This window comes from Aotus nancymaae, unplaced genomic scaffold (genome assembly GCF_030222135.1).
Source record: "Aotus nancymaae isolate 86718 unplaced genomic scaffold, 86718_ANA_hifiasm-v0.15.2.pri h1tg000010l, whole genome shotgun sequence".
Classification (NCBI taxonomy): Eukaryota; Metazoa; Chordata; class Mammalia; order Primates; family Aotidae; genus Aotus; species Aotus nancymaae.
The window spans coordinates 71,846,764-71,990,942 of NW_026988421.1; the positions used below are offsets into that span (position 1 = coordinate 71,846,764).

The 144,179-nt window shown below is 44.5% G+C and overlaps 1 protein-coding gene across 1 annotated transcript; it reads left to right on the forward strand.

Annotated features, from left to right (window-relative positions):
• The first annotated feature begins 4,587 nt into the window (after positions 1-4,587).
• On the forward strand, positions 4,588-106,316 carry LOC105708790 (SH2 domain-containing protein 4B). Its single transcript, XM_064373705.1, has 8 exons — positions 4,588-6,499; positions 38,531-38,693; positions 40,433-40,580; positions 55,452-55,599; positions 70,881-71,097; positions 76,552-76,679; positions 100,601-100,821; positions 104,676-106,316. The coding sequence occupies exons 1-8, from the start codon at positions 6,316-6,318 to the stop codon at positions 104,766-104,768; spliced, it is 1,302 nt and encodes a 433-aa protein (XP_064229775.1). The 5' UTR covers positions 4,588-6,315; the 3' UTR covers positions 104,769-106,316.
• Positions 106,317-144,179: the final 37,863 nt, after the last annotated feature.

Sequence of the window (144,179 nt, forward strand, 5' to 3'; positions counted from 1 at the left end):
GTCACAGACTGAGAGGAACCAGGGCTGTGGTGTCTGGAAGGAGGCTCACCACCACCAGCCTGCTTCCTCCCTGTCGACATCTCTGCTTCTCTCTGCATGCCGGAGGCTCTCAGACCTTTCCCCTGCAGGGAAACATGAGTGCCAGCAGCCCCGAGTTAACAACTATCATAGAAAATCAGTGTATTTCTCTCTTATATGTCATTCCTGAGACCTGAGTCACAGGCCTGTCCAGCACTCAAGACTTTTTCTTTTCTTTTATTTTATTTAGACAGATTCTCGCTCTGTCCCCCAGGCTGGAGTGCAGTGGCCCCATCTCGGCTCACTGCAACCTCCACCTCCGGGTTCAAGCCATTCTGCTGCCTCAGCCTCCCAAGTAGCTGAGACCACAGGTGCACGCCACCACATCCAGCAATTTTTTGTACTTTTAGTAAAGACAGAGTTTCACTATGTTGGCCAGGCTGTTCTTGAACCCCGACCTCCCACCTGCCTCAGCCTCCCAAAGTGCTGGGATTATAGGTGTGAGCCACCACACCTGGCCAAGATTTTTCTTTTAAACCTGGAGTATGGAGAAGCTCACTAGGCAGACAGAATCAGCCATCATAGCCCACTCCCCTCAGCCAGTATTACTTTGACTCACCAAGTTAGTGGGTCAGAACTTACACTGTCATCTGCTGTGCACCTGGCTGGCTCATGCATACCTTGTCTGTCTAATGTGGACAAAAGCCCTGTGGCGCACCCTGCTGGTTACCCCCAGTGGTTACCCTGGCACAGAGGAAGAAAGAGAGTCCTGGGAGGGAGAACTTCCCTGGGAGCTCTGGGCTGGCAAGTTGGGTGCAGTTGTGTGACACAGGTCCGGTTGGCTGCCAGCCTGGGCTCTGCTGTTGTAATCATAAAGTGTGTGTGTGTGTGTGTGTGTGTGTGTGTGTGTGTACAGTTGTTTACAATGTCAGCATGGGTGTCCTTGTTTGTTAGAGATACTTATATGCCACCAATCCCATGGTAAGGAAAATCTCAAGCCCTCCCCATAATTTCTGCCAGTTTCCAGGGACTCATGCTCCTGGCAGCCCATGTGTCCCCAACTCCTGTGTCCTTTAGGGACCTCTGTTGAGCCCTGCCTCTATTCTGGCAGAATTAGATACAATTCACATTAAGAAAAATATAAAAAAAACTCACAGCATGAGTTTTGATGAGATTTGGGGCCACAACGTTCGGTTGTATGGCACCTCCTCCTCTTCTTCCTCTGTTGTCTCTGCAGCCCAGAAACCCCAATTTCCTGGTCTATGTTATGTGGAGGAGCTCAGCTCAGCCCCCACAGCTTTATCTCCAAACCTAGCAAACTGCCCAGATCAGGGGCTCTTCCTTTTAATAGAACTTATTTGCTCTCCTTAGAAAGCAGTGGGAGTGAAATGATTCTTGTTCCTGATGCAGATTTGTAAAACCGGGACCATACAACACGTAATATTTTAAACCTGCCTTCCCCCTTACCATTGAACACATCATGAGCACCCTGTATGCCAATACACTGCTCACCATCAATTCTAGTGGCTGTATTACATTTTATCCTACGGATGTGCACTTGTTTACCATCTAAACCCCTTTTATTGAACACATCAGTTATTCTGAACTTTTCAGTGTGATGATGGATGTTGCAGTAATTATTCTAATATACGCACAGAACCTCCAGAGGACATGACTGCTGAAGGGTGTGCTGGTAGGATCACAGGTGAGGATCTAGCAGATTGTCCCTGCTTCATCGCCTGAGCTCTCATCCTGTTTGCACTACTTTGAACTGCCATTTTGATTGTATAATAATGATCTAGGAGAGCTTTTTTGGTTCAACCTACTTTTCTTGTATCAGAACTGAAATGTTTAATTTTATGAATTTGAATAGTGGCACAATACAGAATTCACCATTCCTTAATATTATCAAGGCTGTTTCTCATCTGTTCATTCTTTGGTTAACTTGGCAATCATTTTATCAAGTCTCTCTCTACTTCCCGATTTCCTTTCAGTTTTGGCTTGAAATGATATGCAATGTATACATTAACTTGAGTCACATCTTGCTGCCTACTACTTATCAAGTTACATTTTGAGTATTATGTATTACTCATAATACATATTGAGTTACATTTTGAGTATTATGTATTACTCATAATACATGTTGAGTTACATTTTGAGTATTATGTATTACTCATAATACATATTGAGTTACATTTTGCTGCATAATACATTACCCCAAAGTTTAACACCTCAAAGCAGCACATACATATCTCATACCCTTCTGATGGTCAGGAGTCTAGGAGCAGCTTAGCTGGGTGACTGTGGCTCCGAGTCTCTCACGAGGCTGCAGTGAAACTGCTGGCCAGGGCTGGAGGATCCCTTCCAGCCTCACTCCATGACTGTTCGTGGTGGGAGGCTTCAGTTCTCCACGTGGCTCTCTCAATGTAATTTCCCCCAGAGTGAGTTATCAGAGAGAATGTGCAACCAGTAATTATCTGTTAGCACATGTCATTTCTGGCATATTCAATTGGTCACTCAGACCAACTCTAATACATGCGAGAGTGACTATGCAACGGTGTGAGTTCCGGGAGGAGAGCATCATTGGAGCCATCTTGGAGACTGGCTAACGCACAGATGAATGGTACATTTTATAATATGGGGTCTTTCTGAGTGTCAGTGTGGTGTGTTCCTATATGAACTTAATTCTGTTAAACCTAATTAAATTCCAGGTATGCTCTCAGCAGAGATTTTTACTTTCTTCAATACAGGCCCCCCACACTGTTAAATTCATTCCAAGTGTTTCAAATGTCTTATTCTTATTATGAAAGGATTATTTTTTTCACATGGTATTTTCTAAGTAGTTGTTGCACTCATATAGGGGATGCTATTGATTTTGACACCCATGATTTTTCAGTGGAGACAAGGCTGAAACTACTCCAGACTCACCTGCTGTCACCGATCCTTACATGGTGGCCGTGCCAGGCTCAGCCACGCTGAGATGATGGGGCTGTCTGGCCATCACTGGTCATATGGACTTAAGCTTTGAAAGGATTTTATGTGGAAGCAGAGTGCCTGACAGGAGTCTCCGGGACCCCCATTTCTGCCCTCCTTGGCTCCCGCTGGCAAGACTGGCTCAGTCCCTATCACCTTCTCCTGGACTTCGGCCAGAGTCCACTGGCTGTTCCCCTTGCCTCCTGCTCTCCCAGTGCCCTCTCCACAGTAGTGCCAGAGCTGCTTCTAAGAGATCCCTCAAAGCCCTCCTCAGCTTAGGAACCCCAGGGGACATGGATGGTTTCTCCATTGCCACTTCCCAGTCTTTCTGGCATAGGGAGGCCTGGTTTGCCTGCAGTTCCCTCTCTGGGGTGAGTCCCTGCTCCATAGATGCTGAGCCCCCAGAAGTTCGTTCTTTTAGATCACATTTTAAAACTTTTAAAATGCATTATAGTTCAGTCATCTGAATTATTTAAGTATATCCTACTCATTGTGTAAAACAACAGAGTTGTCGAAAGTCTTATTTTCCCCCATTCCAAGAAGCTAAGAAGCAATGCTAAACAATTAGGTGTGTGATCTTCCGTATTTTTCCCTTTGTCTCCACAGAAGTAACTGAACATACAGAATTTTGAAAAATGGATTACCCTGTGCATAGTATTCCGCATGGTATCTTTTCATTTTATCAACGGTAGCCCCTACCCTCGCCAAAACAGTTGACCTCAGTGTGACAGAAGTAGAGCTCCACGCTGGGCAACCCAATCCCATGGAGGGACATTCAGGAGCTTTCCAGTCACTTGCACAACAGCGTTGCGTGCGTGTGCCTCCCGGGCCCGGAAGAAACTGCGTTAGCGTGCCGCATTAAACATGCCACATGGGCCGGTGAAAAATGAAAGCAAAATAAAAACCAGTTGAAAGGCGGCAGAAAACCTGTGTGAATACTCCGTGGCTCTCCCGCCTGGTTTCCAGCTGTGGACTCTGCTCTTCAGTGCGACACCTGCTCCTGGGGTCCACGCGGATCCCGCTCACCCAGGTTGCCAAGCCGAGTGCCTCCCCGTGCGGCCGCGAGGGGGCGCCCCAAGCGGGCTGAGCGCAGCCGCAGCCCAGGAGAATTGACTGGCGCGAGGGCGCCGAAGCGCGTCTTTCCAGAAACCGGACGCTGCTCGCTCCCGGGCTGCCATCCGCGGCTGGGTCACTCTCACGTCCCCGCGATTCGGTGTGTCTTGGCCTCCCGCCCCACTTACCTGGGAGTGCCAGGGCGCACCCCGCCCCCAGCGCGATCCCCTCGGTCGCACAAAGTGGGCGCTAGTGGGGGTGGTTCTGGTCCGGCCGCCTCCCACCCTCCCCAGGGTCCTCCAGGGTGGCGCCATCGCCATTCGCGCCCGCCTCCAGCCGGCCCATTCCTGCTGCTTTCTACAGCGTTGTCTCTGCCCCATGCCCTCTTGTGGTCGTAGGCATCCGGCTGCCCGGGAAAGACAGAAAGAAGCTGCCGCAGGAGAACCCCAGGGACCTTCCTCCCCTCATCTCCTCTCTGGATTCGGGGGTCCCCCACCAGCCACGGTGAAGGCGAGAAAGAGAATAGCTGAATGGAGACGGGAGGACCCCTGGTCTCAGAAAGTCAGGGGAGCCAGGACTCCGGCAGGGGAGTCGGTGCAAGGCCTGAGGTGGGAGAAGAGTGGCAGGCAGATGGGAGTCCGGGACCACATCTCTGCAGGGGACAGGCGAGTCCTGTGCAGGCTTCCAGGAAGGTGTGGGTCACACTGGGACCAGCCAGCTGGACCTGGGTGTGGCACCTGACTCATCTCCTGTGACCTGGACATTGCCCAGCTAAGCAGGAGCTTTGACCCTGTGGGCTTACAGCTCATCTGAACCTGCTTAGTCCATCTTCCTGTCGTGTTAACCTTGTGGAGGGGCAAAAGCCCGACTCTCCACCCCACTTCCATCACTCTTGGGTACCTGATCCACCTTCCACCCTCATGGGCAAGGAAGGAGACAGGAAGGTCATCAATCCAATGAAGCCACAGTGCCAAATCCTGTTGGTTCATTTGTTTTCCCCAGTCAGGTTATGTTTTCAAACCATGAATAGATTCTTAGTTGCTAGTGAATGTCAAATTTCAAAATGAGGGAGTCCTAATAGGGTGACTTGTCCATTAGGTAGCCATAGGCAAGCCATTTACTTTCTCTGAGCTTCAATATCCTTGTCCCAATAAAAGGCATCTGTGATTAGCTCTGAGCACATATTTAGGGTGAGCTTTTGCCCTAAATATGAGCAGATGGGTTTCCTCCTGGCAGAAGGCAACATCCTGCCCTTCCAGCGTGCTTCTGATCAGGGCGCAGAGCAGAGCCAGGTTCATCTTCTTTCTTTTTGGTCAACTCCAGACATCTGCTACAAACAACAAGATTAACAACAATCATTAAAGTTGGCCCCTGGAGGGTTTATCTGTCAGGACACGCATGGCTGTAGGATCTCATTATAGGCCAAATGGAAAGGATGTCTGCTTCCTTTCTGTCCTGAAATTCCACGATAAAATCCCTTCCAGTTGTCTCTACTGATTCCATTTTGTTTTCTTTCTTGGCTATAATACAGATAGGAGGAGAAATCTTTCTTCTCCCAAGGCAAAGTTTTAAACACATCACCTCAGAATGCCAAATGTTCTGGAAAAGAAGAAAGAAAAGAAGAAAATTGGCAACGAAGGAGCCGGCAGAGAGAGAGGGGCTGAGGGGGCTGAGGGGCTCAGCAGCTCCTGGCAGGCTCCTCTGGTCTCTGTTTTAAATTGGCTGAAAAGACATGGAATTTAGTAGGCAAAGCTGCCTCCTTCTCCTCCTTTTATCTGCAGAGGAGAGATCGGTTCCCAGCTGGCCAGGGCAGTGTCATCGATACAGCTGGTGTCATTGTTACCTTCCACTAACAGATCACTTGACACCTACTGGCCCAGACAGGGCTGGGACTGGGTATTGCCTGGCTGAGCTGGAGGCTTGGGCCCTCCTTATTGTCCCAGAACCCCAGCTAAGGCCAAGACATGAGCTCTGCTGGGATGCTGCGCTTAGTGACCTAGCAAAAGGACTAGATTGCTCCTGGTGGCTGTTCCACCTTGCAGAGTCCCAGCTGCCCCTTTGGTTCCTGTTGTCTGGCCTCTTTAGCTGTCCTGGGTAGAGGAGATGAGTCTGTCGATGGCTGTGAGCTGAGGCCAACTGACGATGCTGCATAGAGAAGGGGAACCGAGAGTGGTCCCGGATTGAGGAGTGGAGAGCCGCCCTTCAGTCGTTCTTCCTGGCCCTGCTTCTTCGGCCGGCTGCCCTTCCGGTGCGTGCATCCCAGGCGGTATCATGCTGCAGCAGATCCTGCACGACATGTACATCGACCCCGAGCTCCTCGCCGAGCTCGGCGATGTGCAGAAGCACATCCTCTTCTACAAGATGCGGGAGGAGCAGCTGAGGCGCTGGAAGGAGCGAGAGACTTGGGAGGCCCTGGCCCAGGACGAGGGTCTCAGGCCTCCAAAGACCAAGCGAGGTATGTGGCTGGGAGTCATGGAGGGGCAGCCCGCCAGTCCCCCAGGAGGTAGAAAAATCAGCAGGGCCAGGCTGTGCTCTTCTTCAAGATGGGCACTGGGGTGATGAGGGCTGGGGGCTTGAAACCCTTGTCCTGTGGGCATCAGGTCCCATGAGCCTGGCCTTTTGTCTTTTGACCAGGACTTTAGGGCTTCGAGGCTGCTGCAGAGGTGTCCAGGGGCCCTGTTGGGGTGGGGGAGTTGGGACTTGCTTTGTCTTGTTGTGGAAAGCCCGAGTTTTGGGAAGACACCATTGAGACTTCAGATTGTGCTCTGACGTGGGTGGCAATGGTAGGGTGAACAAGGGCATATGTGTGACCCTTGCCATTGGGTCTGGGCCAGGGTGTGGTATAGATATGCAGTTCCTCTCTCCCTGGCATGCGTGGCACAGCAGTTCTCGGCTAGGGCCCCTTCCTCTGGATTGTGCCTCTCCCTCCAGATCCTCTGGCGGAAGGATGCTGTGGGTTGTGCCTGGAGTTCCACTGGGCATCTGGAGAGAGGGCATCAGGAAATGTCCCATACAATGAATGACCAGCCCCAAGTGGTTGTAGCAACTGCAGATGAGAGCCTACATTTCAGGTGTTTGGTATGCAAAGTCATGTGCCAGTCAGTCCTGTGGACTGGTACACCTGTGGGTAAAGGAGGTCATTCTGGACCCCTGGGCCAGAAGCTGGCTGGCTGCTGAGGCTCGGACTGGCACAGGACTCAATCCTGCTGGGGATGGTAGTTTCTGTGGATGCCGCATGCACTTTACAGTTCGCAAGGCTTACGTGCCTTCGCCCTTTGAAGTTTTCAATCCAGCACAAAGTCCTGTTTCAGGGCTGTGCACACAGGCCCCTTGGTGATGTGGCCCTTCTCCATGCCAGGCTCACTGCTGGCCAGTCCCCACCAGGTGCCACAGGCCACATTCGCACCATCTGGACATGCTTGCTTCTGCCTCTGGTCTTCACATGAGTGGCTCTTGCTGTTGGAAATGTCCTTCTGCCTTCATCCACCTGACAGATTCCATCAGGACTGGCCCCCTGCCCTGGAATGTTCAGGGATGCCCTTGCATAGGGCAGTGCTTGCTCCTTTGTGGCTGCCTGGCATATAGGACCCACCCCTGCCCTGGCATTTGCCACCCTGTCATTGTCATTCCTCATCTGCTTTCCTGGCTCTCCGATGGACTCAAAGGCACATGAGGCCTTACTCCCCTGGGCCCAGCACAGCACTGGCACACAGTGTTAAATCCTTGTTTTGAACAAGACACAGCAGGACCCTGCTGGGGAGGTTGGGGCAGAGCTGTGACTTGGCTGTAGGTGGCTGGTGCCAAGGTTGGGGCCTTCTGGGCTGGGCTGCACTGGCAGCTGCATCACTAACTGGTGAAGTGACAAGCCACCTTGCCAGCCCCACCCAGCCTGAGCCCTGGGAACTTGCATTGCCTGCGTGGTAACTCTTCTGGGAGGGAGACAGATGCCTAAAAATTTAACTGGAAAAATATTTATACAGAGATTTGTCACACATTGACATCTACATTTTCATGTATAAATCATATATTAAACTCATTCGAGTTTCTGGTGCAGAAGACCCTTTCTCTAATAAGTAATTTTCTGATTTATAAAGAATGGAACAGCGGGGAAGCGCGCCGAGGAATGTGTGTATCCCAGGTCAGGATCTTGCTCGCATCTCGGCTCTTTGCTTCGGTCCTGGTTTTTGGAACTCTCTGGGCAGGCCACTGGGGAGCCTGGGGGCCAGCCCTGCCCAGGAGCCTGAAGAGCTTTCAGCTGGAGGGTCCAGGATGTACAGGATCTGCTTCATGTCCTGGGGTTGTGATAAAGGATGGCAACAGCCCACAAGCTTTATGTTGACTGGGTGCCTACCCAGCCCTTGCTGCTCCCATATCCCTGCAGGGTGGCAGGGCCACCTTCAGATAAGGAAGGTGAGGCTCAGAGAAGTGATACGCTACATCCAAGGTCACCCAGCTACTACATCTCATGACTTGGATCTGGGATCTGGTGACTGATTTTTTTTTTTCCATTCATTCACTTCCAAACTCGGGACTCCAATTAAACAAGTCATCTGTGCACACATTCATCTGTTCACTCATTCACTAATCCATTCACTTTCCAGCATTACTATGTGCCAGCTTTGGTGATTGGGACAGTGCTTGTCCTGGAGACAGTGGGTAGACGGATCATAGGGAGCACAGCCTACTTGAGTGCCAAGGGTGAGGCTTGGTGCAAAGCAGCCGTGCCATGTCCCAGGGTGGGGAGTGTGCAGGGACACACAGGGAGGGGAGTGTACAGGGATCCCCCCACGGAGGGATCTTCTTTTCCTTCCCTTGATGTTGCCAGAGGACTAGGGAGGTTCTCCAGATGCTGGTGAGACCCCAGCCCCAGCTGGTGTCCAGGCTCTTGACACTGTCTTGAAAAAGAACTCGGAAATGAGTCAGGATGATACAAAAGGCAAGAAACTGTTAGTGAGACGTGAAAGTACACACTTGAGAGAAAAGTGCGGGTGTGCTCATCAGAACGTGTCATTCCCCGCAGAGTCTGGGTTTCTAATTTTATGGGTGTTTCTTTAATTAGGGGATGGAATAATTATTAGGCATTCTGGAAGAAGAGGAGATTTCAGGGAGCCCCCTGGGTTACTGTCCCCTTTCTTCCTTCTTTGGGTTTGCCCAGAAGAGCCATGGACAAGTCGCCCTGAATGGGATTTCGGCTATTTTTGCCCTCTTCCTTTGGGTTTTCTGTTACGTTGTTGTTTCTTTGCCTTGTTCTTGTTTTAGCTGTTGTTTGGGGTTTTCTGTAGTCCCGTGACCACCCAGTGCTATTCCAGTCTCACTGACAGGCATCCTCTTTCCTGGTCCCCTCCCCACACATTTGTTCTGAAGGAAGCACCTGCTGTGCCTCTGCTGAACTGTGTGCTGGCCCCTTGGGATCCCTGAGCATGACTTGGCTCAGTCCTGGTCAGCCTAGAGTGACACTGGGTCTCCTCCAGGCCCTCGTCCACAGTCCTGCCTGTGCTCTAAAGCCTCCCCTCTCCCTTCTTTCCTGGGAACATTCCTTGCTCCTGGCAAGCCTGGCTTTGCCATCCCTTGGACTCAAGTTAAACTCTGTGGCCCTACAGACAGGCAGGCAGGACAGGGTGTGCCTGAGAACCTCACAGCCGTGGAGTTGTGCCTGGTGAGAGTGCAAGTAAACACTGGTGACGTGGATCGTTCTCATTTACAGAACCTCGGAGGTTTTCTTGATTCTGGGACCCACACTTGGAACCCACAGAAGTAAGCTGGGGTGAAAGCTTAGAGGTAGACTGTGAAAGGAGGAAGGAGAGGAGGTGGGGGCATGCTGGACACATCACTCCTCTGATCATGTGGCATTTCTTGTTTTTTTCTTCTTTTTTCTTTTCTTTTCTTTTTTTTTGAGACAGAGTCTTGCTCTGGCAGGCTGGAGTGCAGTGGCACCATCTTGGCTCACTGCAACCTCTGCCTCCCGGGTTCAAGTGATTCTCCTGCCTCAGCCTCTTGAGTAGCTGGGATTACAGGCGCGCACCACCACACCCAGCTAATTTTTGTATTTTTAGTAGAGATGGGGTTTCACCATGTTGGCTAGGATTGTCTCGATCTCCTGACCTCAGGTGATCCGCCCTCCTTGGCCTCCCAAAATGCTGGGATTACAGGTGTGAGCCAACGTGCCCAGCCCAGGGCATTTCTTTTTTGTTTTCACTTTATGCTTTGGCAAGAACCTTCTGATGTTCTGTGCTGTGGATGGTGTGGAGCCCTCTGCTTGGTAGTTTTCTCATCTAACAGCATGTTTACTGTTCTATCACCTTTCTGACAAAGTCTGTTGTCCAGTATATTGAGTATATGGAGACTCAGAGAAGGCGTGTTATCACATTATGTCCCAGCAAGACTTAAGTCAAACTCCTTAAGCATGGCCACGGCCTGTGCAATCTCATCCCCTCTTCATTCTCCTTGGCCACCACAGGAATGCACACCCTGTGTTAGGAATTACGAACTTCACAACCTTGTGGGCTCTTCTGTGCTTACTCAGTTATCCCAGGTTCTCAGGGCCAGAGCTGGGTGTGACCTAGGGACACAGGACTCCGGACACATGTCCACACTGCTGACCCAGGAAACTTCGCTGTTTGGACCTGTTAGTTCTTCAGTTCTATTTTTATTTTATTTTATTTGAGATGGAGTCTCACTCTATTGCCCAGATTGGAGTGCGGTGGTGTGATCTTGGCTCACTGCTACCACTGCCTCCTGGGTTCAAGCGATTCTCCTGTCTCAGCCTCCCAAGTAGCTGAGATTACAGACATCCACACCATGCCCAGCTAATTTTTGTATTTAATAGAGACATGGTTTCATCATGTTGGCCAGACTGGTTTTGAACTCTTGACCTCAGCTGATCTGTCCACCTCAGCCTCCCAAAGTGCTGGGATTACAGGCATGAGTCACTGTGCCTGACTCCGTCGGTTTTATCTTGATTGACAGTTTCTGCCACTGTTAAATTGGTTCCTCTGTGACCATCTCTTCATCTGTCTGGATGCTTTTGCCTGAGAGCCAGACGTCTTTGCCTCCCGCTATTCCCACTCTCCTGTTTGTGAATCCAGCCTGACCACTCAGGAAGCTGCTTCTTTCCTTTGGGTTTCCTACCAGGCAGCCAGCCCTCCTGTGCCTGCTCACTGGCCTGCCCTCATTCCAGCCAGTGGAGTGCTCTGAGCCTAGTGGGGGTCTAGTCTCCACTGCCTCCATTCTCCATAGCTGGGCTCAGGATGTGCTCCCAGATGCAGCCCTGACCTGGGGCCTGCGGGAGTCACCCTCTTTAGCACTCTATTTCTCAGCATCAAGTCACTTTTACTGCCTTCATGGAAGCTGTGTGACACCGTCCTTCTCACTAGGCATCTGGCTTTCCTGTTTCCTGGGGCCCATCCAGTAACCACAGCAACCTTGCCTGCTGGGTCTGGGCCCTCCTGACCTCAATGTGTCCTATTTCCAGGCATGGAAGTCCCGACCTTGCACGCCAGCCCTGCCTGGACCCCTGCACGGAGCCCTGCACCCACCTGCAGACATTCCCACGGTGGCCCTGATCTCAGTGCAGCCACTGCCCACCCTGCCTCAAGCTCATGCCTACAGTTTTTTCCCACAGGAGCCTCAGACTTTTGGACACATGAGTTAGCTCATGCATTCCCCTGCCTCAGTGGCTTTCATGGCACTCACAGGCCTTTGCTGGCACCTGCCCACCCCTTCAACCTAATTTTCACCATGTGCGTCCCTTTGCGTGGAATGCTCTTTCCCCAGATCCTCATGAGGTTCTTCCGTGTCATCATTCATCTCTCAGTTGAATGCTGAGTTCTTCACTGGCCACCCACTTGCAGTGAGCCCCATCCCAGTCTCTCTCTTTCAACACTTGCCTACTTTTCTTCCTAGCACTTACCATGTCTGCAAGTGTCTTTAAAAATGATGGTAAAATACACATAACATGAATTTACCATTTTAGCCATTTTAAAGTGTGTAATTCAGCGACATTTAGTACATTCAAAATGTTGTCCTACTATCACCACTGTCTAGTTCCAGAACATTTTTCTCACTTCAAAAACAAACCCGAAGCCATGAATGCTCACCCCCATCCCCTCCTCCGCTCAGACACTGGCAACCACAGACCTGCTTTCTGTCTCTGTGAATTTGCCTCTTCTTCCTCCTCCTTCTCTTTCTTCCTCTTATTCCTCTCCTTTTCCTCCTTCTCCTTCTTTTCCTTCTCCTCCTCCTCTCCTCTTTCTTCTTCTTCTCCTCCTATTTCTCCTCCCTCTCCTCTTCCCTTTCTTCCTCTTCCTCTCCTCTTACTCCACGTTATCTGTTTCCTTTTTATGGTCCATCTCCTTCATCAGCCTGAAAGTACCACTAGACCATGGATGTTGCTTGTATTGTTCAAGTTTCTATCCCAGCATCGAGAACAAGGCCTGGGGCAGAGTTGGGGTGTACATGGGTGAGTAGCGGCTAAGGTGCTTACATGCATGCTGTGACAGAGGGGTTTGACTGGGGAGACAGATGCTAAAGGGTTGCTTTTTTGAGTGAAAGGCTGTGTGCTGCACAATGTGACCCCGTTCACCCCACTACACATTGAAAATCCTCACTAAAAGTATAAAAATCAGAATATATGTGTGCTTTGGGATTTGTTGTAGAGGCTGATATATAATAATATATGTGTAACTAATGACACATCTGTCACCTTTTCACTTTTACTCATAACTCATTCCATTTTCTTTTCCTTTTTTCTCTCTTTCTTTTTCCTTTTCCTTCTTTCTTCTTCTTTTTTTATTTTTTTGAAATAAGATCTCGCTCTGTCTTCTAGGCTGGAGTGCAGTGGCACAATCTCAGCTCACTGCAACCTCCACCTCCCAGGTTCAAGTGATCCTCCCACCTCAGCCTCCCGAGTAGCTGGGACTACAGGCGTCTGCCACCATCCATGGCTAATTTTTGTGTTTTTTGTAGAGGTAGGGTCTCAGTATGTTGCTGAGGCTGCTCTCAAGCTTCTAGGCTCAAGCAATTCACCAGTCTCCTAAAGTGCTGGGATTATAGGTGTGAGATTCCACGCCTGGCCTCTCATTCAATTTCCATTTCTTGTTTTAGGATTCGAACTTGAGTTTTAGCCTGACCAATGCTGCTTTTTTTCTTTGCATTTACTTGGTGTATATTTGCCTGTATCTTCCCCTCCTCCCCCACCCCCAGCCTTTTGATGCCATTTTGTTTTAGGAGACTCTTTTGGAAAATGTATATTAACTATATACAGTATTTTAAAACTTACTTTTGTAAATATATTCTAGCAAATTCCTTTTATCAGGAATGAAACGTAATCTACTGGAGATGAGAAACATAAGGCCGTTTTTATATTCTTCCCCGTGATTTCGTTGGTGCGATCAAGGATGGTAACATCAGATTTCAGCTGATTTTGTTTACATTATGTATTTCATCTCTCACGATTTAGTTTTTTGCTTATGGTAGAGGTTTTATAATCAAATCACAATCCACTTTGTACTGGTTTCATTGCTCCCTTCATGTTTTCCCTCTGAGGGGCAGTGATAAATGCTTTATTTCCCTTTGCCCCACCGTACAAGTGATTTGTCCAGTCAAGCAGCACACCCTTCACTGTTGGGATTTTCAGCACATTCCACTGAAGTCACTAAGCACCAAGGGAAATTCTTGCTTAAAGCTGCCTTGCGCCCCATCCTTATACTTGCTGTCATAATATGTTCTCGGGACACTGTTGATTTTGGCATGCTGATTTTCCTCAACCTCCTTCAGGTTTTTTTGTTGTTGTTGTTGTTAGTACCAACAGCTTTTTGGTTGGATTATCTAGGGAGCAATGCTGCACAGGAACACTGGGAAGTTGAGGGAGCGGATGCCCTCGTTATCTGGACCGTAGCTCTTTGTAGCTGTTGTTCATGACCCCTTTCCTGGACACTGGGGATAGTGATTCTAGAACAGTGCTGGGAGGGGGAGGGAGGGGTTAGGGAGGTGACTGACAGAATCTCCTCCCTGGTATTTCTTAGTGATGTTTATTTACCATTAGTGCCCCATTTCTTTTGTTAAGAAAACGTTTCTTGTCACCATGCAAATATTCAAGGAACAATTCTCTGGAGGAAATACTTGATCATGTGTGTATACAGAGAGAAAATGAAGTGTCTAGGGGTGAGGGACAGTGTCCACAGCCCTGTGGAGGACACTAATTTTTCCAGGAAGACAAGAAATAAGAAGTCTCTTGTGCCATGAGAATTGGGAAGTTGGGGGTGAGTGTGGGTCTGAGGGACGAGTTAAGGCAGCAGGTGATGAAGGAGATATTGCAAGCTTCTAGAGGAGAGCCCCAAAATCAAGCAAGAAGAAATCATTAGAAGTGAATTTAGGGTGGTACAGAGCTGTCCACCTGACCCTAGAGAGATGCCCTATCACCTGCCACCTATAGGTAGGTAGCTCTCAGGAGTATTTGGAGGTCAAGCAGATCCTGCCACTCTTCCAGACTTCCCAGCCAAGGGACGCTCACTTAGCTCATTTTCTGAGGATTCTAAGGTGGGAAATAGTGTCCTACATTCTTTTCCATTTTTTTTAGACAGAATCTCACTCTGTCACCCAGGCTGGAATGCACTGGTGTGATCTCAGGTCACTGAAACCTCCGCCTCCTGAGTTCAAGTGATTCTCCTGCCTCAGCCTCCCGAGTAGCTGGGATTAAGGTGCATGCCACCACACCCGGTTAATTTTTGTATTTTTAATAGAGGCAGGGTTTCGCCATGTTGCCCAGGCTGGTCTCGAACTCCTGACCTCAGGTAATCCACCTGCCTCAGCCTCCCAAAGCACTGGGATTACAGGTGTGAGCCACCGTGCCTGGTCTCATTTTTCCACCCTTGGGCTGGCTCGATGCTTATTTTCAAAATGCCTATAGCATGCTGGATAGATCCAGGCCAACTCAATTTTCATCCTAATTCCACTGGGGTGGCCTTGGAAAGTCACTAGTGCAATGAGAATAACAACTCTTTCCCAACAGTTTTTTGGGACAATTCAAAATGCTTCTTCAACAAGAGGGACAGCTTCTGCTACCATGCAGCACTTAAGAGCCAGGTCATGCTTGTTTCCTTCCTTTCCTGGTTCTGCTGGCAGATCCCCTTGGAATTAGTCTGAGCCTCTTCCTGAGTGCTCCATCGCTAGCCCTGGTCTCTGGGACCAGCCACATCATTGCCTAGCCAACATCAGTTTTTCTGGAGTCTCAGCAATGGGGGTGACTTGGGGAGTGAGGGCTTTCCTGTGTGTCTTAGATAGATCATCAACTCTTGTGTAGTTTACAAATTTACTTTTTATGATATATTGGGGGAAATTCAGTTTTTCTAGTCAAGATTACTCTTGATTCTTGGGATGCTGATAAGCTTTTCAGATGGATGATGTAAAGATGAAGCATCATAGTGACTGTGGGAAGAGCCCATGGGCAATTGCTGTGATCTGCTGGTAACTCGTGGTCCAGCCTGTGGCCTGGGATTCCCTGGTTTTGATTGTGTGGCTGAGCGTAGGGCTCCCTCCTAAGCCAGGCAGTGAACAAAGGCTAGGGATCTCTGAGAGCTGTGAGTGGACTTGGTGTGTGTGTGTATGTTTGTGTGTGTGTGTGTTTGGCATGTGTTCTGCTGGCGTTTGGAGCATGGAGAGAGGAGCTGGGGGCCAGACCTTTCTGTTCCATCCGCCTGAGCTGTGAGACCCAGTATGGCCCTGCTGTGTAGTAGGTGCTTCACCCAGGTTTGTGACCTTGACATTGATGGGGCTTTCTGGCCCCTAGCCTCCTGTTCTACCTTCATATGTCAGCCAAAAAGGCGAGACAGCTGCACAGATGAGTGAGGTCCTCAGAAGTGTAGTCTCAGCATTCCCCCTGGAGCTCAGATCCTTCATCTGTAATGGGCATGGGCTTTACTGAAGCCACTTTCCTCCAGTGGCGGTTGTGGGGATTGAGTGAGCCACTGTGCAAAGTGCCTGAAGTCCACCTGGCATGCACAGCACCTGCCGAGGGCTTCTGGTTTCTTCGCAGCCTGCCACATTGCTCTTGCTTCCTTCTTGCCTTCCCCAGGCCTAGCCATGAGGTTCTTAGGCAGCTCCATCTGCAAAGGCCACCAGGGCTCACTGTTCCCCATCTTTAACACCAGTGCTTATTAGGTGGGCAGTGACAGGAGTCAGAGCAGAGGCTACCGTGAGCAGGTGGGGGGGTGGTCACCTATAGTCACCAGTGGCGATGGCACTTGGTACCTGGCAGGCATGGGCATCCCCAGGGCTGAGGGTGGTTTTTGTGGCTGTGGAGAAAGATTAATATATGGAACCCTTAACTGTCAGCTTTGAGTAATCTGTGTCCACATAAAAAGAACTTGCAGCCTTAGTCAGCTAAGGGCTTTTGGTGGGGAGGAGGGGTAAAGGGGTCCCTGGAAGCTAAGGAAGACAGGTCAGGTGGCAGAGCAAGACTTAAAGGCAGCTGCATTCTTTGATGTGAAGGAGAACTCCCCAAGATGGAGGGCCTATCAGGCCTGTGCTAGGCCCTTTATGGTCCTTCGCTTATCTGACCCCTTAGTGACGTGGAAGATGCACTCTTGTGCATTTCAGAAAATCTAAGCGTGCTCGATTGAAAGACGCACCATTATTTTATGTTCTGCTAAGAAAGCTGTAAATTAAACTATGATATACCAGTGGTTGTGAGATACATCCTGATTTCAGAAATGTTAAAATAGGTGTCTTTGTATCAATGAAATAAGGTATTATGTCCATTTTAGTTGAGCAAGTGCAATCTCAGGGAGGTTTAGCAACCTGCTCTAAAAAACAATTAGGAGTTGTAATTATAATCTGATCTCAGGCCTGTTCTTCCTGCCACTGTAGCAGGAGCTGCTGCTGGAAACAGATCTCTCGAACACCGAATGGAGAAGGAAGAAGTTTATTCAGCCTGGGAGCCTGAGGGATAATTGGTCCAAAGCTCAGCTCGTCTAACAAAGGAAGGTTCTGCCTTTATATAGGCTTATACTTTAGATATTACATGTGGAAGAATCTTGGGTTTACAGTCTTAGGACTCACATATGAAAGGGTTGCATTTTACAGTTTCAGGAATCACATATGAAAGGGATCCAGTTTACAGTTTTAGGACTCACATGTGAAAAGGTTTCGGGTTTGATCTTGTTTTAAGTAAAAACAGTGTCTTCTGGAGAGTTTCCCCAAGATCAAGCCTGTCACCTACAGGAAGGTGAAACAGGAGGCACCAGTTGGTCAGCCTTTTCTTCTATTGAAATGCAGTGTGATAGTCAAAGGGGAAGTTGATCTCAGCTGCCTGGGTCTCCTTCTTCACTGCCGCAAAATAGGGAAGCTTCCTCTGCACTGATTCTACCGTGATGAAAAAGATATATTGCAGGTGGTTAAAGATTGACACAAAAAAAGGAAAAACTTAAAATTATCAAAGTAATAAAAGAAAATATGTGAGTCTATTGGGGGAGAGTGAAGCCTTTCTTAGAATAAAACTCAACAAGGGAAAAAAAATGAAAAATAAAAAGAAACATGACTTGACTTTTTAAAATCTTAATAAAAGATGCCAAACTTAAAAAATGAATGAAGCTGGACATAAATAGGAGAAAAGTATTTGCAACATTTATAACAGGCAAAGGATTAGTATCTAGAAAACGTAAGTGCCCACAATCAATTAGCAAAAGACAACCAACCAATAGAAAATGGAGAAGAAAATGAACAAGCAATTCACAGGAGAGAAATTCAAATCACAATGAAGATGCAAAAAGGCATTCAACTTCACTGATAAACCACCTCCACGCAAATTAAAGCAATCAGATTAGCAAGAGTTAGAAGAGTCTAAGAGTAGCCATGTTAATGAGGACCCAGGCAAGGAGATTCTCTCTCACACTGCGAGGGGTGAGACACACAGAGAGACCGAGTGCCTGTCCCTTTCCAGTGTTTCTGCAGGTTCCCGAAGAGCTTGGGCACATGGACGTGGGGCAGTGGTGTCTTAGTCCAGGCTGCTATAAGAAGTTATCACACACTGAATAGTTTAAACAACAAACATTTCTCATAGCCCTGACTCTGGATGTCTGAGCTCAGGGACCCAGCAGGATCGGGGGTCTGATGAGACCCCTCTTCCTGGATGCTGATGGCTGAATTCTCCTGTATCCTTACATGGTGGAAAGAAAGAGTAAGGGATGGCCTCTTCTTATAAAGGCATTATTCCCATTTATGAAGGTTCCATTCTGTTGACCTAATTACCTCTTGCCCTAATTACCTCCCAAAGGCCATACCTCCTAATACCATTACACTGGGACTAGGGTTTCCACATATGAATTGCAGGGGGTACACAAACATTCAGATTTTCAGACCATTGTTAGAGAACAAAGGCTCATGCCCAGGGTCACACAGCTGGTCAGTGTTCAGTGGACCAGCGGGGAGCCTGAGTTTCAGTGCAGTTTCCCTTTCCTTCCCTTCTCCTGGCTGCTGCCAAAAGCCCAGGGACTGCTGGAATAGGACTGACTTTTGCCCGACTCTGCATGGAGGGAGATGCCTCTCCTGGGCTGTTGCAAGGCTCCAGCTGGGGGATGCTGACCTGAGCTGCCCTGCTTCCTTTCTCTCCCATGGAATTCTTTTCTCTCCCCTCATTTTAGGATGCTAATGCTGGCCCCTCCCTGCTTCCCCATCTCTGTACTTCCCTGCTTCCACCTCCAGCCTGGAGGACAGCAGGGGAAGCTCCAGAGAAAGGCCACCAGCTGCTTATCTCGGCACTCCCTGTAACTCGATCCCAGCTCTCACTGCAGCTCAGAGGAGGTGGGTGGAAGTAGCAGGTTGTAGACGTCTACCTGTCCCTCTGCTATCTCTCAGAGTGGCTAGCATTACTGCTTTCCAGGGTTTTCTCACCTAAGAATCAGCAAAGCTTCCTACGGTTTTCCCATTTGGAAACAGATTTTGCCTTAGATGTTGAGGTCTAAATTCTTTGGGTTCACTTTCATGCGTGTTTATCCCGTGTCCTGTTAGAATTACATAATCCTAGGCTTGCTTGCTTTCCTTCCCTCCCCTCCCCTCTGTTCCCTTCCCTTCCTTTCCTTTCCCTTTTATTTTTTTTTTTGATATGGAGTTTCACTCTTGTTGCTGGAGTGCAATGGCACAAACTTGGCTCACTGCAACCTCCATCTCCTGGATTCAAGCAATTCTCCTGCTTCAGCCTCCTGAGTAGCTGAGCTTACAGGTGCCCACTACCATGCCCGGCTAATTTTTTGTATTTTTAATAGGACGGGGTTTCACCATCCTATTAAAAATACAAAAAATTAGCCGGGCATGGTAGTGGGCACCTGTAAGCTCAGCACTTTGGGAGGCCGAGGCAGGTGGATCACCTGAGGTGGAGTTCAAGACCAGTTGGCCAGGCTGGTCTTGAACTCCTGACCTCAGGTGATCCACCTGCCTCGGCCTCCCAAAGTGCTGGGATTACAGGTGTGAGCCACCATGCCCAGCCGGCATCATTTATTTCTATCCTATTATTTCGATGGTGTGCTTTTTTTTCTGGGCACCATGGTGGGGTTCTCACCCTAAAACTGTAAGATGCTAAAGATTTAGAATGTCCTGTCCCTGTCCCCAGGACATGTGCAGCTCCCTCATTTTACAGATTAAGTGATTTGGATCCCAGAGCTTTTAAGGAACAGGACTGAGAGCAGGGTCTGCTTCCTCACTGGTGCATTGATTCTGCTGTGTCTCTATATTGAAGGAATTGCAGACAGGGAGTAGGGGTTGGAGGTGGGGCGTTGTGGATTTCCCAGTGATAGTTACACCAAGTCCTACTAGATTTGGGGCATCATGGCCCTCGTGGGAGCTCTCCTTGGGTTTGTCTTTGTTTTAGCAAGAGAGGATCCAGGCTTCATAGAAAGTGTGGCCTTGAGCTGGGATGGGGGTGCACCATTTCACAGTTACAAGGTTGGAAGGAGTGATGGTGGTGGCTTAGTGTGACCAGCCCCGTGTCTGTGGTGCTCATACACACCAAGGACAGTGCTGAATACAACGTCAACCAGCCTGGCACTATTGGCAGCAGCCCCTGTGCCCACACAGTGCTAGGCCTTTGCCTTCTCTATGCCAGAGGCATGTATGATGGTAAGAGTGTCTGGGTTCAAATTTTTGCTGCCCACTTTCTAACTGTGGCTGTTTCTCACTTATTAATTTGACTTTGGTAAGATACTCATGACTCCCTGAGTCTCAGTTTCCTCTTGCATAAATTGGAGATGATAATAAATTCGGCATTCCAGATTTGTGAGGAAGACGAAATGATGGTCCCAGTGAAGCTGGGTATGTTGTCAGTACTTGATAAACATTAGCAGAGCACATTCCTCCTGTGCCTGGTGGAGTTCTAGAAGAACTTTTCCAGAAGACTGAAGTTCCAGAAGATTACAGTTTACAGCTTAGAACAAAAGGCATCTGTGTTAAGACAATGCATAGCTCTTGGGGCAGCCACTTCCTAGCAGGATTCTCTGAGAGGGGCCATATCCTCAGCATGGGTACTGCCCTTAGGAGCTGGTGCTGTGGGCACGGAGGGGGACATCTGCACTGTATCGTGTGGTCCATAGTGTCTCCTGGTTTCTTACTGTTCTGAAGTTCTGATTCAATCACTTTATAACCAGCTAGCATTAGCAGATATGTCAGTTCAGGTTCTCCAGAGAAACGGAACCAATTGGATGTACGTGTGTGTGCTTACGTAATGAGTTTGTTTTAAGGAACTGGCTCATGTGATTGTGGCTCATGTGATTCAAGTCTGAAATTCTGTAGGACAACCCAGCAGACTGGAAACTCAAGCAGGATTTCTGTGTTACAGTCTGGAGGCAGAATTTCATCTTCTTGGGGAAATCTCCTTTTTTTTTTTTTTTGGTTTTTAAGGCTTTTAACTGATTTAGTGAGGCCCACCCACATTGTGGAAGGTAATCTGCTTTATTTAAAGTCAACTGATTGTAAATGCCAATCATAGCCATAAAATAACTTTATAGTAAAACCTAAACAACTGGGCACTATAGCTTACTCATGTTGACATAAAATTCACCATCACAGCATGTAATTAATTCCAGTCACACATAGTAAGCACCTACTGTGTGCAGTGTGCTCCTGCTATGAGAGATGCCACGGTTTTGCTCATCAGACTTCCTACAATCCGGCTGGTGGACAGGCTCTCCAGTAAGGACATCCTTTAGGAGGATTCTTCCAAGTAATTTCCAAGAAAACAAGAATAGCAAGTAAGGTCTAGAACCAGAAAACTGTCTGCAGCCAGCATTGTTTCTCTCCCTGTCGTTCATGTTTCTCTCTGTGTACTTGCTTCTGCATACCAGGTTCCAATGCTGTTTATCTGCAAACACAACCCCCTAATTCTATCTGGGGTCTGAATCCATGTGGGCCTCCATCTCCAAGATCCATTATTGTCTTTAAACCAGAGGCTTTCTGCCTCTCAGTTTAAATTCCATTCAGTGGGAGTCTGTTTGGCCCAGCTCTGGTATATACCTGTGAGTAAACAAGTGGGGGTCATGGAGAAGGAGGGGTTGCTGCTGCTTTTCAGTTGAATGTAGTGGGTAAATTGCTTATATCGCTGCTGAGGGGGAACCATTTTGTCCTAGTCAGCCTGAAGCTTTCCTGGTTTTAAAACTGAAGGTCCTGCATCTGGGGAAGGCCCTCAGTTCTAGGCAAACTGGGACTATTGGTCACGCTACTTCTGCTGTATTAAACACACCCATGTGAAAGCTTCGGAAGAAAAAATGGGTTTAAGAACAGGCATGTTGGTGCCATATTCGTGCAGAGGAGGAAGGTAAGAGAAGGAAAATCTCCCTAGGTTATTTCTGGATGCAGTGACCTTGCATCTGGGTTAGGAAGGATAATCAGTTAAGACAATGTAGTGAGCGTTTATGGCTTGGGCTTTCCAGCATCGTTACGTCGAAAGTGCCTATTTGCAGGGAAATCTGAGTACATATACATATATGACCTTTCTCACTCCTTGACAGCTACAATGTGGACATATATATGGTACAAAGTAAGAGGCAAGTTCTTTTTTTTTCTTTGCACATGAATGTCTAATTTTTCCAGCACTATTTGTTGAAAAAAAATCCTTTCTCCATTGCATTACCTTGGCATTGTTGAAAACCAATTGACCATGTATGCGTGGGACTATTTCTGGACTCTCCATACTGTTTCATTGATTGTATATGTCCACTCTTACAAAAATACCACAGTGGCTGTTGATTTATGATAAATCTTCAAATGGTACCTTTGTAGTAAATCTTAAAACAAATTGCATGAGTCATTCAACTTTGTTCTTTTCAACATTGTTTTGGCTATTCTAGGTCCTTTGCTTTTACGCATAAGTTTTATAATTAGCTTGTCAATTTCTATAAGAAGCTTGCTGGGAATCTACAGATCAACTTAGAATGAGTTGGCACATTAACCCTATTGAGTTTTTCAATCCAGGAAGGAGGTGTATTGCTCCATTTATTTAGGTCATCAATTTCTTTTAGCAATGTTTTGTAGATTACACATTTTGTAAATATCTCTTAGTGTTCCATGTTTTCTGATGCTATTGTAAATGGCACTTTAAAATTTAACTTTTAATTATTGTTTGTTGCTAAAATACAGAAATATATTGGATTTTTGTGTATTAACTTTATAGCTTGTGACCTTGCTAAAAATCACTGATTAATTTGAATATTTTTTGGTAGATTATTTGAGATTTTATAGGTAAATGATTATGTCATATGCAACTGGAAAGAAATTAAGTTTTTTTGATATTCACAACTTTTAATTCATTTTCTTGCCTTATTGTACTGTTTAAAGTCTTCAGTCTAATGTAAATAGATATGGAGAGAGCAAACAACCTTGCCTTGTTCCCAATCTTAGAGGGAAGTATTCCATCTTTGGTTATTAAGTATGATGTTAACTGTAGGTTTTCATAGTTGCATATATCAGAGTGAGGAACTACCCTCTGTTTCTAGTTTGCTAAGACTCCTTACTAGAATGGATATTGGATTTGTCAAATGTTTTTCTGTAACTCTTGAGGTGATTATAATTTTTTCTTTTTTAGTCTGCTGATATGATTATTTTGATTGATTTTTGAATGTTGAACCAACCTTGAATTCCTGTGATAAAATTATATGTGATCATGATACATTATCCTTTTTATATATTTCTGAATTTAGTTTGCTAATACTTTATTAAGATTAAAAAGAATCTGTGTGAGAAATATTGTTCTGTACTTTTCTTGAAATGTCTTTAGTTTAATATCAGGGTAATGTCAGCTTCAAAAAAATGAGTTGAAATATATTCTCTTCTCTTCCATTTTCTAGAAGTGTTTGTATACATTTGGTATTATTTCTTCCTTAAACGTTTGACAGAATTTACCAGTAGTGTCTCCTGGGGCCAGGCTTTCATTGTGGGCAGATTTTAATATATAAATTCAAGTTCTTTAGTAGACATAGAGCTATTCAGGGGGTACATTTCTTCTTTAGTGAACTGTGGTATATTTTGCATCTTTCAAATAATTTGTTTATTTTATCAGATTAATCAACTTATTGACATAAAGTTGCTCATAAAATTCCCTTGTCTTTATAGTAATGACCTCTCTTTCATGCCTGATATGGGTAAGTTGTGTCTTCTCTCTTGCTATCTTGATTGGTTTGCTGAGAAATTTATCAATTTCACTAATGGCTTCAAAAACTAATTTTCATTTGTTTTATTGTGGTTTCTTTTTGGTTTTCTGTTTTATCAATTTCTACTATTATCTTTATTATTTCTTTTTAACCTTTTTTTTTTTTGAAATGGAGTCTCGCTCTGTAACCCAGGCTGGAGTGCAGTGGTGCGATCTCAGCTCACTGCAACCTTCACTTCCCACGTCCCGGTTCAAGCAATTCTCCTACCTCAACCTCCCAAGTAGCTGGGATTACAGGCATAAGCCACCATGCACAGACAATTTTTGTATGTTTTAGTAGAGACAGGGTTTTACTATGTTGGCCAGTCTGGTCTTGAACTCCTGACCTCGTGATCTGCCCGCCTTGGCCTCCCAAAGTGCTGGGATTACAGGCTCTTTTTTACTTTTACTTTTGGATTTAATTTGTTCATATTTTCAAGTTTCTTAGTTTGGAAGCCTAGACCATTGATTTGAAACATTTCTTTTTGAATATAGGCATTTGATGCTATAAATGTCTTTCAGTGCCCTGCTTTAACTACATCACGTGAATTTTTACAAGTTATTTAAAAATATTTCTTCAATTAAAATATTTTCTAATTCACCTTGTGATTTTTTTTCAGTCCAAGGGCTACTTAGAGTTGTGTTGTTTAGTTTCTGAATATTTGAAAGGATTTTTTTCAAGTATCTTTTTGTCATTGATTTCTAGATTCATTCCACTGTGGTCAGAGAACATAGCACACATGATTTCAAATATTTTATGCTTGTTGATTTTTTTTCAGTAGCTGAGAATCCTATCTATCTTGGTGAATGTTCTGTATGTACTTCAAAGAGAAAGTATTCAGCTGTCATGTGAAGTGTTCTATAAATGTTAATTAAGTTGGTTGATAACGCTGTTTAGATTTTCTATAGCTTAATTTTTCCTACTTATCCTATTAATCACCAGAAAAAACCCTTTTTTTTAAAAAAAAGCAGCTTTATTGAGAGGTAATTAATATGCCCTGTAATAGTCATTTATTTATTTATTTACTTACTGAGACAGAGTCACACTTTGTCACTCAGGCTGGAGTGCAGTGGCTCAGTCTTGGCTTACTGCAACCTCCATCTTCTGGGCTCAAGTGATCCTCCCACCTCAGCCTCTCCAGTAGTTGGGACTACAGGTGCGTACCACCACAGAACCAGCTATTTTTTGGGGTGGGGATAGAGACAGGGATTTGCCACGTAGTCAAGGCTTGTCTTGAACTCCTGGGCTCAAGCAGTCTGTCCACCTCAGCTTCCCAAAGTGCTGGGATTACAAGTGTGAGCTGCTGCATGCAACCTTAAGTCATGCATTTAAAGCATGCAATTTACTAGTTTTTAGTATATTCATAGATGTGTGCAACCATTCGTTGCTTATACTTTTGCTATCATATTTAAGAAACCCTTGTTTCTTAAGTCATGAAGGTCTAACCCGAGCTCATGAAGATTTCTCCTTATAGCTATATATTTTCAAAGTTATTAAGATAGAGTAGCACATATTCTTTATAATCGCTTCTTGTTTTGTATTGTCTTTTCATTCATAATGGTATATATTTGTTTTATTTAATTTTTACTTAATTGGGTATGCCAGGCAGTTTCTATTTTATTATATTTTCCAAAGAACAAATGTTTAGCTGTATTTATAATATACATGCTTTGTATTTTACTAATCTTAGCTTTTGTCTTCATTTGTTCTTTCTTCCTACTCTCTTTTATCTTATTTTATTGTTCTTTTTCTAATATATTAGATTGAAAATTAGTTTATATCTATTTTATAATGCTTTTAAAATTTCTCATTATAAAACATTTGAATGAACAGGTACAATAGAAAATAATATTATAAATACCCATGGGCCCATAGTATATTTATCGAATGTTAATGTTAGTGCCTTATATGTTTTTATTTAAACAATTCAGATTCAGTTGAGACCTACTTTGGTGCCTTTCTACAATCTCACTTCCATCTCTTATGCAACCTTATTGCAGATTCAATGTTTATCATGCTTATATCTGTTTCTTACTGTAATATACATTTTGTGCTCATTAGCAATATGTTGCTTAATTGTTATATGAATGGCATTATCTGATTATACTGTGATATCCTGAATTTAATTTTGTGGTTCTGTATTTTTTTTTTTTTTGAGACAGTGTCTTGCTCTGTCACTCATGCTAGAGTGCAGTGGTATGATCATGGCTCCACTGTAGCCTTGACCTCCTGGGCTCAAATGATCCCCTTGCCTAAGTCTCCTGAGTAGCTGAAACTACAGGCATGTGCTACCACCCCTGGTTAATTTTTTACATTTTGCAGGGATGGGATCTCACTGTGTTACCTAGGCTAGTCTCGAACTCCTTGGCTTGAGTGATCCTCCCATCTTGGTCTTCCAAAGTGGTTCTGCATTTCTTTTTTTCTTTGAGACAGAGTTTTGCTCTTGTTGCCCAGGCTGGAGTCCAACAGCACTATCTCGGCTTGCTGCAACCTCTGCCCACTGGGTTCAAGTGATTCTTCTGCCTCAGCACCCCTCAGCACCCTCCACCACTGAGTAGCTGAGATTACAGGCATGTACCACCTCACCTGTCTAATTTTGTATTTTTAGTAGAGACAGGGTTTCTCCATGTTGGTAAGGCTGGTCTTGAACTCCCGACCTTGGGTGATCCACCCACCTTGGCCTCCCAAAGTGCTGGGATTACAGGCATGAGCCACTGTGCCCGATTCTGCATTTTTAAAAGAGATGTAACTATGTTGTTGAAACCTATTTTCTTGCTACATAGTACTTTATTTTAAAAATACACCATTTCTTTTTTAAAAAACACAATGTAGTATTTATTTTGAAGTCATTACAAGCAACTGTAAATATAGGACTGCTACCCTCAATCTGAGTCATCACTTTAGGTCAGGTTTTCTTTTTTAAAAGGTTTTACTTTAAGTTCTGGGATATACATGCAGAACGTGCAGGTTTGTTACATAGGTATACATGTGCCTTGGTGGTTTGCTGCACCTACCAACCTGTCATCTGGGTTTTAAGCCCTGCGTGCATTAGGTGTTTGTCCTAATGCTCTCCCTCCCCTTGACCCCCACCCAAAATATACTCTTTTTTAAAAAAGGTTTTTAAAAGAGATGTATCTGTAAAAGAGCTGTAACTATGCTGTTCAAACCTATTTTCTTGCTATATGGTACTATATTTTAAAAATACACCATGCTTTATTGATCTGTTTTTATTTGTTGGATATTTATGTTGTCTCCAATTTTTTATATTTTGAACAATGTATTTATCAACCTTCTTATTTAGGCTTCTCTAGGCAAATTTGCAAAAAAGCCATTGAATTATTTAACTAAAACTGCTATTCCTTCGTAATAATGAAAAGCATTATCAACTTTACTAAATACGGCCAAATATTTTCAAAATGGTTGTATCAGTATCTTTCCTTATCAGCAGTTCGTAAGAATTAATGTTGCTCTAGATCTTCTCCAGCACTTGCTACCATTAGACTTGTTCATTCTTTCCAATCTTGTAGGAATGTGTACACTTGTTTTAATATGGGTATCTTTAATTAGTGGTGATGTTAAGTATCTTTTAATGTGTTAACTGTTTATGTTTTCTTTCCTGTGATGCTTGTTTATATCAATAATCTGACAGGAATGTGTTACGCTGCAAACAACAGAAAATCTAATCACTAGAGACTTCATGAGTAGGATTATTTTCCCCCACCTGAAAAAAGAATCTGGAAATAGACAGTCCTGGGCTGGCTTAGTGGCTCTATGATATTAATATCTCTGGCACTTCTTTTTTTTTTTTTTTTTTTTTTTTGAGATGGAGTTTCGCTCTTGTTGGAGTGCAGTGGTACAATCTTGGCTCACTGCAAACTTTGCCTCCCTGGTTCAAGAGATTCTCCTGCCTCAGCCTCCCCAAGTAGCTGGGATTACAGGTGCCTGTCTCCACACCCAGCTAATTTTTTGTATTTTTAGAAGAGATGGGGTTTCACTAAGTTGGCCAGGCTGTTCTCAAACTCCTGACCTCAGGAGATCCATCTGCCTCGGCCTCCCAAACTGCTTTGATTACAGGCATGAGCCACAGTGCCGGGCTGACACCTCTGGCTCTTCTTTAGTGATCCTCAGATGGTGGCTTACTGTTTGGGTCTACAGTGGCTATTGTGCTTCCTGACATCACATCTGCTCTTTGGTATGCAGAAGAGGAGAAAGAAAGCCTGGGTGGTGTCGATATCAGGACAGCAAAATGTTTCCCACAACTCCCCGGTAACCTTCTATTTACATTCATTGGTCAGAACCTTGTCACTTGACCACCCTTATCTGGGAGACTGAGAAAATGAGAATTTTAAGCAAGCATATTGCTGTCTTGATTAAACTCAGAGTACCAGTAGCAAGGAGGCAGTGGAGGGAGGGATAACAGGTAGGTAACTAACAGCATTTGCCACGATATCTGTTGCACCCTTTTTTTCTTTTTTAAATAAGGCTATTCATTATTTTTCAATTCATGTATAGGAATTATTTATATATTCTTAGATAAGGTTTTTCTCTTTTTTTTGGAGATAGAGTCTTGTTTCATCACCCAGGCTGGGGTATAATCGCATGATTATAGCTCACTACAACCTTGAACTCCTGGGCTCAAGCAATCCTCTAGCCTCAGCCTTCCTAGTAGCTGGGACTTTAGGTGCACACCACCACACCTGGCTACTTTTTTTTACTTTAGCCAGGGGGTCTTGCTTTGTGACCCAGGCTGGTCTTGAACTCCTGGCTTTGAGCAATTCTCTTGCCTTAGCCTCTCAAAGTGCTGGAATTATAGATAGGCCTGAACCACTGGGCCTCAGGGTTTTTTTGTTTTGTTTTGTTTGTTTTTTTAATTTTATTAGAATTTTGTAAGAAAATTAAGCTCTATTATGCTGGCAGTGATTCTCAAAGTGTGGTTCATGAATTCCTGGGTTCTGTGAGGCTTTTCTTGGAGGTCTACAAGGTCAACACTATTTTCACAACAACACTAAGAAGTTATTTACTTTTTTTTTTTTTACATTTGACTAATAATGCAGAATTAATAGTGGGTGAATCTTCTGGAACCTTATTGATAGTAGGCATTGTATTTTTCACCATCACACACTCACAATAAAATCAATAATGGTTTCACTCATTGGTGAAACAGTAAACTTCATATTGTGTGTCAAAATGGGAAGTATGCATCAAGTGTTTCCGTTGCAAACTGATGTATGATGAGTGTCTTGAGAAAAGCATGTGTGATTGTTCAAGTTACTTGCTGAACTAGCCTCTTTATTCATGGGACACCATTTTTACTTGAAGGAACACTGACAGACAAGCTATATATGGTTTTTTCAGACTTAGGTATTTGAAAATAAAATGAATCTGTCACTTCAAGGAAAGCAACTGATAGAATTCATGCCAATGATAAAAATTCAGCTTCAAAGGAAAAATTAAAATTTTCTGAAAATTTTTGTCTGCCACAATGGGCTTATTAGTTTGCACCTACATAATGACTTTTCTTATAAGATTCATGGTGATATTTACAAATAGGACTTTTCAGATATTGCAAAATAAAATAAGTCAGTGTTTGGAAGATCTGTTTGACTCAATGAACCAATATTCTCCAAAGAACCAATGAGTAATGTTGCAAAATTATGCATAGGTAAAAGATTCATTCAAAGTGAAAAACAAACCAATGGATTTTCAACTTGTTTTGCTTTTTAAATATTAAACTTTTTATTTTGAATTAACTTTAGACTTGCAGAAGTCTAAAGTTAATTGCAAAGTAGTTCAGAGAATACCTATATACCCAGATTCCTTTTATGGTAATACATTATGTCACTAAGGTTCCCTGGTCAAAACTAAGAAATTAGCATAGCTAATGACTTTTAATACAACAAAGTACAATAAATTCATTGATATGGTTTCAGATACCACATTGCAACTAACATTTAAGAAACTACTACTTGTTTGAGTTTTGATGTAGTATCAGAGATTATCTGAAAAAGTAATTCTCTTTTATTTTTTCTAACCATATAACTGGGTGAAGTCCAATTTTTCAAAATATACTTCAAACAAAATTACAGGAGCAGATATGAGTAATCCAGTTGCTTTCTATTAAGCTGGGCATTGAATAGATTTGTAAAAATGTAAAGCAAGGCCACTCTTCTAATTATATATATATATTTAATTCAGAAATCTTTTAATACCCCTCCCTGCCCACAGTCCCCATACCCTAGTAACAACTTTAAAAAATTCCACATATAGGCCGGGCGCGGTGGCTCAAGCCTGTAATCCCAGCACTTTGGGAGGCCGAGGCGGGTGGATCACGAGGTCAAGAGATCAAGACCATCCTGGTCAACATAGTGAAACCCCGTCTCTACTAATAGAAAAAATTAGCTGGGCATGGTGGCGCGTGCCTGTAATCCCAGCTACTCAGGAGGCTGAGGCAGGAGAATTGCCTGAACCCAGGAGGCAGAGGTTGCGGTGAGCCGAGATCGCGCCATTGCCCTCCAGCCTGGGTAACAAGAGCGAAACTCCGTCTCAAAAAAAAAAAAAAATTCCACATATAAGTGAGGTAATGTGGTATTTGTTTTTCTGTGCCTGGCTCATTTCACTTAACATAATGTCCTCCAGGTTCATCCATGTTGTCACAAATGAGAGAATTACCTTCTCTCTCTCTTTTTTTTTTTTTGAGATAAAGTCTTGCTCTTTCGCCAGGTGCCAGGCTGGAGTGCAGTGGCACAATCCCAGCTCACTGCAACCTCCGCCTCCCGGGTTCAAGCATTTCTCCTGCCTCGCTTCCCAAGTAGCTGGGACTACAGGCATGCGCCACCATGCCCAGCTAATTTTTGTATTTTAGTAGAGACAAGGTTTCACCATGTTGGCCAGGATGGTCTCGATCTCTTTATCTTGTGATTCTCCCACCTCAGTCTCCCAAAGTGCTGGGATTACAGGTGTGAGCCACCGCACCCAGCCAAATCACCTTCTCTTTAAGGCTGAATAATACTCTACTGTGTACAGGTGAGTTCTCACTTAATGTCACTGATAGGTTCTTGGAAACTGTGACTTTAAGTGAAATGACAAATAACAAAACCAATTTTTTTCTCATAAACGTTTTAACAAAATGACATTGAACGAAATGACATTATTTGAAAACTGGCTGTATGTTATTTTGCTTAAAGTTGCAGTTTCCAAGAAACTATCAGTGACATTACATGAGGACTTACTGAATACGTACCATATTTTCTCTGTCCATTTATCAGTTTATAATCACTTAGGCTGATTCCATATTTTGGCTATTGTGCATAACACTGCAGTGAACGTGGGAGTTCAGATAACTCTTCAGCATACTAATTTCATTTCCTCTGGATATTTATCCAGTAGTGGGATCACTGGATCACAGGGTACTTCTACCTGTAATTTTTTTCAGGAACCTTCATACTGTTTTCCACAATAGCTACATTCATTTATATTCCCACCAATGGTGTAAAAGCCTCCCTTTTTTCAACATCCTCTTTCACATTTGTTATCTTTCATCTTTTTGACAATAGTCATTCTTACAGGTGTGAGGTGATATCTCAGTGTGGTTTTAGTTTGCATTTCTCTGATGACCTGTGGTGCTGAACATTTTTTCATATACCTGTTGGCTATTTGTATGCCTGCCTTTGAGAAATATCTATTCTGGTCCTTTGCCCATTTTTTAATTGGGTTATTTGTTTTCTTCTGTTGAGTTGTTTGAGTCCTTATATATTTTGGATATTAACTCCTTACCAGATATATGGTTTGAAAATATTTCTTCCATTCTGTAGATTATCTCTTTGCTCTGTTAAGTATTTCCTTGGCATGCAGAAGCTTTGTAGTTTGACATTATCCCATTTGTCTATTTTTGCTGTTGTTGCATGTGCTTTTGGGTTTATATCCAAAAAATAATTGCCCAGATCAATGCCATGGTGTTTTTACCCTGTTTTTCAGTTATATATTTGTTTTAGAATGCATCATTATTTTTCATTAAATATTACACAGTATATGTTAATATATGATGATTTACCATTATTTTAAATAAATAAATACTTTAAAAGTTCTCAGTTTTAACTAGGGGAAATAGTGATAGATATAACCTACAACAACAGATGTTCTTTGAAATCTCAGTATTTTTGAAGAATGCAAGGGGCTCTGAGAACCAATTATTTGATAGCTCTTGTCCTAAAGAATGCATTGTATGTGCTGAGTTAACTCTCCCACAAGGCATGTAGGTTGGTACTACCTATATGTCATCCTTAGGAAAATTGAGAAAAGTCATTCAAATTATGTTTCATAGGGCTTATTTCTCTTACAGAACTCCAGTTGAGAAAAATTGTTCTGGATTTCTGTACGTTGGTACATATAAAATATGTTGAACTGCAATTAGTAGATAAATCCTCTATAGATGTTAGCTGTTATTATTACTTTTATTAATAGTTGTGATCATTTGATGGTTACAGGTATTCAAATGTTTTCTCTCATTTGAAGTTTTGATTTTTAATTGTCTTTATGATGTGTTTGTTGTGTGTAGAAATTTTAAACTTTAATCTGTACTCAAACTTATCAACATTGTGTCTGGCAGCTTATTCTTTTTATGTCTTATAGAACAAATTCTTCCCTTCTCCAAAGTTATAATGATACGCTTTTATATCTTCCTCTAAATGTTTTCAAGTTTCCAAGTCTTCCTTTTCACAGACACAGGAAACCACTCATGTCAAGATCACCAATGATCTCTATGTTGCTGAATCCAGCGTCCAATTCTCAGCCCTCATCTCATCTACCCATCAGCAGCAATTGCAAGGTTCCTTTCTCCTTGCTTCCTGAAATTCTTTCTCCACTTGGCTTGGGATACTACACTCACAGGTTCTTCTCCTGCCTCACAACCCTCTCTGTCCAGGTCTCCTTTGGGTCCTCCTCTTCTTGAAGTATTAGAGTGTGTCTCTCCTGGGACAGTGTCTTTGGATGTCTTCCGTTTTCTACCAGTTCTCACCCTTAGCTGATTCCATCCATTTCCTTGGCTTTAAATATCATCTATATACTGATGACTCAAAAAATCTATTTATTAGCCTCATCATTTCCCCTGAATTCTATTTTATTCAACTGCCTATTGAATGTCTAATAAGCATCTCAAACTGAATTTGGCCAAAACAGAATATTGATGTCTCCAGCCTCTTTCCTCCATGTTCCCCATTTCAGTAACATACCATTAATTTTGTGGCCTAAGCTAAACATTCATGCTATTGTTGAAAGGAAAACTTCAGCTGAATTAAATTAAAGGAAGTTAATTGAGCAATGAACGATTTGCCAATTGGGCAGCCCTCAGAATCACTGCAGATACAGAGAGACTCCAGGGATACCTTGTGGTCAGAACAAATTTATAGACAAGAAAAGGGAAATTGGAAGTAAGGTACAGAAACAGCTGAATTGGGCATTGGTTGACGTTTGCCTTATTTGAACACAGTTTAAACACTCACAGTCTATGAGTAATTGAAGTATGGCCGCTGGGATTGGCCAAGATTCAGCTATTGTTACAGGCTCGTCATCCTGTTAGGGTTTCAATCTTGTCTACCTATTGAGTTCGGTTAAGGTTCATCCTCTCTATTTGAGATGACTCAAATAGAGAAGAATGGAGCCCTTCTCAGGCCATATTTAGTTCACTTTACACTATCTAACTATATTTTTGTACCCATTAACCATCCCCACTACTTCCTACCCCCAGCCTCACTACCCTTCCCAACTTCTGGTAACCATCATTCTACCCTCTATCTCTACGAAGAACTTTATTTATTTTCCTTTTTTTTTCTTTTTTAAAAAGAGACATGTTCTTGCTTTCTCACCCAGGCTGGAGTGAGTGCAGCAGTGCAATCATAGCTCACTGCAGTCTCCAATTCCTGGGCTCAAGGGATCTTCCTGCCTCAGCCTCCCTAGTAGCTGAGACTAGAGGCATGCACCACCACACCCAACTGAAGGACTTTATTTCTTAAAGTTCCTTATTTTTCTCAGATGACAAGAAATCTGGAGATGTGCTGCAATGGGTAATGTTAGTTTAGCTGCTCAACGAGATCTCCAAGGACCCCTTCCCTTCTATCTTTTGCTTCCCCATCCTTAGCATGTGGCTTTTATCCTCATGGTTGCAAAAGTTTTCCAGCTGCTCCAGACATTACTGCTTCATTCCCAGCAGGAAGTAGAAAGTGGGGTAAAAGAGTGAAGCATGAAGGGGTTTCTCCTGAAAACACTGATCCATTTGTTTGGAGAAGAACCCTTCACTGGAACATCTGCCTATATCTTTTTTGTCAGAAATGGGGACATCTGATCACTCATAGATGAATTGCTTGCCAATGAGAATAATATTACCTGATGGGATTAGACCAATTTTTTTTTTTTTTTTGAGGCAGAGTCTTACTTATTGCCCAGGCTGGAGTGCAGTGGCATGATCTTGGCTCACTGCAATCTCGGTCTCCTAGATTGAAGCGATTCTCCCACCTCAGCCTCCCGAGTAGCTGGGATTACAGGTGTGCACCGCCATGCCTGGCTCATTTTTGTAGTTTTGTAGAGATGGGTTTTCACCATGTTGGCCAAGCTGGTCTCGAACTCCTGACCTCAGGTGATCTGCCCACCTTGGCCTCCCAAAGTGTTGGGATTACAGGCGTGAACCACCATGCCCTGCCAGATCAATTGTTATTTTTCCTTTGGGGCTGGGGTAGAAACTCTCCTTTCCTAAAAGACGGAGATTTCTGCTGCACCCTGAACAACTTGGGGTTCTGTGGTGAGGCAGGCGTGGAGGGTGGGTAGTTAGCTGGTAGTGCCTGCTGTAATAGCTACCCATTTTTTGTGTTGCTTTGTCTTTTCTCCTTGCTTAGCAGGATGGGTAATCCTCTTATCATTTATTTCTACCCACTATTATTTGAAAGTTTTATAATTCTAAGGAGTGGTTGCCTCTCCGTTCTATCAGTCACAATTAAATCATTACATAGTTGTTTCTTTACTACTATATTGCTTGTAACATACTTAAAAATAACAATGCCCTCCTATATACATTTGGAGAATTACTGCTGCCTTGCACATATAGAAAAACCTGAAATTTCAGTAGATCAATATGATGAAGGTTTATTACTTAACTATTTCACAGTTTGATGGGGGTTGGGTAGTTCTTCAGTGTGGCTTGCTTTCAAATATTGGCTCATGGATCAGGATGCTTTTTTTCTTGAAATTCCACCATTTATTTCCAGCTGGGTGGACAAGAGTGAACATGGGAAAAGGCACACCAGCTGCTAATGGCCTTAGCCTGAAAGTGGCACAAATCCCTTCCCTGACATTCCGTGGATTATAATTCAGTCACGTGACCCCTCAGAACTGAAGAGAAGCTGAGGAATGCAGTCATCTGTGGGCTCAGGAAGAGACGGGGGGTGGTGAACATTGCATTGTTACTGTCCTAAATTGTCATTCTGGCCATCTACACATTTCATTCTTCTCCTCCATCTAAAGTACACTCGCCGCCTCTTACGGTGACACCTTCAGGTCCCAGCCAGTCACTGCATCCAGCTCAAAGTCCTCTGTCTCCGGGGTTCTGCACTCGTCTCTATCAGGTCTGGACGTGCTGAGAAGACATAGCATTTAAACACCTGTCACCCCTAAGGCACTATATACAGTGCTGGAGCAGGGTCAGAATACCCACTAAGGAAATGCCACCTGGAAAAGTGGAGAACATGAGAGCCACAGTCTCCAATCTATAGCATTTCTGAAGTCCTACAGGTCAGGCTCCATGAAGTTTCCCTGCCTTGGAGTGAAGAGAATTCCTTGAGTGGACACTGACTCCAGCCTGGATGAGGCTTTTTGTCTTTGATTCCCATTGGCCTCCTCTGAAGTGAGCGTTGAGACTCTCACTCTGTAGACCAGTGTAGCCTTTGAAACCTGTCTCCTGGTTGTCAGACTTGGATGCTCAAGGGCCATTTAAGTCATGAACAACCAAAGAATTTTTAATCCAGGCTCAAAAACTTAAGTGGCTTCTGTTTGCTTTCGTGTCCCAGTAACAATATCTAAAATTCTTTTTTTTTTTTTTTTGACACGGAGTCTTGCTCTATTACCCAGACTGGAGTGCAATGGGATGATCTTGGCTCACTGCAACCTCCACCTCCTGGGTTCAAGTGATTCTCCTGCCACAGCCTCCTGAGTAGCTGGGATTATAGGTGCCTACCATCATGCCCGGCTAATTTTTGTATTTTTTAGTAGGGACAGGGTTTCACCATGTTGGTCAGGCTGGTATTGAACTCCTAACCTCAGGTGATCCATCTGCCATGGCCTCCCAAAGTGCTGTGATTACAGGCGTGAGCCACTGCGCCTGGCCAACAACATCTAAAATTCTTTTCTAGACATATTTCTTATCTTGACATTCTTCCTTTGCCCCTTCACCCTTGTGCCTCTCCGTTTCACCTGAAGGGCATCTTCCTTGAAGCATTTTGTAAAAGTAAGTGTGAGAGATCACACTCTTTTAAAAAAAATTTAAAATTTTTTTTTAGAGACGGGGTCTCGCTATGTTGCCCAGGCTGGAGCACAGTGGCTATTCACAGGCGCGATCCCACTACTGATCAGCATGGAAGTTTTGACCTTCTCTGTTTCTGACCTGAGCCAGTTCAATCCTCCTTAGGCAACCCGATGGTCCCCCGCTCCCAGGAGGTCACCATATTGTTGCCTAACTTAGTGTGGACACCCAATCGGCATAGCACACTACAGTCCAGTCCTCCTGGGCTCAAGCGATCCTCCCACCTCAGCCTCCCGGGTAGCTGGGACTACAGGCACGTACCACCACACCCAGAGAGAGATCACACTCTTAATGTGACCGTGTTAGTCTGATTTCTCCGAGGAGCAGAGACAGGATGGGATTAATCATGCAAGGGTTTTGTTAAGAGAAATGCCTAGGAGCAAAGAAGGGTAGAGAGCTGGAGGAGGCTGAGAGAGTCATTGCAAGTTGACCTTGAGTGAAGGAGAGGGCAAGGGACAGTGGGCGGAGGTGTTCTAGGCAGCTGTGCAGTCCAGGGAACAGTCCTTTGGCAAGAAGGTGGGTGTCTCCTGGGAATGGCCTGGTATCCTCAATAAAAGGCTGACAGCCGCTTCTGGGAAGCAGGGCCTTAAGCAAACAAGGGCACAGGAACTGCGGGGCTTGGTCAGTGATGCTCCCTGTGGTTGAAGGTGGGCAGAGCACATCCTCATGGCCACCATAAGAACGTCACAGAGCCTGACCTGCCCTTCGTCACTTTATTCACCTTAGACGTTTTCCTATGCTCTGCCATGCAAAACCTTTAAAAATTCTATCTCTTGCAATGTGGTATATGATGAGATGCTTTTTCCAATCCTGTAACATCCCAAATTTCTGTATTTGCTCTATTGCCTTTCATTTCAGCTTGCAAAGCACTCAGTTCTTTCTTGAATTCATTTCTTTCTTTTAACATCTTGCCAAACACAGTCCCTAGCAACCAACACTTATTCCTCATGTTCTGTTTTTCAACCTCCTCCCTTAGAATGAAGAGTTCAGAAAGCATGGGGTCTGCCTTTGAAGTTAGTGTCTAGCTTTTTAACCAAATGTTTTGCGGCTGCATAATATGGATCTCTAGGCTGTTCAACATCACTCACCACCCAACTGCTAAAGCAGTGACACAGAGTTTATACTTCTGTTTCAGCAGCACTCCGCTTTTGGGATGCGTTTTCATTTTAGTCATGTAATCAGTGGAATCTGTTGCAACAGGCAAACTGAGAAATCTCAGTGGCTGAATATAGCACAAGTTTATTTCTTGCTAATGTTGCAGTCTGATGTGGGCCAGGGAGGCTCAGGGCCCCAGGCTGCTTCATCTTAATCCACCACCTGATTCCTTGTTTCTAGCCAGTGGACATGAGGGAGAGAGTGCAGAGAAGGGCCACCGTCTCCTAACTGCCTTGGCCCGGGAGTGACACAAGCCTTTTCCTTCAGAGAGTGCTGCAGTGTCCCTTGATGTTCTTATAGCCAAGTCCAAAGCTTGTACTGCTTACCACACAACAGCCAATAAGTTGAGAGACAAGGTGTTGGGGCAAGGAAAGCGACTTCATTTCCAAGACCCAGCAAACTGAGAAGATGGCAACTAGTGTTCTAAAGAACCTTCTAGCTAATATGAATTTTGGGTTTCTTTTATGTTAAAGGAAGGAGGAAGAGGGAGGGGTTGAGGTTGAAGGGTGACTAATGACTATGGGCATCTGGGCGGCAGCGAGGACAAACTTCTTGTCCTTGGTCAGGTCACAGTGCTTTAATACATTTTTAACATGACATTGTTATTGTGTGTACACCCTTTTTGTCTCCTGGGGGGTTAGTTTTGGGAGGGCCTATTAGCCTTGTTTTAAAGTTAAACTATAAACTAAATTCCTCCCATTGTTAGCTCGGCCTGTATGCAGAGGTAAGCAAAAGCAGTTAACCTAAAAAATATCACCATGGGGGCGGTGGGGGAAGTTAGGAGTAAATTAGAGCTAGTCATGGTTGGCCTCCTTTTCACCGTTGCATTCTCTCTGCTGGAGATTGAAGGAGAGCTTGGCCTTGGACGCCTGCCCCTGCAGGCTGGTGTGGCTGTTGTGTTTCTCCCTAGAGAAAAAGGGAGTGGGAGGTGGTTGTGAATCTGCACCCAGGCCAGGGTCTCTCTGGAATTCTTTTTGTGGATGACAAGGTTCTGTAGAGTGATGTGATGGTTGTATACCACTGGGCAGCTTAGGTCATTCCTTACTGATTGGAAATCAAACCTGTTTCTTCTTCCTTCTTTGTTTCTCCTTCTATCGTGAAGCAGCGAGTGACAAGCACATCCAGTGGCTCCTAGGGGCAGATGGCGAGGTCTGGGTCTGGATCATGGGAGAAGGCCCTGGTGACAAGCCCTACGAAGAGATCTCTGAGGAGCTGATTGCAGAGAGGGCACGGCTGCAGGCACAGAAGGAGGCTGAGGAGCTCTGGTGAGGGGTGCTATGGGGTGTTGGGTGGGGTCTGGGCATGGAAGCCTGGAGTGGGGCCAAGCTAAGGACAGTAGGGTGTGGGTGGGAGGAAGGAGGCCCAGTCAGGCTACCTGGCTGGTTTGAGCTCTGCTAAGATCAGGTGACCAAAGCATCAGAGTCTTATATCAGGAAACCTCGTGGGCTTAAATCCTGACTCCACCAATTAGCAGTTGGCTGATCCAGGGCCTCAGTTAACACATCTGTGGTGTGGGCATAACACCATGCTTCCCATGTGGACAGAGTTTGGATTTGCTGAGACAACACATGCCACAAGCTTTTGTTTGTTCTCTCACTGAGTTCTCATGGGAATGGCACCGCAGTTTGCATTCATGTTTGTTATCTACTTGTTCCTCTTCGTGTTACCCATCTTTCTCACACAGGACGAGCAATTGAGCCCCAGTGAGGTTTGGAGTCAGACTCCTTTCATAAACAACTTTAAGATTTTGTCACTCAACTTGGAAATCCATGTGAAATTGACTCCAACATTTTTTTTTTGGAGACGGAGTTTTGATCTTGTTGCCCAGGCTGGAGTGTAGTAGTGCGATCTTGGCTCACTGCAACCTCGACCTCCTGTGTTCAAGCAATTCTCCTGCCTCAGCCTCCCGAGTAGCTGGGATTGCAGAGGTGCTACCACCATGCATGGCTAATTTTTGTATTTTTAGTAGAGATGGGGTTTCATCATGTTGGCCAGGCTGGTCTCAAACTTGTGACCTCAGGTGATCCACCCGCCTCAGCCTCCCAAAGTGCTGGGATTACAGGCGTGAGCCACCATGCTGGCCTTAATGATGGCATTTTAATTGAAAAATTCTAAAATCATGTAAATGACACTGAAAATAAAATAAAGAACAACTCATACCCACCACCTAAGATAACCATAGTGAATGCTTAGCTAATACATGCTTTGTAAATTGTTTTATTCACACCTTGACAAATTGACTAATATAGATCCAAAATGCTACTTAAGATTACTATACGGTACAGGTATTTATTATATGATATGGGAAACCCAGCTTATTGGTCTTATTGATGGACATTTGGGTTATCTTTTTTATATATTATAAAAAAATCCTCTGACAAGCATCTTTTACATGCATTTTTGTTTTATTTACTTACAAATTTATTATTTACTCTTTTTTTTTTGTTTTTTTTTTTTGTTTTTTTGTGACAGGGCCTCACTCTGTTTCCCAGGCTAGAGTGCAGTGTCATGATCAAGGCTCACTGCAGCCTTGATCTCCTGGGCTCAAGTGATCCTCTCGCCTCAGCCTCCTGAGTATCTGGGACTACAGATGCATGCCACCAGACATGGTTATTTTTTAAAAAAATTTTTAGTAGAGATGATGTCTCACTATGTTGCCTAGGCTGGTCTTCAACTCCTGGCCTCAAGCAATCCTCCTGCTACTGCCTCCCAAAATGCTGGGATTATAGGCACTCACCACCATGCCTGACCTACATGCATCCTTGTACACTTGAGTGAGTGTACAAAATCTAGGAAATGGGATTTCCTAGCCTCATTTTCCTGGCTTCCAGAAGAATTATGCAAATTTACACTCCCACGCATGAGAATGCCTGTTTCTGTCTTTGCCAACACTGAATTCTGATAGACCAAGGAAAAAATGCTCATTGTTTTTATTTCAAGTTCTGTTGTTATGTGGTCCTTCAGTTTTTCACACAGGCTTATACCTGTGGTGCTCTCTTGGTAGGAGACAGAAGGAGGCAGAGATCACCAAGAAGTTCCGGGATGCTCTGGCCAATGAGAAGGCCCGGATCCTGGCGGAGAAATGGAAAGTGGAGATGGAAGACCGCAAGGCTGCCAAAGTCCTGGAGGAACGCATCCACGAGGAATTCAAGGTGGGCCAGCGCATAGGGCCCTTGTGTGCGGCCACCTGCTTAGCCCCTGAGGCCACTGGGGTTGGCCTCTGGTTTGGATCAATCCTTGGCCATTGATTAGTACTGGGTGCTTTATGAGAACAGAAATCGACTGTGTCTGAGCAGGAAGGACCTTGACACACCATTTGGGCCAATCCACTTCTGATTTTACAGATGAGGAAACAGGGTCAGACAGAAGAGACTTGGCCCAGGTCACATGTAGTAGAGGTTGGGGATAGAGTCAGGATCAGAACCCGGGTCTTTTGCACCCCAATCCACTGGTACAGAAATGAGGCCTAGAACATTCCTTGTTTGTAATATTCAGGTAATAATAACACTTTACTGGAAATTTTTATGAGGATTCAAAGAGATGACATATTCACATTTTCTGGTATAGGATAAAGAGTTATTGGTCTGTTGACAGGTGCTGGTTAGAGCAAATAGGTTTTTCTGGTAATGCTGACTTTTTGTTTGTTTGTTTGTTTGTTTTTTGAGACAGGGTCTTGCTCTGTCGCCAGGCTGGAGTGCAGTGGCACTATCTCAGCTCACTGCAACCTCTGCCTCTCAGGTTCAAGCGATTCTTCTGCCTCAGCCTTCCAAGCAGCTGGGACTACAGGCGCATGCCACCACGCCCAGCTAATTTTTTTTTTTTTTTTTTGTATTTTTAGTAGAGATGAGGTTTCACTATGTTGGCCAGGATGGTCTCGATCTCTTGACCTGGTAATCCGCCCGTCTCGGCCTTCCAAAGTGCTGGGATTACAGGCGTGAGCCACTGCACCAGACCAACATTGAGCTTTTTAATGGAAGTCTAAAATCATCCTAGGGACATGACCTTATGCTGCTAGAAGCTATGGCCAGAGTTTCGCAGAGTTGTTACATGTGTGCAGAGAGTCTTGCAGTTGTCAGTATACTCATGGCATTTTCCCATTTAAACATTTTTAGGCCGGGCGCGGTGGCTCACGCCTGTAATCCCAGCACTTTGGGAGGCCAAGGCGGGTGGATCACGAGGTCAAGAGATCGAGACCATCCTGGCCAACATGGTGAAACCCTGTCTCTACTAAAAATACAAAAAAATTAACTGAGCATGGTGGTGTGCACCTGTAGTCCCAGCTACTTCGGAGGCTGAGGCAGGAGAATTGCTTGAACCAGGGAGGTGGAGGTTGCAGTGAGCCGAGATCGCACCACTGCACTCCAGCCTGGCGCCTGGTGACAGAGTGAGACTCTGTATCAAAAAACAAAAACAAAAACAAAACAAAACAAAAAAAACCCAAAATTTTTAAAACTTTGTTTTGCCCCATACTAATTAGATAGTGAGGACACTGGCATTTTCAAATCATGTATGTTGCAAATATTTTTATCAGTGTTGTTGATTTTTTAAATTTTGGTTTCAGTATTTTCAGATGTACATAGGATTAAACTTTCAATTGATGAAATCTATCAGTCTTTTTTTTTTTTATTTGCTTCATGCTTAGAAGGATCTGTGATATCACAAGTTTGTAAGAATCTGCATTTAAAAAAAATATATGTGCAAGAGTTGATATTAAAAAAAAAAAGAATCTGCATTGTTTATATGTCTTTCCTGATTTTGTTTCTCTCCAACTAGTTTTCCTTCACTTTGGAGGGTGGTGTAATATAGGGCTTTTACTTTATTTTCTTCCAAATGGTAAGCCAGTAGTCCCCATATTATTTATTATGTGATCTGTCTTTTCCCTTCTTATTTGACTTGCTGCCTTGATTGGATTCTTACTTTTTACTTACTTATGGGCCTTTTTGTGGATTTTTCTTTTCTGATTTATTATTCCTGAGCCAGACTTAATTGTTTAATTATTGTAGCTTTAAAATAAATTTTAACATCTGTTAAAGTAAGAACCCTACCATTACTCTTCATTTCCAAAATGTCCTTGGCTAATCTCACCCATTTTTTTTTTCTGCCAGAGAAACTTGAATTATTCTGTCATTATCTCCTCTCTCTTAACAACAAAGACCTCAGTGATTTTCATTAGAATTGCATCAATTTATAGCTGTCTTTGTGAAAAATGGACATTTTTACAATGTTGAATCATTGAATCTTCTTGTTCAGAAATCTGGTATGTTATTCAAAGCTTTTTGTTGTCTTTACTAATTTTTAAAAGCACCTTTAAAGGTGCTGACCACCTAATCCCAAACTTTCTCAAAAACGTTTATCTATATGCCTATATGCTTCTAATTTTTTGGACCTTGGTAAAATTTATTTTCTTTAAATGCTCCACATTTCTTTTTTTTCAGGGTCTTGTTCTGTTGCCTAGGCTGGAGTACAGTGGCACAATCTTGGCTCACTGCAACCCCTATCTCCTGGGCTCAAATGATCCTCCCACCTCAACCTCCCAAGTAGCTGTCACTGCAGGCATGTATCACCACACCCAGCTAGTTTTTGTATTTTTGTAGAGACAGGATTTCACCATGTTGCCCAGCTAGTCTTGAACTCCTGAGCTAAAGCCAAGTCCTCCCAAAGTGCTGGGATTACAGGTGTGAGCCACCACACCTGGCCACACATTTCTTTTTCAGTTAAACCTTAGGTTTAATATTTGTTGTTGCTATTGTGAATTAGATTGTACTCATTATTTTCAAACCTATTGCACTTGCTAGTTAGTTGTCTTGTTATTGATCTCTTTATTTAATTTTTCCATGTGTTGTAAATTTTTTTAGCAGATTCTCCTAGGTTTTATTTATTTATTTATTTGAGACAGAGTTTCGCTCTTGTCGCCCAGGCTGGAGTGCACTGTCACAATCTTGGCTCACTGCAACCTCCACCTCCCAGGTTCAAGCGATTCTCCTGCCTCAGCCTCCCAAGTAGCTGGGATTACAGGCGCCCGCTACCATGCCCAGCTAATTTTTGTATCTTTAGTAGAGATGGGATTTCACAATGTTGGTCAGGCTAGTCTTGAACTCCTGATCTCAGGTGATCTACCCGCCTTGGCCTTCCAAAGTGCTGGGATTACAGGCATGAGCCACTGCGCCTGGCCTCTTCTGAGTTTTTAAATGAAGCAATATTTACCCTCCATACATTTTATTTTTTAAAAATTTCAAACATGAAGAAAAGTTGGAAAAAATAAAATGAATATTCATATACTCTCCATCTAAATTCACCAGTTATTAACATTTTACCACATTTGACTTCTCTCTCTGGCAAATGTGGTAAAATGTTAACCATTGGTGAATTTAAGTGGAGAATATTTATATACTCACATTTGTATACACTTCCTCATTGCTATTGTTTTACTAAACAATTTTAAAGGAAGTCGTGGATGACTATACTGTAACCCAGGGGTTGGCAAACTATTTTCTGTAAAGGGCCAGATAGTAAATATTTTAGGCTTTGGGAGCCAACTGTCTCTGTCACACAACTACTCAACTCTGCTATTGTAGCACAATAGCAGCTACCGACAATATAGAAACAAATGGGTGTGGGCTGGGCGTCGTGGCTCATGCCTGTAATCCCAGCACTTTGGGAGGCTGAGGCGGGTGGATCACTTGAGGTCAGGAGTTCGAGACCAGCCTGGCCAACATTGTGAAACCCCGTCACTACTAAAAATAGAAAAATTAGCTGGGCATGCTTATGCACACCTGTAATCCCAGCTACTTGGGAGGCTGAGGCAGGAGAATGGCTTGAACCCGGGAGGCAGAGGTTGCAGTGAGCCAAGATCATGCCACTGCACTCCAGCCTGGGCAACAGAGCAAGACTCTGCCTCAAAAAAAAAAAAAAAAAAAAAAAGCAACAAATGGATATGGCTGTGTTCCAGTAAGACATTAAAGTTTTTAAAAATAGGCCTGGAGTGGTGGCTTATGCCTGTAATCCCAGGGGGGGAGGCCAAGGCAGGTGGATCACCTGAGGTCAGGAGTTTGACACCAGCCTGGCCAAAATGGGGAAATGCCATCTCTACTTAAAAAATACAAAAATTAGCTGGGTGTGGTGGTACATGCCTGTAATCCCAGCTACTCAGGAGGCTGAGGCAGGAGAATGGCTTGAACCCAAGAGTTGGAGGTTGCAGCGAGTGGGGATCGAGCCATTGCACTCTGGGAACTTGGTTTGCAGCTTCCTGATCAAAACCTAAGAAGTTCAGTATGTATCTCCTATGAAGAAGGGCATTTCCCTTCACAACCACAAAAGTCACTATCACACCTATTGAAATGAACAATAATTCCATGATAGTATTTCAAATCCAACCCACAGTGGAGAGATACTTAGTGTATGTTGCTGGATTTTGCATATGATTATTTAAGTCTTCTGGGGGAGAAAACCAATTGTTTTTATCTATTTCTAACCGAGAGAGCCCCTGTTCTAATATTCTGGCCTTCCTCTTTCCCAGATAGGGGCTGAGCCCCAGATACTGGAAGAGTGGCTCTGTGGAGCTGGAGTGCTGGGGCTGAGCTCACAAGGAGATCATGAAGGGATTAAGGTACCAGTGGAGATTTTCTGCTCAAAGTTCTCCCTGAGAACCTCAGTGATACAGTGGGTGAGAAATTGTGGGATGTTCCTTGATGGGGCTCAGGGAGGATCATTAGGGCCATCTGGCCAGACTCTCAGTTCACTGAGGGCTTCACCCACAGGCTGTGGATGTTATTGCCATGGCAGGTTCTGATTATTATGTGTTTGTTTTGTTTCAAAAATTAACTTGCTAAATTTAAATGTTTAAACTTTATTGGAAATAGTAATTTTGATTTGGTATGTCTTCATTTTGAAGAGTCTCAGAAATGCCTAGGAGAGGCTCATTAGGGCAGTATCTGTCAGCAACAGTAGAACAAGGACTGTGGAATTGAATGGTCCAGGTTCATGAGCTGAGGTATTTTCCATTTGCTCTGCCTGTAAGTGCACTGCCCTTTTGCTGTGTGAATTCTTCATCACAGGAAATAGTTAAGCCTAGGCTGAAACATGATCTGAAAGGTTTCTGTGATAGGTTGAATGTGATTTGCAGCAAATTGTTTGCCCCTCCTCCCTTTGAGAGGTGGAATCTATTCCCCCTCTCCTTTGGGCTGCGCCAGCCTTGTGACTAGCTGTGATATATAGAATGCAGTAGTAATGACTGATATAACTTTTTTTTTTTAAATCTGAGATGGAGTCTCACTCTGTTGCTCAGGCTGGAGTGCAGTGGCGTGATCTTGGCTCACTGCAACCTCTGCCTCTTGGGTTCAAGTGATTCTCCTGTTTCAGCCTCCCAGGTAGCTGGGATTACAGGTACATGCTACCATACCCAGCTAATTTTTGTATTTTTAGTAGAGACAGGGTTTCACTATGTTGGCCAGTCTGGTCTTGAACTCCTAACCTCAAGTGATTCACCTGCCTGGGCCTTCCAAAGAGTTGAGATTACAGGCGTGAGCCACCACACCTGGCCTGATATAACTTTTGAGGGAAGACTATTAAGAGAGCTGCAGCTTCTACTTTTCCCTCTCTTGCAATGTTCACTTTTGGAAGCTGTCCCATAAGAATCCCTACTACCCTAGACCACATACCGTAAGGAAACTCAAGCTAGCCATGCAGAGAAGAAGAGGCTACATGGAGGGGCACTGATGCACCAGACACATGAGTGAAGCCTTGGTTGTGCCAGCCCATCCCACTGAATGACCCTAACCAAGTGACTGACCTCAATTGATACCACATGGTGCAGAAGAGCCACTTAGCCAAGCCCTTCCTGAATTACTAACCTGCAGAATCATGCGCAAATAAAATGGTAGTTGTTTTAGACCACTGGATTTTCTGGTAATTTGTTACTCAAGTAGACAACCTAAAACAGCTTCACCAAGGGATTTATGCATTGAGTTAGAGATTGGCTTAGATAATTTTTTTTCTTTTCTATTTTTTGAGACAGGGTCTGGCTGTGTCACCCAGGCTAGAGTACAGTGGCACAATCTCAGCTCACTGCAACCTCCCCATCTCTCAGGCTCAAGCCATCCTCCCACCTCAGCCTCCCAAGTAGTTGGGACTATAGGCGTGCACCACCATGCTTGTCTAAGTTTTGTATGTTTTTGTAGAGATGGGGTTTTGCCATGTTGCCCAGGCTCATCTGGAACTCTTGAGCTCAAGCAATCCACTCACCTCAGCTTCCCGAAGTGAAATAATTTTTATTGTATCTTTCAACAGTAAGGTTCTAACATTCTGAATCTTGCTTGTAGGAATGTCCCAACAACCTTCATTTAATACTTTCTTTTATTCCTGAAAACCTAAGGGGAGGTTGGTTGTTGTGGGGGAGGAGAGGAGAAATAAACTACAGGCTCTCAAAAGCTTACAGGGTGTCAGGGGAGAGAGAGAGACAACTCCATGAGCAACCCGTAGTCCCAACCACACCCTGGGGACTAAAATGGAGGGCAAAGGAGTAACTTTAGAGGTCTCAGCATGAGTAAGCACAGGAGATGGAAAGGAGAGATGTAGAATGATGAATGGTTTGCTGGAGGAAGAGATAGAAAGTTCATGATGGATGGAGCCAGACATAAGTCTGGAAAGGAAGGGTGTGAAGCTCTTAAATGCTATATTAAGGGGGTGGACTATCCTCTATGGGCAAAGCAGGATCTTATACAAAGAAGGGTGTGGTCAGATCAAGTTTTAGGAGCACAACTGATGGCAATGGTGTGATTCAAGTGATGAGTTTTCAGGCAAGGAGACTAGTTAGGAAATTTTTGCAATGGTCAAGGTCAATGATGAGGGTCTGGACAGAGTCTGTGACAATGAGGAAGGAGAGAAAGGGACGGATGTAGCAAAATGGTGGTGGTGAAATCAACAGGGATGAGGGAAAGCAAAGAGCAAAGGCATCCAACTCTCAGGCCGGAGATGGGGAGATGGCAAGATGGCAAGATGGCAGCACCTTCCCACTGTGGGGAGCTGTGGAGGGTGTATAGGCTTGTAGGGAGGAGGAAGTACTTAATTGGCTGCACTGAGGATTTTTGCCTGGCAGAGAAGGGAGATGGGTGGAGGCTGGAGGAGAGGAGAGAGCTTGGATGAGAAGCCTGGTGATGGAGAGAGCTGGGCTGGGCTTACTTTTGGCAGCTCGTGTTAAGGATGTAGTCAGGTTCTGCTAATTCTTCAGGTCATGGGAAAAGGTAATAATGACAACTGCTTTCTGAAAATGGAAAAAAAATCCCAGAATCTTTGTATGGGGTTACGGAGGGATCTCTGAAGATGCAGACAGCTGGAAACCGGTTTTTAAAAACCATTCTGCTGTGGCTGGTGACATTTGAGTATAATTTACGTGCATATAAAAGTGCTTCTTTAGAAAAAAGGAGATAATGAGGCCAGATAAAATTTGCGTTTATTTTCCTCATGCTTTCTTAACTTCTAAAATTGCTTCTGGACATTTCTCCTGCTCAAGACCACAGAACATGGCTTAATAAACATGCTGTGCTCTCCTTCCACCCGGGGTCCTGTGACCTTCCTTCTGTACTTGCAATCTCCCTCCCTCCTCTCATCCCCACCTCTTCCCAGTTTTACTATTAAGGAATAGACATGGTTGACATTGCATATCTCTGATCAGCATTTATGGAGTCTCTGATATCTGCTATACCCTGTGCTGTGAGCTGGCAATGTAGGAATGAATAGCATAGGCTTGGGTTTGCCTTTTTGGAGTGCATCATCTCCCTGTGGTGTTACTGGGGCCAGACTAAGAACAAAAATAAGGATGCCTTTGTCACCTGAAAAATGATGAAGTTCATAAATTTCGAAAGCGGAGCTTTATTTCTCATAAAGGTTGCGGCCTGCAGGTGGCTATTCTGACAAGCTGGTAAGTGTAGCCTTTGGTCAGAAGCTGGAAGCAGGCACTTTGAGGCAGGGAAGAATGAGACAGGAGTTTATGCTGACCAGGTTAACTGAGTCTACTTATTACAGTTAGGCAAAGCGGAGGATATGAAGGCCCTTAGGGTGCATCCTCTGTAGGCTGGCTGGAACCACTCTGTGGTTGGTGGTCTCTTATCAGGAAGGAATGGGTTGGTTGTTGTGTCAAAACCACAAAAAGGGAGGGGCAGCATCAGGCTGTTGGTTGAAATCAGTCTTTCAAAAGGGCTGATTTCTGTTTATCCTCAGGGAAGAAAGCCTAATGGTGGTTGCTCAGGCAAGTCTGACCTCCCCTCCTATCATGGCTTGGAACTCAGTTTTTAAAGTTTCTTGGGGGTCCCCTTGGCCAAGAAAAGGCCTGTTCAGTTGCTTGGGGGGCTTTGGATTTAAAAAAAAATTCTCATCTTCTAGAAAAGGCATTTGTCTTGATGACATTTTCCACTGGACTGAGGCAGATCCTGGCCTCTGTGGGCTCCTGTTACTGATGGGTTATCAGGAGAAGGGAGATTGAGTAAGCTGGACAGCTCAGAGGGCTTTGGACAGCCAGAGCAAGGTGATTAATTCCTAGGTAGAAGGGGAGTGTTTGCATATCTGGCCTTTTGGCTGCTAAACCTCAAAAAATGTTTTTGTTGGTTTGCTTTTTCCAGTGGGATCAGATTGGTCAGAGAATTCTGATAGTTGCAACAACAATGAGAAGTTTTAGGCAGTTACAGCCTTGAGGATCGAGTTGTTTTCGCAAAACCACATGTAATGCTGTTTATTTGTAGTTGCAAAATGTTTTCTTTTGACGTCCCCATCCTTGTAAAGAGTTTGCCTTGATCACAGTAAATGGCCGGTCATCTTCGAGATCGGTGGTTGCTGTAGGCCTCTGGTTCCCTGGGTGGTGTCCTACTCTCTAGGTGAAGGAGAATTGATTGAATGTGGCCCTATCATTTAACTTGCTGCTTCCTGTTAGTCATAGCCAGTTGAAGTAGGAACACTGCATTGTAATCTGAGGTGGTTAAGGGCCGCTGATTCACCATATGCCAGTCATACACTTATTCACTGTATGCCAGTCATTCCTAGGCTCCAATCTCTTTGTTATGGGCTGAATTATGTCCCTCCTAAAATCCATATGTTGAAATCCTAATCCCTGGGACCTCAGAATGTGACTATATTTGGAGATAAGGTCTTTACACAAGTAATTATGTTAAAATGAGATTGAGTGGGTTAGACCCTATTGTAATATGACTGCTGTCCTTATAAAAAGGGAGATTTGGACACAGACAGGCACACACTCAGAGGGAAGGCTGTGAGTGACACAGCGAAAAGGCGGCCAGCCAAGGAGAGAGGCCTCAGCATGAAGCCCACCCTGCCACACCTTAACTTTGGATTGTAGCCTCCAGAATTGAGGAAACAGAGTTCTGTTGTTTAAGCCCCCTCAATCTGTGGTGCTTCATTATGGTGGCCTGAGCAAATGGATACACTCCTTATCCACACAAGGAAGTAGCAGCACGCAGTTGATGTTCTTCTGGCTCTGACAGGCCTTGACTGTATTTTCCCTGAGACCTGCTCCTGCCTGGGAGACCCCAGTGGGCCAGGGTGGGTCCTTTGGTACTATTTCAATAGATCAACGAGTGGATAACAGGAGATAACTGTACATTTTTACTCCCTCATTTTAAAAATGACAAGACATTTGTTCCTTCTGACCTGGCATAGATGGACAACTTTTCTCAATTCAATGATTAAATTTTTAATGCTAAAAGTAGACAAAATTCTAACTTCCTTATGACTTACTCTCTAAGGGTTGGGAATTAAGGGCTAAAGAAGGTAAGTGGCTTTTTCTAATTGTTTACCAAATACTTTTTCATCTTTTTTTTCAGGCTACCACTTCCCTCCCTCTGGCCAGAAGAAGAGGGAAAGTTGGAAGGGAAAGGTTGGGGGGTTGGGGTGTCAGGCAGAGTGAAGGGAGCAGGAGAGGAGAAGGTGGGAAACTAGGGGATTAAGGAAAGCTCCAAACTCTGAATAATGGAACCTGCAGCCAGGGTTGCCCTTAGAATGTACAGAGCTGACAGATATTTTGTTGTGTAGTCTTTGTTTATATTAAAAATTTGAGTCACATAAAATCAGCCTTTTTGTGCTATTCTGGTGACCCAATCTCATGTGACCCTGTGCTAAAAATACTGTGCTGGTCAGGATTCATCTGCTTGCTAGGCTATCCTTGTGGAAACAGGACCCCTGCACTGGGCCCCATGATGACTCCATAAATATAAATCCTGGAGTTCCTTGGGACATCTGCTCAACCCCTTCATGAGGGAGATGGTCAGAGAGCACTCTGAAGGAAAGAAACAGGGAGTTGGGCTCATTCAGAACCTATTGTGGGCCTGGGGCACCTTACCTGGACACCACCACCTGCCCTTACCATTCCTGGGGGGACTATTTCTGGCCAGTCCTTAGAAGGGACTTGAGGAGGAAATTTACAAAGAAGGTGCTTTAAAGCATGGGTTCCATGAAGCATGGGGTTCAGGCCAGGGGCCCTGCTTGTGTGGGCAGTCCTGCCGGCAGCCTCCTTCCCTCCAACTCCTGGAATGCTGGGGATGACACCATCCAGGAAGGACAGAAGAGAAGACACTGAATAATCTCAGAGAAAGGGCCTCTAGATTTGAGGGTCCTGCAACATGGCTGGTTCCTCCTATGATTTCCCTAGAGAAAAGCCCTCCTCTCAATGAAGCCTAGAGCATGCTCTCTGAGTTTCCTATTCAGATATTTACTTCTCTCTTAAATATGAATAGTCAGGGAACATCAGACAGTCAAGGAAAATATTTCACATGCATGACAGGCACCAAATCAAACAAACTTAAAAAAAAAAACACACGCACAAAGGAAACAGACGTAAATCAGAATAGGTTGGAAGAAAAAGCTCTAAAATACTCAGAGGAATGAGTTATTATATTCATGAAACAAGTGCAAGATGCAATGAAGAGAAAAGAACAACCAAAGAATAAGAGCGAGAGCTTGGAAATTAAACATGTGATAGGTGAAATAAAAAACTCAGTAGAAGGTTTGGAAGATAAAGTTGATGAAATCAACCAGGATATAGAACAAAAAAGACAGCAGAGCTGGGCATGGTGGTTTACGCCTGTAATCCCAACACTTCTGGAGGCTGAGGTAGGTGCATCACCTGAGGTCAAGAGTTTGAAAGCAGCCTGGCCAATGTGATGAAACCCCATCTCCACTAAAAATACAAAAATTATCCAGGATTGGTGGCATGCGCCTGTAATTCCAGCTACTCAGGAGGCTGAGGCAGGAGAATTGCTTGAACCTGGGAGATGGAGGTTACAGTGAGCCAAAATCGTGCCACTGCGCTGCAGCCTGGGTGATAGTGAGAGTCTGTCTCAAAAAAGAAAAAAAAAAATAGACAATGGAAAGCAAGAGAGAAAAACGATAAGGCAGTTACAAGATCAACTCAAGAAGACCATTATCTGACACACAGGAAAAACAAGAAATGAGAAGAGAAGAAATTATCAAAGAAATCCTAAGCAAAGATATATTTGACTGAAAAGATAAGAGAGTCCAGACTTAAAGTACCCCCAAGTGCCCCACACAATCAATGCAAGAAAATCCACAGCAAGGTACATTATATTAAAATGTTTAGAACATCAGTGTTAAAGAGACCCCAGGAGCTTTCAGAGAGAAAAATAAATGCCTTGTGCAGAAGAATGAGAATCAGACTGGTAGTTCTGGATGCTAGAAGACAAAGAAGTCTTAAAAATTCTGCAGGAAAATGATTTTTAATCAAATTCTGTGCTCAGCTAAATTGGCAGTTACATGTACATGTGGCATATAGACATTTTCATACGAGGCTCAGAAAGAGTCTCTATGCATTCTTACCTGGGAAGTATTATATGTTGCTGTAAAATGAGGGAGTGACCAAGAAAGAAAGTGGGACTCCAAGCCAAGGAAGGCTGAGAGGTCTGTTGTTGGTGGGTGGATGGAGAGGAGGCTGAGGTAGTAACCAGTGCAGATTGGAGAAGGACAGGTGGCACTGGGGTGGTGTGTCCCTTGGGAGAAGATAACTTTTGTATTGTCTGTTGTAAGAAAAAGCACATGGTTAAACACAGAGAATGATTGACTACATCTGGGAGAAAATTGGGAAAATTCAATATTCAGCTTTGAGATGTATTAACCCATGAAAAACCAGAAAAAATGATTGGAAAGAAAAGGCTGTCATATTATCATATTTTACTGAATTTAAGTTACCATTAATAGCGTAAAGTTTGTTCTCGCTGAGTTTTAAAGGAAGAAACTGAGGCCAGCACAAGAAGATCCAATATGAAGGGTTTATTCAGGCTCCCGGGTGAGGTTCTGCAGTCTGACAGGAGGGGCCGGAGAAGTCGCACGGACTCCTCTCAGACATGGGGTTTTACAGGGAGTGAATAGCTCAATTGGTTTGGGAGAGCAGGGTGTGGGCAAAGCAGGACTACCATTGGGTATGGTTACAGGGCTTTGTTTGCATACAGGACTTGGCTGCTATTGGCTAGTAAGACTTGACTGCTATTGGCTATTAAGACTCAACTGCTATTGGTCAATAAGACTTGACTGCTATTGGTTTGCAAGAGGCTAGGGTTACAAGACCTTGTTTGCATACTGGGCTCTTTAAGGGAAGGCCAGGCTGTGCGAGCACGGGAGAAGGGAACATGCCCGAGCATGTCTGAGCTTGCCCGAGCTCATCCGGGCTTGTCCGAGCTTTTGGATAAAAGAGGGGCGGGTTTTGCGTCCGAGCTCCCGGCGAGGCAACCGGCCTTACAAATAGCAAAACATATCATTATTTTAAGAGGAAAACAGTGTTTATTGTTAAAAAGGCAAGCTGTAAGTTGTAAAACACATCCAAATTTCAGAGATGTTACAAAGTTAAAAAAATGTACTTTTTGGAATTGATGAAAATAGTGCCTTATTTGGCTTTGTGGCAAATATTTTGATGCAGATTATTGATTTAACCACAAATTATGATGCAAATTTATTGTGAGGCTGAGGAGAGAAAAAGTGTGGAGTATGGGTGTTCACCTGTGGGAAAATATAAGTGCTAGATATGCATGTGCCAAAAAAGAAAGGCAAGATTTAACATCTAGATTGATAAATTGATAAATCAAGGATTAGCAGCATTAATCAGACATATGAACATAGCCAAACAAAGGAACAGCTAACATAGGTGAAAATGGTGGCCTCCAGACACTGGTCTAAGGTTGGTTGGATTGGGTTCTGGTGAAGTGATTTAGAGACTGCTAGTTTTCATTAGGAGCCTGTGGCCCATAATGCATGTTTAACACATATATGTTACATTGATGTAAACAAAGGTAAAAGAAAATCCACACAGACACAACCTTTTTAGCACTTAGGAGTGGGAGAGATATGGGAGATTTAGGGCCCCCAAATCTACTCTCTTTTTAAGGTACTTTATCCAGACTTAAGGTTAAGATATAATCATACCCTGCTTCTGGCTTTCAGGAAGACACCAGGCACCCCTCCCTGTATCTTCCTTCCCTCTTCCTCCAAAATGAAAGTATACCTAAGGATGGCACAGAGTCCTCTTTTTCTTTTTGTTTTTTGAGATGGAGTCTTGCTCTGTCACCCAGGCTGGAGTGCAATGGCGATCTTGGTTCACTGCAACCTCCACCTCTTGGGTTCAAGCAATTCTTCTGCCTCAGCCTCCTGAGTAGCTGGGATTACAGGTGCACACCACCACGCCTGGCTAATTTTTGTATTTTTTTTAGTAGAGATGGGGTTTCACCATGTTGGCCAGGCCGGTCTCATACTCCTGACCTCAGGTGATCTGCCCACCTTGGCCTCCTGAAGTGCTGGGATTACAGGTGTGAACCTGGCATGCCAGTGCCTGGCCAGGATGGCACAGAATCCTCCTACCTCTGCAGTAAGGTGTGGAGTTTACACATTGTTCCACATATTTCTTTTTTGTTTGTTTTTTTGAGACGCCCAGGCTGGGGTGCAGTGGCACAATACTGGAATCTCTGCCTCCTGGGTTCAAGCAATTCTCATGCCTCTTGAGTAGCTGGGTTTTTTTTTCTTTTTAGACTTTTATATTAGATTCCAGGGGTGCATGTGCAGGTTTGTTGCAAGGGTATATTGTGTGATGCTGAAGTTAGGGTTATGATTGAACCCATCACCCAGGTAGTGAGCACAGTACCCCCCAATAGGCACTTTTTCAGTCATTCCCCCTCTTCCTGTCTCCCACTTGCAGTAGTTCCCAGTGTCTGTCATTCCCATCTTTATGTCCATTAGTACCCAGTGTTTAGCTTCCACTTGTAAGTGAGAACATGTATTTGGTTTTCTGTTTCTGTGTTAGCTCACTTACAATAACGGCCTCCAGATGCATCTATGTTACTGCAAAGGACATTTCTATTTTATGGGTGTGTAGTATTCTGTGGCATTCCACGTTTCAACCCATTTTCTCCTCACCAGCACCTTGTCAGTTAGGTGGTACGATCACCACCGCTTTAATAGTAAAACACCAGGGGTTCTATGCTGCTTGCTGCACAGAAAGTCAATCACCTAGATGACCGGTATTGCTGAGGAAGAAGGCTTTAATCAGGTGCTGCAGAGGAGGTGGGAGCTCAGTCTCAAATCCAACTCCATCTCCCTAACTGACTAAAACTAGGATTGTATATAACAGGAAAGAAATGTTAACAATGTTTCAAAAAACAAGAACTAGGGAGGGGCTAGGAAGCAATCATCTGGCCAAGGGGTTAGGCATCTCATTGTCTGGTTGTGGTGATCTGGTGAGTTTCAGTGATTTGATACTTTTTGAGAGGTCTGAGGGATCCTTTCCTGAGGAAGGAATTCAGATCAAACAAATGTAAGTTTCAAGCTTTAAGACTAGAAGGGTCAATTTCTGTGTTTATACAAAAACAACTGTGTATGGGATTCCTGGGTAATTTCAGTTTCACACCTGTAGGGACTGAGGCTGGAGAGGCCACTGAGGCACTCTTGGTCCCAGTGGTATTTCTTTCTCCTCTTGCTAAAGTGTGGTGGTCATCTTGTGCTGTTCTGTCCCGGTGATATTTTAGAGGAAAGAGGAAGAGGAGAGGAAGCGAGGAGAAGAGCAGATTCGCCTCCAGGAAGAGCAGAGGGCAAAGGAGCTCTACTGGACCCTGAAGCAGGCCCAGCTGCATTGCCAAGACAGTGAGAAAGAGGAGCGAGAGTGGGAAGAACAGCGTGAGTAGAGCTTGTGCCTCTGACAGGTGACCTAGTCCTGCCTCCCACCCACCTCCTCCCACTGCTGATTTGCTCAGTCATCATTTCTGTTTACTCACTCACCCCATCAGCCTTTACCTGGGCCTGGCCATGTGCTCAGTCCTGCTAAGAATTTAGAGGGTAAGTTAGGTTTCACCCTTGAAGAGATTACCTGCCTGTTGGGGATATTTCTTGTATTAAAAAAATAAAATCCTAGCCTGGACAATATAGTGAGACCTGTCTCTGCAAAAAAAAAAATAAAGAGTATTAGCTGGGCATGGTGGTGGCATGCACCTGTAGTCCCAGCTACTCAGGAGGCTGAGTTGGGAGGATTGCTTGAGCCCAGGAGGTCCAGTCTGCAGTGAGCTCTGATCATGTCACAGCACTGCAGCATGGGTAACAGTGAGACCTTGTCTTGTATTCTATGTTTACTGAGTTGCCAATAATTTCCTGGCTCTGTACTAAGCCTTGGGGATCCAGGGATGGGGAATCATGGTCGTTATTTGTAGAAACTCATCAACAGGAGCAGCAGATAGACCCACACACAGACTAAGGGCTTGGAGGGAAAATGTAGCATATACAACGTGGCTATCCTGGTGGGGCTCCAGAAGAGGTGTCATGAAGCGAGGCTTGCTGGTGACACAGGAATAAGCAAGTCAAAGAGGCTGGGGAGGGCACTGTAGGTGGCAGCTCCAGGATGGGCAAAGGCTTGGTGACAAAGGAACACGGCATGCCTGGGAAGTGTGGTGGTAAGAGTTTGGGGAGTGTCAGGTTGGTGAGAAGCTAGGTGGAGAAGGGAAAGTAGAACTTAGTTTGGAGGGCAAACTATAGTTTGCTTCCCTATATGCTGGGATTTGTTTTATTTGGGTATGGTAAGACATACATGTAAGGTTGGCTGCTTCCTGGAGAGTTCGGACACGCCCCCTCCCCTCGCGGGGCGTTCGGACACGCCCCCTCCCCTCGCGGGGCGTTCGGACATGCCTCCTCTACTCACGGGGAGTTCGGACACGCCTCCTTCCCTTGCCGGGAGCTCAGACACGCCTCCCCCCCCCCCCGCCCGCCGGGAGCCCGGGAAAAAAAGCCCCATCAGGACTTACCTGATACCATTTTGTCCCATCCAGGCCCCACTCCCTGCCTACTATTTTGTCCTATCTGGGCCCCACTCCCCATCATCCGGGTCCTACTCCCCTCCATTTTGTTTCATCCGGGTCCCACTCCCCTCCATTTTGTCCCACTCACCTTGGCCACAGCCAATCGGACGCCTCCACTCCCTATAAAACCCCGTGCCTGAGAGGAGTCTGCGCGACTTCTCCGGCCCCTCCTGTCGGGCCGCAGAACCTCGTCCGGGAGCCTGAATAAAACCCCTTGCATTGGATTATTTTCGTGCTGGCCTCAGTTTCTCAGTTTCGTCTTCGGCGAAAACAGACCTTACAATACAGGCTCAGAAATGATGCTTGTGAAGGAAGATGTTTTTACTTACAGGTCCCTAGAGACAGGAGGCATGGCAGGCCATGCAGAACCACATGGGGAAGCCCCAGGGTGGGTCAGGAGGCAGAGGGAGTGAGGGAAAACATGGGCAAGAGTGTTTATTGTGATTTCCTTGGGAAAGGTAAGGAGAGGCAGGCTAGGCAGTTTAGGATTGGCCAATGTGAATAACTTCAGTGAGCTCTTGGGCATAGGGGCTGTCTCTAGTTTTGCATCATCTGGCTGTGGGGTGATTAAGGCAGGGAGACAGTGGCTCAGAGTGTGAAAGCCCAACAAGGGAGGTAGTTGTGGGGATAGGCTTTGGATTGATGGGTTTGCATATGAAGGTGCTCTTGCAGGCAAGCCCTTTTACTCTCCCTAGGAATTGGCTATCTCTGAAAGGGGCAATCTCTCCAGAATCAGGAAGGCCTCAGATGTCAAAAAATCAGAAGATAGAAAAAATGAAGAGGCATGAATAATACATGAGGACAATGGGAAACTTCCAAAGGCTAGTGACAGGATTCTGGCAGGATTTTGGGAAGAGAGCAAGGAGGAGGTTATTGTGATGGTACACTTGAGTGATGATTGCAACTGGGGTCATATGGGGAGAGCAGAGATGTGAGGTGTCTTCTACTGGCCAGCCTTCTGCTCCTCAGCATGTCTTTTTTTTTTTGAGATAGCGTCTCACTCTGTTGCCTGGCTGGAGTGCAGTGGTGCGTTCTCAGCTTGCTGCCATCTCTGCCTCCTGGGTTCAAGTGATTCTCCTGCCTCAGCTTCCTGACTAGCTGAGACTACAAGCGCGTGCCACCACACCCAGCTAATTTTTGTATTTTTAGTAGAGATGGGGTTTCACCATGTTGGCCAAGATGGTTTCCATCTCTTGACCTTGTGATCTGTCTGCCTCAGCCTCCCAAAGTGCTGGAATTACAGATGTGAGCCACTGAGCCCACCCAGCACGTCTTAATTTTATGCCAGATTCATTAAATAGACTTGAAAATTGAGATACAATTTACATACCATAAAATTTAATGGTTTTTAGTATATTCAAAAAGTTGTGTGGTCATCACCATGTAATTCTAGAATATTTCTGTCACTTCCCAAAGAAACAATGTATTGATTAGCAGTTACACCTCCCCCCACCATATCCCTGGAAATTACTCATCAATTTCTGTCTCTAGATTTGCCTATAATGGACATTTCATATAAATAGCATCATACATTATGCAGCTTTTGGTGTCTGACTTCACTTAGCACAACGTTTTCAAGGTCCATTCATGTAGCAGCTGTCATTCCTTCCTTCCATTTTATGGCTGAATAATATTCTAACATATGCATATACCACATTGTTGTTCGTCCATTAACAGTTGATGAACATTTGGGTTGTTTTCACTTTTTGGCTATTTTGAATAATGATGCTATGAACATTTGTATACAAGTTTTTATGTGAATGTATATTTTCAGTTCCCTTGTATTACCTATATGCCTAGGAGTGGAATTTCCGGGTCATGTGGTATTTTAGTCCATCTTATATGTCTGTCACTGAATATCTGAGGCTGAGTGACTTATAAAGAAAAGAAATTTATTTCTTTGAGTTCTGGAGGCTGGGAAGTCCGAGGTTGAGGGGCTGCATCTGGTAAGGGCCTTCTTGCTGGTGGGGACTCTTCAGAATTCTGAGGCAGTGCAGGGCATCACGTGGAGTTGGAAAGTTGGAAGGGGCACTGAGAACCAAACCAACTTTGTTTTTTTGGGAGTCTTGCTCTGTCGCCAGGCTAGAGTACAGTGGCATGATCTTGGCTCACTGCAACCTCCTCCTGGGCTCAAGTGATTCTTCTGCCTCAGCCTCCCTAGATTACAGGTGTGTGCCACAACACCTGGCTAATTTCTGTAATTTTAGTAGAGACAGGGTTTCATCATGTTGGTGGTCTTGAACTCCTGACTTCAGGTGATCTACCTGCCTCGGCCTCCCAAAGTGCTGGGATCACGGGCATGACCCACCATGCCTGGCCCAAACCGGCTTTTATACAGATCTGCTCTCTTCATAGCTAACCGACTTCCGTGATAACCCATGAACCCATTAATACATTAATGCATGAAAGGATTAATCCATTCTCGAAGGCAGAGCCCTCATGATCCAGTCACCTCTTAACTGCCAGACTGTTTTCCAAAGTGACGGCACCATTTTATATCCCTATCAGCAATGTACAAGGGATTTAATTTTTTGACACTCTTGCCAACCCTTGTAATTTTTTTTGTGTTTTTTTTATTATAGCCTTTCTAGTGTGTGAAGTGACATCTCATCATGGTTTTGATTTGCATTTCCCTAATTACTAATGATGTTGAGCATTTTAAAAATGTGCTTTATGACTGTTTATATATCATCTTTGGAGAAATGTCTATTTAAATTCCTTACCCATTTTTGAATTTTCATTGTTGAATGGCAAGAGTTCTTTATATACTGTGGATATTAATCTCTTAACAGAAATATGGTTTGCAAATATTTTCTCCTATTCTTTGGGTTATCTTTTTACTTGCCTGATAGTTCTTTGAAGCACAAAAATTTTAATTTTGATGAAGTTCAATTTATCTATTTTTTGGTTGTTTATGATTTGTATCATATCTAAGAAACCATTACCTAATCCAGAGAAGGTCACACTGATTTATACCTATCTTTTTTCTAAGAGATTTACAGTTTTAGCCCTTACATTTAGGACTTTGATCCATTTTGATTTAATTTTTTCAAGGGTTCCTACTTCTTTTTCATATGGCCATACAAATTGTTCAAGGACCATTTGTTGAAAAGACTGTTCTTTCTCCGTTGGATGGTATTGGAACTCTTGGTGAAAATCAGTTCACCAAAAATGTGTCTGTACTCTTTCTCTCTCTCTCTTTTTTTGTTTTTGAGACAGGGTCTCACTCTGTCACTCAGGCTGGAGTACAGTCACGTAATTTCAGCTCACTGCAACATTTGCCCCATGGGCTCAAATGTCTATCCTCCCACTTTAGCCTCCTGAGTAGCTAGATGTGCACCACTATGCCTGGTTGTTTTTTTGTATTTTATTAGAGACAGAGTCTCACCATGTTGCCCAGGCTGGACTCAAACTTCTGAGCTCAAGCGATCTGCCTGCCTCGGCTTCCCTAAGTGTTGGGATTATAGGTGTCAGCCACCACTCATGGTCTGTTTCTGTACTCTTAACCTTATTCCATTGATATATATGTTTGTTTCTTTTTTCTTTTCTTTTCTTTTTTTTTTTGACATGAAGTCTCACTCTGTTGCCCAGGCTAGAGTACAGTGGTGATCTCGGCTCACTGCAACCTCCGTCTCCTGGGTTTAAGCAAGTCTCCTGCCTCAGCCTCCCGAGTAGCTGGGACTACAGGCGTGTGCCACCATGCCCCCTAATTTTTTTTTTCTTTTTTGTATTTTTAGTAGAGATAGAGTTTCACCATGTTGACCAGGATGGTCTCGATTTCTTGACCTCGTGATCTGCCCACCTCAGCCTTCCAAAGTGCACGGATTACAGTCGTGAGCCACCTTGCCTGGCAAATATATTTCTGTTTCTTATGCCAGTACCACATAGTCTTGATTGCTGTAGCTTTGTTGTATGTATAAGACCTCCATGTTTGTTCTTTTTCGGGATTATTTGGTGATTCTGAGTCCTTTGTAGTTCCATATACATTTTAGAATCAGTTTGTCAATTGCTACAATAAAGGTAGCTGGAATTTTGATAGTGATTCTATTAAATCTATAGATCAATTTAGAGAGTATTGTGATCTTAACAATATTTAGTCTTCCAATTCATAATCACAGAATGTCTATTTATCTGTCTTTAAAAATCTCTTTCAATAATATTTTATAGTTTTCAGTGTAGAAGACTTGCCCTTGTTTTGCTAAGTTTGTTCCTAATTGTATACTCTTTCTGATGCCGTTGTAAATTCAATTGTTTTCTTAAATTCATTTTTGGAGTGTTTATTGCTAGTGCATAGAAATGCAATTGACTTTTGTATATTTATTTTCTTTCCTGTAACCTTACTAAACTTGTTTATTAGCTGGAATGCATCTTTTTGTGTATTCCTTTTGATTTTCTACATACAAGATAATTTCATGTACAGATAGAGATAATTTTACTTCTTCCTTTCCAGTCTGGATGCCTTTTTTTTTTTTTCTTTTGAGACAGAGTCTCGCTCCGGCAGGCTGGAGTGCAGTGGCACAATCTCTGCTCACTGCAACTTCTGCCTCCTGGATTCAAGCGATACTCCTGCCTCAGCCTCCCAAGTATCTGGGACCACGCACCACCATGCCCAGCTAATTTTTGTATTTTTAGTAGAGATGGGGTTTCACCATGTTGGCCAGGATGGTCTTGATTTCTTGACCTTGTGATCTGCCTGCCTCAGCCTCCCAAAGTGCTGGGATTACAGGCGTGAGCCACCTTGCCCAGCTCTGGATGCCTTTTATTTTGTCTTCTTACCTAATTGCTCTGGCTAGAACTTCCAATGCTATTGTGAACAGAAGTGGCAAAAGGCATCCCTATCTTGCTTCTGATGTTAGAGGTAAATTTTAAGTCTTTCACCATCTTGTTTTGTTTTGTTTTTTTGAGACAAGGTATTACTTTGTCACTCAGGCTAGAGTGCAGTGGCATTATCTCAGCTCACTGCAGCCTCAACTGCATGGGCTCAAGTGATCCTCCTACCTCAGCCTCCTGAGTAGGTGGGACTACAGATGCACACCACCACATCTGGCTAATTTTTGTATTTTTTTTTAGTGATGGGATTTTGCTGTGTTGCCCATGCTGGTCTCAAACTCCTGAGCTCAAGAAGTCTGTCCACCTCAACCTTCCAAAGTACTGGGATTATAGACGTTAGCCACCATTTAATATGATGTTAACTGTGGGTTTTCATACATAACTTTGGATTGAGGAAGTTCCATGCTTTACTAGATTGTTGGGTGTTTTCATGATGAAAGGGTGTTAGATTTTATCAAATGCTTGTTCTGCATCTGTTGAGATGATTGTGTGTTTTTTGTTCTTTATTCTATTAACATGGTGCATTCCATTGTTGAGTTTCATATATCGAGCTAGTCTCACATTCCTGGGATAAATTCCACTTCTTTATAGCATATAATCCTGTTTATATGTTGCTAGATTCCATTTGCTACTATTTTGTTGAGCAAGTTTTGCATCTGTATTCATAAGGGATATTGGTCTGCAGTTTTATTTTCTTTTGATGTTTTTGTCTGGTTGTGGTATCAGGGTAATAATACTAGCTTCAAAGCACAAGTTGGGAAGTGTTCATTCCTCTTCTGTTTCTCATGATGAATTTGTAAAGAGGAATTAATCATTCTTGAAACATTTAGTAGAATTCACTAGTGAAGACATCTAGTCCTCAGGTTTTTTTGTTGGAAATTTTTTTGACTATGAATGTAATCTCTTCATTTGTTACGAGCCTTTTTCTCTTGAATAAATGCTCCTTGAATTCCTATAAGTCTTTGGTTAATTTCTAACAATCTGAGAAATTTGGTTCTCAGATTGTTAGAGAACCAACATCTCTAACGAGGGTTTTCCAGTGTTCTCATTGTTTTATGGAGGAGAGGATTTTCAGAGGTCCTTAATTCATCTTTTCCACTGCTATCTTTTTAAACTGACATATAATTAATTTGGTGTCAGTCTTAAAACACCCAGAACTTCTGGGACAAATTTGGAGCCATAACTGGGCAGTTGGGAAGATGGATAGGAGGGAAGTATTTAATTTTGAGTTCACTCTTTTTTGTGTTCCAAGTGACCTAGCATGTAATCAAATGCTGGAAAAGAAATAAATCAAACAAACTAAAAAAATTAAAAATTTTAAATTTAATTTTTATTTTGTACATTTTTTGCCCCATGAGGCAGTTGCAATTTTTAAGACACCAGTGCTCCTTCTGCTTCTCAGCATTGATGTCCTCAATCAGATTTTCCTAAGTCCCTTGGGCCCTGGCAGACAGAAGGCTGTGTGCCCAGGCCTAGAGCAGAGATTATCCTGAATGCAGATGTCTCAGAGTACCAATGCCAGCACAGTGCAGTGCAAACCTTGTCTCTCAACAAGGCTTTCTGTTTCTCTCTCCTAGGGACTTACTGTTATATTTACAAAAGAGCTTGAAAACTGGGCAGTCTTTGCTCTCCAAGTTCCCTTATGGCTGCTGTTTTCACATATGTTTATGCTGAAGCCCACTGGGTAAGGAAGGTGTGAGCAGCTGCCTTGGGTGAGGAGAGTGATGGGGGCGTGGTCCCTGGCCCCCTGAATCCTCCCTGCATTCTGCAGCTTTAGGGACCCCTCTGTGAAACCCTTTGGGCTGTGTGTAATATATTTTCAACACTATTGCCCTGGCCTAGTGGCTGCCTTTAGCTTGAGATTTTTTTTCTCTTAAAGAAAATTCCCTTCCTACCTGAGTGACCTCTGCACTCAGAGGCTCTGAATCAATGAAAGCCTGAGATTGTGCTATCCAGATACAGCCAGATCTCAGGCCCACCCCAGCAGTGTAAACAGGACAGACTCCTCTGTCCTCTCCTCTTGGAGCACCAGAGTGGCGAGTCCACCTAGCTCTTCAATTCCTCCTTAATAGCGTGTTCAGGGAGTAGTCCTGTCATTGGTTTGTGGGAGTCTGTCATTGGTTTATGGGAGATGGACAATGATTGGTTACCTCTATTTGGAACAAGAATGGAATCACATTGTGGAATGCATGTGTATGCAGTTGAAATTACAGTGGGATTTTGCTTTTAAGTCTCCATCCCAGTTACTTGGGTATTGGTGTGCCCTTGGGCTGAGGAGGAAAATGTGGGTGGGGTCTGTCTGTATTCAGGACTATGCCTCCTTTTCTCTGTTGGGACCTGGGTATCACTGTTACCAGTTACTTCTTCCTTTCAGAGTTAAAATTATACAAATGCAACATTGTGGTCAAAGCTCATTTTTTATCCAGGAGAGGCTCCTAGGTGATGCCTCAGGGGCATATGGTCAGGAGAGAATGTTCCCCAAGCTCATTGATAACCGCTCGGCAGCTGCTCTTTAACTGTTTCATGCCCATTCATGCATGGGTTGGAGTTGTTTTAAGAATTGCCAAATATTTCTAAAAACTGTGCCCTCACCAAATTCATCTGAATGCCCCAAACCCTGAGAGTTCACAAAGCCTTAGGACATTAATTACTCATAAGCTAAGAACAGCCTCACAGCAGAGCACTGGCATTTCTATTTAACTGATAAGGAAACTGAGGCTCAGACTCAGTAGGGAGGTTGGGGCATTAGACTCAAATGAAGCGTTTTCTTTTTCCTTTCTCTTGGCCTAGTGTTCTGACCTGCAGGTTAGGTATCTCCAAAAGCAGCTTGTAGGAGGGATGTCTTTGGTCATCGGCCTCATAGGCTTCCAGGAGTCCATGAAGTTCCTCATGGATTCCGTCCTGTGAGTCTCTTAAACATACTGCCAGGCGGAGTTCCCAGGACTGCTGAGGGGTGGCTGAGGTTGCAGGAAAAGCGAGCAGACATTATATTCCATAACAAATTTGTTTGAAATAACAGAATAAAGGTAGACGGAGGCTCTATCTTTACTGAAGCTCAGTGCTGGTGGCAGCTCAACCTTGAGCTTACTCACAGAACGTTTCCCTGCAATGCTTCCTCCTGCCACTTGGGGGAGATGCTCATCATCTGCACCCAGTAAGACTGAGGAGCAAAGTATACGCTTGGTCTTCTGTAACCTTGGGTTCTGCATCTGCAGATTCGCTCAACCTCTAATAGAAAATATTTGGAAAAAACAATAAAAATAACAACATGATAATAAAAACAAAAACACAGTATAGCAACTATTTACATAGCATTCATATTGTATTAAGTATAATAAGTAATCTAGAGATGATTTAAAGTATATGGGAGGGTGTGAATAGGCTATGCGCAAACACTACACCATTTTATATAAGGGGCTTGAGCATTCATAGATTTTGGTATTCATGAGAGATGGGGAGTGGAAGAGGGGTTTCCTTGAACCAATCCTCTGAGGATGCCAAGGGACAACTGTATATCAATTGAGTTTTACTGTATGCCATACCTACTGTATGCCAACCATTGTGTTAGACATATTTTCTCCCCTCAAAAATCTCACAGCCTGGAAGAAGAGGTTTACATGCACAAGTTACAGTTCAATAGGTAGGTGTTCCAACATAGGTTTGAATAAAATAAATGGGGAGGTTTTTATTTTACTTTATACAAACATAAGTTTGTATAAAATAAACAGCAGGCACAGTGGCTCTTGCCTGTAATGCCAGGACTTTGGGAGGCCGAGGTGGGCAGATCACCTGAGGTAAGGAGTTCAAGAACAGCCTGGCCAACATGGTGAAACTCTATCTTTACTGAAAATACATAAATTAGCCAGGCGTGGCAGTGTACACCTGTAACCCCAGCTACTCCAGAGGCTGAGGCAGAAGAATCGCTTGAACCCAGGAGGTGAAGGTTGCAGTGAGCTGGGATTGTGCCATTGTACTCCAGCCTGGGCAACAGAGCAAGACTCCACCTCAAAAATCAATCAATCAATCAATAAAATAAAATACATGGGGAGAGAGTGAATTCCTTTGAGAAGAGAGAGCATTTGGCAAGGCCCTGCAGAGGAAATGGCATTTGGTTCAGGGAAAGTGGGACATGGTGTCATAGCAGAGAGAATGGCGTTGAGCAAAGCCAGGTATTGAGTGCATAGGTCAGGGCAGTGTGGTGGCAGCCTAGGGTTCCAGTGATGAAAAATGAGGCTAGCATAACCATTACTAGCATAACCTTGAGCAAATTCTTGTTCAGTTGCTCAGTTTCCTCATTTGTCAAACGGGGTTAATCATGTTGAGCTGAGGCCTGTTGGGAGGGTGAAATGAGAGAGAGAAAGTAACAGCGCTTTCTAAATTGTAAAGGTCTGTGTTCATGAAGTGCTCTTCTTTTTTAGCTACATGATGGGATGGAAAGTTAAGAGCCGGGCTAGTGTCTCATTAGGGATGGTGAATGGAAATCGTCTGATCCAGGAGCTGCCTGATTGCTCATTAATGTACTGTGTGGCAACTGAAAATGAGAAAGCCTCTGAAAAACAGAAAAGATGTGATAATTCAAGCCCTGTGGTTTTGGTTCCTTATCTTAGCCTTTCTTAAAGAATGATGAGTTAAACTCCAGAGCCTGTCATTCAAATCCAACAAAACCATTCTGCACTCAATTAATTTAATATGAAAGATATAGTGGGCCATTAATCTATGGGGGAGCAGCGGTTTTTGATAAAACACCCAAATTAAATTCTCCAAGTTAGAAAAAAGGGAAATTATCCCATTTAGTATCACTTGAATACCATTACTTATTCAGTTCAACAGAGAATTCAGTTATTCAGCAGAGCTCTGGCTTCTGCAACACTCTGAATACATCAGGCACAGAAATTCATTTCATAGTTTTTCAGCTGTGAACTTGTAGGAGTGTGGAGTTAGATAACATCTAGTTGCCTCTAGATTTAGAGATGAGCTAGCCTGACTTGACAAATGATATTATTTGTAAAAATTGGGCATTTATCATTGCTGGTGTTATTTGGTTAGAAATGTAAGCAGGATTTTGGAGTCATCAGCGGGACTTGTGTTCACCTCTGGCTCCTTGACCTGTATCATTCTGGTTGCGGCCTTTAACCAACAATCTGCATACTGGTTGCCAGGTTGTTGACAGAGTAGAGTGGGAAACGTGGGCTCAGGCCCAGGTCGGGCTCCAGTGATGTGGGTTCCATTTCCTTTCCTCTTAGAAAAAGGAGTGTGCCCTAGAGTCAGGGTCAGTGATACTAAAATACTCTAGGCTTGAGACAGGGAGAGCCAGAAGGGGCTTGTGGGGGTAGAGTCTGGCCTGGGAGTGGAGTGAGCACAGCAGAATTCTGGGCTGGGAGGACAGCTGAAGACAGAAGGGCTTTCTCTATTTCTTAATGGGAATGGGACATCGTGCAGTTTCTTTTTGGACATAACTGGCTTGAAGCGCTCCTTACACTCGAGATGCCACATGTATTTGGTATTGTAACCCGGAATAATGCCAGCCTGAGTCCCCTGTGGCCGATGTGTGCCCTGCTTAGGATTCTCTCTCCTCCTGAATGGCTCAGGAATCCCTGGGGGCTTTATGTTTCCTGGAAGCTGAGTCATTCCAACATTCACTTGGGTATGTGAAGTGCTCTGGTCTTAAGGAACTCCTGCAGTGGCTTCTGGAGGCCACAGGGGGTCACTGTCTGCAGCCATCAGGCCTTGCCTGCAGGATTCAGGACCACAGGGTGGTTGGCTGCAGACCTCAGAAGCCTCAGACAGGGGTTGAGAGAGCCTTTGGCCCAAGTTTAGCTGTGGGTGAACTTTGCTTACCTCATCTTGAGTGCCAAACCCATCCTTCCACCTGGGGACCATAACTCCTGCAGGCTGAGTCACAATAGGCCTATGTGATCGCTTCAGCTTCTCAGCTGCCTGTTTTCTCTCCCCAGGGGTCCGAGGCTTTTCCTGTTCACACTTGTTTTTCCCATTCTCTGATGGGAGCCCCTGACTCCACACATCCCCTCCGCTCCTGCATCACTTCCCATCTCCACCCAGGGACGGACCCTTCTAAAGGTGCCATTCCAGCCTCTCTATCTCACAGCAAACACAATAATAATAGCTAATACTTAATAAACCTAGTCCATGCGACGGCCTTCCAAGCCAGCTGTGTACTGTCCCATTTACATCTGAAAGCAGCCCAGAGATGTGCCCAGTTTATAGACAAGGAAACAAGGTGTAAATAAGGTAATTCAGGTTGCCCAAGATCACACAGAGCAGAATTTAAACACATCCACATTCACATACAATTCAAATCTTTACTGATGTCTTTCCTCATATTATAGGATTATTCATTAATTTTCAGGGACATTGTTCTATTCACCCAAGGGATTACTACAAATGGATGTTGCTTTGAAGCATTGAGTTTCTCTGCAAGATGTAACCGGATCATCTGAATTCTATAGGACATTGAGCCTTTTCTGTCTGGGCAGGGGAGTAGGGTGAGCCTGAGATTTCTGAGCTGACCAGGATTGGTCTGCGTTGGTGAACACAGCTGCACAGAGGCAGGTTTGTAGCTTGGTGGGAGCGTGGTGGAGCCACAGTGCAGAGTGTGTGTGTGTGTGCTGGGGAAGGAGCCCACTGAGCTGAGAAAGTAAGGAAAGCAGACAAGGCCCTTCTCAGGGCCTTACCTGGCAGGCCAAGGTGTATGTATTTTATTCTATATGCAGTGAGAGCTCCTGAAGGCTTTTGAGGAAGAGAATGGTAAGATTAGAGCTGGGCATTAGGAGAATGGATTTAGTCTTTGTGTGACAAATGGTTCGGGGCCCCACCTGTCTGGATTCCAAAAACGAGGCTTCCTAGTCTGCATACAGTTTCCTTCTGCAACCTGCCTATCTGTCTGTCACTGAATGTCACTGTCTCTCAGGGGGCTGTAATCTTCCCAAAGTTACTGGTCCTTGCAGGGCACAAGCTTCTAAGTTTTAATTTGTGGTCTAATGACTGCAAAGCCCATCCCGGGACATCCTGACCTTGTTGGAGCCTTTTGTCACAATGCAAGGCAGGTATCATGATGTTCTTAGGGTTTGGAACTTACAGAACTCCCTTTTGAGTTTTAGAAGCTGCAACATACAGATGTCTTTTCAGGGCCACTTTGCAGATACAAACCCTTCCTTGAGGAGCACAAAGATAGGAGGCCAGAGAGAGGGGGGTCTTGAAGTCTTGTAACATAAGGAGTGACAAACCACTGAAACCTCAGTATTCTCTCTGGAATGGCCTCTTCATTCCTTCTCTGGAGAACTCTTACTGAAATTCCCACACCCAGTCAAATTCTCTCCTGCGATGGCTGCTGGCTCCCTGGCAGAATGCGAGGCTGCTGCTCCTAAACTCTGACAGTACTTTACTCGTCTCTTTTTAAAATGATGCTCACTACTTTCTTCATTATGCTAGAGATACTTGTTTGTCTTATTTTCCCAGCTTACCTCTGAGTGCCTTGAAAGAAGGGTTTGTTTCACTATTATCTTTGTTTCCAGCTCAGGGCCTAGGGCAGCGCTAAATACTTAATTGATTTCAATCAGTCATACAAAAATGTGTATCACCTGCGGACTGCGTTCTTGGCACTGGAATACAGCAATGAATAGACCAAAGCAAACGCTCCACCTGCCCTCGTGGAGTTCACAGCCTAGTCGATATTCTGCATGGGACACCCATGGGGGCACTTCCATAAATACCTTCTGAGGGACAGACTTCCTGCTGCCTTCCTCAGATCTGGAGATGTTCTGTTCCCAGAAAGGGTTCTTTGACAACTTGTGAAGTAGAAATGTTTTCTTTCAGAACAGGGCAACTGACCTTTATCCTGCAAATACTAACAGAGAGCACAGTTCTTGGTAGGTGCCTGCTGTGCATGTGTTGAGTGTCATTGGATAGACACAGACTAAGATTTTACTCCAAGGAGAGAAGGTGACCCACTAGGGCTGGGGCAGTCATTAGCATGGTACAATTAGAAGAACAAGGCCAGCAAGAGTTTCATATTGCAAAATAATTGGATTTTAGAGGCAGATAGGGGCCTGCCAAGATGCAAAGAGACTAGGAAATAATTGGTTTTCATTCCAGAATTTGCCTCTAATGGGTTTTGTTCCCTTTTCTGCATTTTCCCAGTCTCAGGCCTCCCTTTGAGAAACAGCAACACACAGATGTCTTTTCATGGCCACTTGGCTGAGACAGGCCCCTTCCTTGAGGAGCACAAAAAGATGGAAGAGGTCATGCATGGTGGTGCATGCTTATAACCCCAGTACTTTGGGGAGCCTGAGGTGGGAGGATCACTTTAGCACAAGAGTTCAAGACCAGGCTGGGCAACATAGTGAAGCCCTGTCTTTACAAAAAATTAAAACAATTATGTGGGCATGGTGGTGCACACCTGTAGTCCCAGCTACTCAGGAGGCTGAGGTGGGAGGATTGCTTGAGCTTGGGAGGTCAAGGTTGCAGTGAGCTGTGATTGCACCACTGCACTCCAGCCTGGGTGACAGAGTGAGAGCTTTGGTGTCAGATACACAGGGTTTTAAATCGAAGGTAGCTTGAGTGGTGGAACCATGGGGTGGAAAGAGCTATGTGGGATTTAGAGCCAGGCACACCAGATTCCCATCCAGGCTCTGCCCCTTATTAACGATTTACTCTGGGCAAGTTACTTAACCTCCCAGAGGCTGCTTTCCTCACCCATAAAGCAGAAACGGTGATGTGCCCTCCCTGGGTGGTTGGGGAAGTCTCCTAGTGAGATAATACAGGGAAGGCACCAAGCCTTGGCACCATCAATGTGGGTGACGGTGGTGGTGTCTGGAGGTGTTGGCCACCTTGACAGGTGAGCTGAGTGAGCAGAGGATTTGAGAGCACTCCCAGGAAGAAATACATAGGGAGATGGAAATTTCTATCCTAGGGTGGTTTGGTCATTCTAGAATGTTGTCACAGGAACAATCAGACAACCCTAAACTGTCAGGGTATCTTCACCTCTGTAGGGACAGACTTGTCTTTACCTCTGTAGGGACAGGCTTGCCCTAGGGCTGCTGCTACGGCTGGGCAGGGCCTGCCCTCTTGTTCTGGGTTCTGAGCTTCCTTGCAGCCAGGTGAATCTTGAGGTTGCTGAACTATTAGATTGGTGCAAAAGTAATCGCGATTTTTGCCATTATACGGCAATTATTTTTTCACCAACCGCATACATTCTGTCTCAGCTGGCGCAGTGCACCGCCTGGGCTGCGGATCTGGGCTAACGCTCTGTCTTCCTCTTTCCAGTGTGCCGGTCCAAGGCAGCTGATGAGGAGAGGAGCCGCGAAGCCCAGCGTGCCCGGGACGAGTACCGACGCCACTCACTCCGTGCTATCCAGAAGGGCACGGTCGCCGGCCTCAGCTCCATGTTCCAGGAGCTCGGCCAGAGCCACGAGCAGGAAGCAAGACTCTACCATCACCTCCCGGGCCCGGGTCCCCCGCCGCCCCTCGCCCTGACCGTCAGGTGAGTCGGGGCTCCACGTTGGCGTGGTTGGGGCAGGGGCCTTGGATTAGGGCATGGGACACCGGGGTCTCAGTCCCGGTTCTGCCCCAGATTTGTTGTGCAATTTGGGGCTAGCATTTCCTCTCTGGACCTCAGTCCCAGTCTGGGATAGGAGAGGGAGGAGCGGTGTGGAGGTTGGAGAATTGTAATAACTTTGGACTTCTGGGGACCTTGACCTTTTTAAGGTCAAGGATTCCTTTTTTTTTTTTTTTTGAGACAGTCTTGCTCTGTCACCAGGCACCAGGCTGGAGTACAGTGGTGCAATCTTGGCTCACTGCAATCTCCGCCTCCTGGGTTCAAGGAGATCAGCTCCCCTAGTAGCTGGGACTACAGGTGTGCGCCACCACGCCCAGCTAATTTTTGTATTTTTTAGTAGAGACAGGGTTTCACCATGTTGGCCAGGATGGTCTCGATCTCTTGACCTTGTGATCCGCCCACCTCGGCCTCCCAAAGTGCTGGGATTACAGGCGTGAGCCACCGCGCCCAGCCAAGGCTTCCTCTGAGAATCCGAAGAAAGCTGTATACCTTCTTTCCCCTAAAATGTGCATATATAAAGACCTAGAATGTTTGCATACAATTTAAGACTCTAGGTTAAGACCTAGAGTCTAAATACAATTTAAGACCCCAGGTTAAGAACTTGTAATGAGACCTCAGATGGGTGCAGCATGGCGGCAGCCTGGACACCTCGGCTTGCTGCCTCTCGGAACCCCAGGCAGCGCCGGTTTATCTCCAATTGGAGTGGCAGGTTTGCAGTTTAGCACGGATGGATGCAGGAGGGTCCTCACACACATTTGTGTTCCCTGATGGTTAGTTTGGCAAGGGCACTTAGGTGACCAAAAGTGCCAGGACCAAAGGTTAGGAGGTTGCAGGGAACCTCTCTTCCTTCTACCTGTGGGTCCCCACCTTAGGCCAGCTCCAAGGTTTGGCCTCTCTCCTCTTGGGTGCTCCCCTCCCCCTACCACTGCTGAACAACCACCGTCCCCAGAAGGGCCAGAGGCTGAGTGGTGAGCACCTGCCGGCTCCTCAGGTAATCTGCGGAAGAGTCTGGTCACCCCCAGATAATGAAGGGGTGTCTGAATTTTGCTTCAGTTGGGGTTTGGGGTTACTCATAACTTTCTTCTCCCTTTGCCTGCAGTCTAGGGATGGTTGATGATGTTTTCTTTTCTTCCCTCCCTCCTTCCCACCTGTTCCTTTCTTGTCAAGTATAAGATTCTCAAACCAGAAGGTTTAAAAAGGGATACTGAGAAGTGGCTGACTCGCTCTCTCATCCTCCATCTACTCTGTTCCCTCTTCTTCCAGCGGTAACTACTGATTCTTAGTTTTTATGTATCTGCCCACTTTGTTTTTGCAATTACCAACATGAAAGGCCTTATTCCTCCTCTTTTTTTTGTATAAAAGTTTGCGTATTATGTATGGGGTTCTGCACTTTGACTGCGTTCCCTCTAGTTTTTAGAAGGCTTTTCATATCAATTCTTACATTTTATTTAGGGTTTATTTTTTTACAGGTGCATAGTATTCTACTGCACAATGTGCTGTAAATTCTTTTTATTGTTTTATCTTTTCCTTATTGATTTCTAAGAACTCCTTAAATCTTAGGGAAGAGGATTCTTTTGTCAGTGATAAGCATTCTTTCTCCATTTGGCAGTTATTTTTTGATTTTCATGATGAAATATTTTGTCATGCAGAAATTCTTATTATAAAGTCAAATTTTCTTTTATACTCTTTCTTTCCTTTCTTCTTCTCCCTCCCCCTCCCCCACTTCCTTCCAGCTAAAGTCTCACTCTGTCTCCCAGACTGGAGTGCAGTGGCACTATCTTGGCTCACTGCAACTTCCACCTCCCGGGTTCAAGTGATTCTCCTGCCCCAGCTCCCGATTAGCTGGGATTATGGGCATGTGCCACCCTGCCCGGCTAATTGTATTTTTAGTAGAGACAGGGGTTCAACATATTGGTCAGGCTGGTCTTGAACTCCTGACCTTAGGTAATCCGCCCGCCTCGGCCTCCCAAAGTGCTGGGATTATAGGTGTGAGCCACCGCACCCGGCCTCTTTTATATTTTCTAAATTTGGGGGCATAGTTAGAAAAGCCTTCTCACCATTTATACTTCTTAAAAGAAACCTAGAATTTATTCCTCAGGCCCATTTGACGGAGCCACATGGACCATGGTGCAGCCTGGCTTCGGGCTGTCTGCGTGCAGCCAACAGGGGAGCAGTGGTCTCACTCCGGAGTGAGCCCCAAGCAGCTGTGCACACAGGTCAGCAGGCCCAGGCAGTGAGAGGGCCCCCTCATCAGCCCCTCTCCTGTGGCTGCCCCATGGGGCGGGTCCCCATGGCCTCACTGCTTTAATCTCTGTGGCGCCTGCCAGGACACCTCCACTCTCTGTGCTGAGGGACGCGTGTCACTTATGGGAGGAAAGGTTCAGATTTAGGAGTGAGGCTTTGGGCCAAGTGGCCTCTTGGAATACACATCTAGTATTTATACTCTTTCTTTTTTTCGGAGTTATGAGTATTTATTATCCTTGTTTTAATAACATTTATTTAATTGTACAATTATTAGATTTAACTTTTTATTTTTTTAAGACTGAGTCTTGCTTTGTGGCACAGGCTGTAGTGTAGTGGTGGTGCGATCCTGGCTCACTGCGGCCTCCACCTCCCAGGTTCAAGCGATTCTCCTGCCTCAGCCCCACAAGTAGCTGGGATTATAGGCGTGTAACCACCACACCCAGCTAATTTTTGTATTTTTAGTAGAGACGGGGTTTCATCATGTTGACCAGGCTGGTCTTGAACTCCTGACCTCAGGTGATCTATCCACCTCGGCCTCCCTAAGTACTGGGATTACAGGTGTGAGCCACTGTGCCTAACCTATTACATTTAAGTTTTAATGACGGCTGTGTTTAACAAATGGCTTAGAAAATTCCTGAAAATTTAACCATCAGCTTTTGTGGACCAGTACACAAGCTGCTCACATGTCTTTTTACCCAGACCCTACTCTTTACTTCTGGTATGACTTTGGCTAGTAATTTCACTGCTAGAATCTATACTAAGGAAATTAGCTGCAAATTGAAAAAGTGCAAAGATGATTATCATAGCATTATTAATAATGGCAAAAAGTCAGAAGCAATGTAATTGTTTAGTGAATTTTGGTTAAGTCAATTCATTGCAATGTTTTCTGGAATTAAAAGTGACTTTTTTGAAGGTTTAATAACAAGAGAAAATGCCATCGATTAGCTGAAAAAGAAAAAAGAAGTGCAAACTATCTAATTTATATAGAATGATCAAAATTTTAAGGTAGATAAATGTAGCATTTATATTCTGGGGGAGTCAGATTCCCTGCTTAGAAATTCTCTGCTTAGGAACAGATTCACATCGACTGCTTAGAAACAGAGGGACGAGAGTGAGTGAATATATTTTTTGCTGTTATATATAACTTCCTATTGCCTTCTAAGGAAAGCGAGTCCTAGAAACTAGAGGAGTTTTTCCCTCTGAGCACAGCTATTTTTTGGGGAATGCAAATGTGGAGGAACAGGCTGGGTGAAGTGGGCTGCCTTGCGCCGCTTGATGAGGAGGAAAGACAGCTGAGGTTACTGAGAAGGAAGCGTGATTGGGAAGACAGGCCGGCCGGCTGGCTGGCTGTTGGGCTGTAGGGGACAAAGGAAGGTCCAGAGAGGCAGCGAGCGGGAAGACAGCGTGTGGAGGCCAGCTCCGCAGATGACGGCTGTAAGCCATGCAATGTAACCTCACCCTCTGTCCTTTTTCTGACATCTTTTCTCAAATCTACAGCGTTCACTACTGTGTATGTGCATGCGTGTGCATGTGCGAGTGTGTTCAGTTTAGGGCAAGTAAAGAAATGCCTCGTGGATTTATTCTGGGTTTGTAAGGAGGTGTGCTGAGCAGTGTCAAAGTGTGAGTACAGGGCAAATACAGAGACCACATGAGGGGACAGCTGGCATTGATTTTATAAAAAACAAGGATAACCGTGAATTCTAAATGCCAGTACTATTAGGTGGATAGCAACGACAAAATAGGAATTTCCCAGGCTCCTGTGAGTTGGAAATGGCGAAGAGGCTGTGGTTGTTCAAGGTGGGCTGTGGCCTTGTTCCTCAGGCCACGCTCTCTTTTGAGACAGAGTCTCACTCTGTTGCCCAGACTGGAGTGCAGTGGCACGATCTCAGTGCACTGCAACCTCTGCCTCCTGGGTTCAAGTGATTCTCCTGCCTCAGCCTCTTGAGTAGCTGGGATTACAGGTGCCTGCCACCATGCCTGGATAATTTTGTATTTTTAGTAGAGACAGGTTTCACCATGTTGGCCAGGCTGGTCTTGAACTCCTGACCTCAAGTGATCCACCTGCCTCGGCCTCCCAAAGTGCTGGGGTTACAGGCATGAGCCACTGCGCCTAGCCCAGATGCTGTATTTTTGTGCCATGAATTCATGCACCGTTGCGTGACTGCATCGTACTTCACCACATAGTTCTGGATGTCTGTCATGTGTCGTGTGCTGCCAGTTCTTATGTGCTTTCAGTGTAGCCCAAGTGCAGCGGGGTCTCACGTGGTACAGTCTGCGTACACATCCCGGAACTGCAGTTCAGACACGAAAGCAATGACCATCTTGGCTCATCTGTGAGAAAACTTTAAAACGTATCTACTCCCTCCTCTGAACTCTTCTGTGCTCCTCCTCCTGCCCTTCGTGCCTTTAGTCCCTCACCCATCCATCTTTAGTTACCAATGTGTGGTTTCGTTTCCTTCTGCCTCCGTTTCCTCTGTCATACTTTTTATTTTCTGGGCGGGGAAACTTAGCCATTTCCAGAGCAAATCGAGGTTCTCTGGTTTCTCTCTCTGTTCATTGTCCTGATTCTGCCTCACGAAAGTGCAGGAGTTGTGGCAAAGGCTGGCGTCCCCCCAGAGAGCAGGGAGGGAGAGGTAAGGAGGGGACAAGATCCCAAATTTTTCTGAGGGAGAGAAGGGGATGGGACACACTCAGTTCCTAGCACACGAGCTCCTGTCCTGTCAGGAGCCTCCTTCATCCATGCAGGTATTTATACCCTGGCCATGCTCGAGAGAAAATGTGCCTTTTCCTTCCCTCAGACACCTGCTCCTAGCCTCTTCATTCCCACCTGTGTAGCTGTTTTTTGCAGCAATCGATCACAGTTTTCTTTTAAATAAATAGTAACAGCTGGTACACTATAATCTGCAAACTGCCTTCAAGTACCTGGGCTGTTTTAATCCTCTTTGTAGGCATGGATGCGGGCACTGTGCTTATTCATTCCCTCATGGCCCTCCCCTGCCCCTTCTTTCACCCCCCTTCCTCCTTCTTCCTTTACCTTCCTCTCCCTTCCCTCTTTCCTTCCTTCCCCTCCTCCTTCCTCTCCCTCCATCCTTTCTCCCTCCCTGACTCTTCCGGCCTCCCTTTCTTTCTCTTCAGCAGGACTTGGGAGCGCCCGCTGCGCCCAGTCTCCAGAGACGTCATCGTCCGCTGGTTTAAGGAGGAGCAGCTGCCTCGCCGAGCTGGCTTTGAGAGGAACACCAAATTCATTGCCCCCTGGTTCCACGGTAGGACCATTTTTCTGGGCCCTGTGCCAGATGATTTCCACAGCTTTGCCTCTCTTTGGGGTTGGGGAGGGGTGCCGAGGGACTTATACTCAGGGGAAAGAGGACTTTATGCAATCACCATTCTGCCCCCAGTATCTCCGAGCAAGAGTCCAGGAGGCTGCAGGCCCCAGGGATGCTGAATGGGAACTCCCCACTCTTCTGGGAAGGGGTGAACATGGCTCTCACCCACTGCTGTCACCTCACAGCCTTTGTAGCCACCAAGGGCTCCTCAGAGGCGTCTTCTCTGTGGTCATAAGACAGTGAGCTCTGAGAGTTGCAGGAGCTCCTGATGGACAGGACCCACATCCCTGGATCCTGGCCACAGCCCGGCACACTGTAGGCTCTGGGTACAGACTTGTTGATTAGATGACAGATGGCTGAATGAAGAGGTCAGTGTCACCCAAACATAGACTATTAGGGCAGGGTGGCTCCTTGAAAGCCCTTTCTTGCCCACCTGGTTTCCAAAGCTCTGGCCTTTTCCTTGTTCCTCAAACGAGCCATCCTCTTTCCCATCTCTGGCCCTCTGTGCTTGCCATGGCTCTGCTCATGTGTTCCGTCTTTCCGTGGCTGTTGGCATGGTTGACACATTCTCATTTTCCATCTCAAACCTCCCCTCCTCAGAAAGGCCTTTCCTGGGCTTCTTACCTACAGTTGCCTTCCCCAGTGTCCCTCAGCTCACCTGCTCATTTCCTGAAAAGAGTGCACCCAGCTGGTATTGATTAGATTTACTGATTAGTAAATCTCTCCTCCCACCTGAATTAGTCTCGCCTCCCACCTGAATGTGAGCCTGTGAGGTTAAGGACATTGTTTTTTTCCCCAGTGCCTGGCTTAGTAAGTATCCATGGGATGACTGAATGAAGGTGGGAAGGAAATGTCCGGGTTGGGATTAGATCCCAGGCTTTCCACTTCCAAAGAACAGCCCTTGTTTCTCTGCATTGAAAATCCAGAGCCTTCCCAGCTGATCATGTGCTCGGTGGGGTCAGGACCCTGTGTCTTAGGCATCTCTCTATTCAACACTCACCCCTGCCTGTCACCCAGGGACCAAATACAGAAATACCTCCAAGATGAGCTCGCTGTCTTCCTCCATTGCCACTGCTGTTGAGCTCTCCAACCCAATGAATAGCATCCCTGTCGTGTAGGTCAGCTTGGATATTTGTAGGTCCATTTGTAGGTCACAAATGCTTCTGGAATCTCAGTGACCCCCACTAATCAAGGTTTATTTCTACCCACGTTATGTGCCCTTTGGGAATTGGTTACAGACTTTAGTCTGGGCCTCAGACTGTAGGAGCTGCCTCTATTGAAAATACCGATGGTCGATCTGCCGCCATGGCTCACGCCTGTAATCCTAGCACTTTCGGAGGCCGAGGCAGGTGGATCACTTGAGGTCAGGAGTTCAAAATCAGCCTGGCCAGCATGGTGAAACCCTACTAAAATATTTTAAAAATTAGCTGGGTGTGGTGGTGGGCCCCTGTAATCCCAGCTACTTGGGAGGCTGAGAAAGGAGAATTGCTTGAACCTGGGAGACAGAGGTTGCAGTGAGCTGAGATCATGACATTGTACTTCAGCCTGAGCAACAAGAGCAAAACTCAGTCTCGAAAAGAAAAGAAAATGCTGATGGTCTCATGACAGAGAGAGATGAGAGACTTCGAGAACCACACACTGGCTCCTATAGCTTTTGCAGGGAACTGACACATGAAGTTGTTGCTCACATTTTGTTAGCCAGAGCCAGTGTGGCATCACTGCACAGAGGATAGTGTCAAAGGATAACCTAGTCTGTTAGAACCGCCGTCCACTTTGAGACCTCTTTCTTCTCCCAGGTCACCACACATCTGGCAGAAGGTTGGACTGGCTCTCTAGGGCTCAGAGAAAAGACAGCACTCATGGCTGTCTGAGCCGTGTGTCCCTGGAGCTGGTGCTGGGGATTCTCTGCCTCCCCCTTTTGTCCCAGTTATGTGTCCCAGTAGTCCCAGTAGAGCTTTCACTTAAGTCACCACTGTGCTTTTTATTCAGCCGTTATTACGGTCACGGAGGTACAGCACTGGAGACTTAGGGAGCTGTCGAGTGCAACTCGGGAGTGGCACGGAGGTGAGGGTTGGCAGCTGTGCTGGGTGCTCCGACTGCATTTGGTAGGCAGTGGAGAAGGTGCGACCCAGGTGCTCAAATTTATCTTTAGCTTTGTTTTCTTCTTTGACTTTTTTTTTTTTTAAAAAAGGTAACTTTTATATTGTTACAGAACAAACAGAACCAAGATTTAAGTCTCACAATTTATGTAGCTAATTTCATGTTCTTCTGACAGTTCTACCATAAAGCGTGCAGAAAAGTTGCTGTTACACAGGCCGGAGCTATTTTGTGACAGAATTTTCATTAATCTGTGACAGAAGGAAGGAAAAAGGCTCACATATGGAGGGTGGCCAAGTATCTTTGCTTAGAAAGGACTGTTTCATATTCTAAGATTATATCCTTTCCTCAGTTTTAGTGTTAAAATGTCCTATCTTTTATGAATTGATGGTGATAGTAAGTCATGGTTATTTTTATATATTGCCTTTGCTTGGAAAAGCAAAAAGTTAGTAGCCTAGGACCTCCCCTGCCCCTGCTTTTTTTTTTTTTTTTCCAACTTTACTCATTCCTAAAATCCCAAAGTCTGAAACAGTGTATTCCAGCTTCTCTTTCAATATAGGAATTCGCTGTTGGAGGGGTTAGGACTTCCTCTGTACCAATTCCTACAGGGGCAGGCGGCCTGTGCCAGTCTAATTGTTAAGGAGTTTTTGCTGCAGGTTGGCAGAGGGCTCTGCTCTCGCCGGGTTTGGTTGGGTGTTTCAGTTGGGGCATCTCTGCACCTTGGATCTCTTAGGCTGTTCCTGGGACCAGCAGGCCAGCTCAGGGGTTCTCTTCTCATGGTGATAGGACAGACATCAGAGAGCAACTGGAAGCATGCCAGGCTCTTGAGCCTTGTCTTAGGGCCAGCACATTGTCATTTTGCCTTATACCTCACAGAGCTGAGGAATAGGAAAATACATTCTGTCTTTTTCTTATGAGGAACTGCGAAGGCCTAGATCAAAGGGTGTGGCAACAGGGAGGGAAGAAGAATTTGAGTCAATAATGTAATGTGTCACAATCCCAATATAAATCTTTTCTTTCTTGGGTAAAAGAGTCTTAGTTAAAGTAGTTAGATTTCAGATGCAGGTTAAACATGACTACTATGATGGTTTCCTTCCCTTTCCTCAAACACACGTGGATCCAAGCAGCAGGTAGATAAAGAATCTGAAGATATGGGGTCTGTTCTAGAACTTAGCAGCTCTGTGACCTTGGATGTGTCCTTTAAATTCTCCATCTGTGAAACGGGTGTTGTAATACTACTTCATGGGACACTTACGAAGATTGACCCAATAGGAGTGCTTGGTCCACCATAAAAAGCCATGCCAGTGTGTTTGCTGATGTTTCCTGGGATCTGGGGTCAACCACCAGAGGCTCTACCTCCTTTGGGAAATAGGGTTTGGGGAAATAGGCTCAGAGTACAGAGTGGGAGGGGTGTGGGAACAGGCTTTTCTCCGGGACCACAGCGGGGTTCTAGGTAGCCTCCTGGGTTACAAAGAGTGATAGTAATTCCTTGTTTCTCCTTTGTTCACTGTTATGTTCCAGGAATTGTGAGAGAGATTTGTAGTTATGCCAAATTACTCGTGAGAAATGCTAGTACATATAAGCTTGGCTTTGGGAAAAAAATCTATTTTCAAAATTGGACATGTATCTAAAATTATTAAGCATGTTCTCTGTCTGAACATTGGCTCAGTCAGAACCCATTTCTCTTCCTGAGCTTTACTTCTACAAAAATAGTCACAGTGTGGGCCGTGATTTATTGTATGGGGGACAGCCCATTGGCTGCCTTGCTGCTTGGCCTTAGGGTTTGGCACAGAATGGAACTACCTGGTGGGTGATGTCTTTGGCATTGGTAAATTATCTCCACGTGACCCTGCTCAGGTGCTGGGAATGGATCTCAAGCGTGGCCTTACCTGGGCTTGGGTGGGGCTGGCTGTCCTTTGCAGGGTGTTACTGGCATGCCTCTTCATGAGCAAGCACCAAGGGGGGCCCCACCTGGGAGGAGGCACTTAGTGCAGGGAGCCCAGCAGTAAGGGGCAGCTTTCCTGTGAGATGTGAGAGCTCCAAAGTAGGATGGGCACTTCTTCCCACCTGCTTCCGCTGCGACCTCAGAAAACATCTGGAGAAGAACGCTGAAGGTCACAGAGCTGCTAGGGTCTAGAATGGGCCCCACATCTTCAGCCTCCTCCACATTGCTGTTTGGATGACAGCACACAAACAAAACATTGCTGTGTTTGAGGGGAGAGAAGGAAATATAAATCACAGAAGTCATTTTAATGATTACCTGGGGAATGTTTGTCTTGGAAAGGAGAAGCTGTGGGAGGAATGGGTAGAGGAACAGAACCACCTCCTTAGTCTCTAGAGCTCTGTCTTGAGAAAGGGGGATTGCTAAAGAGGTCAGAAATGGGCTCCAGGTGTGTGAGGCTGTTTTTGTGTTGTTATACCTGAGGCTGGGTAATTTATAAAGAAAAGTGGTTTAATTGACTCACAGCTCTTCGGGCTGCACAAGAAGTAGCACCAGCATCTGCTTGGCTTCTGGGGAGGCCTCAGGGAGCTTTTACCTGTGGCAGAAGGTGAAGCTGGAACAGGCACGCCACATGGTGAGAGTGGAGCAAGGTGTGTAGTGGCAGGTGTCACACACTTTTAAACAACCAGATCTCCTGAGAACTCACTCACTCTGGTGAGGACAGCTCCAAGCCATGAGGAATCTGCCCCCATGACCCAAACATCTCCCACCAGGCCCTACCTCCAACACTGGGGATCACATTTCAATATGAGATTTGGGTGGGACAGATATCCAAACCTTATCACTGGGGATGAATGGGGGTTCTGAAGAGACGCGTTTCACTTTAGTAGAAGAAAGCATTTTTGATGACTGCAGCTTGCTATTGGGCAGTCTTGATGGTGAGTGAATTCCCCAGAGTGGGGAGTAGAGGGTCTTTACACTCTCTGCTCCTGACCTCTGCCATGCAGTGTGGTTCTGAGGGCAAGTGCTGCTGACATTGCTCTAAGGCTGCTGTCCCTGCCCCTGCCAAGCCACTAAAGTTTGCTCAGGTTGTCATGAAGGTTGGAAAGGTTGGCCGGGCCCGGGGCTGGCCACTGGGTGGGTACCTGGGAGTCTGTGGGCTGAGGACTGAGGATATTCTCCACCCTATGACTATCGGGCTTTACCTTGATCATTTCTCTGTTGATGTTGTGTTCATGGTGCAGAAACTGAGGTGTAAGCAATGGTGATCCTCTCCTAGGTAACCCTCCCAGGAGCCCTGTGGATGAGGGCAAACCCAATGGCTGTCCTGCATTGAGGCAGCCCCCAGAGAGGTGGAAAGGACTTGCCCTGGGAGGCAGCAGCTGAGTGGGAATGGAGTTGGGGCTTCATCCCTCTGACTGGATGCACTGGGAGGGTGGTCACCTCTCTGAGCTGCAGGAAGCAGGAAGGGGTTGGACAGGCTGGCTGCTGCTGACCTTTGCCATCGTCAGGTATGATGCTGCCATGCAGTCCGGCATCCCATGGTACTGCCAATTGCTGCATGAGCTGGTCACGTTAGCCCTTTATAGGTGACCCCACTGAGGACCAGTGAGCTTGAGAAACTAACCCACATTTGTCCAGCAGTCAGCGTGGGAACTGGGATGAGAAACTGGGTTTCTGGCTTTTAGTTTTACCTATGCCATTCTGGCTGTCTCTTTGCATATACTGCCATCCAGGGATGGAAATTGGAACAGAAAAGTGCTCTCTCTGGATTTACGATCCCTTACTATGTATTCGGTGAACTTCATTTAGTCTCAGCCTGGGTTCTTTATTTGACATCTCACCTCTCCTCATTCCAGACCTCGGCAAGCAGAGATGGCACTGGTTTCCTGACCCAGCTTGAGGGAGAATCTGGGAATGCCCTGTTTGGTGTTTGGGATCACTCCCAGGAACTAGAGTTTCTGGGGCTAAGAGGGAGAGAGTGTGTCAGTCCAAACCTCCGTTCTTGGCTTCCAGGATAGCGGGAAGACAGGAAACGCTGGTGAAGATTTGGAATCTGTTGAGAGGTGTCAGTCAGGATGGGGTTCTGGGGATCTTGGCAGTGTAGACCCAGGCACTAAAATCCACGTTTAGCAAGGAATTGCTGAAGAAACAAGGAGTGGAGAAAATAATAACATCCACTACGTAGTGGTGTTGTGAGGATTAAATGTATCAAGATTTTTTGAAGTGTTTAGAACATGGCTGTCATGCAATAAATGCTTTGGTTTGTTATATGGAATAGACAAACGTGGCCTTTGGTGTTGCACGTCAGGAGCCAAGGCACGTGCAAGGTGGTTCATCTCTTCATGGCATACTAAGTTATGTCACTGTCACTCAGAAATAAAGAAAAAGACCCATGCACCAAAGAAAGGTGACACTGATTTAGCCTTCCAAAAAAAATGTGCAGGTCTGAATTTTCTTCTATTATGAGTATAATATCCATCTTGAAATATTTTTTAAAAGTCATTAGGGGTAACACAGGGGCCATTTGGAAGGTTGGTTAGCATGTCACGATCCATCATGGCAGGCGAGATTGCTACTTTTCCTCTCTTGGGCAGAATTTGGAATGGAAATTTTCTACCAACTCTGATCCCAAATGCAAAACTTTCTAAAGGAGAAAAAAGTAGGTCAGTTGACCCACTTTCCTCTTAAGTTCTTGCTTTAGCGGTTCCAACTAAAAAATAAAGGAATATTTTTCTTTTTTTTTTTTCAAGGGTGCACTGGCTATCTAGTCTCAAAAAGAGACTACAAAGAAGAATGAAACTATTTTTGCTTTAGGAAAGCGTAGGTTGTAATGCTGTTCCTGAGATTTTAACCCTTTCCTATCAGCTGTCTATAGTTCGGTGTCCACTCTGCTCCCAAGCCCTGCATCCTGTACAGGGCTGTGTCTGTCTGGAGATGCACGAAGGCACCTTTTGGATCAGTGGCATCGCTAGGCAGAGGACACCTGACTTTTTATCTGTCGTCAGGTGTATATTGGCTGTTATCTGTGGGATTTGGTGGTTGGCCTCACCTGTGGGATCACACTGGCTTTTTGTGTTTTAAGTAGTAATTTGAGAATGCTTACTTTGCACTGGCATTGTGTCAAGTAAACCTTGAACATTCAGTATTTCACTTCCCACGACTGGGTAATAATAGTGGCCATTATGTACACAGTGCTTACAGTATGCTGGGCACTCTTCTAAACACTTCTCATATATTCATTTAATCCTATGTAACATCACCATGCACTAGCAAGTAGCATTAGCCCCATTTCACAAATGAGGAAGTTGAGGCACAGAACGGTGAAGTCAGTTGCCCATGGTTATGTTTTTATTAAGTGGGGGAGGTGGGATTCAAACCCAGGTGATCTGGCTTCAGAATCCATGCTCTTACCTGTGATGCAGTGCAGTCTTGCTGCCCTCTCACAGCTGAGGGGAAGGTTCAGTAGCTGTTCTAAGGCATGCAGTGCTCTGGGAAATCAGTTCTTTTCTAGTCTAGGCTTTCTCCTTGAGGATGGACAGGTGGCCTTTTTCTTTAGGAGGTGTCCAGCCATCTCTGGGCTGTGGGACCAATACTGCCTTCCCTTACTGCTAACTAGGGAAGTGTCTGCTCCTCCTGAGGCACTCCTATAGAATTCCTGAAGGATGCCATCTGAGTCTCCTTACAGTCTGCAAAGGCCTTATGCAATAATTAGGGTAAAACAGGGAATTGTGTGTTTCAGGTTGCTGAGTTACCTAGACAGGGGCAAGAGGAGGCAGATTCCCTGAGTAAAGGCATTTATTTTTATAATAATTTATTTATTTTAACTTTTGAGTTTGTTTTTATTGGGAAACAGGACATGGGGTGGGAAATGTCACCTTGGGCTGTGGTACGCCCCGCCTCCCAGATCTTCCTGGGCTTCTTTACGGAACTTTTTCTTCTTCTTGCAGCTGCTCTTGGTGCTGGTAGCCTCATCAGGTCCACTGCTGACCGGCTCCTCTTTGGAGAATTTCCTCTTTTTCTGGGAGACACTTCTGTTGCCTGCCTCTTTGGGGTCATTAACTGTTTCCTCCTTGAGTGATGATTTCTTCCTCTGGGGAAGACTGGGGCTGCCGGTGGTCTCTTCAGGATCATTACTCATCAACTCCTCCTTGGAAAAAGATTTTTCTTGGGTTTGGAGAAAGAGGTAGACGGGTCTTCCATTCCATTCTCCTGAGGAACCTCCTGGGGCTTTTGCTTTTTTTTCTTCTTTTTGGGTTTTTCACTTGCCTCCTCACACTCCTCTGGAGTAGGCATTTAAATAACTTGTTTATTATTACTGGCAGCTTGTGTTGAGTGCTAAGTACAAGGTGTGCAGTGATAAACAAGACTGACGCTTTCCCTACCCTCATGGAACTTACATTCACTTCTAAGAAACAACAACAATAAAAGTTCAAACTGATGGAACCTAAAGGGAATTTTTTAGCCCCTAAGACTGAAAAACCCACATGTATATCCAGCTTCAGGCTTTTCTTGATCCAGGGAGCTTAAGCTTTTCAGCAACCAGCCTCTCTCTATCTCTTAACTCTGTTGCTTTCTATGTTGTTTTCATTACCAAGCAATGCATCAATCAGCCTGAGGTTGCATGCCTGCCTTCTCCCAGGCTCAAATCCAGTAGAAGAAAAGGCCTGCTTTTATCTCAACAGCCGCAGTATTAGTCCCAGTAGTCTGCCTTGTTGGGTCTGGGCTGGCCATATGTTCACTCCTGAACCAGTCACTGTGGTCAGGCAGGTGACTTGACTTGATTAGCGAGCCCTGGGTCTTATGATCATGCCTAGAGTAGGTAGGTAGAGAACACCCTATGGAAACTGCATAGACCGAGAGTACATGGCTTCCAGAAAGCTCACAGTTCCCTTGCCAGAAGACAGTCACTGAATGATACTGGGCAGGCAAGACCAATCTCTGTCCACCACAGAGGGAAAAATAACCTGGCTTCTGCTCTAGCGAAGCTCTCCAGTCTAGTCAGTGAGACTGACATTAAACAATCATGCCATAAATTTATACATCCAGCGGAGGTCAGTGTTATACAGGATCCTGCTGTGGCCAGTTTCAGAAGTCATTTTACTGGGTGGTACCACTCTCTCATAAACAGCAGCATTGGTGATTAGAACCTGGCAGGTCAGTTTGGAGCAGACATTCATAGGCATGGATATTGCCTCTTGTGCATAAAAATATCTGGGACCAAGAAGCTCATCCAGTGAAACCCTTGTCTCAGCAGTTAGCCATGGTTAAATTTCATTTGGTGTTATAAAAAAAAAATGAAGGCATTTGAGCTCATTCATCACAATCTCTGTGGCTTTAGGATGCTTTGAGATACTGTTGAGAATGAAGAGCTTAATAATTCCAGCCTACTTAATGATATCGTCTGGAAAGTATAGCAGTAAGAAAGGAAAGTCACAAAAATGAATGAGAAATAGCTAAGTGGTAATGGAGGCATTGTCAGCCAGTGAGGCGTAGCTGCAGTGAAAGCTTTGAGAAATATGCACGTCAGATAAATTGAGACCCATAAAAAGTGAAGTATCGTGGCTGGCGTGCCTGTGTTTCTTTCTTTTGAGGGTGAAGTCCTAACCGAGAAATAAAAAGAGCTCATTTGGTTACTCAGGTTCAATTCTGAGCTAGTAATTTCAGGGAACGGAAAAGAGGTAGAGGGGCTGGGAACAGAATTCCGGGTCTGCTTTGAGGATTTGCTAACATGTAGACTGATGGCTCTGTTATTGCAGAGTGTCTTCTGAAAGTATACTTACTTTCTTTTCCTGGGGCTGCTGCTGATTAGCACCCATAGAGTAAATACTGTAATAGTGAATGTGAGGTTGTTGGCAGTGTCTGAGAACATCTGTATGGAATCCAGGGAGATGAATAGGGGAGGTGTCAGGAAGGACACACGGGGATTTTTGCTCAGGGTATAGTAACAGAGGAGTTGGGTGCTGCGATGGCCTGACTGTGATAGTCAGTGCTGGCGCAGGAAGGGGGAAAGCAAGCCTGAACTTGTTTGCCAGGCCGGTGTTCCTCTGCTCTTGTGCATTCTCTGTCTTCTCATCTTTACTCACTGCAGCCTGTAACCATGGGAGAGAGAGTAGCTACTGGGAAGGAGCTCTGTCCCCGTGTCACAGCTGCGTCATGTTCTGAAGAGGCCCAACAGGGAGTGCTATGGTCAGTATGGCAGTCGCAGGTGCTTGGACCCAGAGGAGCTCTGGGCACCTGCAGATGGGCTTAAATGTGTCTCCTGAAGTCTCCATCAAGGCCCCCAATCTAAATGCTGGGGTTCTGCCTCAGTTTCTTGATTATAACTGTTCACTTCTGCCACTCACTGTTGGACTTGGTGACTTAGGCCAACGCCTGGCTGCAGCAGTCACTGTGGTTCTGTCATCCATTATCCTCCTGGGATTGTTTCACTTAATATGGCCAATAACTGTGGGTGATACTAATGTGATTGTATTTGACCACTTAAGAGAGATTTACGTGTTCAAGATTAGGCCATAGTGGCAGAGACATGATTGGAAACTGCTTTGTTTGGCTTTAGCACCAGCTTTCAACAGGGTAGTATACTTAATCTCTTAGTCCTTGGGGATGTGTATGCCCAAACTGAAAAGACCGTGTCCTGGAGTCTGGGCACGCTTCTGTTTTGCAGATGTTTGCAGCCACTCCTTACCCCCCACATCAGGCTCCACATCAGGCTTCTTTGGGCATTGCTTCTTGGACTGTTAGCCTTCAAATTGGTCAGGACCTGGAAGTGCTATCTTGGCTCATTTAAAACAGCATTCTGCTGAGAAACTTCAGTAGGCTTTGTGGCCGGAGCTGGTTGTACAAATGCACAGCTTGCCCACACCTTCTCCAGGACATCCTGCATGGAAGGCTGACATGCTTTGGCTCTGTGCTCCCACCCACATCTCATGTTGAATTGTAATTCCCAACGTTGGGAGAGGGAACTGGTGGAAGGTGATTGGATCGTGGGGATGGTTCTCCCTTGCCGTTCTCATGATAAGAGGTGAGTTCTTACAAGATCTGGTTGTTTAAAAGCATGTGGCACCTTCCCTTTCATTCTCTCTCTCCTGCCACCATGTGAAGATGTGCTTGCTTCCTCTTCACCTTTCTCCCATGATTGTAAGTTTCCTGAGGCTTCCCAGCCATGAAGGTCATGGGAAATGGCCATGCTTCCTGTACAGCCTGTGGAATTGTGAGTCGATGAAACCTCTTTTCTTCATAAGTTACCCATGCTCCTCGGGTAGTTCTTTATAGCAATGCGAGAACGGATCAATATAACGGCTCTGAAGGTGGAATCTGGATGTGGGTTGTACCTGGGGAGGACAGGTTGCTTACAGTCTAATAAGAGTGCAAGCCTTGTGAATATGACGGACTTAAAAGAATGCTCCACCCCTATCCCAGCTCTGCCAATTAGCTATGAGACCTTGGCATGTAACTCAATCTCTCTTAGCCTGATTTTCCACTCTATAAGAATGGGGAGAATGAAAGTCCTACCTCAGAGGATTGTTATGAGGATTGAATGAGCTAGTGCTTATCAGACTCTCAGCACAGTGGTTAACATAATGCCAGGATTCCATAAATGCTAGTTATAGGATTGGAATTTTAATTAATTAGTGATTTATTAAACACTCTTTATTGAGGGCCTAAGTTTCAGGCACTGTTCAAGGCATGAAAATATAGTAGGGGAAAAACCCACAAAATTCTTATTCTCATAGAGCTTATGTTTGTAAAATTTTGATGATTTTTAAATAAACTGTTGTGGAAGCCATATTTCTTGGAAAATTATATCATACACTACAGTTTTCTTGTTCTACAACTTTTCTTTTTATTCAATTATTAACATTTTTAGGAGATTTGTGGTCTGTGTCCATGTAAGTGGTTCTTAACAGGGTGACTATGCCCCCAGGGGACATTTGACAATATTTGAGGCACATTTGATTAGCATAACTGGGAGGTACTTTTGGCGTCTAGTGGGTAGAGGCCAGAGATGCTGCTAAACATCCTGCAGTGCACAAGGCAGCCCCTGGGACAGGCAAAATGTCAGCAGCGTTGAGAAACTGTGTCTATATTTGTATCTGTATCTCCTTCAGACTTAAATTTTTGCTAGGAGGAAGTGCAACAGATGGAGTTTCTTATTTACTTGTTTTTTGTAAGTGATCTCATCTTACTTTTGGGCCTACGTTTCCTGTTGATGACTAAAAATAAATAACTTAAAATTTCCGATTAAAGATAATCCTATCTCTGGTCTAAGAGTCTCACTTTAACTGTGAGTTTCTAGCAAATATTCAATCATTTTAAGCTCAGAGTCCTGCTTCTCCTTGCTTGATGGGTCTCTCCAATGTCATTTCCCTTCATCAAATGTTGTCTAGGTACAGGGGAAGCTCACAGCCTTGGGAGGATGCCAAAGAAAGGCCCTGGCCAGTGGCTCATCTCTGGGCCTTGTCCTGTTTTATTTTAGCACATCTGCTGATGGTCCACAGCTGGTGGAAAGATGGTCTGATCTCCAGCACAGTGGGAGTTTGAGGGTCCCCATCTCTGCACTGATCATTTCCCAAACATGACCTGGCCCTACCTTGACCCCTTCTGGGGTCTCTTTGCTATGTAGCCGTTAGAAACAATAGAACAGGGGAACACAGCACTAATGATACGGTGCTCAGTGAGATAAGGAAATGTGAATGATCACAATTCATGTAAATGTATGTAAGTACAGGGGAGGGTGAGAAGATTCTGGTGGGAAATTCCATCTGCTGCATATCCTTCTAGCAAACCAGCTGTTGAGTAACTCCCATCAGCTAGCTGTTGGCTGAGGCCATTCACCCGAAAGCCTAGGTTCTGGGGTCATCTTGCCTCTTTTCTTGGTGGCCCCTTGGGTAGCTAGACTGTTTTTAATTATTATTATTATTATTATTATTATTATTATTATTATTTTTTAGACAGAGTCTCGCTCTGTTGCCAGGCTGGGGTGCAGTGGCGCAGTCTCAGCTCACTGCAACCTCCGCCTCCTGGGTTCAAGCAATTCTCCTGCCTCAGCCTCCTGAATAGCTGGGACTACAGGCGTCTGCCACCATGCCCAGCTAATTTTTACATTTTTAGTAGAGATGGAGTTTCACCATGTTGGCCAAGATGGTCTTGATCTCCTGACCTTGTGATCCACCTGCCTCGGCCTCCCAAAGTGCTGGGATTATAGGCATGAGCCACCATGCCTGGCCGTTTTTAATTATTTCTACCTTTTAAGAAGTCCTAAATGTTGAGAGTTGAGTTCTTCAGCCATCCCTCCCCTGCCTCCCCCTCATGGCTTATTATCATCAGAAGACATAGGCTATTCCTTATTAATTTACTTATTCTCCTTCATCTTTGTTCTCCTTCCTCTTCAATAAGCAGCCATTCTGATAGGCTTCACGTATATCTTTTGAAAGGGTACTTATATATACACTGTGTATATATCACCCATAGGGAAGTTGTTCTGCTCCTTATTTCTTTTTCACATGATGATGTTGTATGTGATTTGACCTTGATGCTTTTCTGTGGCTTTTACATGAAATTAATTTTCCTGAATTTTTCCAGTGAAACAAGGGCCAGGGAAGTATTTCTAACTCCATGGAGCTGCTGCTTCTGTTGTTTTTGTGTGGTGTTCACACGCAGGGCAGCTTGCTTTCTGGAGTCTCCAGGTTCTGCCCCTTCCCCCGTGGGTCTATACTTTTTCCTTCCTCTATTTGCCCCTATTTTGCTCAATTTTGATTTCACTTCCAGTGGTGGAAGGTGGCCCTGGAGGCTCTCACAAGTAGGCCCCTTGCACTCACCCAGGGTTGGGGAGGGCAGAACTCTCCCTATTTTTAGCTGCCGTTCTCGGTTGGTCTCCTGCTTTCCGGTGAATTCCTGTTGACTGCTCTTGGATCCATTAGCCACCCTTGTTGTTTATTTCTTCTTTCTCCTGTGTAGACACTGGTATCATGAAGGTCTTGTGTTAGTGGTTTATTCCCACCACCATTTGTATTTGGGGTTTTCTCAACTGTTATAGCAAAATCTCTGAGACTGGATAATTTATTTTGTTTTAATCTTTTGAGATGGAGTCTTGCTCTGTCGCCCAGATTGGAGTGCAGTGTCATGATCTCAGCTCACTGCAACCTCTGCCTCCCGAGTTTAAGCGTTTCTCCTGCCTCAGCCTCCTGAGTAGCTGGGATTACGGGTGTGTGCCACCACACCTACTTTTTGTATTTTTAGTGGAGATGAGCTTTTCCCATGTTAACCAGACTTGTGTTGAACTCCTGCCTAGAAAGAGCTCTTTCCTTCTCTTTCCTGTCTGGCAGGGACTTTGATAGGACCTATCCTATATCCCCTCTAGAATAGCTCTATAAAACACTATGTTCAGCTCTCCAAGTATTGCTCTGAATATAGAGGGAGTTTCTAGAATGTGAGAGTCACTTTTTATATCTCTACTTTTCCTAGCTTGTTAGACTATTGACTTTCTAGCTCAGAGTCTCAACCCTAGCTACATATTAGAATCAAGTGAGACTATTTTAAACTATACCATTGCTTGGTGTAACCCAAATGAACTAACAAAACTCCCTTGAAGTGGGACCTGGGCATCAGCCAAGGTGAGAGCCATACTTCAGGGTCACAAGACAGCCAGCATGGAAATTTCAAACTTAATAGTAACCCTGTTGTTGTTCTAGGTGGTAATCTGCCGTGCCTCCAAAGCACATTGACCAATTTTGAATGAATGCCATAGCAGTAATGTGTGAGAAGTTGCAGACCAAGGATATTAAAATATTTTTAATATTAAATATTGAATATTTACCATATATGTATATACATATGTGAAGAGCATAAAGAAAGCTTAGTGGGAATAGCACCAAATCCTAAAAACCTCACCTGTGTGCTTCTCTTCATTGTAACCTTCTCTCTTCTAGCAGATATGATCACTATCCTGAATATTTTGTCCATCATTTCTTTGCTTCATTTATTGCTATATATTAATCTCCAAATGTTTAGCATTGTGAGATTTTCAGTCTAATGTAAATGGAATCACAGTGTATTTATTTTCAGTTATTTGCTTTTCTCATGCTTCATTGAAAACATTTTTTTCTCATTCCGTTTTTCCACCTCTACTATCTGGAGATTTTATCACTTTCAACGTCTATCTTCTAGTGGTTAATTTAGATGATTTACTATGTACACTTAGCAGATTCTGAAGTTAATGCGGCTGTCCCTTGGTTTCTTTGGGGGACTGATTCCAGGAACCCCCGCGGACACCAAGATAGGCAGATGCATAAGTCCTTTATGTAAAATGGCATAACATTTGCATGTAATATATGTCGATTCTCCTGTATACTATAAATTATTTCTAGATGACTTATAATACCTAATATGATGTAAATGCTATGTAAATAGTTACTGTAATATATTCTTTGTATTTGTATTTTCAAAATTGTTTTTTTTTATTCATTTTTAGTTTTGAAGTATTTTTTTTTTTTTTGAGACAGTGTCTCACTCTGTGATCCAGGCTGGAGTGCAGTGGTACAATCTGGGCTCATTGTAACCTCTACCTTCCGGGTTCAAGCGATTCTCCTGCCTCAGCCTCCCGAGTAGTGGAGACTACAGGCCCACACCACCAAGCCTAGCTAATTTTAGTAGAGACAGGGTTTCACCATGTTGGCCAGGCTGGTCTCAAACTCCTGACCTCAAATGGTCTGCCCACCTCAGCCTCCCAAAGCGTTGGGATTATAGGCGTGAGCCACCGTGCACAGCCTGTTTTTGAATATCTTTGATTTGCAGTTGGTTGAATCTACAGATGGAGAGACCACAGAAATGGAGGGCCAACTCCATATATCTTTACCCTCTCCCTAAATAGAATTTTGAAACTCCTACTCCCTTCTGTAAGATATTGTCTAGTATTATAGTTCCATCTTTTTCAAAACCTCAAATTATCCATTATTATTATTGTCTTGTAGGTCAACTTTTTTAGACTGGCCTATAGTATCTGCGCTAATCATTTCTTCTGGTATCTCAGATTTTCTATCCAGGATAATTTTTTTTTTCCTTCCTGAAGTACATCCTCTAGAATTTCCTTTAGAAATCAACCAGCTCAAATTATTTTCGAAGTTTTTAAATTTTGTCCTTTTCTTTGAAAGATAGTTTTATTCCACACAGTTATTTTTCTGTCATACTGAAACTTTTATTCCATTGTTTTCTGGCTTTTATTGTTGTAACCGAGAAGTCTGCTATAAGGCTAATAGTTTATTCTTTGTAGTAATTTGCATTTTCTGTCTGATTGACAAAAGAAGAAGTAAATATCTTTGCATAGTTTTATATTATGTGTCTGTGATAATTGTTAATTATTCACTCTTAGAATATTGCCCCCTCTCCTCTCCTGTGGGACTCAGATTGTATATATGTTAGACTTTCCATTCCAGCTGCCATGTGTCCTAACCTCCTGAGATTTAGATTAACCTTCTCTCATGTTAGATTTCTATAAATGCCCCATGGATGTGCCACTCCTAGTCTTCACTCTGCCTTTTCACTCATCTTGTCCCTTCTTCTCCCACACAGCTCATTACCACTCCTCACTGCTTACACACATTCTATCCGGCCTTCAAGGGCTACCTCACATTCCCGTTCAGTGCCTCCACAGAGCCTTCCCTGATTTCTCAACCTCTTCCTTCTTGTTTATTTCACAGCACTGACCATACCTTGCATGAGATAGCATGATATAGAACAGGGAGAGCACTGGACTTGGAGTCCGAGTTCAGATTTGACTCCACCACTTAATAGATTGTCTGTGACTATTAAGCTCTGTGACTTTGGGTCAATCTCTTCTCTTCCTGACATTCAGTGGCCTCATGTGAACTGGTGATGACAGGGTTGGTAGGAAGATCAAAGGAGAAGGGTCACAGAGGCCCCAGATAGTGCCCAGGGCTGACTGTGACATAAGCGTCTTATGGGAGCCTCAGTGTGTCCTTAGCTGACACAATGGAAGCCATTTCTGGGAAGATAAGGGTCAGGGAGCCAGATATCAATGGTATACTGTGAAATGTAGCTATGAAGCAATTGTTAAGTGAGGAAGCCCTCACTGAGCTGAAATCCTTGGCTTCAAACCATAATCCTTCAATCCATTTTCCACACTTGAACATTCTTGTATCTTCTGTATAAGAAATATCAGTGGCTGCCCACTGCCCTCGGAATTAATCTTCTGATGGTATGGAGAGCCCTTTGGAGGTTGACTGCTGCCTATTGTACACGTCTTGCCATGACCATCTCCCACCTTAGCCCGCCCTCCAGCCACAAATAGATGTGCTAATGACCCCTCTTGTCCCTTTCTGAACTCAGTCTGTCACTTCTGCCCCTGGGCTCCAGAGCTGGGTGGGGGGTCCCTCTTCTAGGCACAGCCACAGTGCCTGAGCCCATAGCTTATGTGGCCTTTATGACCATTGCTCACAGTTAACCTTTTATTTTTTATATTAAAAAATTCCCATCAATCTTCATTTTTGTCCAGAGTCAGAGCTTCTGGAAGGCAGGGACTGTGTCTCATTTACTGCTGACTCCCAGGTGCCCAGCTTGGAGCCCGGCTTCTAGGCTTCATACATTAAAGGGAGGAAGGAAAAAAGGAAAGAAGCAGGGAGAGAAAATGTTCCTGGAAACTATAGGAAAAACAATGTTTACCATTTTCTGGGGATGAGAACTGGCTCAGAATCAATCTTCAGTTGCATTCTCCAATATTCATTCTAAAACTGTCACCCTGGAGTGTTGGCTGGCCAGGCTGTATCCCTTAGCCAGGGCCCAGTCATTAGCAGAGTGAGAAAGTTTCAAGGACTGACAGTGTGCCTGCTCCCCAGCTGGAAGGGGTAAGGTGGGGCCTTCCCCTGTTTCCTCAGCCAGGAGGTTGTAGAGTGCTCAGAAGCGGCAGAGGTGGATGATGATTCATGCTTATTTCCCAGACACTCTGCAGCTGACTGAGAGGTAATCCAGGGGGAGAGAGAGATGACAGGGTGATATGGTTTGGCTGTGTCCCCACCCAGATCTCATCCTGAATTCCCAAGAGTTGTGGGAGGGGCCCAGTGGGAGGTAATTGAATAATGGAAGCAGGTCTTTCCTGTGCTATTCCTGTGATAGTGAATAAGCCTCATGAAATCTGATGGCATTATAAGGGGGAGGTTTCCTACACAAGCTCCTCTCTTTGGCTGCTGCTGTCCATGTAAGATGTGATTTGCTCCTCCTCACCTTCTGTCATGATCGTGAGGCCTCCCCAGCCATGTGGGACTGTAAGTTCAATAAACTTTTGTAAATTGCCCAGTCTTAGGTATGTGTTTATCAGGATCATGAAAATGGACTAATACAGAGGTCAAAGTGAATGGGGAAGGAAAACAGCTTCTCCTTGCAAGTATCCTACACTAATGCTCTTGAGGGGTTGGGTTTTCTATGGAATGCTGTTTGCTATCCTGAACGATGAGGTTATATTACCTTTGATTTTGTGCCAAATTGCAATTTTGATGTCTAGGCAAGTGTATTAGGCCATTCTTGTATTGCTATGAAGAAATACCCAAGACTGGGTAATTTATTAATATATAGAAAAGAGGTTTAACTGGCTCACAGTTCTATAGGCTGTACAGGAAGTATGATTCCAGCATCTGCTTGGCTTCCGGTGAGGCCTCAGGAAGCTTCCAATCCACGGTGGAAGGCATATCACATGGCGAGAGAGGGAGCAAGAGAGAGAGTGAGGGGGAAGATGCTACACACTTTTTTTTTTTTTTTTTTTTGAGACAGAATTTCGCTCTTGTTACCCAGGCTGGAGTGCAATGGCACGATCTTGGCTCACTGCAACCTCTGCCTCCTGGGTTCAAGCGATTCTCCTGCATCAGCCTCCTGAGTAGCTGGGACTACAGGCATGTGCCACCACGCCCGGCTAATTTTTGTATTTTTAGTAGAGACAGGCTTTCACCATGTTGACCAGGATGGTCTCGATCTCTTGACCTTGTGATCCACCTGCCTCAGCCTCCCAAAGTGCTGTGATTACAGGCGTGAGCCACTGCGCCCGGCCTGACGCTACACACTTTTAAACAAGCAGATCTCACTTACTATCCTGAGGACAGCACCAAGGGGATGGTGCTAAACCATTCATGAGAAATCCAGCCCCACGATCCAATCACCTCCTACTAGGCCCCACCTCCAACTCTGGGGATTACAATTCAACATGAGATTTAGAGGGGACACACATCCAAACTATATCAGCAATATCAAAGAAGGGGCAGAATTCACAGAGACCTGGACAGTCTCCTAGAAATGGCCCAGCTAAGTTTATGGTGCAGGCTGGGGCCCCTTAGGAGGAAGTCATCTTCAATAGCCCATGTTTGAGAGCATTGAGTGTGTGTTTATCCAGGGTTGTGGGGGCCACACAGCCTGACAGTCCTATCACCATTGTAGCTACCAGCACCAGGCAGTCTGCAACACTAACATATGTAGAATCTGTAGTGCATCCAATGCAGCTAGTTATATCATATTAGATATTTATTGTGTTTTTTTGAGCACTTTTCTAAACATATTCATGCATTAACTTAATTAATTCTCAAACAGCCTTAAGATGTATCTATTAATATATCTACCACTTAATAGATGAGGATACCAAAATGGGTTTCAGAGAGAAAATCTTGGTCAGACTGATTGAGAGCCCCAGAGCAAAGACTGCCTGCCAGAAGAGTCCTGCCTTGGGTAGGAGTGGTGGCTCTGGCACCCCCATGCCCTGCCCTTGGCTGGAAGCAGCCTGGGGACAGCATGACCCCGTGGAGGACCTGAAGGGTACGATGCTGCTGCTCCCAGCAACAGGTTTCTGTCCTGGAGGGAGCCCTGGGCAGGTCACTCTTATGGCAGCCACAGGCGCCAGCCTTGACCGGCTCATAGCCTATTTACTAATCTACTGTAGGGTTTTGGCAGGAAGTCACGAAAACCCAAATGTGGAATATCCAACACAGTCTCCTCGGAGATAAAGGGTTTCCTGATCAGCTGAGCAGGTTGCACACTGAACGGGTGACCTGAGGGGTGGGGCTAGTTGGAGAGACCTAGTCCTTTTACTACAGAGCACCTGAAAAATAAACACTGCCCCATGCAAGAGGGAGTGTTTGAGGATTGATGTGCAGGCATCGCCTTTCCCAGTCAAGCTGTAGGCTTTGTGGTTTTGGCCCACAGAGGCATAGTCTTCTAATTCAGCTACTCAGAAGGTCATGTTTTCCTAATTTGCACAAAGGTAGAGTGTGTAGGCTGCCCATAGCCCATGATTCTGGGGAGAGAAGAGAATGGGGTTTCAAGGAGGAGTCAGGGTCAGCAGGAGTGAAGGGGGCTGGGATGTGGCTTCAGTCCAAGGTCAGCTTGTAGGGGAACAGCCGGTACTGAACAGTGTGATGAGCCCAGAGGGGTAGATTGGGGCAGGGCATGGAGCCTGCTATTTGCTGTGCCTGAGCCTGGGCTCTCTGGAAGTCAGGGGAAGCTGCTCAAGGGTTTCAGGTGGGTGAGACACATGACATATTGTCACTTTGATGTTACTGGTCATTTTGGCACGTTAAAAAGTCAAGCCCCCAAAATGTGTTAGCAAGTGGTGTAGGAAAGAGACCCCTTGCACATTCTTTTAAAGCATTAAAATACTTTAAGATAGAAGTACTCCATAATCCCAGCAACCCTATTACTGGGTATTTATCCAAAGGGTATGAAATCAGTATATCAAAGAGATATCTATACTTCCATGTTGATTGTAGCATTATTCACAATAGCCAAGATAGGGAATCAACCGAAGTGTTTGTTTGTTTATTTATTTATTTATTTTTATTTTTATTTTTAAATAGGGCCTTGCTCTGTTGTCCAGGCTAGAGTGTAGTGGCTTGATCATAGCTCACTGCAGCCTTGAATTCCTGGGCTCATGTGATTCTGTCACCTCAGCCTCCTGAGTAGCTGGAACCACAGGCATGTGCCACCATGTCCAGCTAATATTTAAAATTTTTGTAGAGACAGGGTCTTGCTATGTTGCCCAGGCTGGTTTTGAACTCCTGGGCTCAAGCGATCCTCCCACCTCAGCATCCTAGCATGCTGGTATTACGGTCATGAGGCATCACACCCAGGCCCAATCCAAGTGTCTATTAACAGTTGAATGGATAGAGAAATATGGTATATCCACATGATGGAATACTATTTGGTCTTTAAAAAGAATGAAATTCTGTCATTTGTGACAACATGGATGAACCTAGAGGACATTATGCTAAGTGAAGTAAGTCAGGCACAGAAAGACAAATACCTCATGAGCTCACTTATATGTGGAATCTAAAAACATTGAACCAGAAGCAGAAAGTGGAATGGTGGTTACCAGGGGCTGGGAGAGGCAGGCACTGGGGAGGCGTTGGTCAAAGGACATAAAGTTTCCTTTAGACGGGAGGAATAAGTTCAAGAGATCTATTGTACAGCATGGTAACTATAATTAACAATATATTATATACTTGGAGGTTGCCAAGGAGTTTTTGTTTGATTGTTTGAGAAAGGATCTTGCTCTGTCACCCAGGCTGGAGTGCAGTGGTATGATCACAGATCACTGCAGCCTTGACTCCTGGGTGCAAATGGTCCTCTTGCCTCAGCCTCCCAAGTAGGTGTGCATCATCATGCCCAAGTTATTTTTTAATTTTTTTTTGTGGAGATGGGGGCCTCGCTGTGTTGCCCAGGCTGGTCTTGAACTACTGGGCTCAAGTGGTCCTTCCACCTCAGTTTCCCAAAGTGCTGGGCTTACAGGCATGCACTACTGTACCCAGTCAAGAGGGTAGACTTTAAGTGTTCTCACCACTAAAAAATAAGTAAGTGAGGCAATGCATATGTTAATCTTAAGTGGATTGATTTAGCCATCCCACAATACATATGTATATCAAAATGTCATGTACACCATAAATATATACAATTTTCATTTATCAATGAAAAAGTAATAAATGTTATAATAAAGATACTTGTCTAAGAGAAAAAAAATTGAATCTTTTTTGACTGTTAGTCTCCCACCCTAGTAACACTCACCTCCTGTCCAACCCTGGACCTGCCTGGGCTTCAGCTTGTGGTACTTAGAGTGGGGATGAAGGTGACATCTTCTGGTCCTTCTTCCTTCCAGGCCCTGGCCCTGTCTCTCATTCCCCATACTTATCTCCCTGGTGCAGCCTCCTTTACGGCCCATGTGTTCTGGTGTTGGGGAAGGGAGGCAGGTGAGGGACAGTGCCGAGTTTTGGGGCATCCTGGAATTTCCCTTTTGGTCCTCTTTTGGCCGTCCCTGCTTTTCTGCATGAAGCCCCCAAGGCCTTCTGTGGGGCAGCACCGGGGTGCATCCTCCCTCTTTCATGAGGCAGTGTTTATTTTTCAGGTGCCCTGTGGCGAAAGGACTCCTCACTTCCTTCCTTGTCTTACTTTTCCTCCTTTTCTGCTTCTAGAGCTTGACTGGGGAGGGTAGCTGGCTTGGATGCCTCTTGCTGTAAGTCCTGGGCGAGGAGGAAATAGGTGGCCCCTGATTGCGCCAATTGTCTTTAAAATGTGGAGCATTTGGCAGTTTGGTTGGCTCTGTGTCCTCTGCCTTGGGCACAAGGGAAGTCTCGAGTGTGCCCTGTGAGGCAGGAGAGTGATGGGATAGGAGGCTGACTGCAGCTTACTCGGGAGTGGCATTGGGGACTGGGGAGAAGTCACAGGTATGCAGAGCCTCTCAGGGTTGTGGAGATGGGCAGCCCAGCCCCTCTGTCCCTCTGCCTATCACTGACAGTGTGGAAAGGGTAAGTCCATAGGTGAGCAAAGGGACAATGTGTTGCAATTCACCTCTCCTCCAAAATAACAGATGATAACAGGATCCAGCATCTCCACAGCTATTCTCCGTGTATGAAATGAGTTTGAATCCTTTATTCAAATTGAAAACCTTTAAAGTATTTGGGTTATGATCACCTAAATGTCAAAGGACATTGGAGACATTGAGGGCTTGGCTGAAAATTCCGTAGTCAGGTCGGCAGAGGTTGGGGGTGCAGGTAATCTAGGTCTTCTGGCTTCCCCTCCTCTTCCCACCTCCCTGCCTCTGGAACCTGCTTTACCAAACACATCACCTCTCCCGTATCACCCAGATGACAGCAGTTCCCTGAGAGCATTTCAGGGGATTGCTACCAGCATATCAAAAACTCCAAGGCCAGACTTGACTTCCAAATTGTGATGACACCATGTTGTATAGGACTGCAAGTCCTGAAAAAGTTTTGATCTTTGAGCTGAAGTGAAGCTCAATTCTATGTCCCTATTAAGGAACTTTTTGCCTGGTGTCCACAGGAATTTGGAAGAAGTCTTTTTAGTTTTTAAGGGAAAACCCTCATTTTAGGTGCTCACTTATCACACCAGAGAGGTAAGTGAGGCAATCATCAGCAGCCATTCTGGAGTAGTCTTTCAAGCAGGCCTCTTAAGGCTTTTCACAAGCCTGTTGACTTGTATTTATAATCAATAGATGCTATAATCACAGCTCATTACTAATTGCTTGCTTACCCAATTAATCCAAATCAGCATGGCTCAATATGGAGGAAAGCATGCTTAACCCAGGTCCCAGTAGGACTTCTGCCCCCAGGCTCATGGCGGTGGCGCTGGGCCAAGATGCCCTCTCTGTGGCCGGACGCATGTGCTTGGCCAGCCCCTGGGGCTCTTTCCTTCCTGGCATCCTGGACTATGTGGATGGCATGTGCACTGAGCCACAGGGTAAGGGGCAAGGAGGAGTGGAGGATTGTGGGGAGGCTGTTGCAGAACCTGCTTTTTATTTTTTTTTAATTTTAAAAATCAGGAATCATTAGCCGAGAAGATGCGGAAGATCTCCTGGAGAACATGACTGAGGGAGCATTCCTGGTCCGGGTCAGTGAGAAAATCTGGGGTTACACCCTCTCCTACCGCCTGCAGAAAGGGTTCAAGCACTTTCTTGTGGATGCCTCTGGGGATTTTTACAGCTTCTTGGGAGTGGACCCCAATCGCCATGCAACGCTCACGGATCTCGTTGATTTCCATAAGGTATCCCTCATAGGATTCTAATGGGGGGTAAAACTGGTGGAAACTTGAGTTGAAGAGAGACCTAGAGCAAGGGAAGCAAACTGCTGGCTCAGGGCAGTGGGGCTGGAGGGTCTCAGAGATGTAGAGCATCACGGCAGAAGAGACCAGAGGTTGTCCACACTGGGCCCTGGGGCCCACTGTTCTGTTTTCTGCTTCACTATCTGGAGCACGTGGGTACCTCTCACCCTGGTCTTCAAGGCTCTTCTCACCTTGGGTACCTGAGTGCTCCCTCCTGTTAACACAGAACTGGATGATCATCCCTTTCTCCAAGCCTGGGTCTCATCTCCAACTCATTCCTGAGAACGTCTTTCATGAGGACCTCTGAGGCCCCTGGCAGCTTCTGAAAGTTAGCGGAAGTGCAGCAGGCAACCCTGTGATTAGAGAAGCTTTTCTAGTGGTGGAGTTACCATGTCTCTTATTTGAACTCCAGCTTTACCACTTGGTATGTGTGTGACCTTGAGCCAGCACCTTAGTCTCACCAAGCATCAGCATCCTAGCCTGGCAAATGGAGGTAAATAAAACTTAGCTCGGACCCTGTGAGCATTAAATGAAGTCAAGTACACAGCAGTGCTCTGTGGCTGTGAAGTGCTTATGGAGGATCTTGTTTCTTGGCATTCTTTTCGTTATTTGTCCTCCTATCAGGGACCGTATATTGGGAAAGATGTTGTCTTCCAAATAGTGTATGTAGTAAGAAGCAACGTTTATGTTCGTGTGGCAATTGGCATCAGTAGTAACTGGGAGAAAGCCAGAGGTAGAACTCAGTGACCCGAAAGGGCAGGACAAATGATTCCGAGAGGCAGAGCGGTAGTAGCTCAGGTGTCCAGCAGCTAACCAAAAGCTTTGCGTGTGTAGATAGTTTCACAGAATGACCTGACGGCCTCACTGGGCTTTTGCTATAATAGGGACTAGTAAGTTTGTATTGCTTTCTCTTTGTCTCTTCATGGAGGTCCCTAGAACTTCAGGGACAGCTCTTGAGCTTTTGAGTAATACACATGGAGAATCACCCATTCACAGATACCCCGGCACTGAGTGTGGAGTACTGGCTGGAAACTGGACTAACCAGGATCAAGGTCAATTGCTACCTGTTGGGAAGAGCCTTCTAACAGAGGAAAGAAAAAGGGAGGGAATGTGAGGATATTGGCATGTTCTCTGTGTCAGGCACTGAACCTACTGTTCTACCTCCATGCTCTTATTTAATCTTCCCGATAGATAAGTGAGGGAGGCATCTTAGCCCCATTCCACTGATTAGGAAACCAGGGCTAAGTTTTCTAGTTAGGACCAGGAGTTAAGCCTCAGGCTGTTTGCCTCTAAATAATGTACTTTTCCCACTAAGCCACATTGTTTGCTTTTCCTCTATAATAGCAGCTGTTTTAGCAGTGATGAGCTCCTTGTCCCTGAAAGTGTTTCAGGCAAAGGATAAATGCCACTCCCTCAGGACAGGTTCAGGAGAAAGGCTAGACCAGAGATCTCTGAAGGTCTTTGTTCTCTTCCAAATTGAAACCTTTGAGACAATTTCATTTCTAACACTAAGGAGAGAGATCATTTATGCATGTGGAGATCTGGTGGCCAACTTCTATAAATTAAAATTTTAATTATACAATTCATGATTACATTCTAAGAAAAATCAAATACAATTTGATTTTTTCAAATCTCCATTTCCATCCTCTACTTTAATTATCAATTTGTCATGTATCTATCTAAGTATCTCCTGATTAGTAATATAAAAACTTATGTACATAAGGAAATATATAGTTTTATTGTTTCAAATCTCCATTTCATTTCAAATCTCCATTTCCATCCTCCACTTTCATTATCAATTTGTCGTGTATCTACCTAAGTGTCTCCTGATTAGTAATATAAAAACTTATGTATGTAAGGAAATATATAGTTTTGTTGTTTTTCATATTAGTTGCATAGTTTTTGTAGAGACAAGGTCTTACTCTGTTGCCTAGGCCGGAGTGCAGTGGTGCGATCATAGCTCACCGTAACCTCAAGATCCTGGGCTCAAGTGATCCTACCACCTCAGCTTCCCTAGTAGCTGGGGCCACAGGCATGCACCACCACACCCAGCCCAAGTTGCATAGTTCTTTACATATGAATGAGTGACTTGATTTTTTAACATGCTTACTAAATCATTGAATGCAGTTTTAAAAAGTGTGGTCCCTAGAATGAGGCTGCTGAATTTTAAACCCTAACTTACTGTATTTGACTTCGGACGATTGCTCAACTTTCGTGCCTTAGTTTCCGCCTTAGTAAAGTGGGTTTAATATTTAATAGTAGCACTCAACTCTTCGGGTCACTGTAAGGTTTTAATGAAACATTACTGTGTAAAGTGTTAAAACAGTATACCTGATACTTGTAATTTCAGGACATGCTGGCTGTCATTAAAATGTAGCTATGAGCTCTTCCTATGTCAGTTCGTATACCAAACCTTGTAAATGCCATGTGGTATTCCATGGTATGGATGCATATTACAGTATAATTACCCATTCTCCTTTTGATGGCCACTTATCTGTCTTCTGATTTTTCATGATGTTGAACAGTGCGACAGAGACTTCCCTGTGTGTGTCACTATGGATACGTGTGCAGTATTTCTCTAGGATGGTGTTGGAACTGGAATTGCTGGAGAGAAGAGTATGCACATTTTAAATTAGAAAAGATCTGCCAGATTGCCCTCCAAAAATGTGGTGCCAGTTCAGTCTCCTGCCAAAACTATATGAGGCTGTTTCCCCACACTGCTGCCAACACTGGGGCCTATCAATCATTTCATTTTTCTTCATCAGATGGGCAGACATTGAATCTACTGTGGTTTAGTTTGCATTTGTCTGATTACCACTGATGCTGAGGATCTTTTCACACGTTTCATGGCCACTTGGATTTCTTCTGTGAGTCGTCCTTTTATATCCTTTGTCCATTTTTCTATTAGGCGGTCTCTTTCTCACTGATGGGACGTTTCTTTCAGCTGCTGAATTGCTCTTTAGTTATGAGCATTCTGCTCTTCAGTTCTTCTACTTAAATTTTTTCCTTTTAATTTAAATGGTCATGCTTTTGGTTTCCAGGTTCTTTAATTGGTTCTTTTTTTTTTTTTAAATGCCCATTCTTGTTTCATAGATGACTTATTTCTTATTCCGCTGAGGAGAGATTAATGCACATCTCTTAAAGCCTCTTCTGTTTGCTTTATAGACTTGATATTTTCCTGGAAATCATTTCTGTTGTTGAGTTCAGCATCTTTCTTTTATGGTTATATTTTTCCTTAAATGCCTATAAATTTTAGGCTACGAAGTGGTCTTCCAACTTTAAATTTTCTGTCTATCATGAGTGGATACAGTTTTGTTTCCCAAATCCAGTGTCTTCATGCTGTAGGGGTTGGAGTTGACCGTGAATGGCTCATCTTTTGGGCATAGGGACTGTCTGAACTTTTTGGGTCTCTTGGGGCTTCCAAGGAACTGTGTGCATCTCCTCATTCCCTGACCTGCTGGAGGCAAACACCTACTGGAGTTCCTCAGCCCTTCCTCAGCTTGCTGTAGCTGCTGTCCCACACTGACTCCTCTGACAAGCCCCTCCTGCATGTCTTTTGTTTTTCAAGGATTCTTCAATATGTTTCACTCTGTTGATGGCATTCCTTTTTGTTTTCCAGTACTTTTTATGAATTTATTTCTTTTTAAAGGCAGATTTTTTTCTGTCATTTCTAGAAATCTGAATGAGGGGAGACAGATGCATATTCTTAGTTTCTCTGTCTTGAACCAGTCTCTCTCTCATAGGAGTTTATTTCCCTATCTTGATTAAAAGTGGATTTTCCTTTTTTTCTCTTTTAGGAGGAAATTATCACTGTTTCAGGAGGAGAATTGCTTCAAGAACCCTGTGGACAGAGGGACAGCCCACCAGACTACCATCTGTTGTTTGAATAATTTTTTTTCCTTATCAGTTGGATTCTTTGGGCATCCTGTTTTTGAACTCAACTTAAGAATTTCTTAACTCAAATCCTATGGCCTTCTGGAAGATCCACAACTATCCAGAGGAAAAAGTAGATTAATATGTCTCAAGGGATATGACATATGTGGCATAGGGCTGCTGATCTTATTCCCAGTGATCGGGACAGAAATTGCTAATAGCTCATGCAACTCTTTCATGAAGAGCTTAGCAAGAAACAAAAGCCTGTTTGTCTTGGCTTCTGTAAACTGAGCTCTTACAGTGCGTGGACCATGTTTTAATAATCCAAAATAATTCTAGTGCCGAACCCTGAATTTAACATGTGGTAGACATTCAGTAAATGTTTGTTGAATGAATGCACTTCTAAAAGTTTTCCAACAAATAAGCAGTGGTTTATTTTAAATTATTTCCTACTTGTCACTCTATAAAATCATGGTGATAATAGAAGATTGTAAAGGATTTCTATGGAGGACGTAAATGCTGCATCGTTCATAATCTCCATTATTACTCTCATTGATGTTATCATTGGAATTATTATCTAAGGTGAGCCCCAGTTTTCAGGGTAGCTGGTTGACACGGTTCTTCCTTATTTAACCTCTTCTTTTGCTACTCTCCTGTATCTTTGAATCATATCTTGTTTCTGGTTTTGCAGTGGTTTTATGTAATCCTGCAGACATCCTCAAGACCTGGGATGAGTTACAATTGCAAGAATGGTTTTTAGACATCTGATAAGGCCTACGCTCTCTGGAATGCGGCCCTATCTATGCAGGTTACTCCAATTATTAGCTCTGTCCTCATTGTCCTTTTAATTCTCTTGTCAACTTAATCTCAGTATGTTTCTTACATTAACAAGAAGACTCACCCAATAACTCCTCAATGGGTGATGGTGTCTGTTGGTGCATACTTATGTTCCACAGTTATGGCTATATATACAGAGATAGTATATGGTGAAGATTACAGTCTTTACAGTTAAGAAGACTTGGGTTCAGATCCTCATCCTGGAACTTACTAGCATTATAGTGCAGCATTGTGTTTGGTGAGAGGAAAAGGATGAATGGACTCTAGGGATGTTAGGGAACGATTTACTTTACTCAATGGCTGTATCAAACATCTCCTGTGCCCCATTTCTTCTCTTGCCTCACCTGTTCCTTAGATCCTTGGTCACTTTTCTCCCACCAGCCACCATCACTGTAACCAGTTGTGCATGAGCTCTGCTCTTCCTCCCTATGTTGGTCAGGATCACATGAGCATAAGCCAATGGTATCCTGCTGCGTGTTTCATCTCCCGTTGCTGCAGAGGAATGAAACAGAAGAGATGGGAAATGAATGCCCCATGTGATGAATCTTGGATGAATGGGAATCACAGGCTGGTAGATCGCTGCTTCTCCCTTCTTCCTGCAGGAACTATTCTGAGAGACATCTATTTGTATGTTCTTTTAGAAGACAGTCCTGCAAAATGGAGCAACCAGTCATGATGAAACCAAGTGGTGGCCGGATCAGTATGACACCCCCCTGCCCCTGTTTGTTCCTCCTCCTCTGCCTTGCCTCTCCTGCTGCTGTGGGATTGCACTTCTGAATGAAGTAGCAGCTTATAAGCTTTTGCCATAGGCTCTGCCTTTTGGGGAATCCAGGATAAGAACCTATCATACAGAAGTGTTCAATAATATCAATTTTGCACCTCAGCTCCATGGCTTCCTCCAGTCTGCCTGTCTCACTAAATGCGTAAAGTGAAATGATGGAAGGAACCTGCTTTTTGAACTCTAACGTGCCTTAAAATCATAACTGATTATCACTAAAATTGCCTTATTTTATGGACTCAGAGGAACCATGTTTTAGTTTTGGCTCCCTGATTTACCAACTATGTGACTTTGTTCAAGTCATTTAACTCCCGTAAACCTCAGTATGACTGAAAAGGGAATTTTCTGTATGGCCGTCACTAGGTTTATCTGCAGGTCAGTTAAATAATAAACATGAAAGCTCTGTCCAAATGAAAAAGGTATTTCTAACAACAACCACAATAAAAACAACTTAGTACTTAGCTGTGATGTGTCAGGGGATATGATGTGATGACTTTCAAGGTGTTGGAAGAAACTTCTGTTCCAAGAACTACCAGCAGCTTTGAAAGCAGACCAAGATGGGTTGAGACCCTGAATCCCTGGGCTGTTGTTCTTGTCACCCCTAATTAATACGTGAGAGACAACAGCTGAGTTTTCCATCCCTAACACATTTATTTCATTTTATTTGGGGCCTGCACTTTCTGCATGTCTCATATATTTTAGGTTTTACCTTTTTACCTGGCTTTAAAATAAATCCCTTGTAAGTTGTCCTGCAAATGAAATTACTGTCTGGAAAACTGCAGTTTCATCTTGAGAGTTTTATTATGCTAATAAATGTCAGGATTCTCAAATAAAGGAATTGACTTTTCTTTTTTTTCCCTGAGCCCTACAAATATAATAAAAAACAGTCGGTCAACTCCAAGACTCAGCAAAGGAAAAGTTTACAATCTATAACTAGAAAGAGAAGTTGTAAAACAAAAAACAAAAACACCATGCAACTTAATGGAAAATAAGTTTCAAGGAATGAAAGAGTAACTTGGGGTACAGACCTGGGGAGATCTTTGTGTGGCAGAAGTAATTTTAATTTTAGGGACCATCTAAGGGGTGTGAGCTAAGAGGTTATGGAGAGTGTTCCCCTAGGAGGGGAACATGGGCTCAAAGATCTGGGAGCCTGGGGTCTTTGTCCCCCTTTTGTCCCTTTGATCATTATTCTCAGGACTAAATTGCAATCCTAGATGGATTTCTGTATTCTTTGGACTGCAGTTTCTTCTGTCAAATTAGGTAAACATTGCCTATTTCAGAGAATGGCTGTGAAAATAAGATTTTGTAATAGTAATGACAGATACTGTTTTAAGCCGTGTGTGTGTGTGAGAACTCTCACAGCCATGCTTAAGGGAGACTGCTATCATCTTTATCTTGTACCTGGGGAAACTGAGGCACAGAGGTTCAGAATATTCCCAAGGTCATTTCCTTGGGAAGCACAGGTATTGACCACAGTCTTGTATCAGAGTCTGAGTAGACCTTAAACTGAGTAAACAAACACATGATGGTTGTTAAAAATGTAAGTTGTTCTTCCGCAGATCTGGTGTTGCGCATGAGGTTCTGTATTTCTGACAAGCTCCTAGGTGTTGCTGATGCTGCCAGACTATGGGTTACACTTGGAGAAGCCAGCCTTGAAAGCAGGGCTTGGCAAATTATAGCTGCAGGCCAAATTTGGCCTGCTGCTCATGTTTCTACAGCCTGAGAGATAAAAATGGTTTTTGACATTTTTAAATGGTTGAAAAAAATTAAAAGAATAATAATATTTTGTGACCTGTGAAAATTACATTAAATTCAAATTTCAGCTTCCGAAATAAAGTTTTATTGGAATTCAGCCATACTCATTTGTTTACATATTGTCTTTGGCCGCATATGGCCCATAAGGCCTTAAATATTTACTCTCTGGGCCTTTACAGAAAAAGTTTGCCGATTCCTGCTTTAAATTTTGATACATCTGTTAGAAATTAGTTTGCTTTCTTTCTCTGCTTTATCTAAATTTATTCTTTTAGCACCATCGTTTATACTTCGGAGAAATCTAAGTGAATGTATTAAATTTTCTAGTAGTGTTCCATCTTAATTTTGAATCTCAGCTCTAGAAAAAGGAGATCTCTTCCTTGTGAAAGGCTTCTAACCAGATGTAAGTGAGTAGTACCACAATTATGTAGATATTTAACATGGGCATATGATCATTTACCTTCTAGATTTATTATATTTCCTACACATAGCTGTGTATTTATATGTTTTGCCCTTCAGTCTGTGAGGTCCTGGAAGTCAGGCAATGCCATATTTATCTTAGTATTTTAGGGTTCCTGGAATAGTTGATATGAAATTACATCTGTGATGTATTAGGAACAGACAGATTGTGCACATTTTAAGGACTTGCTTTCACCTTTTGGGGACTCCTATGATAGAGAAGTCCATGCTGAGAATTCTGGCAGCTTTGGGTTGGAATCTTGAATCTAGTACTACTTTGAGTTGTTAAGAGTAATAAACAAGCAAAAAAATGAGATTGAGAAAGCAAAAACCAGCTCTGCTGACAGCTAGTCTGAGATGGGGGAACTGAGAATTAAAACAGAAATCACATCTCGCAAATCGGCTCTGTGACTTGGCAGAACAGTTAAACCGAGCCGAGCCACAGCATGCAGGAGAAAGTGTCTAAACTCAAACTTTTCTAACCAGCACATGCAGACCCGTGTTTTTTAGACAGGACATCAGACAAATTGATCTCACAGTCATTCCACATGACTTTAAAAAAATAGAGTAAAATATGCATAACATAAAATTTACCATTTTAACCATTTTTAAGTATACAGTTTGGTGGCACTGAGTCCATTCACATTGTTAGGCAACCACCACCATCACCCATCCACAGAACCCTTTTCATCTTGCAGAAATGAAACTGTACCCGTTAAACATAACTCCCCATTCTCCCCTCCTCCAAGTCCCCAGCAACCACCATTCTACTTTCTGTCTCTATGAGTTTGACTACTCTAGGTACCTCACATAAGTGGAATCATACAAAGTTCGTCTTCTTGTGTCTGGTTTATTTCACTTAGTATAATGTCTTCAAGGTTCATCCATGTGTAGCATGTGTGAGAATTTCCTTTTTAAGGCTGAATAATATTCCATAGTATGTATACATCACATTTATCCATTTGTCAATGGACACTTGGATTGGTTTTACCTTTTGGCTATTAAGAATAATGCGGCTATGAACACAGGTGTACGTCTCGTGACTTTTGCGTTCTGTAGATAAAATCACTGACTGTTTCAGCAACTCCCTAGTTTCCAGAGTCTGACCAATCCCTGCCGAGAATATTTAACTCCAGCTCCCCAGTCTTAGTAAATATGCTTTCCTAACTTTTACCTTTTCGTGTTCCATGATTCCTCTCGCATACGTGCTCTCTTGCTCCAACAAGATAATAACCCTAACTTTGGCTGCATGTGTATTGCTAGTAGGCTTAAGCTGATAGGCTTTAAGAAGACATTATCTGTGAAGCATGCTGTCCATAATAGACACTCAGTAAGACTCCATGTCTTCTCTTGGCTGACCATGCTGAGTAGCAGCTGTGAAAGCCCTCCCATGAGTGGAGACTTCTATTAATATCTTGATCTCAAGATGAGCTCACGGCCTTGCTGGGTTTATGAGCTCATCTCAGGAGACCATGTGAAGGGGCGTGAGGTGGTAGAGGCAGAGACAGACCCAAAATTGGCTGTGCCAGCTGCTCTTCTGAAGGGAACTTTCTTCCCCTGGAGGCACCGAGTGTCAGAGGTCCCTCAGTCATCGGGACCCCCTAGAGAGAAGCTGAGGAGGAAGAGGCTGAGGGAGCCCTTATCACTCTGTAGAATGAGGCTAGCAGAGATTATTCATCTCCTCCTGTTTCCCCACCCCCAAGTAGAAGGAGGCAATAGAATATAGAAGGAAGAGTGATTCTTGGGGGTCATCAATATAAATCTGAACTTAAATGGCAGAGGAAGAAGAGAAGAGGTTTCCAGGAAGAATAAACAATTGGCGTCAGCAAAGATCTGGAGTCATGAAACTGTGTGTCTGTGTGCGTATATGTGTGTGTATGAATGTAGGCCTGAAATGGGCTTTTTCTTTCTTTTTTTTGAGATGGAGGGTTGCTCTGTCACCCAGGCTCTGGAGTGCAGTGGTGTGATGACCTTGGTTCACTGCAACCTCCCCCTCCTGGGTTTAAGCAATTCTCCTGCTTCAGCCTCCTGAGTAGCTGGGATTACAGGCACCTGACACCACGCCCAGCTAATTTTTTGTATCTTTAGTAATGATGGGTTTTCACCACAGTGGCCAGGCTGATCTCAAACTTCTGACTTGAAGTTATCTACCTGCCTTGGCCTCCTAAAGTGCTGGTATTACAGGTGTGAGCCACCGTGCCCGGCCTGAAATGGGATTTTTATACACTATACTATACCCCTCCCTTAAGGCAGGATTTAAACATTTGCACAGCCTAATTCTTCATAAGGGAGACATTCTCTCCAGATTCTCAGCCATGAGCCAAGGGTTTTGGACACTTCTGCACCCTATGGGACAATCGTACTAATAACTTGGTTATTGGCCAAAATGTAGCCTAGACCTTCCATAACTTGGTTTGTTCTTCATTTGTCTTTCCCCGACTCTTTTAATCAATATTGTTTATTGTTAACTACCTTTTATGTCCTTATGCTCACAAGCCTCTGGTTGATTTCTCGCTTCTTACATCTTCATGGGTTTTTATATTTGGCTTATTCCGATTGGCTGCAATTATTGCTTTTCATTCTGTTATTAACAATTTTTTTTTCTTGGGCAGCTGCTGGGCAATTTGATAAGGCAGGGGAACCCAACCCCTTATGATGGGCCCATGTGTGCTTTTCAGCCTCATATTTCATTTTTTCTTTTTAAAATTTTTAAATATTTTTATATTTTTAAAAAGTATGTATATTTATTTATTTATTTATTTGAGACAGGGTCTAGTTCTGTCACCCAGGCGCAGTCCAGTGGTGCGATCTCAGCTCACTGCAGCCTTGACCTTCTGGGCTTAAGTGATCCTCCCACCTCAGCTTCCTGAGTAGTTTGGACTAAGGTGTGCACCACCACGACCAGCTAATTTTTGTATTTTTTGTAGAGACAGGTTTCACCATGTTTCCCAGGCTGGGCTCGAACTCCTGAGGGAGCTCAAGCAGTCTGCTTGCCTTGGCCTCTTAAAGTGCTAGGATTACAGGTGTGAGCCACTGAGCCCGACCCAGCTTCATGTTTTAACTGGTAGCTGGTTGTTGAACAGAGCCACAGAAAGTTCTTTGGGATAATTATGCCTCTTCTTTTATTTCTAGTTTCTAATTTATGAAATGCTGGAAAAACTTATGGCAAAGAAAATAATCAGAACAACCAACATATTATACCACAATTAAAAAAATTAGTATTCTAATATATAACTCAATTTATTTTTTAAAAAATCTGTGAGCTAATAGCCCAGAGTCTGACTCTAGCACACTATTTTAGGAACAAATCAGACACCTCCCTGAGTCTGCCTAACAAAATACCGTTTTCTGTGAACAGCTGAGCAATTTGTTCAAGAGGCGTGGAATCCCTGAGCAAATGGCCCATCGGAAAACTAATTGATGATGTTTTGTGTTAGAATCATTCTTAATTTTATAAGCAGATACTAACTCATAGCTGAAACGGAAATGTAAAATCATTTTCAGAACAACTTAACCTTTATTACTTAGTACCTACCAAGGGAGGAATGCTGGGTGTTAAAAGCATTTACCTGACACATACATAGAAACAACAAAGCCCAGGCTAGCGGATGGAACGCACATAGCTGTTAAAGAGAAAATGTCACTATTCACGATGGAGATTTATGTTCTCAATTAAGCAATTCAATTATTGGTCTAAGGGAGATACCATTACTCCAAACAATTTAAAAAGCCCGTGAACATTAATTTTTAGCCAATTGTACTTGAAAGTACAATGGTGACTTGAAGAGGAGAAGTTAGAGACACATTTCATAGACCTTTGCAAGCTTCTTTTCTTGTCACGGTTTCTTTTCTTCCAGTGGACTCATTCTTCGGTTCTATTGAACAGTAATTTGTCTTTTTCCAGAGACTCCTGAGGATGGCTGGGAAAAGAAGATCCAGGAGATGCTGGTGTCTGTACTAGTTACAGCTCTTATGGGAAAGAGAGGGGAGTCTTAAAAAAGGGTCACTTAAGGAGGGTTCATTTAGAAAGGTAGGGGTGCAGGAGAGTCATAGCGGAAAACCTAGTGACCCAGGGCTTAGTAGCACCCCAGCCTTTACCTGCCTGGGATACAACAAAGGAGGGAACAGTTCAGGATCAGAAGAGAAACACACACAGAGTTGGCTGTTTTGGAAGGGCAGGGCGGGACTGTGTCCAGGCCAAGGCCAGCCTGAGGCAACCTTGCAGGGAGGTGGCCGGGGCAATAAATAAGTATCCAAACCTCACCCTCTTCCCTCCTTCTAATCTCTCCCATTGGCTGAAGCACCCTAAGGCTCTCAGGTTAGGAACTCTTGGGTAATCTATACAGGTCAGCAGAGAAGGACAAACAATACATCTTGTTGGTAGTGGGTGGCGGGGTGGAGGGGGAACTTAGTCCTGTGGTGATTCTGTAAGAGATGGAAAAAACCCCAGTTGTTCCTATTGACATACAACACGTAGCACTGAACACTTGACCCCTGATCACAAAAATGTGTGGGATATTTTTCTCCACCAACAACCGATTCTCCAGCAGACACCAGCTGTATATCCTACAGTTTGATTCAATTCTGACACCACCTGGAATTAGAGTCAGACCCTGCAGGTCAAGGGCTCAGGCCCACAAGACTGCCTCCACTGCAGAGATGCCAGTCACAAGCCCCCGGGTTGTTGCCTGGACTTCAGACCAACCAGCTATAAATCAGGGTTTCCATGACACTCTCCTTGGGTTGAGCTCATGGAACTTAGGGAAACACTTCTTTACTCTTACTAGTTTATCATAAAGTACTTGAGGAACAGCCAGATGGAAGAGATGCAGAGAGTATGATGTGTGGGAAGGGGCGTGGAGATTCCCTGCCCTCTCTGGGGCCCCACCCTTTAGGTACCTCCATGTGTTCATCACTCTAGGAGCTCTTTGAACCTTGTCCTGTGTAGGCTTCATTACATAGGCATGATTGATTACATCATTGGCCATTGATGATGAACTCAATATTTAACCCCTCTCCCTCTCCAGAGGTTGGGGTGGGACTGAAATTTCCAACCCTCTAATCCCATGGTGGGTTCTACTGGCAACCAAACCCCCTGCTGAGGCTGGATCCAGGAACCCACCAAGAGTTAGAACAAAATGTATTCCTATCATCCAGGAAATTAACAAAGGTCTTCAAAGCTCTGTGTCAGGAACCCTTATCAGAGACCAAATATTAGAAAAAAGATTCTCCTAGCATCGCTGTCTACAAAGGTTTAGGAGCGCTGTCTCAGGAACCTGGGGCAGAGACCAAATATATATGTCTTATTATATCATAATATCACAGCATCCCAACTTGTCTTGCCAAACTTGAGCCCTCTTAGATTCTCAGAGTTGTGTTCCTGCCTATTCTCCTGTTTCCTTTTCTTTCTTTATTTTTTCTTCTTTTTTTTTAGAGACAGTGTCTTGCTGTGTTGCTCAGGCAGGAGTGCAGTGGCTATTCACAGGCGTGATCCCACTACTGATCAGCACGGGAATTTTGACCTGCTTCGTTTCTGATCTGGGCTGGTTCACCCCTCCTTAGGCAACCTGGTGGTCCCCCGCTCCCGGGAGGTCACCATATTGATGCTGAACTTAGTGTGGACACCCGATTGGCATAGCACACTACAGCCCAGAACTCCTGGGCTCAAACGATCCTCCCACCTCAGCCTCCCGAGTAGCTGGGACTACAGGCACGCGCCACTGTGCCCGGCACTATTCTCCTGTTTCATCTACCACAGTCACCTTTCCAGGTCCCCTTAGAACATCAATTAATGTGCTTCTTTCTCTTGCTTTGAAGGCAGAAGCCATAACTCACAGCAAACCTCCAGCATTGAAACTTTGCTGTGGAGTCTACGTGACCCCACCGCGAGGTGACCCTCACCTTTTCCCTCCATACCCAGAGAGACAGACATGGCAGTAGTCACTGAACCCCGGGATGGCACGCTACCTCCTCCTTTATGACACCCTTTGATATGTTGCCTTAGATCCATTTCTTTGTGTTCCACTTGGTTTCATTTTTAGCAATAAACTCATTCTTGGTACATTTCTGTTGCGACTGTGATCATTTGAATGGTCTGTAATTAAAGGTCGATTCCACTTCTTCCAGCTTCCTCCACTCTCCCTATGGAGTGAGTAGATTCTTTCCTTTTTGGTGTCTCCAAAGACCAAGTAAACAACAGACTTCCGGGATTCCTCAGAGAAGGACACGACTGTAGTCAGCACACTCTGAGCTCTCTTGTCTTGGGCTCCCTCGCAGTTCTTTAACGGAACCTGTAGTTCAGGATCCCCGCATGAGTCATTTTGGGCTGGAAATTAGGGCTCTGCTGCTGAGACAACATGTAGACTTTTGGTCCCGCCTACCAGAAAGCTCTGTCCAGTTTCTCCATGTAGTTGTTTTACAGTTTCTGCAGAAGTAGGGGATAGCCATTCAAAATGACTACTGTCATTTCCTCACTGGCTAACTGGAGCATGAGATGAAACTACTAAGGTGATTTCTGGCAAATTAGAAGGGAGAGGTGAAGTTTAACTATAGTTGGGGTTTCAGGCTGAGTCTGATATGGCTGCATTTGAAACTTCACAAGAACAGAAGGATAGAAAACAATCTTGAAAAGAGGTGAAAGATCTTCAGTTGTGGGCTTACGTCTGTCCTGCCGGTACATTGCAGGATTACATGCCAGGTGTGAACAGGAAGATCTAAAGCAGTTTCCAGTTGTACTCACATTAGAATAATCCAAACAAACAAACAACAATGTTCCGACTCAAGCAATGCTGATACCATTGATGTGGGGTGGACCTCTGCATTGCTGTGTTTTAAATAGGGTGTCTGTGTTTCCAAGGTTAAGAGCCCTCCTCTGTGGGGCACTGGATAGTGAGAATCGGATGATATCTTTGTGAGGATTATGGCATTTAATCATCATAACTATGGAAGTCGTGCAAGAAATGCAACTTTGATTTTTGAACACGATTTATATCAATTTCCCATTTTGCTGAGAATAAAATTTGGCTATTTCAGGTTAACCTCAGCCAATTCATTACCCTGTCTTCTTCGTAAGGTGGATTTACTGCATTGGGGGATTCATGACTTATCCTGGCATGTGATGGGGCTGGCTAGGTGTCTGCCTTACAGGAGATGTTCCATCCTCCTCAACATCCACTGATCCTTGGGTGCTGTCCTGCTTCCCTGATGGATGCTGGCTAAGGTTTCCCTCCATAGCTCTCAGCCATAGGATTCACACAGTAGCAGCCCATAGTCTCATCCCAGCTTCAAAACACTCCAGCTTTGCTCTCTTTCAAAGACATCCAGGAACGGGCTTGTCTTCTTTCTGGACTGTCTCCATCCAGATGTATGGGAAATACCTTGGGAGAACAGGTACCTTGGGTAGCTTCATGTGGATTTTCTTCCTCTGCGTTGATGTGGGGGATGTGGGAAGGCTGGCTGTCTACCCTCAGACCCCAGCCAAGCTGGGTGTGCATGCCCTTCTCAGGGCTCAGCCTGCAGGGCTCCAGGTGCAGGCTCCTTTTGGTGCTGCCCAGCAGAATATAACTATCTTGTTCTCTTCTCCAGTTCTTTTTCATTTGCCAACTTGGAGGGTCTCTATCAAGCCCGGGGGTTGCAGTGGGCAAGGGTGAACTGGTTTCATCTAACTTGTGGTCTTCTAAACAGGTCACTGACACTTGGATTACAGCCTTCTAACATAAAGCCCAACTGTGCGTTGGTAATTGTGAAGCTGGGTGATGGGTACTTAGGGGTTCATGACACTATTCCTTCTACTTGTGTATATGTTAGAAATTTTCTATGGTTAAAAAAAAGGTTTGAGAAAAATTTCAAAAAGGTAAGAATTTGATCTACAGTTTCTCTAGTTTCCTTGTGAAAACATTCCTGATGTGTGCTTCATGTCTAGATTTCTGAATGAGGGAGGTCTAGGGCAAAAATTAGGAAGTATGTGTGCGTCTGTGTTTGTGTTTGTGTGTGTCTTTGTCTCTATGTCTGTGTGTCTCTGTGTGTGTCTGTCTCTGTGTTTATCTGTGTTTGTGTGCGTGTCTACCTGTGTGTATATATCTGTGTGCTGTGTGTCTGTATGTGTGCATATCTGTGTGCTGTGTGTCTGTATGTGTGCATATCTGTGGTTGTGTGTATGTGTGTATATTGTCTGTGTGTATCTGTGTGCCTGTCTGTGTGTGTCTGTTTATCTATGTGTGTCTGTGTATGTATCTGTGTCTGTATATCTGTGTGTCTGTGTGTCTGCATGTGTATCTCTGTATGTTTTTGTATGTGTGTATCTGTGTGTATATCTGTGTATCTGTGCCTGTGTGTCTCTGTGTGTGTGTTCTTTGTGTATATCTGTGTGTCAGTGTGTGTTCTTTGTATCTGTGTGTACCTGTATGTGTATCTGTGTATGTTTGTGTATGTTTATATGCTTGTGCATATGTATCTGTATGTGTTGTGTGTCTGTATGTTTATGTGTGTATCTGTGTGTATGTCTGTGTATCTGTGCCTGTATGTCTGTGTGTCTCTATGTGTTTGTGTATCTGTGCCTGTGTACATCTCTGTGTGTGTGTGTCTCTGTATGTATTTGTGCGTGTGTCCCTCTGTATATTTGTGTGTGTCTATGTGTGTGTCTGTGTTCTCTGTGTGTGTCTGTAACTCTGTATCTTTGTGTGTGTCTGTCTGTGTCTGTGTGTCTATGTGAGTGTCTGTGTGTGTGTGTGTCTGTGTGTGTGTCTATATGAGTGTCTCCATGTGTGTGTTTGTGTTTGTGTGTGTGTGTGTGTGTGTATGCATGCGGGTGCCAGAACAGGCCCAGTGGAGCACCAAACGAGGCCCCTCCTCCTCCTGTCACCACCCAGCCTCTCCCCTGGCCCTGCCTCGCCCTTGCTGACTGCTCAGGGTCCTGGGGAATTGTTCTGAGTCTCTCAAGTCCCTGATTTAGTCCTTGGCCTGCAGGGCTGCCCCCAGCAGTGCCCTGGGCTTCCGTGTTTCTCATTCCCTCCTCCCAGGCCCCTCTTGGAGTCCTGCCTGCTCTCACCTCCTACCTTCTCTATGTCCTTGTAGCACCGTCCCCTCTCCCACAGTGACTGTGGCCTATCTCTCTTCTGGAAGACCAGGGCCCTTTGGGAAGCATCTTTGCCCCTTGGCTTGATTGCTGGTCAAGGACCCTTAACATTCAGAGCATGGCGCTGTGTCCTCACCAGGCCTGCTCTCCACGAGCCTCCGGGATTTGAGCTCTCAGTTTCTCTGAGTGTCCTTTGCAGCCATCACTGTACTATGCGAAACCGTGATGTGTTAATGCATTGAAAGTAATGAGAGCCCTTGGAAAGAGAAAGCTGAAGGATAGAAGCCCTCGTCCCCTGGCCATGGCCCTGCTGGCATTGAGCCTTCCTCTGAGAGACAGCTTGCACCCAAAATGAGTAGGACACCTTGCTGGTTACCCATAGTGCCAGGATGGGAGGACCTGCTAGAGGCATCAGCAGCAGGTTGCTACTGGACAGGTTCCTACCAGGTTCCTTCAAGAGTAGACTCCAGGCCGGGCGCGGTGGCTCAAGCCTGTAATCCCAGCACTTTGGGAGGCCGAGGCGGGTGGATCACGAGGTCAAGAGATCGAGACCATCTTGGTCAACATGGTGAAACCCCGTCTCTACTAATACAAAAAATTAGCTGGGCACGGTGGCGCGTGCCTGTAATCCCAGCTACTCAGGAGGCTGAGGCAGGAGAATTGCCTGAACCCAGGAGGCGGAGATTGCGGTGAGCCGAGATCGCGCCATTGCGCTCCAGCCTGGGTATCAAGAGCGAAACTCCGTCTCAAAAAAAAAAAAAAAAAAAAAAAAAAAAAAAAAAAAAGAGTAGACTCCAGCTAGACGTCACCTAGACTGCTTCTGTGCCTGCCTCTCCTGACACCATGTGCCAGGTGTGTATCCTCTGGCTCTCAGACATCAGTCTCATCCTGGCCACAGGCTCTGGAAATGTACCTGGTCTCTCTGTCAGGTCTTCACTTGTTGGGGCCTCCCCAAGAGTCCTTGGTGCCATCTTCTGCCAGGTGAGCCACCTTGGAAACCTCTAACACCTCCTGCTGGGTGGGTGCTCTATCACGTGACCCACCAACCTGCATCTGCCTCTCTAGCATTGCTGGCTGCTTCTTAAGGCCCAGTCTTGTGGTCTCCAGCAGCAGGGGCTGAAGGTTTTGTTGATGGTAGTGTATTTGGGTTCTCCAGAGAACCAGAACCAATGCGGGTGTGTGTATACATATGCACACATATGTACATACACATACACGTATACAAGAGATTTACTTATGGACTTGACTCACGTGACTCTGGAAGCTAACCCAGGGTGGGCCGTCAGACTGGAGATGTAGGGAGATGCTGATGTTGCAGTCGGGTCCGAAGGCCTCGCTGCAGAATTCTCCTTTGCTCCAGGGAAGTTAGTCTCTTGTTCTGTCCTTCAGCTGAGTGCAGGGTGATCTGTTTTACTCAAAGTCCATCTATTTAAATGGTAATCTCATCCAGAAACACCTGCACAGAAACATCCAGAATCAATTTTCACCACATTTCTCGGTACCAGGGCCCAGCTGAGTTGACACTTAAATTCACCACTAGAGCAGCCCTCAACTCCAGAGGCCAATGCGGGTGGTAAGCACAAAACCACAGATGGCATGACTGGTCATGGTGACCTACAGGAGGGCCTTGCTTGGTGGTCCCCTCTCTTGGTGGTCTGCCGCACTCCTGGGGCCACCCTCTATGTCCCAGACTGAAAGGTCTCAGAACATTTTAGCATCCACAAACAGGTCTTTGCCAAATCACTCCACTCTGCCTCTTCTCCGCTCTAAAATGGGAGCAGGAAATTGCCTCCAGGCTCTGCACTTTATCTGGGTTTGGTCAATTCCAAGGCACGGGACTAAAATTAGCCCTTCCTCCAGAGGCTGCCTGGATGAATTCCTCTGGTGCTGTCCCTGAAGGCACATCCGTCAGCAGCTTATGAGTCCGTCTAGTCCTGCCTTCCACTTGCTGGCAGGCGCGGAGAAGTGAGCCACTGCAGCCGCTCGCCCGTGTCCTTTGGGTATTTTATGTGACTTCGGAAAGCCACTCACATTAGTTCCAGCTTCAGTCCTCTTCCCAGAGGGATGGGAAGTTGTAGCGCTGCTGTGTCTGAGAAATCCAAAACTGTGTTCACTGCTCTGGAGATGAGAGTTCATTGAGCAGGGACAGGAGACTCCACCAGATCCTTGCTAATCACAGGGAGCCTCTGACCTCAGACACGCTGGCCACGACTTGTCAATAACGAAACGAATGTAAATCCAGACTGGAATGCGCTCACCCTTGCCTGCTTTCCCGCTGTTTGGGTCTGTCGTTGTTCCTGTTACTTCATTTTACACCCTGAAAACAATATGCCTTACCTAGACAGCTTTTATTCACTTTTGGGACACTTTCTGGTGGCCTGTTAAGCTCCTGCCCAGTGCCGGGTGCTGGGAACATTCAGGTGAATTAGACACACAGGCCGCGCTGGCGGGGTCTAGTGAGCTCACGGGAGCAGACAGCGTCATGGCTCTGCCCCATCCACAGGAGCCCGTTTTGCCATCGCTGCTGTTGACGTGGCACTTTCAATAACCCACGGCAGCTGCTCCTCCTCAGAGGACTGTTCTAGGGCAACTGGAGTCACTTTGCAAGGAGGTGTCTCAGAGTTTATGTTTCTGCCCTCCTTCTCCAGCCCTGGCTGCCATGAGGGCAGGCCATTCAGGTATGGGGTCTGGAAGCACAGCCACTTGCTTTGGGTTGGCACAATGCTGAGATGTAGCTTACCCTCTTGAGTTCCCCCGGGGGGTCAGCCTGAAGCCACCCTCTGCTTCAGTTTTGCCTGAGATCATTACCTGTCTTGGCTTCCTCCTCTACTGATCCTACCCACTTCCTGGCTTTCTTACCATCTTCCCTGGGAGAACATCCTTCATAAATCACATGTACATGACATGACTCCTCCTCTCAAGGTTGGCTTTGGGGAAGCTTGTCCTGAGACAGTCATAGAAACTTAGTCAGAAAAATACAAAACCATATGACTAAGTTTAAGGGGTTCTGGGAGCACAGTCCAAGGACTTCTGTGTGTGTGTGTGTGTGTGTGTGTGTGTGTGTGTGTGTGTGTGATGCAGAGGAAGGTGTGTTAGGGAAGGTTTGGTTCTACTGTGATGCTCATGGGGTGTTGCTGATGGTGGCAGTGCAGGAGCAGGCTCAGCCTGCAGAACCGTGGCATTGGCTGTGCATACACTGATGGCTTCAGGTGCTTGGAGGGGGTGGCAGAGGGTTCATCCCTGGATGGTTCTGTGCTATAGTCTTGCTTGTGGTTCTGATTGTGCTTTTCTTCATCCTGTCCCCCATCGAGCTGCTTTCTCTATCCTTTCCAGTAATTCTGTGAGCTCTCTGACATCCTCTTTCTGTTGCAGCAAAAAGCCTTCCCTAGTCCTTGAGTCACAAGTTTGGGGAGGATGGAGGGAGGGGAAAGTGAGTGGCATGTGAACAGGCACAGGTGTGAAAGGACACCCACCTGGGGAGCTGCAGGAGTTTGCATTTCTGGGGATGGAGTCAGGGTGAGCTGGAGGGTCTGGGTTATTGTACTATCGTCAGTATCCGTGGATACTGGAAATGGGTACTGATTTACACAGAGGTGTAAATCACAGCATCTCAAACTTATGGGTGTCATAGTTTCATTTATTAGTCCCTGGCTGCCAAGGTTAGATCCACTTATATCTGTAAACCCAGAGGCTTATGGTCAGTTTAGAGCTAAATCCTTAGCAGTGGTTTCAGTCATCCCTGATGAATGCACATCTTCATCAGAGATGGAGAGGGCTGCAGCCAGTGCAGAAGGGTCGCATGCACTCTGCTATGGAGATGGGACCTAGGTTGTTTCAGTCACTCTTTGCTTCAAAATGTCATTCAGATGTGGACATAGGCCTTCAACACTTAGGGACCTAAACTCTTTGACCGTCTAATACATTGCACTCTGCTTTATTTACAAATGGACATTTCTGTAACATCTTCTGCCTCTAACTTCCTGGATCCATGGATACAGAACTAACAGTGGAGAAAGGGTCTCCATTTATCTGAAATTCCAAGCTCTCTCACACAAGAGGAGCCAAGGCAAGGGGGATGATCATTTTCAAAGCACTTCACATTCTGTGTCTAATCTGGATATATCATCATCATCATCATCTCATTTTACAGATGAGGAAACTGAGGCTCAAATAGCTTACTAAGCTTGTTGATATTGCTCAGTTACAGAATACTGATACTAGTACATGAACCCATACCCTCTAGCTCCACAGCATTGAGTCTTTCCCTATGTTCTCTTAGACTATTTATCTGCTGGTCACATTTCATTGTCTGCCCAGCACACATGTGAAATACAGCTCACCTCCAGTGTGGTGACAAGGCATCAATCTTATTTCTTCTGTGTCTTTCCAGTTTGGATGTGAGAGAAGATGTGCATTCATCAGGGATGACTGAGACCACTGCTAAGGGTTCAGCTCTAAACTGACCGTAAGCCTCCGGGTTTGCAGATATAGGTGGGTCTAACCTTGGCAGCCAGGGACTAATAAATGAAACTATGACACCCATAAGTTTGAGATGCTGTGATTTACATGTTTGTGTAAATCAGTATCCATATCCAGTATCCACGGGCGCTGAGTTGCTGAAGCTGTGAACCTATTGAGAAAAATCCCCTTGATGGTGACAGTCACCACTTACTGATTATCCACTGCATCCACACAAGGCACCTTTATATGCCATCTATACAGTCCACACAAAAGTACATGAGGTAGGTGGGGTCATGCCCATTTTACATATGTGAAATTCAAGGTTCAGTATATTTAAGTCCTTGTCTGGGACCACACAGCTAGTAAGTGGAAAAATTGAGGCTCACACAATTTGGTCTGACTGCAAAGTCCATGCACTTTCATCTAGAATCTTGCTACTATAAATCTCATGCTTGGACCAGCAGCATCACCTGGGGGCTTATAGAAATGCAGGATCTTAGGCTTTACCCTAGGCCTAGTTCACCATAATCTGCATTTTTATCAGATTCCCAGGTGATGTCTATGCACGTTAAATTTCAAGGCACAGTTCTGGGTTGCACGACCTCAGCTTTGTCCTTTCAGGATCTTGTGGATGGAATTCTGATTGCCATAGTCTCGACTGAGCATGAACACAACGACTCTCATAGAACATTTCCTTTGTCCTCTAATTGTGGAGAGTTGTCCCATTTTGGTCCCTTATCTTACCTGAGAATCCTTCAACCGCTGGGGACTGGCCCAAAATCAATCAATCAATCTATCTATCTATCATCTATATCTATATCTATCTATCTATCTATCTATCTATCTATCTATCTATCTATCTATCTATCTATCATCTATCTATCTATATCATCTATCTATATCTATCTATCATCTATCATCTCATCTACCATCTCGCTACATATTTTTAAAAAAGGAGGGACGGCCAGGTCTGTGATACTGTGATATTCCATTTGGCCAGCAGGGGCCCCCGTGGCATCTGCCGCGGCAGCCTTGTGAGCAGCAGGAAGAAAGCCGGGAAGTTCAGACCCTGCCTGTAAGGAGGGTGCAGTGGACGGATTAAGAACAACGCTGTGAAGGAAAAGCCTGGCTCTCGGTTTGCGGCGTCTGGAGCACCCGGCTATGCAGAGCTGTGGCGGAGAGGTAGAGAGGAGCTTTTGTTAACGTGTGTGTTTGAGAGTAAGTGATGGATCTAATCCCTAGGAAAAGCCCCTGCTCCTCTCGGCGGGCAGCAAACCAGCCCTGGGAGGCAGGCGCTTGTGGTCGGGAGGCAGGGGCCTGACTTCTAATTTTAGTTTTGCCACTGACTTACAGCGGGACTTCTGGACTTGCTGCTTTTTCTTGGCCCTGGTTCCCTGGGCTGTCTGAGAAATAAAGTGCATAAGATCACCTCGAAGGTCCTTTTCAAGCAGTGTCTATGAAGTCATAATTAAAATGCCCTAGGAGAGCACTATCTACTTAAAAGAATTTTTTTTTTTGTTAAATCAAACTGTGCAAAGCTAATTATCACTCCTTAATTCGTCTGTTTTATAACTTCAATTTTTTTCTACTTGTTTTCTTTTTGTGTGTGTGCAAAAATGCATATTTATTTAAAATATGAAAACACAAAACACAAATCGAGCAAGTGCCAAATACCACAAACATCCCCAAACCCAGAACGATGACATAATATTTTTTACGAAATAACTTCCTAACACATCTCTATAAGGACTTACCTCTTCCTACAGTTTTTTTTTTTTTTGGCTTCATATGCTGTGGTCATCTCTCCAAGTAATTGCAATTTTATAATATTTTTCAAAGAAAAAATTATAAAGATAAACTAACCTTTTGTTTAACAGAGTTGATAAACTTTTGTTTTATTATTGATCGTCGTATGGGATTCTGAAGCCACACAACTTCAGATACTGACTACTTACTGTAGTATTCTGCAGGACTGCTTTTCAAATGGGAAATCTGAAAAATTGTATTCCGCCAAATTCCCATCAACACAGAAAAAAATGGTGCATTTACAACTGAATACTCTGTGTTCTTGAGTATATTCTTGAGAGTAGAGAACTTCCATGCCAGTGAGAATGCCAGATTGTGGAATTAATTGTATATATTTGATGACTTAGAGAGTTTTTCACAGATTTAACTTCTGGCTCTGTATATTCTAAGCCTTCTTTCCCCTCCATTCCCAATTACTTCTAGTGCCAGGTGCAGGGGGACGTGTTCCTAGGGCGACAGTACTGGTGGTCCTGTGCCTGCAGGTGAGGGTGTCAGGTGAGTCGCCTGGGGAGGAGTCCTGGAAACCATTCCCATGACAGGCTTGCTTCCTCCAAAGCTATGCGGGGAACCAGAACAAGTGCATCATCCCTGCTGAACGATTTCTGCCTGCAGGGGGCAGTGCAGACCACTGGCCGTGGCTGTGCCAGGCTTTTCTTTCCCTAGGAAAGGCTGCAGAGGGACGAGTGACTGGAAAATCCCTTTTCAAACGTAAGTTTTCTTCACCTCTCCTGAGCTGGTTGAAACCTCAGTGTCATTTTCCTCCTCTCTTTGTTCCCATTCACTACTTTTCTTGTCACATTCTGAAAGTCTGGAATTCCCAGAGTCTGCTTGTAATAGACCTAGTTGCATCCTCTCACTTCGAACCACAAGTTGAGGATCAGCATAAGAAAACGAAGCTTAATGTTTTGTTTATTCTGTTTCTCTGGAGGATATTTCTCAGGTACGTCTCCCTGCCTGTGATTCTCCAAGTGGTTTTTTTTTTTTGAGACAGGGTCTCACTGTCGTTCAGGCTGGAGTGCAGTGGTGGGATCTCGGCTCACTACAGCCTCGACTTACTGGGCTCAGGTGATCCTCCCACCTCAGCTCCACTGAGTAGCTTGGACTACAAGTACGTGCCAGCATGCTCTGCTAATTTTTATATTAATTTTGGTAGAGACGGCCCAGGCTGGTCTCGAACTCTTGGGCTCAAGCAATCTGCCCGCTTTGGCCTCCCTAAGTACTGGGATTACAGGCAGCAGCAAACATGCCTGGCCAATTATCTAAGTTTTTATTTATTTTTTTAAATTAAACCTCATAAAAGGATGTAGTGAGCCAAAATCAGAATGAGGAAAAGTCTGTTAAAAAGATAAACTGAGGCACAATAAAATGTTTAGAGTTTATTAGAACAAACAATGATTCGTGAATTAGGCAGCTTCAAACCAGCAGTGGTTCTGGAGCTCCACCGAGGGAGAGGCTTTCACAGGCACGTGGAGGTAAAGCCAAGAAAATGTGTGACGGGTTAGACAGCTGTCTTGTTTTGTCTGTCCCACTGGAAAGCCCCTCATTATACAATTTTTAAGTATTTTGGCTGCTTCTGATTCATTGAGCTTCGGTTCTGTTTTTCTTTAATGTAAGCATTTACAAGAAATAGCTCAAGTTAAATTTTGCTTGTATTTGCAAATCACGCCAGGTTAGAGTCACTTAGAAGGCCTAACTAGTTTTGTCTGTGCAGGAATTCTTCAGGCTTGGCCCCCATTTTAATTTAATTGAGCAGCTTTATAGGACAAGTGACTCCACGACTTCGTAAAAGAAATAGTGTGGGAAAAAGGGGGTGAGATGGGGAAGTAACTTTTAGGCGAAAAGAAACTTAAGAGACAGATCACTGAGTGCAATGTGTGGACATTGCACAAACTGATTTGAACAAACTGACTATAAAAAGACCACTTGTGAACCATGTAGGGAGATGTGTGCATGGTCTAGAAACTACTAGATACTGAGGAATTATTCAAATGGTTGGGTGTGATCATGTGATAGGTAATAGCTTGGATTATGCTCCAGTGAATGGGTATCACCCTCTACTCCCCCTTTTTAGCTGGGGGTTAGAAAAGAAGGAGGCAGCAGATGCAAAACTCCAGGGATTAGGTGACAGGGACTTTAGTCAAGGGGGTGGCAGTAGGGTGGGTGGGAAGGGGGCCGACCATGAAACCATTTTTCTCTTTCCATCTTTCCCATCTTCTCTTCCTCATACAGTTACACACTGACACACTTTCTTTTTTTTTTTTTTAAGGAAATTTATTTTTTATGATGCATCTTTTTTTTATATTTTATTGTGTTTTAGGTTTTGGGGTACATGTGAAGAACATGCAGGATTGTTGCCTAGGTACATATATGGCAATGTGGTTTGCTGCCTTCCTCCCCATCACCTATATCTGGCATTTCTCCCCATGTTATCCCTCCCTAACACCCCACCCCCCGCTGTCCCTCCCCTAGTTCCCCTCCACAGATCTCAGTGTGTGATGCTCCCCTCCCTGTGTCCATGTGTTCTCATTGTTCAACACCCGCAGTTACACTTTTTTATCCTAGGGCTTTCCATAATCTGTTGCCCCTTCTCAGGAAGCCCTCCCCTCACTCCTTCCTCTTCCATCTTCCCCAAAGCCAGGCAGGACTTTGATCTTGCTGTCTCCACTGCCAAGTACCCTGTCCGTTCCCTTCTCTGAACGCCCACTGTATTCCCAGGCCATTGTGCACAGGTCAGCCCTGGGTCATGTGCTCATCTCTACAGTTGGACAAGGGACTCTTTGAGCAAGGGCCAGAGCTGGGTCTGATGTGTCTGCTTCACCCCTCACAGCCTGTGTGCTCAGAAAAAGTTCCCTGATTGGGAAGTCCACCAAGTTCACCAGGCAAACACAAGTTATCCCAGAATATGTCTTTTCATAGAGAGAGGGTGGCCCTAGAAGTGCTGGTGCCACCTGGAGGGGAATTTGGAGGCAGTGGGAACACCAGGCAGCAACCTACAGACCCCCTGGAGGGTAATGAGTGACAAGGCTTTATTTCATCTTGTCCCATCCCTGACCATGGCTCTTCAGATAAGCTGCCTTGAAGAACGAGGCAGGACTTTTGGCAAATTAGACCCTGGTGTGCTCCACTGCAGTGGCTGTTAACCCTAGCCACACGTTAGCATCATTTGGGAGGGCTTAAAACTTAAGCCTGACAGTGAGCTCTCTGCACCTCCTCCAGACCGAAGAGTAATTAAAACAATCTCTGGGAAGTGGGGGGTCCAGGCATCTCATATTTTCAAACCTGTTGAGATGATAATCATTGTAGCTGAGGCTGAGAAGCTCTGGGCTATGGGAGTCTTTGCCCCACTACAGAGCTGGGATTTAATGGAGCCATTTACAAAAGCTGCTGGCTGGTCCTTGTTGGCTGTGCCAACAGGGAGAACAACCTCACAGTATTTTATTTCTATATAATATAGTCCATAGTCCCAATAGAAAGCAAGGGAAGGTTCTTAAAGCCATATGCTTCAGGAGGAAACTGGGGTGTAGAGTTGCTGTGAGGCGAAGTTCAGAGGGATGGGAGAGAGGCCTGTTTGCAGAAGAAAGAGTGGCTGGACAGGTAGTTCAGAAGCATTCACATTCCTTGTTCTGGGATGGATGGGTAGGGAGCAAGAATGTAGGAGGGAGGAAGCCTGGCCTGAGGAAGCAGCACTACCCCTGGGAGTCATAGTACAAGGAAGAATTCTTATGGCCCTGAGAGGATGGGGCTGCCTGGAGCCCAAGGTCCCAACCTATCACTTCCCATGGAGGGTGAAATTGTCCCTGTCCCTGGGGGTCCTGATGGAGGTATCTCCATCAGGAGATGTGTCATTGCCAGCCCTTGCCCAGAGGCTGTGTCCTGTGGGGCGGGGCGGGGTGGGTAGGGGTGTGGCTGGGAGCTGAGCAGGGCAGGTATAGGTGGCAGAGGGGCTATGGTAGGAACAGAGAAGTACTAGCGCTTGGCGTCTCCCCCTCACAGCACCGCCCCCCTGTGACCACTGAGTGGGGAAAATATATGAAGTACTTACATGATGCTTAAGGCAAGAAAAGTAACACATTTTTTATTCTTTCTAAATGATACACAATCCAGCCCTGAGATTCAGCTTATGAGGAAGCCAGGTCTGGTTGCTTCTGGGATCTCCCTAAACAAGAGCCCTGAGGCTCACAGGACCCACGTTGGCTGCCTGTTTCCTTTCCTTGCTCTGCCTGTTAACGGCATGGCTTCCTCGAGAAGGCTGCCTTCATGCCTCCTGCAGTAGCCCTTTCCTCTGCCTGCAGCTCAGGCTAAAAATGTTTGGTTCTTCTGGGTGCCAGACTGCCATTCCCATCTGAGACCTATCTATCCATCCTTGGAGTGTTGGGCCTGAGAGGTTTCTGGTTACAACTAGAAGCAGAAACCCAAACCCTTCCCCTCCTGCAGCTGATTTGGAGGGACTGACAACACTTTCTTCAGTCTCCAGCATTCAAAGCTGCAAACTCCTCATCTCTGACCAGCTGTTCCCATTGGATTCACCTGGATACTTTAAGAACTGCTGACTGACTCTTACTTCCAGGTTTCCTGATTTAATTGGTCTGGGTGCAGGCTGGGGATAGAGACTTGAAGTTCCAGGTGATTCTAATCTGCAGCCAAGGTTGTGAGCTGCTGCCAGCCCAATTCCTCTTTATTAGGCATAGAAAAGTTTCCTGAACCCAACTGTCTGCAGAAAGCGAGTGGTTAACGTCAACACAGGATGCCACGTCTCCCACCTGCTGAGATCCAGTGTCTTTAAAAACCTGCGCAGGCTGAAAACAGTCTAAAGAGTGGCTCTTAGTGACCAGCATGGTCACTCACCTCGGTTTTTGAAAACAAAAGCTTACTCACATGTTCACCTAGCAGGTAAGGGAAGCCATGCCTTTGGGACCAAAAGTCCTGGTTGTATTTGAGGAGGAATAAAACACAGCTGTTTTACATCCACGTTATAGAACATTTCTAACAAATCATTCTGCTACACTAGCTTACTTCTCTGTGCCCACTTTGAATGCCAGTTCCATAATGCTAGGGATTATGTCTATGAGTTTTCTGCTATATTCCTATTTTACAGGACAGAGCCTGGCACCAAGCCAATCTTTGTCACAAGAACAGATGGATGCTTGGATGGATGGGTGGATGGATGGATGGAAGGATAGATGGATGAATGAATGGGAGGTGGGGTGGATGGATGGGTGGGTGGGTAAGTGGATGGAAGAATGAATGGATACATGGTTGGGTAGATACAGGATGGCATACGGATAGACGAACCAGAATCACTGCCTCCTGAGATGCTCTGGAAAACCAGCCTCTCACTCAGGATTTGTATTAGTCCATTCTCACACTGCTATAAAGAACTACCTGAGACTGGGTAATATATAAAGAAAAGAGGTTTAATTGACTCACAGTTCTGCACGGCTGAGAGGCCTCAGGAAACTTATAATCATGGCAGAAGGCAAAGGGGAAGAAGCATGTCTTACCATGGTGGAGCAGGAGAGAGAGTGAGAGAGAAGAAAGAGGGAGAGAGAAGGTGCTAAACACCTTTAAAAAGCCAAATCTTGTGAGAACTCTATCATGAGACAGCACTAGGGGGACGACGCTAAACCCTGAGAAAGCACCCTCACAGTCCAGTCACCTCCTACGGGGTCCGTCCCCCAGCACCGGAGATTACAGTTGAACGTGAGATTGGGGTGGCGACACAGAGCCACACCATATGGGAGTTCTTTTCAAAAGGCAGAACTGGCGAGGGACTCCTGAACGCAGAGCAACACATCAACGTTGAAATAGAGCCTAGGAACGTTTCCTTTTAGCTATTCACATGGTCACCATTTAAGATTTTGTGAGCGGCCACCACATTGGCCTCTCTGTCTTGTGACACACAGACCCCATGATTGGGAACAGAAAGAAGGCACATTCTTAGGAAAGCCGTCAACCTCACAGGGTGACCTTTCAGATACAATGATTTGTAAGAGAAGAAAAAAATGCTGCAATAAAAAGATCGCTTTCTTTCATTCTTTTCCAGCTCCCTTTATTCCTAAAGGGAATGTCTTTTGAGTCGCCTTTTATTCCACCATTGTATAGGCCTTCTCTCTGCTACCTGTACGGAAGGGAATCCCTCAGGGCTGAGACATTTCTGAGCAGGTGGAGGCGGGCGGTGATGGGAGGATTCGAGGTGGCTCTTGTCAATTCCTGTCCTGACCCGGTTTCATTCCAGCTGCTCTTAATTGGCATGCAGGGCCTGCTGGCTTCCCTCGTCTGTCTCTTCCTAGTGAGTGAGTGGAAGGCAGGCCATGGCCCTGAAGTATGCAGTCTCCCATCTTCTGGGGACATTGGATCCAGGCCTGTCTGCAGGACCCTGTCTTGAGTGGCTGCAGGCTCTTTGCTCACCTTACGGAAGCTTTCGGATCTTGACGTGGGTCAGGCCTTGAGGACAGAGGAGTGAAGAGGAAGGCAGGCCCTGGCCTTAATTTGCTCTCTCTTTGTTTAGTAACAACTCCTGAGTCAGTAGTCTGCTCCACTACCCCGATCAGCTCTCACCTCTGACCTTTGCCTGGGCAGGAACTGAACCCACCAAACCCTGTTTTTAGACTTTGCCATGAATGGTAAACCCATCTCCTGGAGGGGAGTCAGTGCTCTGCCCTGTTCCATTGCAGCAAGTGCACGAGATGAAGGCTGAAGTGTGTTCAGTATCTAGCCTGCCTAAGAGTTGCTGCTCAGCTGACATGGCTCCTTCCTCAACACAGACACTGCTGCAGCTAGAACCAGAAGGGACCTGGTGAACCAGCAAGGGGCATCTTATTCTGAGGATGTGAACCTTCCTGGGGGAGTCCTGCTTCTGTCAGGCATGACATTCCAAATACTTATAGATGACCTCCCAGAAACCAGCGGCAAAGACCAGACCTCTGGTAGGGTAAGGTTAAATTATTTACTACACAACATCCGCACTGAGATATCAAGTAGACTGTTGGGTGAATGAGTCTGGAGTTCCATGGAAATATCTGAGCTAGAACTAAAATGGTTGGGAGCCTTAGACATGAGGATATTGTTGAAATCCAGGGGTAGGTAGAGGAGGCTTGAAGACAAAGTCTGGACATTGTACCATTTAGAGGAAGCATAGACAGCCTGAGTCAGCAAAGCACACTGAGTGGTAGCAGCCAGTGAGTTAGGAGGAAACTAGACCCCTTCATGTCTTTGATATATAGAGAGGTAAATCATTATGGTACAATACGAGAATGGTTAAAGGTGTCAGAATCATAAGTACCAGAGAGTTTGAAAAGAAGAAATATTACTAGTGTTTAATGGAGCACTTAATATGGATTAAGACCCATGCTTGCATTGTGCACAAAACTGCAGCAGCTATCTACTCCTTTAAATTCTGCATTTTATAAAAATTACTAGCATTTAGTGAGTGCTTGATATGAGTTAGGATTGACGTTCACGTTATGCACGAGACTTTATGAGGTAACTTTTCTACTAAATTCTCCATGTTACAGAAGAGGCATTAAGTCTTAAGAGGGTAAAGTAACTGAACTGCGGCCAAATGCGGTTTACTGCATGTCCATCTGACTCCAAAGCCCTTTGGGTAAGGACTAGGCTACACTGCCTCTCTGGGGCACTGGGGACTGAGGAGGAAATGAGAGGCCCTCGGAGGAGAAAAGAGGTGCGTTCTGCAGGGCTACCTTTTGGAAGCAGATGTAGAATTGCCCTGTGCAGCAGCAGAAGGCAGCCCCAGGGCCGTGCTGGAGCTACTGAGATGATTTCATTTGGCACACGGAAGGCTTTCTGATACCTATGGCTCTGTAAGCCACACGAAGGTAGTGGGATTCCTCATCAGCAGAAGTGTTCAGAGAGGCGTAGAGAGTATCTTCTTTCCAGTTCACCCCGCTGCTCCTTGTGTGTGACAGGCTGCTGCTGGGGGCCAAGCTCTTTTTCTGAGCTTTCTCTTTTTTTCTATGCTTTCTGGGCCATTAAGTGTAATTCAAATACCACAATCCACTGACTTTTTCCACACCTTTCCCCCAAGGTTTATTCCCCATACCTTCAGTTTTCTTAAATGAAAATCAGCCAATCAATAAGCTGCAATTTAGTGCATGTCATGTGGCTGGTGCTGTACAGGACTGTACTGGGCTCTAAATGTGTGCCAGGTACTGTGCTATGCACGTTCCAACCACCCAACGAGGCAAGGATTACGATTCCCATTTAGCTGGGAACACTTCAGAAAGGCGAAGTTGCAGAGCCAGGATTCAAACTTCAGTCAGCCTGGCTCCAAAGCTTGGCTACTCAGCCCCTATATATCATGACCCTGACTTGACCATGGTGTTATGCTTCTCGAGGTTGTCCAGGCAAATGTGCAAGCTGCCTTGTCAACCTTACTGGTTAATTAGAGGATTGCCGTGTTTCTCACCATAAGCTGTTAGCAGTAAATGAGTAAGTACTGAAGTTTTGGTGAAGGCTCAACATCAGAAAGCTTAGCTGAGGAATAATGTGGTTCTTCCTTGAATATCAGCCATGGGCAATAGGGCCTGGATACCCAACCACGTCCATAGCTGCCAGTATTTATGCCAACCCAACGCTTAGGCAGGGCTCAGCCTGGGATGTGGGTGCATGTGGTGGTGGGAGCAGGCACTAATTTCTGCATGCCGGTTTTTTTTTTTCCTGCTAATGATACTTTGACAGTAAATCACTGTAGAGTTTCCAAAGTGCATCCTCCATAATCTTATATGATCTTATACCTGGATACCTGGAGACACACAGGGTAGGTGCTGCTATTACTGTTTTATAGGTGAGGAGACTAAGATTCAGGAAGGCTGAGCAAAATGCCCAAAATTACGGTCAATTAAGGCAGAACAGGGACTCCCATTTGCTTTCTGCTGCCTTTCCAATGACCTACATCTGCCTACCAGCACCTACTGTGGGCCTGGGGAGAGGAGTCCAACCTCCTTCCAGAGTTGAAGAGGTAAGTATTGGAGGAGAAAAAAATGTAGAGACAACAGCTATTGTGTTTTTCTATGGGAAATGCTGTACAAAATTTGATTATCTGTAGATTTGAAGCCAAGCATGGCAGCTGGGCTAGTACCTAATTCTTAGGCTTGCCCATGCATGGAGGAAAATGGGATATTGAAGACATTTAAGGCCTTATTACTGCATTAATGCAGGAGCTCACAGTGATTGCACTATGAAATTTACCTGGCAGCTCAGCAGGGAGATTGCAGCTAATTAATTTTGCCTGACTTTATGGAAGCCTCCTCATTTTTAATCCTCTCTCTGCTTTATGCCAGAACGTGAGTGAGGCGGGGTGTGGATGGAAATGTAATCTGTTACTTGCAAAGTAGCTTCTATGTGTGGCTGCCTGGCAATTACTCCATAGCCCACCCTGCATTTTCCGGCATAGATATTTTCTTCTCATGGGGCCCAGGCACAAAGAAGGAGGGTTTCATTCGATTCCAGCAGAACTGCAGAGGAACTGAAAATAAGGAATTCAGAGAAGGAAGGAGAAGAGGATTTAAGAGGCTGACTGCAGATTTGATGGAGAAATTCAGAGCATTTTTTGGAGCTGAAAATGTTCTCAGAAGTCATCTGTCCTGTCGATTCTAGCCCTCCCTTGTAAGGTGTGGCAATCTCTGAGTCGGTTTGGACTGTGACCCAGGAAATTGACCCGTAAGAGGTGAGCTTAGATAAGGACCCATGGAGCGATTATTGTCCAGTGCTTGATAAGGCCTAAGGTTTGGGGGCAACATCTGAAAATGATCTGTGGCTGTAAGGACGGAGAACAGCCTCCAATCCAGGCAGGTCATTTAGATCTGAAGTGAACCATGACTAACTATATCTAGATACTTTGGCTGGTGGAGGGACCCCTATTGGGTCAGCATTGGGGTCTAGCCTGGGCTGCTGCACCTTCTTAGCCTTCAGGCTTAGGGAGTGGAGCAGCAAGGGTTCCTCCAGCTGTGATTACATGTCCCCAAGGCATGCCAAAGCCCCTGTCGGGGCACCACAGAGAATGCATTGCAGATCAAAACCAGGGGCCATCCCCAGGCCTAAGCCATTTTGCAGAATTCTCATTTCTTCTTTTGCTGAGCTCTGTCTTTTTAGTGTTCCCACCAGCCATTCTGTTCTATAGCCTGGGTGAGTGGTACTGATATAGTCTGGATATTTTTCACCTCCAAATCTCATATTGAGATTTGATCCCCAGTGTTGGAGGTGGGCCTGGAAAGAGGTGTTTGGATCATGAGGGTGGATCCCCCATAAATGGCTTGATGCCATCCTACGGATAATGAATGAATTCTCTTAGTTCTCGTGAGATCTGATTAAAAAGAGCGTGGCACTTCTTTCTCTCTTTTTCCACCTCTCACCAGGTGGTTCTCACCCTTTCCCTTCCACCACGTAGAAGTTTCCTGAAGCAGATGCCAGCACCATGCTTCTTACGCAGCTCGCAGAACCGTGAACCAAATAAATCTCTTTTCTTTATAAATTGCCCAGCCTCAAGTGTGCCTTTATAGCAGTGCAAATGGACTAAGACAGGTATGAAGCAGGCTTCCCATGTCTCTCCATTCTTGCTGCCCTGGTCCCTGATCTTGGCCTCCCTTAGGAATGATGATCTCTAAACATTTCTTCTAATCCTTCCCTCCCACCTCCCCATTTCACGATTGCCAGAGCCACAGGTCCCTGAAGCACTTGAGTGTCCCTATGTGAGCAGCCAGTACCGTGCAGGAAGGAGAATTCTCACGGGAACACAGTGCATATCTGCAGCACAGCAGAAAGGTTTCCAACTTGGTGAGGCTGGGCTTCAGCCATCTACAGAAATGCGAAGGGGCATTAGCCTTGCCTCTTCCATTCCAGGGCCTCAGAGGTCAGGAGAAAGCATATCACCTCAAGGAGAACATTCTGAACTACAGGGCTCCCTGGGCATGAAGCCTCTGGCTACCCCAAGACAACCCTGAGGGAGGCCAAAGGTTTTTACCCACTGGTGTGAATCCATGGGTGCAGGTACTGGGTGGAGAGAAGGGGCATTCCAGGCACAGAGATCGGCAGAAGCAGGAAAGAGCAGGACGTATTTGGAGAAGTGGCTGGTGTGCAGAACACGAAGGGTGCTATCAAGTAGATGAGTCTACAGTGGTTGGCAGGGCCAGCTCACAAAGACTGCGCTTCTTGACAAAGGACTTGGATTTAGAAGTACAGGAACCACTGAAGATGTTCTTTTTCCTTATTAGATTTAAAAAATGTAATAACTTTCTATTCAACTTTTTTATTATATATATTTTTAGGTGTACAACATATTGTTTCCACACAGTAAAATGGTTGCTATAATCAAACAAATCATTGTATTCATCATCTCACATAATTACCCCGCCTTTTGTTTGGTGTATGGCAACAGCACCCAAAATCTATTCTTTAAGTCAAAATCCTGAACACATTATTAACTATAGTTGTCACGTTGCATGTTAGATCTCTACGCATGTTCATTCTACATGCCAATACCTTTTTATTTAGGAGTAGATTTTAGATTTACAGAAAAATTGCCGAGATAGAACAGAAAATCTCCATTTCCCCTGTGATACTGTGATCTGGTTGGAAATATGGATAGGCATACCTTGGTTTATTGCATTTCACTTTATTATGCTCTGCAAATATTGGGTTTTTTACAAATTGAAGGTTTGTGGCAACCCTGTGCCAAACAAGTGTCTCGGTGCCATTTTTCAGCAGCACGTGCTCACTTTGTGTCTCTGTGTCACTTTTGGTAATTCTTGCAATATTTCAAACCTTTTCGTTATTATTAAACCTGTTATGGTGACCTGTGCCTGGTGATCTTTAATGTCACGATTGTAATTGTTTTGGGATGCCATAAGCCATGCCCATGTAAGATGGTGAACTTACGCCATAAATGTATGCGTTCTGACTTTTACCCATCAGCCATTCCCCCATCTCTCTCCCTCTCTTTAGACCTCCCATTTCTCTGAGAGGCCAATTAATAATCTCACAATGGCCTTTAAGTGTTCAAGTGAAATGAGGAGTTGGACATCTCTCACTTTAAATCAAAAGCTAAAAATGATTAAGCTTAGTGAGGAGGGCATGTCGAAAGCCAAGACAGGCTGAAAGCCAGGCCTCTTGCTCCAAACAGCCAAGTTGTGAATGCAAAGGAAAAGTTCTTGATGGGAATTAGAAATGCTACTCCTGTAAACACGCAAATAATAAAAAAGTGGAACAGGCTTATTGGTGATAGGGAGAAAGTTTTATGATCTGAATAGAAGATCATACCAGCCACAACATTCTCTTAAGGCAAAGCCTAATCCACAACAAGGCTCTGACTCTTCAATTCTATAAAGGCTGAGAGAGGTGAAGAAGCTGCAGAAAAAAGATTCAAAGCTAGCAGAAGTTGGTTCATGAGGTTTAAGGAAAGAAGCCATCTCCATAACCAAAACACAAGATGAAGCAAGTGCTGATGTAGAAGCTGCCTCAAGTTATCCAGAAGATCTAGCTGAGATCGTTGATGAAAGCAGCTACCCTAAACAGATTTCAATGTCCATGAAACAGCCTTCTATTGAAAGAAGATGCCGTAGAGGACTTTTATAACTAGAAACAAGTAAATACCTGGCTTAAGAGATTCAAAGGACAAGCTGACTCTTGTTAGGGCCCAGTGCAGCTGTGACCTTAAGTTGAAGCCCATGCTCATTTATCATTCTGAAAATCCCAGGGGCCTTAAGAATTATGCTAGATCTACTCTGTGTGTGCTGTATTGATGGTGCAACAAAGCCTGGATGACAGCACATCTGTTTATATAGTGTGGTTTACCGAGTACTTCAAGCCCACTATTGAGACCTGCTGCTCAAAAAGAGAAGATTCATTTCAAAATATGACTGCTCACTGACAATGCAAATAGTCACCCAGAGCTCTGATGGAGATATACAAGGAGGTGAATGTTGGTGTTGATGCCTGCTAGCACAACATGCATTCTGTAGCCCATGGGTCAAGTCGAAATTTTGACTTTCAAGTCTTATTATCTAAGAAATGCATTTCATAAGGCTATTATCATTGCCACAGATGGTCATTCTTCTGCTGGATTTGGGCAAAGTACACTGAAAAACATCTAGAAAGAATTCACCACTCTAGAACATTTGTGATTTGTGGGAGGAGGTTAAAATATCGTTTGGAAGAAATTGCTTCCAGCTCTCACAGGTGACTTGGAGGGGTTCAAGACTTCAGTGGAGGAAGTCACTGCAGATGTGGTGGAAACAGCAAGAGAACTAGAATTAAAGTGGAGTCTGGAGATGTGACTGAACTGCTGCAAAACTTGAACAGTTGAGGAGTTGCTTGTTTTGGATGGGCAAAGAAAGTGGTTTCCTGAGATGGAATCTCCTCCTGGTGAAGATGCTGTGAATATTGTTGAAATGATAACAAAAGATTTAGAATATAACATAAACGTGGTTGATAAAGCAGCAGCAGGGTTTGAGAGAACTGACTCCAATTTTGAAAGCAGTTCTGCTTTGGGTAAAATGCTCTTAAACACATGGGCACATATTGGTGAACAACATAACACTGGGGCTTCTCAAAGGGTGGAGAGTGGGGGGAGGGAGAGAATCAGGAAGACTAACTAATAGGTACTAGTCTTAATACCTGTGTGACAAAGCCAGGCACAGTGGCTCATGCCTGTCATCCCAGCACTTTGGGAGGCCGAGGTGGGCCGATCACCTGAAGTTGGGAGTTCGAGACCAGCCTGACCCACATGGAGAAACCCCATCTCTACTAAAAATACAAAATTAGCCAGATGTGGTGGTGCATGCCTGTAATCTCAGCTACTTGGGAGGCTGAGGCAGGAGAATCACTTGAACCTGGGAGGCAGAGGTTGCAGTGAGCCGAGATCGCACCTTTGCACTCCAGCCTGGGCAACAAAAGCAAAACTCCATAAGAAAAAAACAAAACAAAACAAAACAAAACAAAACAAAACAAAACAAAAACAAACCTGTGTGGCAAAATAATCTGTACAACAAACCCCCATGACACAAGTTTACTTATCCAACAAACCTGCACATGTACCTCTTAAAATAAAAGTTAAAAAAATGAGGTTAGACAGCATCACATGCTATAGAGAAACTTTTAATGAAGGGAAGAATCACTTGATGTTGCAAACTTCATTGCTGTTTTATTTTAAGAAATTGCTGCAGTAACCCCAGCTCTCTGCAACCACCTCACTAACGAGTCAGCAGCCGTCAGCATGGAGTTAAGACCCTCCACCAGCCAAAAGATTATGACTTGCTGAAGGCTCATTAGCATTTTTTATCAATAAAGTATTTTTTTTTGTTTTTTAATTTAACATTTATTTTATTTAAAATTTTTTAATGCTAAGTCACATCAAGGGCTTAACCTATATTTGGATAATGGGTTATCCAAATTATTTAGAAGTCCAAATTTTTATTGTTCTACTTAATAATAAAGTATTTTTAAATTAAGGTATTATAAACCAAAAAGGTGCCTGAGACAGATACCACTCAAATTAGAGGTTTATTTAGTGAAGTTTGAAGGCGTGCCTGGGAAAAAGAGACACGAGTGACGATAGGACCTGTGGCCTGTGCTTTTCCTAAGGAAGGTTTTGAGGACTTCAATATTTAAAGGGGAAAGAGCGGCAGGAGGGAAAGGGGGGAAGAAAAAAATGGAGAGGTTAGGTAGTGAGGTAAGTGGCCACATTTTTGTGAGGCTTTGATTAGCGCTCACTGAATCCACATGTTACATGTGAAAGGAGGGGTGGAGGACCAGTCAATTTTACATTTGTCTCAAACTCAGTAAATCTATATTTTATATAAGATAAAGTAAACATAGAGTAGAGGAAGAAGTCAGGCATTTGTCTCAGGATGGGGGGAGGGGTGATTTCTAGTCTTGTCTTTTTCTATATTTGTGAAGATAAGCTGTTAATTAACATTGTCAGGGCTCAAGATTCGACAGAATTCTGTTTTAGGTTCAAGATTTTGGGGCCCACAAAAAAATCTCCTTGTGAGCAATTTGTGAGGGAGGCCACCTGGGGAGATCGATGGCCTTTTTTTTTATTGCAACAAAAGGAAGGTGGTTTTTGCATGACTCAGTTCCCAAGCTTAACTTTTCCCTTTGGCATGGTGAGTCTGGGATCCTAAGATTTTGTTTTTCTTTCACAGTATGCACATTGATTGACTTTTTAAGATATAATGCTATTGAATACTTTATACACTACAGTATGGTATAAAAATAGGCTGGGTGTGGAGGCTCATGCCTATAATCCCAGCACTTTGGGAGGCCAAGGCAGGCAGATGACCTGAGGTTAGGAGTTCAAGAATACCATGGCTAATGTGCTGAAACCACGTCTCTACTAAAAATACAAAAAAATTTGCTGGGCGTAGTGGTGGGTGCCTGTAATCCCAGCTACTTGGGAGACAGAGGTGGTAGAATTGCTTGAACCTGGGAAGCAGAGGTTGCAGTGAGCTGAGATCACATTACTGCACTTCAGCCTGGGTGCAACAGAGTGAGACTCTGTCTCAAAAAAAAAATAAAAATAACAAGGGACTGAAACCACCTTTATAAAACTAACAAATTGGCCACAAGGTTAGAATTATGGTTCAGGATTTGTAACCTCCCCAATTGCTCCTATAGGTAACATCAGTATTATAAAACCTAAAACTGGTATTTGAGGTATCTTTCAGACTTTGCATTTTGATGGATCAGCTAGTGCTACTTGGATTAGTAACCCCCTAGGGGGTCTTGTGACTCCCATCCAGGAACTGATTCAGTGCAAGAAGACAGCTTCAGTTCTCAAGAAGACAGCTTTGACAGCCTCAGAATTCTTAGGGAGGTAGATTTGAGATTTATCTCCCATCCTTCCACTTGGCTAGCCCTGTGATAAGTATACTCTATCTTTGCTGCAAAACCTGCTGTTCTTAGTGCATTGGCTTTCCTGGACAGCAGGCAGAAGGACCTGTTGGGCTGTAACATATGTAGTTGTTTTATTTGTGGTCATTTAATCCATTTTGTGTCTGTAGATATTTCCTACTTTACTCTTTATTTTAATCTTCTCTTTTTTTCTTGATTAGTCTTGTCCGAGTTCTGTGTTGTTAATTTCCTCAAAAAACTAACTTTTGGTTTTATGAAATGCCTTTTTTTTAGTTATTGGTTTCATTTGTTTTTGCCCTTATGTATATCATTTCTTCTTTCTTCTTTTATTTTTTTCTGTTATGCCTTTTGCAACTTCTTACATGGAATGTTTTCAATGTCTTTATTTTGCTTGATAAATTTCTGAATACCTGAAAAGTTCTGCTTTAACTGTTCTCATGGATTTAGAAATGGAGTGTTTGTTACTGAATTTTAAGTACTTATTAATTTCATTTTTGGTTTTCTTAGCCCAAAAGTTATTTGGAATATGTAATCCTGATTCCTGGTCATAGGATTTTTGCATCTAACTTTTTGTTGGTAATTTCTTTCCTTTTTCTTTTTCTTTTTTTTTAATTGAGATGGAATCTCACTCTGTCTCTCAGGCTGGAGTGCAGTGGTATAATCCTGGCTCACAGCAACCTCTGCCACTGAGGTTCAAGTGATTTTTGTGCCTCAGTCTCCCACATAGCTGGGACTACAGGGGTGCACCACCATGCCTGGCTAATTTTTTTGTATTTTTAGTAGAGATGGAGTTTCACCATGTTGGCCAGGCTGGTCTCGAACTCCTGACCTCAAGTGATCTGCCTGCCTCGGCCTCCCAAAGTGCTGGGATTACAGGCATGAGCCACTGCATCTGACCCATTGTTGGTAATTTCTAATGTCATATTATGAACAGAGAACATACTCTCTGTAATAATAAGTCCTTATAATTATTGACAATTCCTTTGTGGGCAAATATATGGTCATTTTTGGTGTATCTATAACATTTAATTAAAAAATGCATATTCTATATTTACTGGATGTAGAATTCTCTGTATTCAATAATTCCATTATTCAGATATTCTATATTTTCACTTTTCTCCTGCTTTATCCATTTCTGAGAAGGAGTATTACATTCTTCATGTAATTGTTGATTTATATATTTCTTTCTGTAGTCTGTTGTTTCTTTACATATTTTGAAATTATGTTGGAAGGTATATAAATATTCATGGCTATATTTTCTTAATCTGCTATTTCTTTTGATCAATAGATAACATTTCTCTGTGTTTTCAATTTAATTTTGTCAGATATTAAGATTGTTCCCTCAACTTTCTTTTGCTCCACATTTGCCTGGGGTATCTATTTACAGTCTTTTTTTTTTTTTTTTTTTTTTAAGGTTTTATCTATTCTTTGGTTGCAAATTTGTCTAAGACAACTACTGTATTGGTGAATATTGTTTTCTTTAATCTAGTGTGGGAGTCAAGACCTTCCAAATTTATTACACAAAAGGGAAAAGTTAAGCCTTGAAAACTAAGTCATGTAACATGGCTGTTTTTCTTCTCTGGTGCATGACCATTGCTTTCTGGCCTTTTGTCAAGATGTTATCCATTAACGAGATTTTCTCTTCTTTATTCAAACCTAGACTATGGGACGTTGGGGATAGAGAAGGTTGTGATTGTTACCTCTTTATAACAGAATGTAAGCAACCCTTACATTCTGAAAGTAATCAATAGTAGCTAACAAAATCTTCTATCTGTATGTTAGCTTTTGTACGGAAAGTGTTTTAATTCTGTTCAATGCCTTTGTTTTTGTCTATGTAAATGATCTTCATTTTTCCCCACTGGGAGCACTGATCAGCATTCTTTGGTGTTGGTGTGTCCCCAGAAAGCTGCCCTCACATTTGTGCTTGAATAAACTCTTTTAACCAGATCCTGTGCCTTTTGATTGTTTTAGATTGACAACCCATTGGGATTTTTAAAATTATTATCATTAGATTAGAGTTTATTTATTTCTGCCATTTCAGGTCATATTGTCCATTTGTTGTGGCATTTTTTCTTTTACTGTTTTTCATTGGGTAGGTTGAGTTTTATTGTGCTGACACAAAAGCCATATATTCTATTTTGCTCTTGTTGTGGTTTCTTTCTCTTGTCTGATTGAATTGGCTCTCATCTCCAGGGTGTGTGTTAATGATAGTGGATACCCTTGTATTATACCTGAGTGCAGTGTGAATGCCTCCAGCCTTTCTCTGTTAAATATGATGTATACTGTGGACAATGCACTCTTTATATTATCAGAGTTAAGGGTAACCCTTGTTTACCCCCCTCCCCATATGACTGCATTGCATGAGGAATTTAATAGTCGTTTACTTGCATACTTTCTTACTTGCCAGGCCTTCTGAATGAGCACACCATCAATATATAAATGTATACATTTCCTTTTGCAGAAACAGTGGTTTATCACATAATAACATTAAATAAAATTGACATTTTATTAATATTAAACATTTGTGGCAGAGAGAGTTGTTTACCTTAATATTCATTTCCATTTCATAAAGACTTTTATTTTCACCAAAGTACACATGGCTGCATGAAATAAAGACTACATTTCCCATCTTCCCTTGCAGTTGGGTGATTAGATCCAGCCAATAGGATTAAGTGGCATTGTTATGTAATACATTATAGATGCTTTGCCCTTTCTTCCTCCCCTCCTTTCCATGAATGTGACAGCTGGAAATTCATGTTGTATCATGAGCAGGAGGGCTGTCCCCTACAAATGGTGACAGATGATTCTGCAGATGCTATTCCAGCCCTGTCCTGCTTACACTGAAACAAGAGAAACATAAACATCTATCTGATATAAGCCACTGTTAGTTTGTGTCATGTTAGTTGCAGCTGAACTTAATCCTAACTGATGTAGTTAGAATTTTTGGGTGTTCATTTCTTACTGGTCATCATTTTATACTATGACTTTTTATGTTTTTATTTTGATTTAACATGTGGTCTGAGAAGCTAGTCTTTGGACTAGTCAGATTTGAGGTTGAATTCTACTTTTGTCAGTTACAAGCACAAAACTAGGAATATTTTCTATCTTTTTGCCTTAATTAATTTATTTATAAATGGTTAATAGCATGATTGTTTTGAGATTAAATGTTTGTAGCAAGATGCCTGTCATATAATAGCAACTTGATGCATTTTTTTTTTTTTTGCCATTCCCTTCCTTACGTATTCTCCATGTTAAGGAATCATGTCCTAACCCTACAGAATAATATTCCAAAATATTTCCCATAAAATGCTTCTGTTTTGGCACTGAGTGACTTATACCATGATTCCCCCCCTTTCTATAGCTTTTCTTTTGTTTTCCTGTGAGCCTCAGGGTACCATGTCTCATTTGCTAATGCCCAGGGTAAGAGTGAGTTATTGTAGCTCATGATCTATTGCCATTAAATGTCATTTTCAAGGAAGATAAAAAAAATACATGCTTAATGTTTTTAATGGGGGAAAAGAATGAATTTCAGAAGTGTTCAGCATTGAATTATTAGGTTGGCACAAAAGTAATTGTGTTTTTGCCATCACTTTCAATGGTTGGTTTCAATAATTTGGTTGAATTTAGTTCAGTTCATTTGGTGTGACCCGCCCTCTGGCTATGTATTGAAGAAAGCAAGGCCTTTGCTCTCAAGTAGTTCTGTGAGACATCATATGTTAAGTAAATAAGTTTGCTGAAGGCTATAAAACATACAGAGGAAGGCTGAGTGCTACAGGGAGAATGGAGGTATTAGTGTAAACATCAGACTGTACTTGATGAAGAGTTTGAAGAGGAGTAGAGAGTTTCTAGGTAGGTGACTGAAAATGTCCTAGGTAAGCCTGGGAAGGGACATTGAGATGGGAGGACAGCAGACACTGAGGAATACAGGTGTGAAACACTAGGGCCTGCTTGGGTACCCAGGCATGGCCCTGTATTGTCTGGTACAGGCAGCACGATGCCCACAGTGTGTGTGCAGTTCTAGGGAGAATTGACTGAAAATGATGGACAGAGGTAGAAGGTAAGGAGTTTTCAGGGATGAGAGTCTAAATTATCTAATGACTACCAAGGCAGCAGTGTTGAATGAGAATTGGATTGTGCAGAGGGAAACCACAGACAGGCAAACCAGCTAGACGCTGCTACAGTCATTCACGTGACAGATGACAAGGTCTGGAGTCAGGTGATGCCATCCAGGGATACAGGGAAGAGTGCATGTTTGAGACCTTAAAGAGACAGAATTGACAGCACTTGGCTACTAATTGGGTACGGGATTTCAGGGCTGCCTCCCACTTTCTGGAGTGGGTGACTTGATGAAAGATGAGGCCATCAACCAGGACACAGCATCTGGGAGGAAGGAGA

Excerpts from the sequence above, each read along its gene's own strand:
- LOC105708790 (XM_064373705.1), top strand. The coding sequence starts at position 6,316 with ATGCTGCAGCAGATCCTGCACGACATGTACATCGACCCCGAGCTCCTC. Across the intron at positions 38,694-40,432 it reads AAGGAGGCTGAGGAGCTCTG|GAGACAGAAGGAGGCAGAGA; the intron begins GTGAGGGGTGCT and ends CTCTCTTGGTAG. Across the intron at positions 76,680-100,600 it reads CATTGCCCCCTGGTTCCACG|GAATCATTAGCCGAGAAGAT; the intron begins GTAGGACCATTT and ends TTTAAAAATCAG.